At 34.7% G+C, this 101,420-nt stretch overlaps 1 protein-coding gene across 43 annotated transcripts; it reads right to left on the bottom strand.

Moving 5' to 3' along the window:
• Window positions 1-7,812: 7,812 nt before the first annotated feature.
• Window positions 7,813-86,724, bottom strand: PCM1 (pericentriolar material 1). Of its 43 annotated transcripts, XM_088793319.1 has the most exons (44): window positions 86,272-86,616; window positions 84,641-84,710; window positions 77,021-77,165; window positions 76,262-76,379; window positions 74,620-74,865; window positions 73,330-73,599; window positions 72,473-72,643; window positions 72,172-72,288; window positions 70,494-70,682; window positions 66,016-66,193; window positions 65,765-65,854; window positions 63,556-63,665; window positions 61,272-61,485; window positions 59,186-59,381; window positions 57,908-58,081; window positions 57,263-57,420; window positions 56,902-57,137; window positions 54,183-54,337; window positions 53,916-54,045; window positions 52,774-52,914; window positions 51,863-52,053; window positions 50,448-50,651; window positions 48,890-49,109; window positions 48,641-48,786; window positions 47,940-48,130; window positions 45,807-45,978; window positions 43,048-43,406; window positions 36,049-36,213; window positions 33,770-33,826; window positions 31,277-31,449; window positions 30,803-30,934; window positions 26,611-26,731; window positions 25,011-25,169; window positions 24,621-24,757; window positions 19,483-19,617; window positions 17,590-17,787; window positions 15,864-15,923; window positions 15,466-15,598; window positions 14,996-15,156; window positions 12,261-12,336; window positions 11,481-11,755; window positions 9,752-9,844; window positions 9,522-9,639; window positions 7,965-8,154 (listed from the first exon to the last, which is right to left on the bottom strand). In XM_088793319.1, the coding sequence occupies exons 4-44, from the start codon at window positions 76,355-76,357 to the stop codon at window positions 8,108-8,110; spliced, it is 6,594 nt and encodes a 2,197-aa protein (XP_088649445.1). In that variant the 5' UTR covers window positions 76,358-76,379; window positions 77,021-77,165; window positions 84,641-84,710; window positions 86,272-86,616; the 3' UTR covers window positions 7,965-8,107. The 43 variants fall into 43 exon arrangements, with proteins under 43 accessions (XP_088649448.1, XP_088649451.1, XP_088649453.1 ...); XM_088793322.1 differs by lacking the exon at window positions 77,021-77,165 and having other exon boundaries at window positions 7,813-8,156; window positions 11,481-11,737; window positions 86,272-86,615; XM_019737983.3 differs by lacking the exon at window positions 70,494-70,682 and having other exon boundaries at window positions 86,272-86,611.
• Window positions 86,725-101,420: the final 14,696 nt, after the last annotated feature.

Below are 101,420 nucleotides of genomic sequence, written 5' to 3' on the forward strand. Positions count from 1 at the left end.
TTACATCATCTATAAATCCCATTATGCATTCACCACCCAGAGTCAGTTCTCCTTCCATCACCATATATTTGATCCTCTTACACTCATCACCCACCCCCCACCTCCCTTACCCTCTGGTAACCACTAAACTATTGTCTGTGTCTATGAGTTTCTGTTTCTCATTTGTTTGTCTTGTTCTTTTGTTGTTTTTGGTTTATATACCACATATCAGTGAAATCACATGGTTCTCTGCTTTTTCTGACTTATTTCGCTTAGCATTACACTCTCAAGATCCATCCATGTTGTCACAAATGGTCCTATTTCATCTTTTCTTACCGCCGAATAGTATTCCATTGTGTATATATACCACAACTTCTTTATTCATTCATCTATCGAAGGACATTTTGGTTGTTTCCATGTCTTGGCCACCGTAAACAAAGCTGCAGTGAACATTGGAGCACACGTGTCTGATCCTTCCCACCTCCTAATCCATAGTTACCAGCCCAGAGTGCACGTGTTCAAAGGCAGCTTTTCCTCCACACAGGTTTTGTTTTGCTTCCTCAAAACTATAGGGACGTCAGTATTACCTTACGTAGGCAAGAAGAATTATAAGCGGGTATTAAAATTGAGTTCGATTAATTTAAACTTTATTTGGATTTTGTCCCTTGTATACATATTTACTACATTAATAGCTCAGTATTCTTTCTCACCTCTTCACCTTCTTCCTCCTGGGATCATTTCCTGCTACCAAATGAAAATTTTATTTAGCAATAGCATCTATTGACGAAAACAATTTTCAGACTCTGTCTTTCCTTTGAAGGAAATTTTTGCTGGGCCCATAGTTCTAGATTAAACTGTTATTTTCTCTGAATACCACTGTTGAGAAATAAGCTGTCAGTCCAAATATTATTCATTTGCAGGCAGTGTCTTTTCATTCTGGTTGCTTTTAGGATCTTTGGGTTCTTTTTTGTAGTTCTGAAATTTCAGTAATGTTTCTGGATATTAATTTTTTTCTTATTTAGAATTTGTTGGGTGTGTTGTTCTGTGGTCATTTTTCATTATTCTGAAAATTCTCAGCCATTCTCTTCAAATTTGCCTCAGCGCAATCTTTCTCCTTTCCTTCTGGAAATCCAATTAGATGCATGTTAAACCTTTTTTTCCCTAAGTCATAACCTCTTTCATACTTTCCATAGTTGTGTCTTTCAGTCTCTGTAATTTGTCTATCTTATAGTTAAGCAATTCATATTCTGCTGTGGCAAATCTGTTAAAGCCTTTCAGTTTCTAATTTCAATTGTTTTTCATATATTGAATATTGTCTCTTTTACAGATCTAGGTAAAGTTTTTTAGATTATTGGTCTTATATTTCTAAATCTTTTGTTATTAAAAATATTTATATTCTGGGCTTGGTAATTGAATGTCAGAAACTTTTGCAGGTCCGATTGTACTATTTCTGCTAATTTGTTTGTTTATTATTTGTGACAGCAAGCATGCATTCCCATTGAAGCTTCTCTGTGGAAATCCTTTCAGGACTGGGTTGAAAGTGGATTCTTTCAGAGAGGATTTGATTTACTTCTGCCAGGGCCTGAGGGGCACTACCACTGTAAATTAAATTCTTGTCTTGATGGTTTTGTAGACCTTAGTGTATTCAGGGCCAGGTTATGGCTTTCAATTCTCAGGGAATATCCTCACACAAACAAAAGGGAGGCAGTTGTTCTTCCAGTAGTACTCTGGATGCAGGTTATTTTTCCGTTAATCTTATATTGAGGATATTAATTCTTGGTGGGATTGGTTTTATTCAGGAGATGGTGCTGGAAATGGTTTTCCTTTAGATCTTGACCACTGGGCACCACTGGGGTATGTGTCCTGACTGCTAAACCCCGTGTGGCTATTAAAAAACCAAAGAAAAACTTCACTGGGTTTGGCAGATGCCCTTAAAAGTCAGTTATGGGCTTTCCTTTTCTCATCCTTTAGTTTTTGCCTGAGTATTCTTTAACTTTTGAGCAAATCTCTGCATTCAAATAAATTATTTCTATGTAGTCTAACATGCATGTTATTGTAAACCCAGGAGAAGAATATCTGAATGGCTGAAAACATGCCAAATTTGATGGAAATTAGAAACCCACAGCTCAGTGAACTCTAGGCATCACACACACACACATACCACAGAGGCACATCATAATCAAGTTGCTGAAAATCAGAGATAAAGAGTAAACCTTAAAAGCAGCCAGATAAAAGACACATTATACAGAGAAGAAAATGACAGACTCCACACCAAAAAATCACACAAGACAGACATGAAATGACATTTTTAATGTGCTGAAAGGGAAAAAAAGAAAGTCAAACTAAATTTCTGTATCTAGCCAAAAGATGATCTAAATGATTGGAAAGCTACACAATATTCATGAATTAGAAAACTCAATACAGTTTGCGTTTCCTCCAAATTGATCTGTTTATTCAATGTAATTTCACTAAAACCTCAGTTTTTGTGAAAACTAGCAACATGGTTTTAAAATTGGAAATGCAAAATTATGGACAGAGAATAGTCAAAAATTTCTGAGGAAGAAAAACCAACTTACGAGAACTTACATTACCTAATTTCAAGACTTCCTGTAAAGCTACAGTAGTCAATAAAGTGGGACACTGATGTAAGACTAGACATTAAAATCAGTGGAACATAATAGATTCCAGACGTGGATCCACACATACATGGCCAATTTATTTCCATGAAGGTGACAAGATAATTTAATAGAGAAGTCTTTTCAACAAATGGTGCTGGCTGGATTTCTACAGGGCAAGAAAATAAATCTTGATTCTTACACTTCACACCATACAAAAAGAAATATTCAGAATCAGTGATACACCTAAATGTAAATGCTATAAAAACTACAGAACCTCTAAAAACGGGGAAAAAATCTCAATGACCTTGGCACAAGCAGATTTCTTAGGACATGAGGTACAAACATTTTTTTAAAAAGGACATAATTAACATCTTTGAAAGAAATGAAAACATGCAAAGCACAGACCGGGAGAAAATTATTTGCAATAAATATGTATGACAAAAATTATTCCAGAATACAAAAGAGGTCTTACAACTAAGTTGTTGATCTTTAAAATATATTTCTAGGAATTGAATTGCTTTGCCAAAGAATATAAATTATTATTGCCAAACTACAGGTGTTATGAATTTTCATGGACCTTTTTTAGTAGGAAATGGAAGTGGGGCGAGGGTCCTCTTTCCAGAAACTTACTAGATATTCTTAAGTAAAATCCCGGTTTATTGAAAGGCTTTTCAATGATTAGCTTAAAATCTATTGTATCATATCACTGAGTTCAATGTGTTTGAAATTAAAATTCCACGTTAATCAATGAATATGACTTACCTATTACCGTAGAAGACTTGAAAAAGGAATTGCTAGGTAGCCACGGCAACTTAAGACACTCACGAAAGAGGACTTCCAGAACTGCTTCGGAAAGTGTCAAGGACAATGGAATAATGTGTTTGAAGCGAGGGGGAATATTTTTAGGGGGATTAATGGCAATGTGTCTTCTACTCTAATAAATTTTATTTAAATTCACCGTATTGATCATCACACCTTATATATAATATCTGACTTAGGTTTTACAAAGCCCAGAGGGAATAGGATGAAAAGTTGTTCCTCTATAGAAGCACCATTCTCCCATGCTATGGAGTATGGTTTGAGGAACTTGCCTCAAACTCTGTTAAGGAACAGTAAGTCCACAGTTTTTTTTTTTTTTAGGCTGCGCCACCATGCCAAATGAATGGGCCAGACCCTTGCAAATAATGAAATAACTGACAAAAGTTGGGGTCACATGGATCCTTATAACTTAATCCCAACTATGAGATAGAGACTAAGGTTTTCAACATTTTGTTTGCTGTGATTTTAATAAACGTTGATAATTATACAATTGCTTATTCATTGGTTTTCCTTTTCCTTTTCATAAATCTTCCTTTTAACAATGTAGCTAGTTGCCATTTGTTAAAATGTAAATACTAAAAGCATCCTCAGATCCAGGACAATGCTATTTTGCATATAGGAAAATGAGCAATTTGCATATAGGAAAATAAGAAATGTCAACAATGTTTTGTGCATCATGTTTCCAAGTGTCATTCTAATACTATCTCTGTTGCTTCATTATACTGTCCAAACATTATCTGTGAAAGAATTTTAAGATAAAGAACAAAAGGGCTCTAATGTGTAATATCAAAACAACTGCTAATATTTATAAGAAAAAAGCTGAACTATACAATGTTATATACGAGTTTCTTAATCCTGACAACCCCTTAAAAGGCATAGAAATTTTGTACATGAAAATCTAAGACTGACTGACCACTGACACTACCAGAAAAACTTTCAAAATAACTTGAAATAAGAAATAGAAAATTATTTCTTTAGTTAGAAAACTTTACATCCTGAAATATGCCTTATTTTTCTAGCTATTACCAGGAATTATGCCAAAACACAGAATTCAACGAAAGACCACCCAAAAAAAGGGCTTATTAGAAATTAATCTATTGAACACCTATATAATCTAAATTTGACAGTTGTTGGTGGTGGAATATAAAAATCAGGAGAAAAGGGGGCAAAATCATATGTGATATAATCCAAAGTAAAACTGAAAATTGTACAATCCAAAAAGCTATTTGAAATACTAATCTTGTAGCTTGAACCCCATTATTCTACCCACTTCACAAACATTTTTGGGGGGTGTGGAGATAGAGTGAGGAAATGGAAAGGGGAGAGAATGTGAAATAGAAGATACCTAGAACGGTGCAAGTGACACTGGGAAAATTCCACATCTAAGATCCACTATTATGAAGGCTCTCTGGACTTTGCCTCCTTACCTAAAGAGGGGAAAATTACAAAGAGAGTATATACCCAGAACTTGTTAGGGAAGATTGTAAGCAAAGAATACCTGGATTCAAGTGTGGGTTCTGGTAGTTAGTGTTTAAAACTCTGCCTTAGAAATAAGTTTTTAAAATGTCAGAACATTGGAAAGTAAGCAAAAACCTCATCACTGAGTTTATGTAAGTTTGAGGAGAATCTTAGCCCTTCTTCTCCAACATGGGTACATGTATGATGCCTTGCATTTGTGCAGCACTTGTCTTCAAAGCCTTTCCATGGACTACTTCACTTGATAGACTAACCGACATTCCCCATCTAGGAAAACACCAAATATCAACTGTGAGGTGACAGGTGAAGGAGCAGCGGAAATGGGAAAACTCTAAGTGTGTGTCCACCGTCTCACTAAAAGTGAGGTTTAATGCAAATGTTAAATATTACAGCTGTGAATTGGTATAGCACTTTACATTTTCAAAGCCTTTTGTGATGTCATTTGATCAACAAATGGCCTTAAACATACTGCTATACTCTGGGAGATACAGTTAATTAAAGGTGAGAATTTCTAACAAAATAACTGTATTTACAACTACATTATTTTAAATTAATCACGTGATTTGTTAGACCTATATATCAGGCATAACTACACACAGGAAAAGTCTTAATGCAAGAATATTTATTATATAAGAGAATTCTGTTGTACTGGAACTTTATGTTGTGATTAGTTTCCAAAATAACCAAGAACAATACATGCTGGTTGTTCCAGGCAAGGCAACTGGGCAACCATACTTATACAGTGAAATAAGTGAAATCCAGAGCCAATTACTTCTTTGACAGATGAATGAGCTGTTTATAGTAAAGAAAGTTGAGCAATAAGCCAGAAACATGCCAGTCTAATGCTGAGTAAGTATGGGAATGTTCTCTACATACTGTGTTTCCCTGAAAATGAGACCTAGCTGGACAATCAGCTCTAATGCATCTTTTGGAGCAAAAATTAATATAAGGCCCGGTCTTATTTTACTATAAGACCACATAATATAATAATATAATAATATAATATCGGGTCTTATATTAATTTTTGCTCCAAAAGACGCATTAGGGCTGATTGTCCGGCAAGGTCTCATTTTTGGGGAAATATGGTCGTACGTATATAAGATAGATATAATAACTGAGAAATAGTGGAGTATAGCTGCACTGTAAGAGACATGGTCTCAAATTTAAGAAATCTCTCTGGTGAGTTGATGTCATTATTTTTCATGTTTTGATTTTCTTATTATATCTAAAATTGTCAAATAAGCCACAGTTCTGTAATAAATTCTGAAGCATAAATGAGTATGTCAATTTAAATGAAAATGCAATTCAGGCACATATGCAGGATATACATTTATTAACAGTGAAAAAGCACTTACCCAAAGTGAATGTTACAAAATACAAAGAATACCTGCGCAGTCTGGTGAGTATACTATTTTAGGCATCATCTCAACCTGTGTGGGTTTTCTCTCACTCATTTTGACCTTTTCTCCCTGTTTTATCTCTAACCAAATTTTTTACTTATAAATCAAGACAAACAGGTTAGCTAATGCGTAACCCTTTAGCAATAGCTACTAGGGAAAAACAGGAAACACGTTATCTGCTCTCAAGCTCTAGGTATTTTAAAACTAAATTATCTAGTAAAATACAGAACAACAGACTAGATTACAGCAGCTATAACATAATTCAAATAAGTACTACAGTAATAACTAAGATATAACTCTTCCACTGTATCAATCTGTAACAGCCATGCAGAGAGTCATCATATGTAAGGCTTGGCTTAAGTACCAAAATGAAAATTTCCCCTCTTCCTGTACAATCTAGAAAACAAATACAGAATTGGAGTATACATATAATATAACTTATTGTTTCAATTTCCCTAACGACACACCAACTGGATGAGAATTCCTGATTCTGGAAATGACAGTTTTCTGAATAGGTTTTATTAAAGTTGGAGCTATATGTCTCATGTAATTTAAATTAAGTAGCAATCCAGTAAATGTCCTCATAGAGAAATGCTCATTTAACACTCCCTGACTGGACATTACAATTTGAAACTGAGGTATCAGGCAGGTAAGAATTTTAAAGGAATATCAAGCAAATTCTTTTCTTATAGGATATTTCAGTCAATTGTTAACAAAGTTAAAATATACTCTGCATATTTTATTCAAGGAAGAATCTATAAGGCTGACTTAACTGTTAACTGGCTCTGTGAAGCCTTACTGGATACATGACAATTTGGAGATCTAAAGGTAAACAACCTTTTAATAGCTGACTTAACTTAGTGATGAAGAAGTCACACACATTTTGTTACTTAATACTTCATCTGCGAACCTGCTTCTCTTCTCACTACATGCAGAAGCAACTGCTATGTTCTGGTCTTAAATTATCATCTCAAAAGTTAAATTTGTCCAAAAGCATATAGAACCTTATATTCTGATACATAAATTTAGTTCTATGAATCCCTACTTGAAAGAGCTCAGTTTTTCATTTAAAATTAATCACCATGTTACTTGTCTGTGCAGAAATACTCTCTAATTATATAAAACTTTTTTTTTTTTTTTAGATGGAGGTAACATAGATAGGAATTGAAATTGTGGAAAATATTTATCTAATTGATAATTATGTTAAGTTCTAGGTACTAAAGACATGTGTCCTAAACTTAACCCAGTTTGAATAGAGTATTAATATATATTCTACAGTAACTTCACAGATATCCTGGAAACCTTTATAACCTGCCCTATTGTTGCACAGGAATAAGACTAAAAGGACATTAGACCCAACAACAGTAACACTGGCATTATCTGGAAGCCTAGCCTAATGGCTGGGTTTTGTAATAAATAGTATATTTCTCTTAACTCTTGACCACTGCTCTTCTTTGAATAGTCTAATTATATAGAACAGTGACTTGCTGTATAGAATTCAACATAATTTCCAAAAAAGATACTTTACAGATAAGTCCAAACTTTATTTAAAACTACATTTTAAATTTAACATTACCAAACATCACAATGGGATAAAAAATCAAGACCAAAAAAAAAGTAAGAAAGAAAAAAACCCTCAGTGTATCAAGGATTGAATTTGTTTAGAACGTAGTTTCTGGTGTTTTAAACTGCCATGGGCAGAAATTAACACACCTACCAAAAATGCAGTGTCGAATTAATTTACATTTTTATACAGATCAAAACATGTTTATTTAGAACCATTTTCATATATGCATTGACTATGTAAAGAGAGAGTCAGATGAGCCTCTGAAGACATCTCATGTGCTTTGGGTTCCCACTGTCTCTGAAACAGAATAATAATGTCTTATAAACTACTTACTGAATTAAGATATTACTAGAATTTAATATTGTTTTCATTAATGCTTTCACACTTATAATATAGTTATTACAAAGGAAATACTTAGTTTACTACAATAATTTCCTGATAACACACAGTCAAGAGTTTAAAAAGAACAGGTGAGGATTTAAGATGGCAGGACAGGCGGTAACAGATTCCCAGAATGGTGAAAGCAGAGGAAGGCAGTGAGAGGGGAAGAAGCTGCAGCCAAGATACACTATGAGACAAGTACCAGGTGAGATTCTAACAAGCAGAACTGGGCTGAACTCTGGAAAATTAATTGAAGGTTTGATATTTGGTCTGCCCTTTTCTTCACCTCATTTCCAGAAAAACAAAAATTAAAAATTGTATATGATTTTAATTAATTGATGAGTTGATAGACAGTAACAGAAATCTTTTGACCTCGATCCAAGAAATGCTCTCCTCTGAGTTGCCCAGGGTTGTGCTATTAGACTCATAAAGAAGGAAATCTGGGACTATCACTAGGCTCTGCAATGAATCACATTTACATAGAATAATCTTTGGAAAAACATAGAAGATATAGTTATAAAAATAAAATGTAAGTGACTTTAGTTTAATAACCATAATAATGTAAGAGTATGACTAAAAAATAATGTAAGAGTATGACTAAAACTGAACAGAGAAGGCAAAATCAAGAGGGAAGGAGCAGTTCATGAAACTAGAAAAAATACACCAGGGGTGCCAAAATAAAAAATGTATACATGTGACTTGTATTCATCTTTTGTTATCAGTATATATTGAGTATTACAATTTTGATACAGCTTTTTTCCTTTCTTAAAATGTGTATACATTTTTTTGGTACCCTCTGTATATTAAAAATAACAAAGGTAACAAATGAAAAAAACAATATGAACACTTAAAGGAGACGTAGATCTAAATATCCACTTTTCACTTGGGAGCTAAGAAATATTATCTACATTTTTAAATTAAGAAAAATTATAAGAATATTATTTTGAGACAGATGGTCTCCTCCAAAAGAACAAAAACCAACAATTAAAAGCAATGGGCTCTTGACAATTATCATTAACTCTTTTGTACCTTTCTTTCTTAAACCATGTGCATATATTACTTTGCTAAAACTGAAGATTTTAAAAATAGAAAAACTTATCTGATTATACTATTTTATAAATTAGGAAGCGGAACTAAAATTTTTACAGAATTATGTTTCCTTTCCAATATTTGACTTAAATCTTCCAGGTACTAGTAGTGCATTTAAAAACCAAAACAAAATGATGGTATCAAGATTAAGTAATTTTCAACATGATGTGGTTAAAACTGGTTAACTCATACCAGGTTCTTTTAGTGTCTGAGAATTCCCAGCTAATTCTTCAGTCTGCATTTCACATAATATTTCACCAGATAAATGGTTTTTCTGTTCTTCTTCTACCATTTTATTCCTTAGGTCTGCCTTTGGAAGATAAAAAATACAAAATCATTTTCATCTTAACGGTATTTGTTATACATAAAGGTAATTTTATATATAGATATAAAGATAATTTTAATTAAAGAGAGCCAAGTACCTCTGAATACATTGTCAGTTTAAGTGGTAAATCTTCAACTTTCACAAAGTCTTCTTCATCAGATTTTTGACTTATGTTACCAGATTCTGCTTCCTGTAAGATAAACAAATTATATATAATGAAGGCAATCCACTCTATCTCTGAGTCAAAATCAAAATCATCCATGCCAAGAGACAGAGTGGATTCTTACACATAAGTATACTTTAGTAATTCTATCATATTTGGTTTTCTTATATATTCAAACTCTATGAATAAAACAAATATAGAGTTCATAGGAAAGGCTCCACACCTGGAGATGTTGAGCGTACTGTTGTGCTTTTTTCATTTTCTCAAAGAGTCAGTTTATACAGGTTAGAGGGAGAAATAGTAGCAGAGTTATTACTGAGGGCTAAAATAATTAGAACTTTTGTTTTCTTAATATGTTTACAGAATACAGCAGAGCTGTATCCAGCAGACTATAAGTAAACATTTACAGATTTTCAATATCAACACTGTGGAGGCTCAAATAGAAAGATGAGGTATGAATTTAGAACTAATTTTTGCGATCACTTCATGCTGCTTTTTCTGAAATTTGAGTTTTTTTATTCTCCTAGTTCTTCTTTTTGATTTTTTAAATAGTATCATCATTATACTGATTACCTAAGTAGAAACCTTAGGCTTTTGTTTTTTTTGAAACATTTCTCACTCATCTTTCATTTAGCTCGTATTTTGTTTATATGATAATGGAACCTCCAAACATTTGCTTCCTTGACAACGTATCTCATACAGTCATCAGAGTCATCTGAAAATTCATGACTTCGAATATTTTCCCCGCCGAAAACTGAATTCAAGACCCTCTGTATTCTAACTTAAACTTAATTTTAATTCAGTACTTCCTATAACAACTCTACACACTCATCAAATGATAATAAGAATAAATCTAACAGGTAACTTTCAGAGTTTTAAGTGCATAATTTTACTGGTAGTGAAACAAACAAGAGATAAAAGTTACTCTTTCCACTAATGTTTTTGAAACATTATAAGCCCCCTCTCTTAGAAATTATGAAATCGTAACTGTAAATATATGCTTGGGAAGAAAATCTATATTAAAAAATATGAAACACATTCCTTAGACCTAAAAACTATAAGTCCCTTCATTTTTGTTGATAAGACAAAGTATATAAAACACATAAAACCCAAGTATCCAAAAACTAACCCAGTTGCTATAAAATTATTGATACAAAGGTCCTACTTACATTGTAAGTGCAGATTTGCTAGCCTATTTCTGTCATTCACTGTATAGAGGTAAGGACTCTATTGCTGTCATATTGTTTTATTTCCCATCCCAAATGTAAACTTTCAGGTTTATCAAAGATTTATGAAATATTCTAAATAGTTGAGAAGTCATGTATGGGTAGTCAAATGATGATTCAAGAATCATTACTTTATCTCTTCACATCTGAACTTGAAATGAGCTCACTCAAGGTTGCCTCCTAAAATTCATCTCTTTGGTTCTCAAAATTATAATAAGTAGAATAACTTCTAGGTTTTGAGATGGTCATCTTAATTTATAATCACCTTCTGTTCAAGTTTAAAATAAGTTTGAATTAAGAAATTAAAATATTCCAACAGTTTCTAAACCTAAACACAAAGGGGAGTTGTGTTTACATGCTAGAATGTTATCCTGAAAATGAAGAAATATGCACTGAAATAAAATGCAGAAATATTAAGAAATATAAATGATACATACATAGGCATTTACTAACACTGGAGATTCAGTATCAGGACTTCCAGCCAGAGAGCTTTCAGGAGTTTCCTGAGCAGATTTAACTTCTTTGACTTTAGGCACCAAGGTTTCGATTTCAGGTAAAGGTAACGGCAAAGCATTAGGTTGTTTAGATGAATCAATGGTAGTGAGTGAGTCCTTTTGCAGAGTACTATTTGGAGATTGCTCATTTTCCAAGATATTGAGGTAACATGGTTTCACAGGGGTGCTATCTTGGTCATCTGTCATCAAAAGAAAGTCTTAACATTAGTGTAATACACCAGTTCTTAAGTTGTACTATTACCCCCCCAAAAAGACAATATGTATGAATCAGAGTAATCAAGACATTTAATACCAAAAGAAAAGGCAACTACAAGTTTTCCTTGTCAATAGTTCCTAAAGTTAGTTGATCAGATTCATCTAGGGATAGTTTTAAAATTAGATTCCTAAAATCTACCCGATTTCTAATGACACAAGGTTGTCAGGAGTTAAGGCCCAGGAATGCATATTTTTAAAAAGTCCTCCACATTTGTATCTAATGATGTCTTCCTTGCAGAATTTTTCTGTGTGTTTATGTCAACTTTCTTTAACAGCAGCTGGCAGAAACAAAGCCCTCATGTTTTCTACAATGTTTTTAGAGGGAGAAAAAGGACATATATTAGATCCAAAACACCTTCAAACTTCCATTAGCTAAGAATTTAATTTTAAGCACATAAAAGGCACTTTAGATCATCTTAAAATTGAATACTTATTTGGATTTCTTACCTTTACTAGTAATGGGTTCTTGTTCTGATAGGACATTTTTGCTTTCTGCTGATTTTGCAAAGTCCTGTTGTAGAACCTAAAAGGAAAAAGAAATGTCATGATAGCAGGGCCTATTTAAAATATGTGGTCACTATACAAAAGATGGTTGGTAGTATGTGGCTTTTGTTCAACCTGAGACCTTCATACACAGGAATTTAAAAGTATCTTCTAAGTGTTTCAACGAGGCTATGGTTGCAATTTCAAGATGGCAAAGTAAAAAGGTTTTCTCTTCTTCTGAAACAACCTCAAGATAACACAGAGAACTGGAATATTATAGATTCCACTATTTTTATTTTCAGCGTAGACTCTATCTTAAATAAAACTGACATCTGTTCATATGTAGATGCTAAGTGAATGGAAGAGGAACTGACCAGGAGGGGAGAAAGATGAACAAAACTAAGTGCCTTCAGCAGTATAAAACAAAAACTGAGATCCACCTCATAATTGGAAGTGCCAGACTCTAGAAAAAAATGTATACTGTGATGGGGTGGGAGTTGGTGATGAAAAGGGGGTGGTAGGTGTCATTTGAAGTTGTTTAAGAAAAATGTGGACATCTAGGTTCCCTCTCCCAACCTCAACAGAAAATGGGAGTTTACATTTTGAAGAAATTGAACTAGTTAGTCTCAGGCCTGGGGGCCATCAGGGGTAGAGCTAGGGTAAGGAAACCATGAATAAGGACAGAATAAAGTGTCATATTGAAAACAGAGGGATTCAGTGCAAGTCTGTATAATGGTGGGACCCTCAACCCCATTCTCACATCTGGCTCTAGAATACCAGCAACTCTTTGGAGAAACTGAACCACCTCAGAGACAAGACCAATAGGTATTGACATTTGGGAGTTTCTATCAAAAAGCTAACTGTCTACCCAACTGGCTTACAGTGAAGCCCAAAAGAACCCCAAGCAGCTTTTTAGTATATCATTCTTTAAAATAAGCACTGACAGTATAGCAGACATTTGAAGAAAGCCTCCAGATAGTAAGAGAAGAAGATATTGCCTCCATGAAGTAACAGGGTGCTATACAAAAGTAATAATCAGAAAAAAAGGATTTAGAAATTAAAAATATATGACAGCTGAAATAAAAATAATTTCATTTAAGTATTAAGGTCAAAGAAATCTCCCAGAAAGTAAAACAGAGCAATAGGAGAATAAAAGGAAGAAAAGAAAATTAGAAGCTCAATCCACGAGGGCTAATAATATCTGATAATATTAATTCCAGAAGGAAAGAAAACATGGTGGGGGAAAAAATGAAGAAAATTTACCAAACTGAAGGGCATGATATAGATTGAAAAGACCCACTGAGTACCCACTATAGTGAATGAAAAGAGACCTGCAACAATGTACTGTATCCTTGTAAAATTTCAGAACTCCAGGAAGCTTCTGGAGTAGGAAAGAAAAAAAGATACACACAAAGGATCAGAACTAAGAAAGGCACTGGTCTTCTCAACAGCAACACTGAAAACTGGAAGATAAAGAAGCCATACCTTAAAACATCTGAGGGAAATTGATTTTCACCATGGAAGAATGAAGATTTTCTTAGACATGTAAAAACTCAAAATATTTATCTTTTACTCACTCTTTCCTACAGAGTTCCTGGAAGATGTGCCCCACCAAAATGAGGTAATAAACCAAGAAAGAGAAAGACAAACACTGGCTTCCAGGAACAGAGATCTAATAAAAATGACAATAGAGATTCCCAGGCTCATGTATGGCTTATGCTTAACCTGACCTCAGACAAGGGAATTTAAAAATATCATCTAAAAGTGTTTCAAGAAGAAAGCTGTGGTTGCAATTTCAATATGGCTAAGTAAAAAAGCTTTCCTTTTCTTCTTAAACAACCTCAAAATAATACAGAGAACTGTATTATTATGGATTCCATTATTTTTCATTATTTTCAGCAGGTCTAAGAGCCAAACATTGAATGGAGCAGGAAGGGGGAGTACTCCAGAAAGGACAAAACAGACAAATTGGTTCATGTAGAAAATTCCATCAAGAGGTTTTTTATACAGCTATTGGTGGGCATAACAAAGAGTTGGTTACATGTTCAAAGAAAATAAAAAACTGACACAATTATTAAACTCAGATAAAAAAAATAACTAAGCAATAAACAGTATGTGCTTAGTTCAGCAGTCAGTAATATTTACATAGTTTGGTTAAATCTAAACATTTGGTTATATATAGAATTAAACAAAAGATATAATTAAATGAGCCATAAGTGACCTAAAAATCCTTACCTACTATAATAGGGAGCTGACAGATAACACCTAATACATAAATGAATAAATAAATATACACACAGATGCATATTATTCAAAAACACAGAGGTAAACAGCAGGAAAAAAAACATACAAAGTGTTGCCTCTGGAGAAGGATGAGGCAGTGGTAGGAAAGGGAATGATTTTATTTTGTTACATACTATTTCCATGTATGGCTAGGAAAAATACAAATTAAAAATCCAGATATTCTAAAGTAATCTCATAGTTTTTAGGGCTTGTCACAATAAAAAGATTACAGTGCTTTAAACATTGCTAAATACCAAAATAAACCAGTGTTTCACATTTCAGTAAGTATACTGAAAAGGTTTGTATTCATGAAAATAAAAATGGGGAAGCTGTAAATGTTGACCTCTTTAAAAAGGATGTGCTTTTAATAGTTAAAATAAGCCTGATGGAAGGTGTGTTAGTCCACACTGGAATACCTGATCATCGTGTTCATTTTCTTCTGTAATTTCAGTGTTAGCCTGAAGTGAAGTCTGGACATCTACAGGTCCCTCTTCAAATTCTTCTATTTCTTCATCTTCATTCTCATCTTCTCCACTTCCATAATTAGTCAAAGCCTGAGTTTCAGCTTTGGACAAATCTAAGTTGATTAACAGAATTTTTAGAAAAATGTCAGCACTCAGTCGTAGTAATAGCTATTAACACAATTCACTACATTCCTGTATTGTACAAGGGCTTTACATACAACATGAAATCTTCAAAACAGTTAAGTACTATAAAAAAAAACTGTGATGCAGAAAGGACAAGTAATTTAGTCAGTGTCACACTAGAATTCAAATTCAGAGTTGTCTGACACCTAATTCTATATTCATTATACTCCACCAAACTGTTTCAATAAAAGACCTATAAAGTACTAACGTATAAACCTAGCATGAGCTTTTAAACTTACTAATAGACACTGGACATTCTTCACTTTCTTCATCTTCCTCTTGATCAGAAACATCAGATCTCACATTTTTGGGACTCTCCCCATTATACTCAGATGTCTGAGTCTGCTTAACTGTTTCAGTCACATCCTTGTCCTAGCCACAAATAAATTTGAGTCATTAAAGTACATTTTTAAAAAGCATATAGTAAGTCTATCATAAAAATAAGTCATCATTAATTTAATAAAAACCACAAGGAATCACTTGGCACTTTAGTTTTGTTTTTAAAAGGAAATAAAATCAGAAGAAAGGACATTTCATGATATACTTTGCTCTCAAACATTATGGGTAAAAGCTGGCAAAATCATTTAATCTTTTTGTTTCAAAAGCATTATTTTTAGGCAAATTAATTAGCACGTACTTTGACTTTGCCATCAGTTTCTCCAGCAGGTGAACCATGCTCTTCAAGAATCCTTTTGGCCTATAAGCAAGTCAATTAAACAGAATTTAGGAGTAAACCTTCACCATTACACTTGGGTATTCAGTAAATTTTAACAAATGCTGCATTTTTTGACCATCATCCAAAGAGTTGAATGCTTTCTTAGAAATGTAAATTAAACTCTTGCATTTAAATCTTTTAAATTATCAAAACCAAAGGAACGCTGCCTACTAACTTCCCCTTGGATACATAAAAGGTATTTCAAATTTACTAAGTCCAAAACAAAAATCTTGATTCCCTTCCTTCCAAAATGCCACCCTCCCAGTCTCAGTTAATGGCCCTTCATTCACCCAAAAGTGCAAGTCAGAAAACTAAGAACCAGCTCGTGCTTTACTTTTATTATCCACATCTAAACCATTACAGTGCCTATTGACCCAATCATCAAAGTGTCTCTGTAGTTGCACACTCAAAGCTAAGACACATCATTTCTTACCTGGACTACTGAAACAGCCTTACAACTGGTCTCTCTGCTTCTATCTCTACTCTCCTTTAATTCCTGTTCAATATTGTATCCAGACAAAATTTTTAATCTCTGTTTAACTGTCATACTATTATTATGAGATTATGTCACTCCTCTATTTCGAGCTTTCCCATGGGTTCCCATCAGGCTTAGAACAAAATAAAACAGAAGGTCCTTACCACGGTTTCTAAGGCCCAGTAATTTGGCTTTACTTACCTCTGTGACTTTATCGCCTACACTCTCATCTCATTTAATGTGTTCCTGCCTCCTTGGCCTTCTGTCTCTTCTCCAAACTGCTCAATCCTGCCTTAGTCTTTACACTTATAGGTCTCTCCTTCATCTTCCATGCTCTTCCCCTTCATCTTCATTATAAACTTCTTCTTGTCTTTCATACCTTAAGCTCATTATTTTACGCCTTCAAAGAGCCTGGTGCGATTACCTATCTAAAGGAGCCCTTCCAATCATTTGTTATGGTATTATCCTGTTTTAACCTTCAAGCTCTAAGCAATGGCTGAAATCTGAAACTTATTTATGTCTAGAATAAAACCATAAAAAGTGTGAAATAGACGGCTTGACTTTATCTACTTTAGATTTAAGGAAGAAGAGTTATTTCATTCTGTTTTGGGTCTTGACCTGCTTTCCCTTTCATTATTAGTCAAGAAAAAGGGTACAGGTCTAGGGAAAAAGCCTTCTGGAATGCCTCAAGTTGAGGGGGAAAAACCCATTCAATTTCACACGTAATCAAGACTAGTTTAACAGGTTATAAGAAGCTAGAGGGACGCGCAACAAAAATCTTAACTGATAAATAAGCATGTATGTGGGCTGGGGTGATATATATAATACCCCGGGAATCCACTGGGGTTGGCAATAGCTGTGGCAGGCAACTAGTTGGTCAAGAACCAGATCCCTGTCATCCTCTCTTCTCTGGAAACCTAAATAATGGGAATTGGATATCTGACAGTGTACATTAGGCATCAATTCCTATCTGCATTCCTGATCTGCAGCCACTGCTGTTACCACTGAGATTCAGCATGTGGCTAGCATATGTACTGATTTATAATCTGATTAGCTGGTATTACTTTAAAACTACTTTTCTGAGGGTAAGTATAATTTTAGTTAATAATAATCAAGAACTATATTTACATGCTAATTATAATTACTTCTAAAATCAAAATGAATGTCATTTACCTCTTTGGCATAAGACTGTATCACTCCAGCTGCCTCTATTTTCCTTTTGCATCTCTGTTTAACTGTCATACTATTATTATCCAAATCTTGCATGAGCTTAAAGAAAGCCAACTCGTTAAACAACACTTCAGATATCTCTACAAGAAGGTCTTCTCCACAGTCTTTCAGTTTTTTGCCAGCAAATTTTGCCAGTGAATCCTATTCAAAGATAACCAAATCACTTTAAGATTATAGTTAACTTCAACTGTGGACAAAGCAATACAGATGATTAACAAGTCTGAATTATAATATTCACCTTGTGAAAAACAATTTTATTACTTTTTAGTATTGGAAAATTTTAGTTCTATTCAAGTTGAAATACAGTATCATCAAATGAAGTCTGCGTGCTATTTGAGACTTTTTTTTTTTTAATAAAACCACTTTTCTTGTTCTTTCCTCCTAAAAACATGGACTACAGGCAAATAACTATGATGTCTGGTGTTCCCTCCCCTCCAAAAATCTACCTTACCGTGCACAATCATGGAAAGAAGTACAAATGCTGGGTGCTTTGTGAAAAAAAAAAAAAATTCATTGAACAGGTTTCGTAAGAAAAAATGAAAATAATTTAAGCTCTATCTCATGAAAAACTTTCAATACTCTGGGCAAGATTTAATGTACACCACTTTTATTCTTTATGTACATCCCTTTGTGGAAAAAAATCAGGATGGGGTAAAAGAAAAACAGTCTGATTTTCTGAGACTTAGAAAATAATCTTATTTCTAAATAATACTTTGATATTTGCCCACAATTGTGATAATAGTAGGCAACACTAAAGAAGGACTGCATGGATCTTGATAAACGAAAGTATTTAAACTATACACAATTTCTCTTCAGACAGATTCTAAAATAGAGTTATTTCTTTCTATAGAAATAAGCTAAATTTATAAAAATACATTTATCTAAAAATTATCCACTGGAACCTTATATTCCTTATAAAATTTATGTTAGTTGTATTATTATAGATTAAATAGAATCAGGACAATTTAAAAACTATATAGAATTTATACTTTAATCTTAAAAATAAAATGGAAAATTATAGTGGTGGACATCTGCATCAAACCTAGGGCTTTAAAAAATTAAAATGATAAGACTGTCTCTAAAACCAATTAAAACACAAGACTAGAAGGAAAAGCTTCATAGGAAAATTCTGTAATAAAGACTGAAAGAAAAACGTATTTTCTAGTTTGGAGTAACAAAACACATCACTAAACTATCTCAATGGAAAAACACATGGGTGAATTTAACTGTAAAGATGTTTTTTATATGGAGTAAGGTATCCTTATTTAACATTGGGTTTCTCAACCTTGGCACTATTAACATCTTATTAGATGCCAGATGCCTCCCTGTGTGTTGTGACCAACAAAATGTCTATAGACATAGCTAAATGTCTCATGGGAATCAAAACTGCCACCCCACTTGAGAATCACTGCTTTAACATAATTTAAGGTTACTGTTACAGCCTAAGAAGTCTCCACAACTATTGCTCGTTTCTAGCTTCTAAAATTTCCCAGATTGATAAAAAATTGTTTTAGAAAATACGACAGAATACTTTCTAAACATTTCAAACTTGAAATGTTCTTATTAGGTAGGAGAAAAATCAAAACAAAATTTTATTAGAATTGGGATAGCCTTAGAGATGATCAAATTAAATGAAGACACAGGCTCTAATACAATTTTTTTTTTTTAACCAGGTAAAGGAATAACCTAAAATACCAGAATGTCACCCCAACTAGATGCTACAATGGATAGCTACTTGAATAAATTGTGTAATGCCGTTAGAAGCATGCCAGAAAATAACCAAAAAAATCCTAACCAGATGGTACATATTGATGTCACACAAGTATAAACTCTCACCTGTAATATACTTCCAAGCTGTTTATGAAAGAACTTGACAAACTCTTTGCTCTCATCATTTTGCTGCGTCAGGGTCAACACCATGCGTCTTACTGAAGTCAGAAGTTGAGAAGAACATACTTCATCCATGTGCTCCTGAGAAAAATCCTAGCTGGTTAGCATACAAACTTTCCTATTGTTCAAAAAATATTAATCCACATAATATATTTTATTTTTCTTGCATAGATGTTTCTCAACTTTCAGATATACATTTGGAATTATTTATTCATTAAAAACTAGCCAAACTCCCACGCCCAAAATTTGAAGTCTGCAAATTTTGACCCACCATAGCAGATAATAGCCAGTAAAAGAAGCTGCTAATTAAATACTTTTTCATCACTTTCTTTCTGAAACTACTCATGGCGTAGTTTCCATATTGTCCGTCTTCCTCTTTTTAGTTCAGGTCATTCCAACTACACTTACAACCATACTCAGGCTTCCTCAACACTGGCACACTGGCATCTTGTGCGTTGTAGGATGTTTAGCAGCACTCTGGTCTCTATGCACGTGATGCCAGTAGTACCCTCCATCCTCTCAAGTCCTGACAACTAAAAATGTATCTAGACATTACAAAATGGTTTTAGGGTCAAAGAGAATCACTATCCTAAGTTCCTAACAAGCCACTTCCGGCAAGTCTCTTCTCCTTAATCTTCCGTTAGAAGCATGTTCAAGCTATATAATAATCCAAATCATGGTTAGCTTTCTGAGGTGTGTCCATAAAACACCCATATATCAATAACCTCAAAGTTCTAAGCCCTCTTCTGCCACTACTCATTTGGGCAGGTCCTTTAACCTTTAGTGGGGTAAGTTTATTTTTTCCTGTACAAATGTGTAAAATGAGGTGGCCAAATTAGATGATGTCTAAAGTCCCTTAAATCTAAGGATTTAAGCTCATTTTTTAAAAAGAATGTGTCAAGGCAGGCAATTAAAAGAAAAAAAGGCAAGGGATAGAATGTCCCTTGTCTTCAAGGGATAGAATACCAGGAGGAGTCAGATACATGAGTCACTAAAGCTATATACTGTCCAGTAGATGATATTAATACTTTTTAGCTGCAGGGACTGCTTCTCATTTATCACCCAACACAGTGGCTAGCTCACAGGACACATTCATTACTGAATGGATAAATAAGTATCATAAAAGCAGCACACACTAGGTGCGATAAGGAGCTGTGGTAGCATATTGGAGTCAGTAACAAATATCCCTGAAGAAAAAATATTTCAGCCAGGCAGAAAAGAGTAAAGTTATTTCATATGTTTTATAATGACAACTTGTACAGTAGGCTAGTATGTGCAAAAGTAATGGCAGGAATGCTAAATGTTGACTAATTTGAAGTAAGTGTACCTAGATGGAGAGAGATGAGCGATGAAGTTGAGAAAGTGTACCAGGTTCAGTGGTAAAGTCTCTTGAAGGCCAAGGAGTTTGCTTAGTAAACATTAACTCCATGCCTATTATGACAGGCAGACTAGGCAAAAGGATAGGAATTAAAAGTTATGCTACTAGAGAGAAGGAAGTAATAAAACTGACCATTCTTAGGGGGAAAAATCAATTATTGACTCACCAGTGATAGAGGGTAAGAGAGTCAAGATGTCTACCGTAGGTGACTATAAGCTGACATTAACAAAGAGGTTCTATAATTCTACAAAAAAGTCAAGATTTAAAGTGAAATAAGACATAATAGTTAAAAAACAAATCATTAGTTCTACTCATTTTGTTGCCCTTAGAAAGTTTTTGAAGAGCTCAACTCCATAATGGAATACTTGTGAAAGGTTGTCACTTAAATCAGAAACAAAATGGTAAATGCAATAAAATTTCCTAACTGAGGATGGCTGTATTCCCTAAACATAAGCTAAATTATTTAGATTTTTTTTAACCTTAGAAAATAACTATATATGAAATAAATACTACCAATATACCTACTATTTTAACCAAAAAAAAAAGTTCAAAAATATTTACTAAATTACTCACAAAACAAACTGTAAAAGAAGAAACGCAACACTTTGTTATCTATGCCTAAGATGAAACCAAGCAATAACTTAGTTCAAGTCAATTCATTTGAGAGAATGGTTTCAAACTCTTAAATAAATACCTACCTTTCTATAAGAATATCTGCCTATTATTACAATTTATAGGAATATAAATATTCTTTTTGAGGAAGAATACATATTTTATAAATAACAGGAGATAAATTGGTGAAACTGAGGTGTTTGTCTTATCTCCTCAAATTCCCTGTATCCAGTCTCTGAAGTCCTGGTTGGATTTAAAGTACTAAGAGCTTTAGAAAGGTATTATTCTAGTAGGGCGATACATACAAATAATTATGATACTTTGTCATAGGTGCTATACTAAAGGCATGTACCAAATATCCCAGGGGCAGGGAAGAGAAGAAGGAATTCTGCCCATCAGAACATGCAAAACTATTTGGACTGAGTCCTGAAGGATAAGACTGACAGAGACAGGGGAAGAGCATTACAGGCAAAGGAAGTAACATGGGCAATGTGCCTTTTTGAACAATGTCAAGTAGGATACAAGGTATGTGGGAAGGAATACTTAAGAGACCAGGACCAGGCTGTAAAGGTTGTGTGAGTGATGTTGTACCTTATCTGGATCCTATGGGCCAGTTATTTTCAAACAATACTTCTTAGAGCCCCAAGAGCTTGATTAGTTGAGATTTGAAGGATCCATTCATTTATTATTTCATTCAATAAGTATTTATTCAGTGACTATTATACGCAGCTACTACTCTTGGCACTGGTGATAAGACAGTGACCATAACAGATTTAGATCTCCAACTTTATGGAACTTACATTTTAACGGGGAGAGAGACAAAATAAATAAAATATTAAATAAGTTAGAAGGTGATAAGAACTATGAAGAAAAAGAAAAGCAGGTAAGGAGTAAGGGGAAATATGCTCACCAAAAAGGTAATTGACTAATGACTAGAAGACTAAAAAAACATAAAGACTAATTGACTGAAGACTTGAAGGATTCTATGGGAAAAGCCATGCAGGAGTGTTCAAGAAGAGCATTCTGGGCAGAAAAGTATCAGCAAGCGCCAAGGCCTTCTAAGCGCTAACGCTAGCAGGAGAGTTGAAAAATTAGAAGAGGAAGCAAATAGAAAGACTTGTAGGAACTGTTATAGTTGCACAGGAAAAGGCTCAATTTTTCAGTTTTTACATGGAATCATTTGGGCTTACACAGATGATCCTATCTCTCTTTTTCTGAAAATAAAATCTTCACAGAAAGCTGTTTCTATAATTTCCTTCTCAAAGATCTCTATTCTCTCAAAATATTCCAAGAAAGCAATATTTCTACCGAGGGAAGAAATATAAGTGTATGGAAACAACATTGTGTTGTCCATGTGTTATACATTGACAAGTACAAGTAGGTTGTAAGAAATGAGCCCAATGACAACATATTTTGTACTTTCGCATCCCTGAATGAAACTGTCTTTTCATTTCTAATTTTAAAAATTTCCATTTTAAATTAGAATGTAAAAAAGAGTGCCATCTCAGGTAAAGTCCAGTCTTCACTTTCCATTGCTTGCACACTTCTCTACCCTATTCATTGTTATTAAACAAAATTAATAGTACTGCTTACCAGTCTCATACTTTCACTATTGGTAGGAATTAAATTGTTAAATGTTTCTGAGAGACAATTTAACATGATGTCTCAAAAGCCTTAATAACGTTTATACCCTTAGAGCTAGAAGTTCTATGTCTAAGTATTATTAATTATATTTCAGTATATAACATACACCCCATTTGTAATAAAAATGGGATATATATTTAAATTTAGCTAAATCATTTAGTATTATTTATAATAGTGAAAAAGAAACCAGAATAAACAAGTATTTGACAATAGGAACTGATAAAATAATTAACAGAAAATACTATTCTGTGAATACTCACCCCTCACAGTTGCAATCGACATAGCTCACTACTGGCAGTCCTTCCTACTGGTCAGCTCTGACTCTTCCTTTTTTGCACAACTTCTAAATGTTGGCTCACCTTGTCTTGGGTGAGTTCTAGGCCTTTCTCTTGGGTTCCAGTTCTAGGCCTTTCTCTTAACTAGTGCCATGCTTTAGGTAACTCTGTCTACCATTAATAGAACCTGGTGACTTCCAAAATATCCCAATTGTCTATTTCTCCCCGTCTCTAGTACCACATCCTTGTCTAAGCCACTTCATTTCTCATCTGATCTCATTATGTTCCTGACCCCCTATAATCAATTATCCACAACAAACCAGACTTTTTCTCTCTTGCTTAAAACCCTCTTGGGAGTTTTCCCTTGAACTTCAAACAAGGTCCAAACTTCTAATCATGGCCTATAATGTGCTATGTAACTGGCCCCTGCCTCCCTAATTTCATCTCACACAAATGTTCTACAACCATGAGTCCTCCTCCAGTTCCTTTAACATGCCAGGTTCGTTCCATTCTTAAGGCCTTTCACTTAGTCTGGAATAACTCTGGTTTAAGCTGGCTGCTTATTCACATTTCTGCTTAAATATTCCCTCTTAAGCAGAAATATTTCTGCTTAAACCTTCTCTGACCATCCAGTCTAAAACAGGCACCATTGTATCACTGTATTGTAATTCTCTGCATGGCACACATAACTACCTGATATACATTTCCTTATATGTTTTATATTTACTTTTTGGGGTCCACATTCTCATTCTATTATGTAAGCTTCATGACAACAAACGCCTGGACTTGTTCACTGTTATGTCTACAAAACCTGACCTGATGCAGGAATTCTACAAATATTTTTGAATGAATATTGTGTAACCACTAAAAAAATATGCAAAAAAAAAATAAATTATGCAGTAGAAAATTATGCAGTAGAAAAAGTGATCTAGAAAGACATTTATATCAAAAAAGCAGATATATGTGCATGTTTGTGCATATCCTGTAATATGCACAATATTACAGAAAGATTCACAGTATGTTAATAGAAGCTATCTCTGAGTCACAAAATTAATGGGGTTTTTAGTTTTTTTCTGTTGTTTACGTGTATTTTCTGAATTCATTACAATGGAATCCTTTGTATGAATTAAGAAACAAAACATAACATTTATTTATTTTTAAAAATTATTGCTTACCTTCAAAAAAGGAATGACTTCTTTCATAATTGCTTTAATTTGCCGGTCCAGCTGCTGAGTATCAATTCTAGGACATGGGACGGTAGAAATTTCACTTATAGGTTGTTGTGAACTATGATTTTCAGTAATAGGAGTTTCTATTGTTAAAAAGAAAATGTATTAGCAAAACTAAGTCTGTGACATTATACATATGCCTTTAAGCAAAATTCTAAATATTAAATTATGATGATATATGCTAAAATAATACAAAGAAACATCTATATAGTTTTACCACCCCTAAAAATTACAAGAAAGTGGTTAAAAATCACTATTATACATCAGATGGGGCTTTTAATTTTTTATATGTGGAATTATGATTTTTACTGTTAATGAATTCAAGAACACACATACCTTCTAAATTACTAACAGTAGTTGTGGCAGCAACACCATCTTCATCCTCAATAATCCTGCAGATACATCTTACATTTGTGTTACTTTCAGCCTCAGTCTTCATACGCTCATATTCCCTCATTCTGGCTAGTGCTTGGTCTAAGTGAATCACAGTGTTACCTGCATATGAAATAGAAATATTTCTAAAACATACAAAAGCAAATTTGTTCATGCATTCCTCAAAATTAATAGAAAATAATTTTTTAACATAGGGAAGAAAACTAGCTTTAACAAGTTCCAGATATTACGTTAGTTGGGTACTTGGCAAACATTATCACATTTATTTATTTAATCCTTAAAATAACCCTATAAAGTAGATAAAACCTTCATTTTCAAAGAACTTAAGTAACTTATCCACAGTTTCATAACCAGTTAAATGTTATAGTAGAGATTTAGACTCTGAACTTAGACTCCAAAGTTCTTATTTCGGTACATCATGTTGCTTAAACAGTATAACAAAATAAATCTCAAAGTATCATGCAAATTCTGATGCAAACAATCCAACCTAACAATCCAACTTAGGAAAGACCTAAGAATGAGATTTCCCAATTTTATTTTGTCCACTTTGACAAAGCTAGAGGTAAATGACTGTGAGAAAAAAAAAAAAATCAGTAAATGAAATAAAACAGGTAGGACTGAAAGCCACTTGGCAACGCAGAAAGTGGGGACAATTAAAGGAGAAAGCGTTGATCACAAAGTGATATTTCTTTGGATGAGCTCAGTACAGTCTTGAAGGGAGCTGGGCTTAGAATCCTCGATAATCAAGGTAAGGCAAAAGACTTTTTTTTTTGCTTTGGTAAAAGATAGATACCTAATGATAGGGCAAGGCTTGGCCCTTTTCTTTACAGTGGGAAAATGCCTTTGTAATCATCTAAATCTTGTTCTCATCATATTAACTCACACTAGAATGGGACATTAGATTACGACATGAATTAAGTGCACTAGACGTCTGACTGCTTGAATACTTGGGTATCTTTTGATAGGCTACAGCATGGAAAATGAATTTTCATTTCCCTTAACCTCCTCTCCAAATTTAGCATTCAGGATTTTTTCTCTCCCTTTGAGTTACACAACCTTCTTAAGCTTCTTTGGTTTTATTATTGATGAACAAAATGTCAATGTGCCATGCCTTAGAATTACCTGGGTTTCTCACTAAAGATTACTTATGATAAGAAATTTCAATTGTTACCTCAAATAATGAAGTTAACATTGTTACTGAAAATGTGATCCAATGAGGCATTGCTACCTCTGAATTTTTCCCACTGATTAACTGTAAGACCTTAAAGAATGACCTTTTCCTGAAATGAACATTTTCTGAATTTCTATTATGCCTACTAGAAAGTTCTGTATATTTTTCAAAAGAACACAGTATTCCCAAATGATTTGCCCAAGGTCAAAGAGTTAACATTCAGGAGATTCTTGAATTTAGACTGATGGATAGACTTTTAAGTCCCTGTTCCTTCTACCACAACTTGCCTTTCTAGACTTTTGTTTCCTTATCAATGCAATTTAAAGACTATTTTAAAGTCATGGTCTAAGATTAAAAAAAAATTCTGCTTACCTAGATCATCTGTTGCAAAAGGCTCAAAATTTGAAGATACAGACAGGACGCTAGCATTATCAGCATCATTTTGCTCACTTATTTTATGTGTTTCTCTCTCAAAGTTCTTCTCAAATGTTTCCTAAGTTATAGGTTTAAAAACAAAATCACTAAGAATTATTTTTAAAAGTTTATGGCGATATTAAAAATTTAACATAGAAACTTAAGTATCTACATAAAACTATACAATTGTGATATCATCAGTTATAACACGTTGAATACAGAATCAGAGAACATTAAAATATTAAGTAACCTCACAGAACACTTGTCATTATGTAGATTAAAATATACAGAGCCAGTTACTGATTATATTCTAACTTGGAATAGTATTTTAAATTATTTCTACACCCTAAGGAAATTCTCTTATCGCCAAACCCTAAAAATGCTTAATACCTTACTAAGATATCTGGTTCTCATATCAGAAAGAAAACATGATAGCATCATTCATCATTTTAAATCAACTTTATTGAAATATAATTTACATACAACAATGCACCTATTAAGTGTACAATTTGATGAGTTTTGAAAAATATATGCACCATATAACCACCTTCCCTAAAGTTCATTTCCATCGGTCCAGCAATTTCCTTCGTACCCTGCTCTGCGGTCAACCTCTACTACATTACACTCATGTCATTTTTATCACCACAGATTAGTTTTGTTGGCTCTACAACTACATATAAATGGAACCATTTCAGTATGTATTCTTCAGTGTCTGGCTTATTTTACTCAGTACGTTACTGAACTTAATCTGTGTTGTGTTTCAGAAGTTCATTATTTTTTAAATGGATGAATAGTATTCCATTGTATGGACATAACAGTTTATTTATCCATTTATCTGTTGATGTTCCAGTTTGAGGCTATTATGACTAAAGATGCTATGAACATTAATGTACAAGTATTTTTGTGGACATATGTTTTCATTTCTCTTGGATGAATACCTATATGAGACATTGCTGGGTCACATGCCAAGTTTATGTTTAACTGTATAAGAAACTGCCAACCTGCTTTCCAAGGTGGTTATACAATTTTACAATTTCACCAGTAGTGTGAGAGTTCCAATTGCTTCATATTCATACCGACACTTATTATCAATCTTTAATTTCAGCCTTTCTAGTGGGTGTGAGGGAGCATCTCGTGTGGTTTTAATTTGCAAACTGGCCATTAATGTATTTTCTTCCATGAAGCACCTGTCTAAATCTCTTGCTCAGTTTTTACTGAGTTGTTTGCCTCACAATTGACTTGTAAAATTATTTATAGACTGGATTTGTCATTTATATAGTCATTTATCAGATATAAGCACTGAAATTATTTTCTCCTAATGGTAACTTTTGAAACGCAGAATTTATCAATCTTTTCTTATAGTTAGTGCTTTCTGTGTCCTAAGAATTCTTTGCTTATGTCAAAATCATGAAGATTTCTTGTTTTCTTTGAGAAGTTTTATAGTTTTAGCTTTTTCAGGACTTTAAGTAATTTCAAATTAATTTTTGTGTGCAATGTGATTGGGGGTGTCTCACTTGTATTTTGACTGAAACTCACTTCACAATTGTGTTCTTTCTCCTAGCTACTGACCTTTTAAATTTTTCTCTTCAATTGTGAAATGAAAGGTTTGTTCTCTAATCAAAGAAAATTCAAGAATTAGGAAACAGGTTTCAAAAATGAAACCATTTTGTTGCTCCTTCAAGTAAGACTTGCCAGTAGATGTGCTTTGCCATTTTTGTAGCACCTGGAATAGAACATGCAAAATTTTTCTTCCTCTTCCTAAATCTCAATTGCTCATTTTCCTTTACTTATAACTCCCAGATGCCTATTCACTTGTTTTTCCTGGGCATGAGGACTCCTTTACATGCTCTGAAATGTGTAAAAACTCCATACATTAAGCTCAAAGGACCATGGCCTAGAAACATGGAGAATGAGACTATTTGTCCAATATTGTAACCACTAGCCATCTAGCTATTCAAATTAAATAAGATTTAAAATTTAGTTCCTCAATCTCATTAGCCACATTTCAAGTGCTCGATAGCCACATGTGGCTAATGGCTACTGTATTAGACAGTGCAGATGTAAAATATTTCCATCAGTGTAGAAAGTTCTACTGGACTGCACTACTCTAGATCTACGGGTGTGAATACTGGATGTGGTGCTAATTAAATGGCATTAATAAAGGGGAGATGTTGACATTAATGCTGAATTTAAGTTTTGGATGAAAAATTAAAGAATTTAGTGATTTAAAAGTAATATTAAGTGTATTTACGCCAAGTCCCTATAAATAGGGACTGATTCTTTGTGAGCACCCCCTCACCCAAATCCGTATGTTGAAACGTTAACTCCCAATGTGATAGTATTAGGACGTGGAGCCTTTGGAAGGTAATCAGATTTAGATGAGGTCATGGGGTTGGAGCCCCCCATGATGGCATAGTGCCCTTATAAAAAGAGGAAGAGACACTAGAGCTTTTTCTCACTGCTATGTAAAGACACAGGGAGAAGGTGGCCATCTGCAAGCCAAGAGGGACCTCATCAAGAAGCAAATCTGCTAACAGCAAGATCTTGGACTTCCTAGCCTCCAGACCCATGAAAAATCAATGTCTGTTGTTTAAACCATCTATAGTACTTTGTTTACCAGCCTAAGCTAAGACACCTTCGTATTAGGAAGTATAGTATCTTTAAACTTTATTCAACTCTAAAACCTGTCAAAGTTAACTTGATCATAAATTATAGCTTAATTTTCAAAATCTGCAATTGATGGTACACAGCAATGTGCTCAAATCTTTTAAAATAATTGGAAGTAATGCTACCTATATAAAATGTGGATAAAAAGGGAGGTACTGGAGTTAAGGATATAAAATTATTTAAAAAGATTTCTAAGAACAGACACTTTTCATGCTCTCAGGAAGTTATTTCAATGCCTAATGAACTTTAATGTAACTTAATATCTATTTTTTATGCGTACAGCTGGACCACTTTTCATTTCCCAAAAAAGGGAGTACACAATTTTCAATTAGTCATAATAACAACTAATCCCAAGTAGCAATTATTTACATTAATTTATATTTGACATTGCAAAGTCAATTAAAACCACATAGTTTTTAGACACAGGTTTACGTTTACAGTAGTATACGAGTTGCAGCATGGCGGAGAATGGTTTTAAGCAGAAAAGATGCCTTGGTGAAATATTCTTTTAAACATGAGTATAAGTTAAAGAGCAAAAATCCAGAAAAAGTCCTCAATAATAAAATAATTACTGTATGTGAAGAAGAGACAAGACGGTCTTTTGAGAAAACACTATCTCTTCAGAAAAAAATTATATTAACATATCAACAACGGGCTGAGACACAGTAATATGCTGTCAACTCTCTAACTATATAGCAGGTATTTGCTAATCACTTATGGTACTCTTATCCATGGGTATCCAGGTGCTAGAGTTGGCATAAAATAGAACATACTGGCTATCCCAAGACCACATATGATCTTTCACAATAGAATCAAGGTCTGAACCTTTAAATGGGTGTTTTCCAAATACCTAGCATGTTATATCCTCGATGTCCTAGTAGTTTGCCAGTTAGTCATTTAAATAGCACCTAACTAGCATATAGGTCCTACTTGCTAGGTAGGTGTTATTGGGAGTTCATAGTTTATTGAAAATATACCATTTTTCTCACCACTCTTTTCCAGTTAGAGGTCCTTTTTTACTTTATTCAAAATTTTCTTCATCAATTTTACTACATTAAATTACATTTTTGTCCTGGATGGCTTTCTTTTGCCTACGCTTCTCTTCCAACCCAAAGACCCAACTTATCTTTACTTATCCAAGGGTTCTACTGTGATCTGATTGTCGTCTGGTTTACTGAATGTCTTGAATGAACACAATAAATTTTGCCAAATGTCTGTTATGAGTCATCTCCTATGCTGGGCAACAGAGACATAAATATGGCTCTTTCAGACCTTATAATGTATAATTCATACCTAACATTGGATATTTGTTGCAGTATTTTGATTGACTTTTATACGTCATTTCCAAGTAATGGATTAAACCCAGCTTTTTTAAAAAAAGGCTGAAAACCAAATATATTAGGTATATTCATAATTTATAACAACCTATTTAACTTTTGTTCACTGCATACTGAAATCATTTCATTAATCATTATTAGCTTACATCATCAGTAGTAGCAAGGCTTTCGCTGGGAGTAAGTTCTGAGTTTGATGCTATCCAAGTACCAGAATTCACTGATTTTACATTTTCCCCTTCTTTTTCATGGTTCTCAGAAATATGTCTGGATACTATGTCCTAAATAGGAAATAAGGTATTTATTTAAAACATATATATTTAATCACAAATTTAAAAGAAGCAGATAGAAGAACAAATGCAATACTTCTCACGGATTAACTGCGAGGAATAACATTAAAGATAAAACACTGAAAAATTGATCAGAAAAAGACTTTTGATCAGAAAAGCTCTTTGATCTATACAAGAAGTTTTAAATAAAATGGCAAGACAGTATATAGAAAACAGATCAAAGTATGTATGGAACAAGGACATACTGTATCAGTCTAAGAAAGCAACCAGATGTAATTGGGAAGAACGGCAATACCCGATAGGGTAGGAAAAAGAATACTAGGTACCAGATACCTGTAATGCATATAATGCCCTCTGTCTTAGGTAGTCGGTATTAAGAAGCTGAAGCTCATGGAAAAGTTCAATAAGAAAATGTGGACGAGATTCATTTTGAGATATTAATGTAGCTACTTCAGAATAAATAGTATCCCTCAAAGCTTCAAACATGGAAAGATCACTTCCAGTTTCTGGAATATATAAAAGATCAGAAAGTTAATATTGATAAAATATGTTCCTGATAATTTCTATTGTATCATTACTCTCAACTTTAAGTTACTTAAAAATCAGAACATACTTTAATTCTATTTCTGGGCTTTTAAAGTAGAAAAAGAATCTTAAAATTACCAAGATAAAAATAATCTTAAAAATATCAAGATGCATACTGTATATTAGGGAAATATTTAAATGTATGAGTAACATGACATAGCATTACTTATACCATACTCATTTCTCAGTAAAAAACATCTGGAAAATGTTACCCATTTACAGGAGTAATCGGTGGAAATTTTTCAGTACTTGAATGAAATCAGCTAAGTGCAAATAATTTTCTTTTTTTGCTAATATGAACTTGTTACAAAAAAGGAAATTTATTAATATTGGGAATAAAGTGAATGCTGCCAATAAGGGCTACCATTGTAAGATCTATCTAGTTATGTCTACTAATTCTGAAATCTTAGCTATCATACCGTAGTGATGAAAAACTGAATTTGTAACTGTAACATAAACATAATCGGTCAATCTTACTACAGTGTCTTACTGACATACTCAGTGTAAGTTGGAGGAGGCAGTAGAAGTTTTCAGTTTCACAGAGCCTAGGCATCACTTTGTTTAGCAACAATTCTGCTATATGTATTTAACACAGAATTATCACCCTGAAAGGTATAGTCATATATTTACTTTTAAGAATACAAATTAAAAACAGTTCTCGTTTTGAGTTCTCTATGACCAAGTGGCTTTTCTAGATATCAAATTCTATAAACTTTCTACAGCAACAGAATCACAAGTAGTTAAATATTCAAATTCCACAAAAATGAGTTATAAGTTTCTAAGAAAAGAAATTTGAAATACTGAATGTTTTAATATATTGTGTTTTCTAATAAATGTACAAAGACCATAAAGATTTAATTCACTTTTTGCAAGAGAGGGATAAGAAAATGCAAAGCGAAATGCGATTTCATGAAAATATTTCACTCATTTCCTAAGTAAGTTAACATCTTTAGGTCTCAATTTCCACACATATAACTAAGAATAAAATACAACTTGCCTATTTTGCCTCTGACATTTATGAGTATAAAATGAAATGATACACTAAAGCTCTCTTAGTAGCTTTAAAATGTCCAAATGTACTATATTTCTACAAAAATAATATAAGCAGGAACCAAAGCTATCTCTGTAGGAAATCTCTACTTATAGGAAAAATCCAGGTAAGAAGCTAAAATATGCCAACTTTCAATTTATATACTACATTGTAGTTGATATATTTTCAACTCAGAAAATATTATTTCAAAGCTATAGTAACAAGCGTATTTATTATTTTCATACCTGTGTGTGTGATAAAATTATCAATCTATTTTAATCATTAAAGATTAAATTATTCCCATATAATGAATTATATCAAACAGATGCTTCATCCCTCCCGCCTGCAATAGAGGGGTGAAAAGTTTGTTTCTCCTCATGGACTAAAATGCTTTAGTTTAGGCTAGAAAAATTCTTGCTCACAGTCCAGTTTCTGTGATTCCATCTTGTTTTTATCCTCTCTATTTTCAGAGAGTTTCTTTCTTTAGGAAGTGTCACTGCCATATTCAGCTTTATCTGTGTTCAGTCCTTGTTTTTCTTCCTTAGATTCCTCTAACAGTTCACAACAGGCTTTTATTTTTCAGCCATGTGTAGTATAGAAGGCATTAAAGAGTATTTACAATTCTAAATCTTACAGAATCATACTGAATGAAAACACGTAGTTTAAAGACAAAACCAGCATTTTAGAATCTATAATTTTCCATGATCTTTATTTATCATGGTTGCATGTCATATTTGTTTTTATTTAATAGTTTACTTTTTATAGGTGATGATGGGTAATGAAAACTTAGCAACTACAACAGAATACATACACCATACTAAACACTATAAATCAGAGCTGTATTTATGTTTCTAAAAGTTATTAATGCTCTTAAGCATTTAAGAAATACAAAATAAATAACTTCACTAAAACACTAAATTATAGAAAGGTTTTCTATTATCCATCTAAATGTGTTGGTTATGTTACATACACTAACAGAAAATGAAAATAAGAAAAGCAGCCAATTTTATCAACCAAATAAAGAATTATAAATGAAAAGCTTCAGAATTTTAATGAGTATGAATTTTATTTCACTTTTATAAGCCAAATAACATATATTCACTACGCTAAATCTTGAAAGAAAAAAAAAAAAGCAATAAAACTAAGGATTTTTAGGGCCAAAGGGAAAAAAACTAACAAAAAGTGGACACCAAAACTAAACATATTGTTACCTGGCGCTTCATTGCATGCAATTCTGTTAGACTGCTGTAGTATTCTCCTAGCATGTGCTGTAGGAAAGGGCAGACATAAGGATGAACATAAAATGTGTATGAATAGTAATGACAGGGTCTATAATATGAATAAGTGAATGAAAAAAATAAACAAGTTTATTTAAAATTTTCTGAACTGAAATGTTATCACAAGGTACGGTTTATGCTCTATTTAAAAATAATCTAATCAGAGAAAGTATCAAAAGATTTACTATAAACTTTTAATAAAGTGACTAATGATGACTGTCATAATGAACTTCTACCATTCACTCTTAGAAGTATACATATCAAGGTGCACCTCCCATAACTCCTGAAGGAGCAGAATGTGCAATTCAATACTTGCAGTCATATGTTACACACTAATAATCATGTAAGAAAAACTATTACTATAAAGTATAGGTTAATTGTTAAAACTAAAAATAAGTCTTTTTAGAAAGTATGTAAAAACAAAAGCATATTTACACTACTGAAACATTTTTCAGTTCACCAAAATTCAATCACTTTATTTTTCTAAGTGACAGTAATATGGTCTTGAAGTACTATGACCAACTATCAATTATTTAGGTAATTATTTAGTGCCTTGCCTCTACCCAAATGTTTACTCTTTGAAGGTATCATTATTTGATGAAGATAGTGAAATGAGATAAAAATTATGAAATTTTGGTTAAATGTCAGGGTCAAGACAATAAAATTGATATTTTTGTCAAAAGGATCAGACTCAACAGGAAACCAGGACTGAAGCTTCAGCTCTATCGTTTCCCAACAGTATGACTTTGAGGAAGTCATTTCAAAATACAAAAAACTGTGATGTTTCTTTTCTGATTACAAAAGTAGAAAATCCTATAAAAATTTCAGAAAATAAAGAAGAGTTTAATAAAGATGGTAAATCCACTACTAACATTTTGATGCATTTTCTTCCAGTCTTTTTTCATTCAGTGTTTTGTTTTGTTTTTAAACATAGTTGGAATCATACTGTTCAGACAAAACTAAATCTCAATTTTTATCTCACTTTTGTTTCCTTAAGATGAATGCCTACAGTACAATTACTGGGTTAAGGGCACGACTTTTGAAGCTTTCTAGAAAAATTGTAGCAGTTTATATTACTGGCCCTTTGAGTGTTGTAAAAAATCAGGTACCCTCTCTCACCAAGTATCCTCATCTGCAAATGGAAATCAAACCAATTCACAGGATTATGAGGCTCAAAAGAGATGAATTTACAAACAATGAGGCATTATACAAATGGTAGCTGCTATTACCTTTTTATCAATGGTCTTACTAAAAACCAAGAATTGAGAGTTTATATTTACTGCCTCCCTCTCCAAATTTCTTTGAGATATACTTATTCTTTATAAATCAAGAAGTACCAATGCTTATTTAAACTAAATCAGTGGCAAATACATATGACTCCATTCATTCAGTAAACACCGAGTGACTACCATGTGTCGAGTGTCATGCTAACATTTAAGATACAAATATGAAAGGGTATCTGCTACCAAGGGACTTAAAAAGGCAATACAAGACACTTAAATAAGTAAATACTACACAATGTGATACAGGCAATGAAAGAGGTTTTACACAGGCTACAACAAAAACAAAACAGGAGAAAGGGAAACCTATCCCAACTTGCATATGGATGCAATTTTAGAGTTGCAGAATTAAGATTTAAGAGTCCAGCAGAGAACAGGGCTTATGAAGAGCACAAAGGACTTGAGGCAGAAGAGACAACAGCTGAGGTGAGAAACTGCCTGATAGCAATGGGAAAACTTCAGTTCAGTGCCACTGAAAGAAGGAAGTTCAAGGCAGAGGGTGATAAGCAATGAGTCTGGAGAGGCAGGCAGGAAGCATCTCTCTGCTGGCCAGCTATGTTGCATTAAGGCATCTGGACTTTCTCCAGTAGGCACAGAGAAGGCCAAAAGTTTTAAGCAGGAGAATATGATCGTATATCAAATTCTTATTCAGATAAGATTTTCAGAATTTCAAATTAAGAGTTCTAAATTAATGTTAACTATATTTTGTTCAGAATTATATCAAAATGTGTCAAAAGCTAGTATTACAACAATAAAAAAATATTTCGTTTATATTTCTTGGTATAAAGAAATGTGTGCCGTAATCTCTACTAAAAAAACCTTGCACATGATAGTAAACTATGATAGACCAATTTTAAAACTTGTTTTAATATAACTTTTCAAATCTAAGATGAAGTCCTTAAATCAAAGCAAACCAAAAAGAAAAGAACATACCTGAAGATATTTCTGTAGACCTACTATATTTTATTATTTTTTCCAGCTGCTCATGATTCTTTCTGCTGAGTACTTTTGCTTGAACAGGCTCTTCAGTCTGGGCTGAATGTCTGTTCCTACTTTTGCAAGGTTCATATGTGCTAGACATACTGGCACTTTCATACCCTTGAGTAAAAAAAGTGACAACTGTTATCAGTTGTAACTAACTCAAACTAAAAGGGAAATTGATTCCCATAGTGAAATAGTACAGGTTAACTCAGTTTAGAAAGAAGGCCTGGTATAAATAGAATACAAAACAGTAAATGGTAAGTCTTGGAGATATCTTTGAAATAGCCTTTGGAAGCATAGGGTTACAGTATTAAATTATATCACTTCAGTGTCCTTTGATATCTGTCTTAATGAGTATGTTCCAATTTGTATGTCCCAAATTTTCAACTAAACTCCAAGTTAACAATTTTTCAATATTAGGAAATACAAGAAAAAAAATCACATCCAATCTATATAAATAATATTCATAATAGAAGAGTAATGGGCACATATGATCAAACATATCTACCTTCTTATTATAACTTTTATGTACTATGACTTGGTTTGAAAGGTCTTTACTAAATTTTCCTTCTAAGTTTCATTATACTCATATATTGCTTACTAAACTGTTACTTCTTATCACCTTCCCCTATTCTCTACTCTCACTCATATGCTGTTTCTGTCGTTTTCCCCAGATAGGATACATCAATAGCTTCTTTTCATCTTGACAGGTAAAAGAAAGGTCTCTGGTCTGAGTACAGGATTCTTGAGTTGCACTCTTCTGTCCGTGTGTGGATGTTATTCCATTTTCTTCTACTACTTGTGTTGTAAGATTGTCTGACATCAATTTCTTTTTTTTTAACTTGTATATAACTTGTTCTTTCAGTCTGGAAGCTTACTAGATTTTTTACTATTTCCTTGGGATTCTGGAATTTTATCAGAATATTCATGGGGTGTGTGTGTGTGTGTGTATGTGCGTAGGCCCGCCTCACCTGTTTCTTATTCCCTCCTTTAGAACTCCTTGCATATCAGATCTCCAAGATTTGTCCTTAAGCCTCTAATCATTTTCCTCTTATTCTACCTCTTAGCACTTTTTGCTCTGTTTAACGACATAATTCTTCTCAATTTTCTAGGCCACTAATTTGGGACTTAATAACATTCATCCCCTTTTTTCAAATAATCCAAACATTATATGTGAAAGTAATTTTTTTCTAGTTCTAAACAATTTATAATTCAATCTACTTAAGTGTTCTTAATATTTTTTTCAAGTGTGTATTTCCTTCAATAATTCTGTTTCTACCAGATATTGCCTGTTCTAACGGTGTGCTTCTATGTCTTCTCTCTGGCTGCTGGTCCCTTTTATACGTGTTGGTATGTTCACTAGGCTAGTCATGACCTTACCTACCATTAAGGCTGGACGCAGCTGTTGGGCAGCTTTAATGGCAGCGTGCTGCCAATGCTTGGAAGGCTCACTGCTGTGGGGAGGCAATGTTCTGGCTAGCACGTTATTGGTCTCCAATGAGACATAAGAGGAAGCCTGTGTATGCCTCAGTCTCCAAAGCTGCAAAGGTAAATGCTCCCCGAGGCTCAGGGTGGGGAAGAGGCCACCTACTTGTTCAATGACAGCCTTGCCGATTAGCACCTGACAGTGGCAAAGACTGCTACTTTTGGGAGGGAGAGTGGTGCCAAGAACAGGAGGGTTGCATGGATCTCCTCAACCAAGTTTTGTCCGAGAACCATACAGCTCGGATCTTTGTCCCAGAAACTCTCTGAAAGAGCCCGTGGAATCTAAAGCCTTGCTGCTTACAACTCTCAGATCACAGCAGTTGTTCTGCTAAGGACAAGTTCTCAATATACTGTCAATTTAGTCTGTGATATCCTATCTGGAGACCTGGACCTAACCTTCCCTTTCTATTTCTAAAGTTAGAATTCAAGTTAGGATTTCATCATCTCCTATTTAGGTTCCTGGTTTTTCTGTTGATCTCTCAGTCTAAAGTCTAGCCACTCTTATTCATTCTGCACGAAATTTACTGGAAAAAGAGGTCTCTTGGTTATTTCATATAAAACATATATGAAACAAGTCCAACAAGTCCAATTACTTCTGATTGCCAAAAGTAATATGTAAAATAGTATGATTGGTAGTACTTTTATTCATTTAATTAAAAACAAAGCTCTTAAAGAAAATAATTTAAAGTATGTTACTCCAACAAGAACATTTACAAAAATGAAATTAAGCTTCTGACTGCTTCTGAATTTGAAAAGTGTTTAATGAATTCTAATCAAAATTGAAAAATACATTATCTGGCATACGCAAAATTCTCTTTGGGGAGCCCAGGTAGGCATTTCAAAGACAAACGTACTCTCCAAAACTTACTCTTCTTTGTGTGAAAAGAAGCACATTATAATTATTCAAATGCTATAAAAAGTTTCTTTAAAAAAAACCCCTATGGTTTTATGTAAGTTCCAAATTAAAAACATCAAGAGCTAGATTTCAAAAGGTAAGGTACTGGTGTGTGATTGAATTATTTCTCTTTGGATACTTTAACAGTTATCCTCCAGAGCGAGCAGGAGACTTAATGAAGGTTAATACTTTGGAGTAACACTGGCTAGGCCAGCCAAACAACACATGATGTTCATTATTTTAAAGGTGTTATCCCCTATCCCACTCCATCACTCCTTCCCTTACCCCCATTCTGTTTTTCTCAGCATGAGTGGCTGACATAGCTAGAAGAACAGTGCCTCTAACTGTGTCTCTACTGTAGGGAAACAGCTCAGCCATGGCACCCTGGAGACTCTGCATATATTCACATACGCCACCCAGGTAAGTACTAAACTGCAGCTGAATCTGTGCCTTCGCAGAAGGCCTTATGATAAACCTCCTGGAACATGGAACACGAGAACTTGGGAGACTTGTGAGGAGCTGCTGTGTGGCCATTTTCACTCACTTCCCCTTCTGTCCTGGAAAGCTGTCATGAGAGTTTTTCATCTCCTCCCTGGTTCTGATGACATATGAAACCTTTCTGCTTCACCCTGAGGATGGCTTAGCTACAGCTCAGCATTGGTGCCACTGCAACAGGTGTCCCACCACTCATGTTACAACTGTCCTCTGGCTCCTTCTGTTTCATTGTTGCCCTAGTGGTGTATGGAATAAGGACACGGGAGCTGGCACCTTTACCTCCTCTCCTTTTCTCTACCTGTGTAAGTAGTAAAACATTCCGAATCTAAAAAGGGCTGTTTCTTTACTGGCTACACTGTTAGGTCTGCCCTCACGTAAAGCTTAACATCCATTTCCTCTCAATCTTCATTAGTGAGTAACAGGAAGGGGAGAAGGGAAGAAATGAAAAGATTGAGGGATGGGCAGAACCCAAAAGTCAGTACATTAACAACTCTAGCCAATTTTCAAAGAAAAGAATGAGGAAGATCTAGACTGTATGCTCCTACTCCTCTCTAATAATATCAAGAGGGAAGGGGGCCCGTTAGATTGTAGCCAAATCATGGGTCTGGTAACCAAATTATAGGTCTGATAACTAAAATATCCAGCATGGCGAGAAATCATATAGTCTGAATTTGAACTGAAGTTTAAAAGATGATTATCACGTAATTTGTAAAATCTTACTTCACATGCAGTAACATATATCTTTAACTATTAAGATTTTCTAAAGATTAAAATATATTACTATCACAAGAAACTGAAGATTTAACATGCCACTTCTGAAAGACTGTCAACATGTGCAAAACATACACACACATCATACACACACACACACATATATACAAAACACACACACACACACACACACACACACACACACACACAGAGTTCAGTATAGTAAATTTGGGACAGTGTATCTGGCTGCACTGTGTCAGCAACCTAAGTCACACCATGCTGGTCTATTTGTCTTATCCTATTTCCTTCCCCAGTTCCCCTCATCTTTTCTTCCTGCTCTGTCCTGACTCCATACTTTCTGTTACTACAATTTGGAATGCTTTCCAATCTTCTCTCCATTCACCTCCATTACCACTTCCTTTATGACAGAGCAAACATTCTTTCTTCTAAGAATTCGTGGCTATTCTTATGCCATAACGAAAACAAAAGCAACATCAATTAGTGATCTAGCCTGTCACCACACCGTTTGTTTCCTTCTACCTGCCCCCAAAGAAACGAGAGTCTGTAAGACGGTTCCTTTCAGGGACTTTGCTAAACCTTTGTGTTTGCACCTTATGCCTCCCTGTTTGGTCCCAGAAAGATGACTGGACAGTCAATGACGAGTAAGATTCCTCACGGAAGGAACAACTCAAGCCAGGCGCAGTCGAGTGGGAACCAACAGGAGAACCCACGGGGTCACAGAGGTGGGCACAGCCCCCCACCTTCCTCAGGCTAAGGAAAGCCTCAGCCTCTGTGGCTGCATTCCTTCCCGAAACCTGCAAGGGAAGTGATTCAAAGAGGTGCTCTCCATCTATTCATATGCATACAGGTTTTGTCCCTTGGGGAAATTGAGACTTATGGTCCAGCTGCCTGCAGGCAAGGGTGATTGGCTTGAATTGGTTTCCTCTTATGATGTATGGGATTCACAGATCTTGAGATTGAAAAGCTTTATCTCCTTTGCTTCCCCACCTAACTAATAAAAGCTGATGCTAGGCCAGGTTAGGGGCTTCCAGTCCTTGAGACTGGGGGTCCCTTGGTCTGCTTAAACTTTACTGTCTTTTCTTAACCCTACACCGCCCTCCTCACTCCCCACAATTCTCGTAGTGCGGGATGCCACACTAGCCCAGTGTGTCTCAGACTTTAATGTGCATCTTTTCACATTAAAACATCTGGAATCTTACTAAAATGCACACTGAGAAACAATGCATACTCATTCAGTTGGTATCAGATGGGCCCAAGAATCTGCATTTTTAATAAGCTTCCAGATGATGCTAATGCTGCTTGCCCATGGCTCACATTTTGAATAGCAAGGATTTAGCTGACTAATTTGATTTTGTTACATTAGTTTGATTCTGCTATCAAGTCTTTTATTTTTTTTGTGTGTGTGCCCTACAGATGGTCTTCAATGCCTGTTGATCAAATGTGAAATGCATATCTTTGGCAGGTATTTTTTAAACTTAAATATGGAAGAAGAGAGCATACAGATAAGAATGTCAATCCTTGCCTTAATGTTAAAGGCTGCACTGCATATATAGAAGCCTAACTCCTCAGATTACAGGGTAAACACAAATAGACCAGTATTTCCAGGGTTAGGTAGCCATGACCGTAAGCTGACTAAGGGTCCACTAAGATCCTGTTAATCAAAGTGCAGTCCAGACCAGTACTGGCAACACATGGGAGCTTGTCACAAAAGCACTTTCAGGTCCCTCCCCACAACAACTGAATCACAATCTGCCCTTAAACAACATTCCCAAGGAGATATGTATGAAACATTTAAGAAACATTGCCCTAGCACACTCAAATTAACTAGGTGAGTGAGAGAATGCCAGAATAACAGATATTCGTTTTTCTTCATTTACTCATATGGAAGTATTATTTTTTTTTTTGGGGGGGGGGGGGCGGGGGGCAAAGTATTAGGGAATAAAAAGTTCAGTGAGTTACCAAAAGGGCCTCTCAAAATGGCCATTATCTAGTGAAATGTTCTCTGGTGGCACCAAGAGAAAGCACAGTAGTTGTATATTCATTCATATGAATGGTTTCAGATCACTGACTAAATTACTAACAAATCATCTCCTCCTAAACCTATACAACTGGAAAACTATTTCAAGAATGACGATGTGTATGCTGAGAAAAATGTTACCCCGTTCAAATTTTTTAACCATCAAATCAGATTCTTCACATGGGGGCAGAACTTGAAGGATACATGAAGTATTGAAATGAAAAAAGAATATGCATGTATTCTTTTGTGCATCCATAGTTTCCATCAGACTTTTCAAGGGTTCCATTACCCAAAAATGGTTAAGATGAATGCTGTCAAAGCTTACAAGTGACTTTTTTACTACAACATTTCTCAGGAACTATATATATATACACACACACACATATATACATATGTATATGTATACACACACACGTATATGTATATATGTATGTGTGTGTGTGTGTATATATATATATATATACATATATATATATATATATACTGAGCTTCCAAGAGGAGTTTGCAGTGTGCAGTCATTTTTCAAACTTTTCTGACTATATGCCTAGAATACTTCATTTTTAAGCACCAAATACTATCTCCTTGAACCCATAACAACCACTCAAAAGACACAGCCAATAAGTACCCTTTGCAAACTTGAAGGAGCATCTTTTAGTTAATACTCCAGACTTTAGTAGTATAACTATTTTTAACATGTAGTTAACACTATAAAGAGAACTTTGATATGATACTCAATGGCACAAATCAATAAAATATGGGTTAATGCTATACCTTACTAAGGTTCACTTCCTACAAGGCTAAAAGCAAACGTGTTTTAAAAGTGGTTTCATCTAAACGATATAGTCAAAGACTGCAATGTAATTAGACTCACATTCCTTTAAATGAATCACTCAAGAATCTAACCAGAAGTCATGACTAAAGTTTTGGATATAGGACACGATGTAATATTAAAAGGAAGAGTAAAACTTGGGCATTTTAGCAATTTAAGTAACCTACAAGACGTGAAAAAACTCTTCTGAGTTCACAGTAACCACATATATAGGAAATACAAGAAGCTCTAAGAAGCATAAAAAAGAATACATGCCATATTTTAAAAATATCTAATATTAAATCTTATTTGATAAATTTTGTAAAAAAAAAATCTATCTATCTATCTATCTATCTATCTATCTATCTATCTATCTATCTATCTAGTATAAGTAACTAAAAATGACTTTGTTCAAGTAGATCCAGAACAGTGCCCACCCACCTAGCAATACTGAAATGTGTCAGCACGTGAGAGTAAGGCACTTAAACTCATCAATATTCAACAAATTTTAGTACTTACCCATATTTTTAGCTCTGCTCTTCAGCTGAGTGGAATGTCTCTTCTTATTCTTTGACTTGGGAGTTTTATCCTTAGATGCCAGGCTGGCCTGCGCAGATGCTTTTCTTGTCTTGAATGTTTTAGTTACTGTTGTTGGATCCACTGGATCAGGCATACTGCTAAAGCTTTCTAATGACTCTTCATCAAACTGGCGTCTTCTCCTACTGGTATCTAATTGATTCTTGCGATTACTATTTGTAGTTTTCTCTACAGATACTGCAAATCCAGTCTTGATAAATGGTTTTTCTACTTCACCTCCTTGGTCATATAACCATGGTGTCCTACTGTTTTCCACCTCCTCTTCAGGCTCTTTTTGATTCCTTACCAATGAAAATAAGTTTTTGTAGATTACAATGATAGATTTTTTATGTTTAATGAAAACTCCAGATATAGCACTTAATTTACAGTTTACTAGTAGATTTAGGTAAATAAAAACAAACTATAAAAAATATTTTCACAAAAATGTATTAAATATATAAATATTCTAATATAGGTTAGTGTGCTAAATTATCTTAAACTTTAATATTGAACCCTTCTCACTAAACCATTTTGACTGGCAAATGTTCCAAACCAAAGATCTAGCATTCACAACGGAAAAGAGAAGGAAACCAAGGAAGGATGGGACATACAAAGAAAAAAACAAAAAAACATGGAGGAATAGCTAAGAAAGAGCTGTAGCAGAGGGTTTGAAGCATACATGGATCCGTGTCACCTAAGGCAGACCAACTAAAACCAGAATTTTGTGAAACAATGGCCATGCAACTATTAATTTCTCCACACATTAAGTCTAGTTTAGTTCAGCTGGCAGTGTCATTTTCCAAATTTTATCTGCTAAGCACTGGCATCACATATCTTATTCACTGGTCATCTAAGTTTGGGAAAAACAGTCAAAACAAAGTTAAACAGGTCTGCAGGATTTCTCAGCACATTTAATATATCCATGTACTTTATAAAATATGAGATGGCCAAAACCTTTTCTCAAAGAACCTAACATGGACAACAGTGTTGCTAAGAACGTAATTTAGTAGGAGACTCTGACCTACAGGATTTAACTTAAGACAAAGGTTAGCAAACCGACACTTTGCAGGCCAAACTCAGCCTGCCTGTTTTTGTATGGCCTGAGAGCTAAAATGATGTTTGGGGAAAGGAAAACAAAAAAGAAAAAAGTTTGTGACACACTTATATTAAATTCGAATTTTGCTGCTCATAAAGTATTATTGGAACACAGCCATTCATTTTTTTACATACTGTTTATGGCTGCCTTTATGCAAAAATGGCAGAGATAAATGGGTATGACAGGCACTGTATGGCCTGCAATATTTACTATCTAGCCCTGTATAGGAAAAGTTTTCTGACCCTGGCTCAAGACTACATCGTTCCATCTGAACTTTTGCCATTTAATTCAGGGAACCTACACTAGTTAAGACTTTGGAAAAGAGATGATGCCTAATCTAAAGTAGGTCAAATATCTAAAACAATATTAGATATCCATTGCCATTCTTTTTTAGTATCAATTATATATAAAATATGGATAATAATGTAGGGACCTTCCAGTAGGAAGGCTATTCACTAAAACTTTGAAAAAATGTTTATTGCTTATGATGGAGATTCATTCAACTACCATTTCTGAATGGCAACTGTAAACTATACAGTCAGGCTCTGACAATACAGTAATTTTTATAAAGCAACATGAGATTTAATAGGAAAAAATAGTACAGCTAAGAAAAACAAAGTCAGGGAAGTCAATTAAAGGATTCATACAGGCAAATACAAAGTTCAATTCTGTGAATTTTCAGTTAATCAAGTAAAAAAAAAAAAAATTCATGATTTAACAATTAAACAGTGTCAACTTGCTAATTTAAGAGCCCAAGACATGCCTAATCCCATTACTAAAAGGAAACAGTAATATGAATTATATACTTGTAAAGGGTTAGGAAAGACAAAATCATAGCAGTACTTCTTACAGAACAAATTATTAGGCTCAATTGACCTCTAATTTTTCATCCTCCTAAAGAGTTTTTCCTGAAGTAAATAACAATGAAAAGGCTATTTTCATCAGTTGGCTATCAAAATAATTTTCTGGATTAACACAATCATTAAAAACATTATTTATCTAGCTATAAAAATGCTTATAGAATGATTAACCTTCCCCAATCCAACTAGTGTTTGTATTTCAGTCAAAATTATATTTTGGAAGATTATCATATTAAAAACTAAAAAGTGATGACAAACAAAAATCCATGATGCCATATAGCACTAAAACTTCCTTGGCCAAAGTTGTTTTTACAATCTAACAGTACTTAACATTACATTTGGATAGGTCTTTAGGAACTATTCTGATCAGGAGCGCTGAACCAAATAAAGAAGCCACCACTTACACAACTATCCTCCACTAATTAATATTAGTTACTAGTCCTAAATCAGTGAATTTAAAGACAGATACCGAATCAAGGCCAAAACACTCTATGGGTCAGGTCTTATCCTTCCAAAATGAATCTCACAGGCTACCCTGATCAAAACTCTGAACTGCTCTTATAGCAAGGTCGGCAGCTGGTACATGCATGAGAGACAGCTGGTAAGATGTCAAAGTTTCATATTCCCAACACTACCCGGCCAAACAATCACAAATATCCTCCCTGTGCTTTCAAATTACATATAATTAGATGTAATCACAAAAGTGATCTTTCAGCAAATAATGGATTATGCTGGCATTTGAGTACCTTTGTTTTTCTGCTCCAACAGAAGAACTGCTTTCAAAAGGTTTTGGAAAAGCCATGTATTCTGTTTTCCCTGAAGAATTCTGGGCTAATGGTTGCTGCTGTTCAGTGGGTGTAGAAATATTCTGAGAAAAGTCTCCAAAATTAGAAGGAAATAAAGGGCTGAAATTCATACCTAATAAATAAAAGCAATGAGTAAGACAAGAATAAAGAACCTTTAGCCTTAATTTAAAATTAAGACAGTTTTAATTCAATGTGCCATTCACATCAACCAAAACAAAATTGTTAAACTAACACTCGTTTATTAAATCACTGATAACAGCTCAGCCCAATGTTTTCAGCACTGGTGACACAAAGATAATGATTCACCTCCTTCAAGCTAAGAGTTAGAAATAACACTACCTGGTAATCAAATTATTACGGGATGCCAGACTCTACCGTAGAGACTTTACACGTTATTTTGTTGAATGTTCAAAAGAACACTATAAAACAAGTGTTCTATTCATTTGAAACAGGTATTCTATTCATTTCATCAGTGAAAAAACAGGCTTAGAGATAAAACGTCTAGTAAATAAAAGAGCAGGTCAGATGTTGGGTCTGCATGACTCCAAAGCTGATGTTCTCTGTTTTACTTTAATTGGGAAAGTAAAATATACTTAAATACCATATAGTGTTGTATTAGAGGTATTTGTAAGGCCCTACTAACAACTTGGAGGAAAAGGGATCAGGGAAGGCATCACAAAAATGACCTGGTTTGTGAAGCATGAACAGTTTCTGCACAGGGTTGGTTGGCCCTGGTATGAAGCACATTACAGTGAAAAGGAACTGCATGTGCAACTTCTTATATTATGTTACTATAATCCTGTTAAGATAATACACTGCGGTATTTTTATTTGTATTTATATTCACAAAGCCCTTCCAAACCTCTAACCTTCTATAATCCCTGGCAAACACCTTCAACTGATCCTCCTTCAGGACTCACCTTATCTAACCAGTCACTTAACGGATCCTACCTCCAGAATGTCTTGAATGACGCCTTTTTCTTTCTGCCGACTGCCGCAAGCTTTCATTCTGATTATCACTGCAACAGCCTTCTATAGTCTATTCACCAGCTGTACTCTTAGCTCCTTCCCTCTCTCAACACTATCACTAGTGCCATCTAAAATATAAATCACATGCTATCCCCCTGCTCAAAATCCTGCAATGGCCCACTGTCTGCAACAGAAAGTCTAAGCTGCTTTGTACAGCACAAAAGGCTTCTGCTGTTCTCCAACCACATCAAATACTCTTACCCTTCAAGGCCCTAAGCGCTAGCCACATTTAAGTACCTCTAAATTCCCTAAGTGATATACTGTTTCACTGCTTTGTAACTCTTAAATGGTTCCAGTAATTAGAAAGCCCCTTCCCTTCTAATCTCCCTGGAAATAAATGCTATTCATTTTTTATCTTAAATAACACTTTCTTTCCCCTGGAAAAAACACATTTGCTGATGGTCTCTTTCCCTAAGGAAGGAATAGGCCAATCACCTCATTTGTACTCATTTGTACACTAAGCACTGACTGACACTCAGTTTCCTCACTAAACTCGAAATTTCTTAAGGCATTATTAGTCTTACCTTTGAATCCCAGTCATATATACAGTGTCTGGCATAAAATGGGTGCAGAAAAAGGTCTGAATCCTAAGCTAAATAAAAATATGAGTACTCACCTTTAGTTTAGTAGTGTATCTCCCTCCCTCCCTCCCTCTCTCCCTTCCTCCCTAGTGTTAAGTTCCTCCTAAGGAGACTTAAAGCTCCTCTATAACATTATCTCACTCATCTTTACTCTCTCAATGTTTTACACAATGCCTGGTGTACACTAGTCATTGGATAGGTAAATTCCCTTTCTCTTTAATAAATAGTTGTTAAACAATTCAAAGTTATAAAACTAAGCAATCATTCAGTTTACTTAATTCTATTAGCAACCATACTAAGCTTAAGCTTTTACTATGAAGAATCAAAGTAGAAACGAATTTGTAACTTTCTTTGCAAACATTTCTTACCATTCCAAACAGACAGGGATAAAAATCCATGTAACACACAAATGATATTCTCAAACACTCTGTATTTACTTTCCCTTTAAATTTTTAGTCACTTACCTGGTGCAAATGATGAAAAATTAGTAAACCCAGGTATGTTAAAAAGATTTACAGGCTGTGCTGGAAAACTCAAAGGACAAAATAAACTGGGTGATGGAGGTTGTGATGCACTACTGCCTCTTTCCTTGCTTCCATGTTTTTCTGGATGCTGATTTTGTTGGCGCATAAGTTCATTTAGCATTTGTTTCAACCTATAAAAATTTAAGAAGTCAGTAATTTAAAAATTAGTTATATTATCATCTATTTAAAGGACATTCAGAAAGAATATATGTAAAAAGTAATTCAACAGAACAGACTGCTGCTACAAGAAATACTTGCTTGTTGTGCAGACTTAACTCAATAACTTGGCCTTTGGAACAAGAACTCCATTTAGCACTTCTCTCAGATAGTAGGTATACCTATATGAAACTCATCATTTTTCTTGTTTGCAGATTTACTAAGGTGTAAGTCACCACCATATAATTCACCTAATGTAAATTCACCTAAGTGTAAAGTTGAACACTATACATTTTGTTAAAAAGTGAAGTTCACAATATTAAAGGGAAATACTGGGCAAATCATTGCTCATAAAATTCTCAAGTGACAGAATATTTGAAAATGTAATTTGGCGCATGTCCTTTCATCCCAGAAGATAACTGTAAAATCGCTGCTCAGTTTTAGCCCTTGCTATACAGTCTCACGACTTCTAAGAAACAGATTACCTTTGTACATTATTCTGTTGCCATGTTAGCTGAGCATAGCACTGATTCAACTGGTGCATTATAAGGTGTACTTGAGGAGATGCAACATTGCTGGGCATAACACTGTAAGGACCCGTGAGAAGAGTTTGGAGCAGACAAGACAGAGTCTATGGAAAGAAAAAAAATCGTAATAGTTACTGATGACTTGAGAAAACTGTGTAATGCTTAAAAAACAAGATTAAAAAAATTTACTTTCATAGCAAACTTTACCTGCTGGTCTTGCATCAAAGTCTGACAAATATTAACACTGAAATCAAGTTGCTTCTTTAGCTGATTGATTTGTTCTTGCCATTGTTCTTTCTCTTCTACATAAGAGAGTTCCGACACCCAACGAAGGTTTTCCTGACGTTGCATGCTGATATTCTGTTGTCTTGTCTTGGCTAAAGGACGATAATTTCCATCTGCTGAAAAAGGGCGACTGTTCTTCCACCTAACAAAAGATTTAAAGCACTAGGTCATCATATGCAATTATCTGGTTTTTAAAATCTAGCAATAAACCCTAATATCCTGGTCTACAGGCCAGTATTCTAAGTTCAAAGGACTCAAAAAGTATGGAAAATAAAGCGGGTCAACATTCCAGGCTGTTGGCTTTATACCATTATCATTTTTTATTATTTTCCAGGCTTTTTTCCTGTTTTACAAAAATATCCACATAATTCTGTATTCTGCAAAATGAAAGTATTTACTATATTATAAGCATTTTTTCCATTCTTCATGCTTTAAGCTTAGCCACATTACATCAACTGGAACTACTCTACCAGCTTTTATTCATGAAACATTTTTCAGTTATAAAAAACAATGCAATGAATACCTTTGTTACAGGCCTTTTCACTACCTACGATTTTTAAATTTTTTGTAAACTCCCCAAAACAGAAGCAAAGCTCAAAGCTTATGAATCTTGATCCAGTCTAGATAGGATGCATCTCCGCAACACTCATGTGGTATAATAAAAAATACATTTGGTCTTTGTCCCAGATTCCCAGCAGAACTTCTAAAACTCTTGGCAATTCTTGAGTATCTTTTGTGATTCATAATGAGCCCCTTTCAACCACACCAAGTTTATACTAATGACTGTTGAAAGACCCTGAATAGCTTCATGATGCAGGCTGGTCGCCAGAAAAACCAACCTGCTGATTAGAGGGGTTGGGACTTTCAGCTCCACTCCCCAAGCTCCAAGAAGGGTAGGATAGGGGCCAGAAGTTGAGTTTAATCACCTATGGCCAATGATTTAATCAATTGTGTGGATGTAATGAAACTTCCATAAAACCCCTAAACAAGGCAGTGGTTACGAGAGCTTCTGGTTGGTGAACACACTGAAGTGCTGGGAGGGTGGTGCGCCCACAGAAGGCCTGAAAGCTCTGCACCCCCTCTCCCATCCAAACCTTGCCCTACGCATCCCTTCCATTTGGCTGTTCCTGAGCTGTATCCTTTATAATAAACCAGTAAACATGAGCGTTTTCCTGAGTTCTGTGAGTTGTCTTAGCAAATTATGGAACCTGAAGAGGGGTTGTGGGAACCGCCAAATTTATATACAGGTCTGACAGAAGTGTGAACACCCTGGGGACTTGGGTCTTATGACTGGCATCTGAAGTGAGGGCAGTCTTGTGGGACTGAGCCCCTTAACTGCTGGGGTCTGCCCTAACTCCACATACTTAGCGTCAGAATTGAACTAAATTGTAGGACACCCAGTTGGTTCAGAGAATCAACTTGGTGTCAGAAAGACCTGAGACTCTTTAAATCAAGCAAAAAATTAAAACGTGAAACTAACCTATTATTAGTTTCCTTTACACTGTATGAGTTATGATTCACGCTGTTAGGAGGATACACAGAAAAGTTATCATTTGAGTTGGTGTCTTGCTCTTCTTCTTCTTCCTCTTCATCTGTCCGAATAATTCCTTCAGAAAGGTAACCATCTTCATCTCCTTCTTCATCTAGTGCACACTGGGTAGAACCTCCCCAAGTTGCCATTGTTCTAGAGATTAAGAGATAAAACCACGAGATCATTCTGTAGATAAGCTAAATACTTCACCACCTACTGTGTGCCAGACATTATACCTAATATAAATATATGTGTATGTGTATATAAATTTTTATTTAATCACAGTACTATGAGATGGGTAGTACTCTCCCCTTGCAGTTATAGAATGCTTACTTTGCCTTCTACAAAACAATTCTGCAAATAAATTAAAATAGTAATAATATCCCCAAGAACTTTTATCCTACACTAAACCCCCTCAACTTTTAACTTTTCCTTGAGTAACCGTTTTCTAGATCACAGCTATCCAACAGAACTTTCTGCAATAGTAGGGATGATCTGAATCTGTGCTGTTCAATACAATAGCCACTAGGTACATGAGCACTTAAAATGTGGCTGGTGTGACTGAGAAAATGAATTTTTAATTTTATTTAATTTTAACTGAGTCATCTATATCTAATGGCTGCCATATTAGAAAGCACAATTCTAGACCCATGGTTCTGAAACCTAGATGCTTATCAAAACCAAAGAATTTTGTTAAAGTACTTTGCTAAAGAACTTTGTTAAAGTGTGGTACTCAGAACAGGATAAAATACTGTAGGTATAGTCTGATCAATAAATGCACGTGGGGACTCCAAGAACAGGAAAAGTTCTTCTAAGAAGAAGAAAGAGAGTAAGGCTCGGTGCAATGTCCCAGAAATGCCACCTGAGGATATCAAAATGTTAGGCCACGACAAATTTGGATTTCAAAATTTTAGATCTGAGTATTTCTATATAGATAACTGATTAACTGATCTTACTGGTGACTAACTCTTTTAGAAATATTCTTCATATGAAAATTTCAAACTTAAACCCTAAAAACTAAAAATGTTATGTAATAAAGTTTTAAGATACTTATAAAGACCTTACAAACAGCAGATGCTCAATTTAAATAATAAAGTGCTTATTTCTGGCCTGAAAGAACCACAAAACATCAAGCATTTTCTTTTCATAAGCTTAAAACTTAATTCAAGAAAATCTATACCAATATTCAATCAAGTTCCTTAGTAATTAAAAAAGTTGATGCTATGAGAAGTTTGAATAGAAAGTAGCCCAATTTAGTGAAAATGAGTCACAAGGGTCATGCTTAAACACCACCCTCACTGCCCTATCCTACATGCCTCAGGTAGGTGATGTTTAAAACAATGATTTACAAAACACTCTCTTACTTTTCTGTTCTACTTTGTTGAGGAGTACACAGGTTCTCAGATCCATCACTTCTCAGTGAAACAGCCACTGGTGATATAGTTTCAGCTAGACCTTGCCTCCTCTGATGTTCAGCCATCAGAGCTTCAAGCTGCTTTCTTCTCTGCCGCAGCTCTTCCCTTAACATTTCATGTCTTTGCATTTCTGACCACAACTATTAATTTAAAAATCAGAGTCAAGTTAGCGAAAATATTTGGATTTGTTTCATTTTAAAGAATAATGAGCTAATACTACTGTCAATTGCAGCAAAGACTTCTACTTTCACTGATCCTTTTTACACTGAGATACCCATGAAGGTTAAAATAATAATATTTTAATGATGAATAAGAAAAAATTAGGCAATTATTAACTCTTAATGAAAACAAGTAGCACCCAAATATACTTCATTAACTATTTAGAGAAAGTTACGATGTTTCATACAAATCACATATAAATAAAATGCCAAAGGATAAGTCTTTGTAACTGAAATGATTACTACTTGCTGCCAACTATCCTTTACGTATATAATTCTTCCAAATATTTGCTAATAAAGATCAAGACTATTTTGAAAAGATCCTAACTTAATTACTTTTTGGAACAAACTGTTTCTTCCAATTAAAAGACACAAAACATGCCACATTTAAAAACGTTTCACTTCTTAAGATGTGTCTTATACAGCATAGAGAATATAGTTAACAATATTATAATAACTATGTATGATGTCAGATGGGTACTAGACTTATCAGGAGGATCACTTTGTAAGGTATATAAATGTCTAGTCGCTATGCTATACACCTGAAACTAATGTAATATTGTATGTTAACTGTAATTGAAAAGTAAATTTTAAAAAAAGATATGACTTAAGATTCAGGAACAACGGTATAATATACAATACCTCATTATCTACTACTGAAGAATCTTCAGGCTCAAAAACAGATTTGCTTGTATTAGTTACATTTTCATTAACAGCTGGAGTTGAAGTAACAGCTGGCATATATTTTTTTGTGGGACAATTACCCACACCAGTGGCTGACAGCTAAAAAAGGATTTGTAAAAATCATTATGAGGAATTAAAGCAATTACGTTAATTCCATAAAAGCAGCTATTTTACTACTTCTCTATAGTTCTATAACATATTTAATTTGTTATTACCAGACCTCAATCGCCATCATGATCCAAAGAAAATCCAACATAATAAAAGATGAGAACACAGGCTAAAGTTAATGAGTTATTAACCAACCTTCAGGCACAATAGCTACAAGAAGGATAAAATGTTGTTGTGGAAAATTTCACATACTCAATACAACTCAAGCATATATTCCTCTGGACATTGTTAGATCAGGAACAAGGAAAAAAGGATTAGATAAAGCGGAAAAGGTTAAGAGTCTAGAAAACAACAGTTTATATTAGAAATATCATTTAATGTGTTTCCTTTTCCTTGAAAACAAAACCTGACTAAAGAATAAAGCTAACCAATAAATTTCAGGAACAAAAATCTCAAAAAGAATTGGTAATCCCTTCCCATATTAACCCTACTCCTGACTACATGACAGTCAAAGACTGCTCATCCTCTGCTCAATCTCAAAGACCTATGCATAGAGTACCGTTAATAAGCAAAGGTATATACAGTCAATATTCAAACTATATATATATATATATATATTAATTTCTTAGATACCGCATGATGGCTTAAGAGCTTTATTATAATTTTAGGCCAATAAAAGATGGAAATGCTAGTCCCTTAATTGCTAAGTTCAAACCAGAATATTTTAATAAATAGTTATATATAGTCATGTTCTGAATCTTTATCTAGCTAGCCCAACATGTGAAAGAATGGAAATAATCAGTCAATTCCCATGTGTTATCTTCCACTGTAAATATATATCCTTAACCCATTTCATTACTTCATTTCATTAATCATAAAATAGATAAAAATCCATTAGATCAGTACTACAAGAAGATAGAGTACTTTCAACTGGCACTGGTTTTTAAACATCTCTTTTCAGACAAATGGAAAGAAAGAAATTTCCTAATTACCTGAAGGTCAGGACATGCCTTTTGCAGTGCTTGGATTTTCTCTTGAATCTTAATCAGTTTTTTTCTTTCTTCCTGCAATTGTTTGAGCTCTCTCTGTTGTTGCTGTAGTTTAGCCTCATAAAATTTCTCTCTATAATTAAATTGACATTATATTTGTAGAGTCCAATAAATCTGACAGAATTAAGCATGATGTAATACAATACACCTAATCTTTCTCTATAATAGGCATGACATTTTTCTTAAATGAAGGCTATAAGCTTAACACACCTTGCCTTTTCATTTACTCCAGCAACTTTCTGTGTTTTATTGGCATTTCCTCTAGTGTTATTTGCATTCTGTTTGGTGTCTTCTTCTGCTGGGTAGAAATCATCCAAATTTGAAGTACTGGCAGAGATAACTCCTTGATCTGCTGCATCATCATCCTAAAATCACATCATTATATTAAAATGACCTTGATATATCCATTTCATACCTTAATAAATATCACTAATCTATCAAATTTACATAACATGAAATTAAAGAAGTAGAAAAAGTGAGTGTTTTTTAGAAAACAATGAAGTTCATCCTCTATTTACCAATGACAGGAATGCAGTGTTAAAACTATAAAAACAGTACATTTAAATTTGACCTGCCCATTACTCAGTAATGACAAATACTAAGTTGCCTTTTCTTATCTTGACCAGATCTGAGCTATTAAAGAACAGTTTTTCAGAAAATATGAAGATAAAAAATATACTATTGGAGCTGGCAATGCTTGGTATTAGATAATAAGATTTAACTTCTACATTAAGAATTTTAAATAATCAATATCCATTTGCTTACTTAAAATTTTCCATTTCCTCACTTGCTCTTTAGTTTGCAAAACAAGTGCCAACGGCTCACAATACAAAAACTTATGACAATATACCATCTCAAATCTGTAATGAGTACTGAAAAAACAACTGAAGTTCGTATCTTCCTAACAGTAGACCCACATCTTCTGTTGAAATCAACGTACTTATTAAAATAGGGGATCTGGGGTGAACTTCTGCACTTTCCTTAACATTTAATTCTACATAATTTTATGCATTCATGTTTTCTCTGAAGTCCTCAACTAAAACTTGAACCTTTGGAAATATAATTCTAATAAAACTGTAAAAAGTTAGAACTGACTCTTAATTATAACACTGTAATCAATTGTAAGTTTGTAGACGGTTTTATTCTGGTTTCTGCAATCTAAAAACTAGCGTAATTCATTACTAGTATGGCTATGGGACTCAAGAATAGAGAAGCCAGATCATGAGGCATTTTCACATAATAAAAAGAAGAAAAATTAAAATATGATACAAGACACAAAAAACATTGCATGAAGTTTCAAATGATAGTATAAGGGTGCCTAAAAAACTGAAATGGCATAATCTCTGAAATGGCATAATCTCTAACACTAAAACTAAGTGACTGACTAAAGAATTATTGTATTGATACATATCACAGACTAAGGAACTAAAAGAGATAGATACCTGGACACTTCTAGGACACATAAGGTTTCATAAGGGCCACGGAAATTGTCTAAGCTAATCTAACCAAGAACAGTAACAGCTTTGTATAATCATGATAACTATGTAACTGTTTACACCCTCTCCTGAGTCTCTTGGGAAACAGGATATGTATAAGGTACAAGAAAAAGACTATTCTTAATACAATGAGTAAAATTCATCAATTATTTTTTTAACAGCTCTCTTTCAGGAAGAGATCCCTTAATCCCTCTGGCTTGCAGTTTCATTTCATTCAGATAGATTAGATTAGATTAGATAGATAGATATAGATAGATAGAGAAATAGCGAGATAGAAAGAGATAGAGAGATAGATAGATAGATCAATCTACAGTCTTAAAACACTCCCTAAAGCAAAAGATTTCCATTAAATACAGGCATGAAATTAAGCTGATTCATCTGTAAGCCACTAAGTTACTCATCATTTCTGATCTATTATTCCCATATTGGGTAATACATCTAAAGAAAGGCATCTTAAAGAAAATGGGAAAGTAACAAGTACAATGACGTTCAAGATAGCACAACCTATTACTATTTGTTTTAGAAGCTGTTTTAATTTTTTCAAGTGGCAATACTATGATCAAAGTTCAAAAAGTAAAAAAGACATTTAAAAAGGTCTCCTAATTGACTCCATTCTCCATAGGTAACCAATGTTATGTTTATATATCCTACAGATATACTTTGAATACATAAGCAAAAACATGTATGTGTGTATATACATACCTACATGTGTTTCTATATGTGTGTATAACAAAAACCCTTCTTATAATAGGGAAAACTTGGAAAAAGTCAAAAGCCAATTTCAGTAATGATTAAACGAGCCACATTATATCTGTATAATAAAATGTAATCAAGGTATGGGAAAATGGACTCATACACCACTGCTTAGATCAACAATTAATACTGTCACCTGGAGAGCAATTAAGCAGTGACCATTAAAATGTGCATAAACTCTGACACAGCAATTTCACTTCTTCATATCTGCCCTTGAGAAACACAAATACACAAAGAGGCTTGTGCAATAATGCTCACTGGAGCATTCTTTCTAAATAGTGAAAAAATAGACTGTAATTGAAAAATAAATTAAAAAAAATAAAGACTGAGGTCTCCAGCAAAAAAGAAACAAATCTGTGTTTGTAATAAAGTTATATTGAAACACAGTCATGCTCATTTGTTTATGTATCATATACGGCTGCTTTTGCATTGAGTAGTTGTGATGGAGACTGTATGGCCTACAAAGCCTACAATATTTACTAACCTGCCTTTAATAAAAAAGTTTGCTCATGTCTGATATATGGCATGTAAAGTATTAAGCACTTGAACCTGGAATATGGTAAGAACTCAACACATAAATGTGTACTAGTAAAATTACACCAATAATTATCAAACACATAAATTTTACCTTGTAAGAATGTACTATGTGACAGTTTTTTAAAAAACCAAGTCATAGTTACCTGTACCATAGCAACAAGATCTTGTAACTGTCTAAGTTTCTGTTTTGCAGCCATAAGTCTATTGATCTTCTGTTCAAACTCAGCATCTTCTGGAGCCTCGTCAACCATACTGCTCCTATGACTAGATAAGGAAGCTCCACTGACTCCGTCATCTTCTGCTTCGTCCTCCTCCTCGTCATCATCTTCACCTTGTGCAACATGAATCCCTTGTTCTCCTTCTCTATTATATCGACAATCTGTGGAAAACATGTATCATTAAATCAATAATTTAATAAACTCAAGAGCATTAATGAAAGAAAATACACTTCCCAAGAATATGGCAAAAATTTCTGTGAATACAGTCATATTCATAGTATCATACCTAAAGAAGGAGGCATGTTTAAAGCCCTTATGTTGGCAGCAGATCTGTTGTTAATTTCACAATTAGAATTAACCGATCTGCCATCTCTATTATTAGAAACACACTGTGCATTAGAATTACTATTTACTTCATTCCAGGTGGCAGCTACTTGTGGATTTCTAAAAGAAAAAAAACAGCCTGAAGTTATTTTAGGTAATAAAAATAATAAAAATCAAAGTTTTGGAACTATTAATAAAATAATAAACTATGAACATAATTGGCTATTTCCCCATTTAAATTCATACCGTGAATAACTGGCTTGTGCTTTTCATTACTTTTGCTGTTTAGAAATTTAAGAAAAACATCTGAAAAAAATCAAAATTATACCTACAAATAAAGAGGTAGGAAAATGCTAAATTAGATACTTCTTATGATTTACTTGCATTTGATCTAATAGCAAATTTACTAAATTACTGTACTCAATATTTCTCTGTTTTTCTTTACAGGGCAAGTGAAATTACAGTGACCAAAACAGCAGACTTATAGGAGAAAAGTTTAAATAAAAGGCAAATAGTCAGTACTCTACTGAGGTTTCTTTGGTTCCATATTAAAAGTATTATGGTAGGATAAATATGTTAGAAAAACAAACTTTAAAGAAATTCTTACCGAATGTTAGTAACAGGCTCAGAATTTTCATGCTCAGAATCGTATTCTGACTCTTCAGTTTCTTCATCTTTTGTATTTTCATTTACAGCATCTGTCATCATATCTGATGTTTGTTCATAATAATGAACTAATTCTCTTAGTTCATTCAATCTTTTTCGAACTTCATTTAACTTCCTGATAAACAATAGGTTTACATGTACAGGTAAGCATAGTGTGTATTTCTGTTCACTTTCTGGTTATAGAGTTATATAATAAAACAGATTGCTCAAAAAAAAAAAAAAAAAGTAACAAAGTAAAGCAAGCAGTATTTTCATATAATAGCAGCCAGAACAAGCAAAATGTAAACCTAGTTAAATAACCAGGGGTGTGACTATAAAGAATTTAATCTCAAATACAGCTTCCTCAAAATCTCATCACTTTATTTTCTTATGTTGTGTTAGGGACAAAAGCATAAGAAAACCAGTTTCAAGTGTTCACCTTAAGCAGTATAAATGTTAACAGTTTAGAACTCAGTGTCAAAAATATTCCTAGGTTTCTTAATATGTATCAAAAATGAGAAGCATAACTCAATTTGAATGCTAGCTCTCAGACAATGCAGGTATGCATGCACTACTGAGCATTTACAGAAGGTTCCTGATGTGTCTGTAACGTAAAGAATATATAGTGTTTACCAAAAATAACAAGAAAGTCTTCTGAGTCATTTTAGTAAGTGCCAGGAGGTATGCCCATGTTTTTTAATCCTTAAAACACCTTTATGAACAGGTACATTATTATGCCTATTTTATGGATGAAGGAACAGAGACTAATGCAAGTATGTTATTTATCCATAGTCACACAGTCTTGAAAGATACAATTTCAGAGCTATCTGACTCTAAAGCCTGGGTTCTAAACCATTTCAATATATTAAGCTGGTGCAAAAGTAATTGCGGTTTACAAGGTTAAAAATAATTCCAAAAACCACAATTACTTTTGTACCAAGCTAATAAAAATCTTTTAACTGTAGTCCAGCCATTTCTAATCCTTTATTTGGAAATGGGAATGCATTACCTCACAGAAATTACCTGTATTACAATGTCACATATCTCCTGGACAATTCAAAGACTGCCCGTAGAACACACACACACTTCTACCACCATATCACTTAAGAATGTTTAGCATATTAAGTAAATTCAGTTTTTTCAGGACTTTCAACAACCAAGAAAAAAATTTAAAAATCCCAGAATTTATCCCCATTATCCAATTCGAATCTTTGTAACAATATAAGTAAAAGTGTCTTACTGGAGTTTTTCCGTTGGATTTAGATGGCCTTCATTTTCACATTCATTCTGAGAAACCAGAGAAGCAACAGGATAAGGACCTGATGATGTTAGGCTATTGGATTCTCCATTGACAACTGGTGCTATAGGAGCAGAGGGAGCTGAAGTTATACTTCTTTGATCCACACTCTTTTGTGGAGAGGCTGAAGAGGGCACAACTACAGAAAAAAAAAGACTAGTTACTAATAATAAACAAATGTGGCATCAAACAATACTTATTCAGTTTGTTGGAATACAGAAAAAAATAGTATAAATTACTAACATCTTAAATTCTGCAGATTTAAATTGTAGAAACTTAAGGACACAACATCCAAGCCACTTATTCATTAACATGTCCCTCAACCAGTTAAAACAGGAAGGAAAGAATAAAGACAGGCAAGATGGAAATTGACAAGAATTATGATATTCAACCTTTAAAACGTAACTAGTCTTCCTTGATAAACTTGGTTCCAGGTAAAGCTAAACAAGGTCACTGTATCTGATGTGAGGTACACCAACCTACAAATCTTTACAGGGCAGCCCTAGCATATTATGTCCTTAAGAATGTTCCAAATCCACAGCACAGAGGAAATTGTATATGGTCTCCAAGATGAAACTTTTCTTGTTCCAAAAGATAAAGCAAAATTGTTAAAGAGACTGTGGTACACACATACCATGGAATACTGCTCAGCAATAAAATGTTCTAAGTAGATGATGGCTAATCCCCTATAGTCCTTGAACTACATTTTACTTTTCTGTCCACAAAGATCAGAGTATCTTATGCCTTTAAGAGTTTAATGAATGAAGATTAAGAACCTTTGCACTTCATCTACCACTTTAAAACTACTTGTCATTTATCTCTTTCTCACAACTATCATTATTTGTTGCCTATATTATCTATTGCTATGGCTGGTTTCCAAGTAGTGTCTTCACTCTATTCCTTGACTGTTCTACTTTTTGCTGCTGCTTTCATTGTTTCCCAATGGGAAGAAAATTATTTTTTGGCATCATCAGTAGGCAAAGTGCTACTTTCTTTACATGTATAAAACTGATCACAAGGCCTTGAGTACAACCTTCAAATTTTAAGGTTTTCTTAGCTGTGTTAATCTGTTTAGGAAGAATAAGCATTGAGATTAGATTATACTGTAGAAGAGATGACTAACAGAGGTCAGGTAAAAGAAAGGAGTATGTTTCACGGTAGAAATAGTCAGGTTCTTTTGGAGGTGGCAGAGAAATAGGAGATGGGTAAAAAACCAGGAACAAGGACCCCAGGAATGTTTCCATCCCTTGTTTTTTCTTTAATAAAACAGCAGCTATGTTGAAGAATAATGACAAGTTAGGTTGACCCTACTGACTCAATTTCCAATGTTTGAGGTCCTACTGCTAACTGCTTGGGAAGGAGGTAGGAACCAAGCTTGGGAAGGTATGAGGATAGGAAGTGTGCCAGATCTGGATTAGGGGCAAATAAAACATCTGTAGAGAAGACAGGTCCCATGGTATAATTAGGATGATCACTGCCTTTCCTGTAGAACTAGTGTAACTATGATGACTATGCCTTTCCTATTCCCACCTGAGATGACTACATATTTTAAAAAAGGATGCAGGTTATAAAAATTCTGCACTAAACCATGTGTATTATGTAAGTTTTCCATATCTCATTGTTTTTGTATACTTTCTAAAGCTGTTTCGTAGTTTTTAAATCAAAGTACTAATTTGGATTAGTTTTTAAGAGAAAATTTTGAATATGCTAGAAAATGCAGTGTTATTATGTCCAAGTATCTAACAGTCACCTTCTCTTCTTCTTTTCTCTCATTAAAACCCTACCAATTTTCAAGGCCCAACTTTATCCTTTCTATTTTATGACTTATAGAACAGAACTACCATCTATTTGGCTTTTATCATACACTGCCTTTTTACTTAAAATCTTTTCACATGCAAGTCCTATCTCCCCACAAAAATTATAATTTTGAGGAACTATATGTTCATTCATTCACCAAATATTCACTAAGTTCCATGTGCTGCCATAATACTTACATGTCCTACACCCAACGCAGCTAAGGTTGACTTACGTGAATTGTTCAGATGCTGATCTCGAAGTGTATGAAGTTCTCCCAGCAGTTTGTCCATTTTTTGTTTCTTTTCCTGCAATACTTTCATTTTGCTAAAAAGTTGCACTTTCTCATCAGGTAAATGTTCTGACACTGATGGATTCCTGCTCTGGGAAACCTCCCTAGTTAATGAAAGACTTTCTGCCTGTCTTCTATTATCTGGAACAGCTGGAGGCTGTTATAAAGAAAAAAGAAAAAGTAAAACTAAGGCAACTAAAGGTTGCATTCTCATTTTAATAAGGTGTGATCACAAAATATGGTGAAGGTTTGAATAAAAAAAATGTATTACAGTAAAAGACACATTGCCATTAATCCCTCTAAAAATACTCCCCTTCACTTAAAACACACTTATCCCATCGTTCTTGCCACCTTCTGAAGCACTTCTGGAAGTTCTCTTTCATGAGTGTCTTCAGTTGCACTGTCGTGGCTGCCTCGATGTCCTGAATTGATTCAAAATGTTTACCTTTCATGGTCATCTTGACTCTGGGAGAAAACCAGAAGTTCACGGTGCCAGAACTGGTGAATAAAGTGAATGAGGACACACCGTAATGTTTTTATTTGACAGAAATTGCCGTACCAGAAGCAATGTGTGACACGTAGCGTTGTAATGATGTAGGATGAAGTAAAGACATTCATGAAAGAGGACTTCCAAAACTGTTTCAGAAAGTGGTAACAACAATCGGATAAGTGTGTTCGAAGCAAGGGGGAGTATTTGAGGAGGATTAATGGAAATGTGTCTTTTACTGTAATAATTTTTTTTTAAATTTAAACATTCACCATCCTTTTTGATCACACCTCGTACACATAGTTTTATAGATACACATAACTATTGTAAACAGTGGTCTCAGATTCACTGGACATTATCTGGATCCAAATTCAGTGGGTCTAAATTAATCTAGAAATGCCACATTTTACACAAAACAAACCTTCAAAAATATTCTCTCTTGCCATCTTTTTAGAACTACTACCATTAACTCTAACTTATTAACTTATCAGTTTTTCCTACCACTTCTTTTCCTACGTTTAAAAAAAAACACGTGTGTGTGTGTGTGTGTGTGTGTGTGTGTGTATATACATAAAACATCTCAAAACTCCACTAAGGCTTAGGAAATCATATAATGAATAAACACCATTGAGCTCAGTCAAATTTTAATATTTTGCTACATGGCATCAATTCTTTTTACAAACAGAAATATAACATTAAAGATATAGCTAAAGCTGTACATGTACCAGGTCCCAATCCCATTACTCTCTCCAGAGATAACCACAATCCAAAATTTGATTATCTACCATTCTTATACATGTTTCTATTTTGTAATGCCTTCGTATGTATCCATAAAAAACTATACATTTTTCATACATTTTTAAACATAACCTAAGTGGTAGCCTTCTTAAACTTGTATTTTTTAATTCATTAGCTCTGGTTCAGTTACTGTAACAGGTTATAGGAGTTCACTCTATAACTTATTAGTCCATTTTCCTGTTCATGGACATTTAAATTGTTTCTGATTTTTTGCTATTAACATAATGCTTCCATGAACATTCTTGCAAATATCTCTTTGTGAACATGAGAGTTTCTCTAAGGTGGGCCACTGCAGGGTTACTAGAAAAAAAAATGTACTATACATATTGCTAAATAACTCCCCAAAGTGGTTAGGGTTTATGCTTTTATTTTTCACTTGGTCAGGAGACACCGAATCGTCAATCATATTTATTTCCAGCGGACACGTATTAATTCATAATTCACCTTTTCTTACTCAAGGCGCACAGATTGAAAATTTTGCATTTGTATCATTATTTTAAAAGGTCAACAAATTATAAACTTACTGCCTCTGAAATTAAACTTAAGAACTTTCTTAAAATTGTTAGTAAAATACTGTAAGGACACAAATTCAAACGTAACTTAAGTTTAAAAGTTGTGACCATTAACCTTAGACAGGAAAAAAGAACGTGTTATCTAGTAGCATACAACGGAAAAATTTCAATAATCATTTCAAAGTAGATTTTCCCCTAATTTAGTATTTCTTATAGGCCCCACACTACCAGTACTGGAATCACATTCGAGGAAGCCCACCCCAAATGTATCAATCATAATTTTGAAGATAGGGGGATCCCACTGACCAGAAATCTACATTTTTTTATTTTAACAATCGTGCCAGATGATACTTACACTCAGTCAAGTTTGAGCACTATTGTTTCAATTAATGTGATTTTAAACTCAACTATACCATTAAAAAATTGTTACCTGAGAATCACGAAGCTGATTATGAAAACGCTGAATTAAATCATTCAATTCTTCATTTAGTTCAGATGTGATACTGACGCCAGACAGGCTTCCAGTAGTTTCTGTTACAGCTGGAAAGAAAATTAACAAATATTCATTAAAGCAAATAAATACAACACCTTTACAATTTCTGAGAAGCTAAAATTAAATTGTAGGGGGAAAAGGAAATTAAAAAAAAAAAAAAAATCTCACCTAACATAATTTGAAATTAGTTAACCCTCAGATTTATCTGCCAACCAATCATTTTATTAAGTTTCCATCTAAGCTGAAAATAAAGGGAAACTCACAAAACTCTAGTATAGTGATTTATCTTTTTCTGTTCAAACATTCACAGTGGGGGCAGGTCTACCAGGTTGGGTTGGGGGAGTGGCAGGAAAGTGGGTAGTCTGAAAAAGAATAGTAGATTCTAACACGTCTCCCAACAGAATAAATGCTCTAGTTTGAGGGCTGAACTACTTTTTTAAAGATTCAGAAAGTAAGTATGTTAGGCTTTGTGAAAATACAGTTTTTGTCTCAGCTGCCCAAACCCTATCATTATAAGGCAAAAGCAACCACAGATAATACATAAACAAATGGGCATGGCTGTGTTCCATAAAACTTTATTACAGGCAGAGGGCCAAAGCCAGCTGGCCACAGTTTGCTGATCCCCGCAATAGAACAGATCATTGATTGAAGTACTTTGCTTGAGATATGAGTCATACTAAAAGACAGTTGTTTTTGTCTTCCTAAGGCAGTATGCTGATGACAATTTTGATAAGTTACTGCTCTACTACCCAACCTCTGGTTATCCTCTCCAGCTCTAAAAGAGACACTAGCTATAAACTACTTATGTTTTACAGGAAAATACTAGCTTTCTCCACTGAGAAATTAGAATTTCAGGGCTGGAGAGAATCCCACATATGTAATCCAAACTCTATTTTGAAAATAATGAAATCAGTCTAGATAATAAATAACTTTCTAGTTAAATGATGAAACGAGCACTCTTTCCCACGACAATTATGTTGCCTCTCATATACCGGAAGATTAAATACTACAATTCTGGTTTTCATTCAGTATTGCCCTACACAATCTCAAAAATCCAAGAGGAAATCTGTTTTAAAATTTCTAACCTAAAATTCTTTTTAAAATAATATATAAAATAAAATTATACTTTTATTCATTCTACTCCTGGTCCCTGCTTAATGATGGTACACATTTTTTTTTAAAGCAATCATCTGCTTACTTAAAAGTTCATATTCATAAATAAGGACCACTGACCTAGAACTCAAGGGATCTGATTCTAAAATTCTGTATAAGCCTAGATAAGTCACAAACTCTGTTAAGAGTTCCTTCTCTATAAAATGAGAATAAGAAAAAAGGTTCCAGCAACTAACCTACAATTTTGTGATGATCAAATGGGATGATGTAAATGTAAGTATTTGAAATAACATAACTATCACAGGAAAGTCTCTGAAATCTGATACTCCAGATTTGAAAAGTATTTAATAGGTTAGTCATTAACCAAACTAGTATTGGTCATTGGTAAAATATTTTGTTTTTTCCTAAATATAAACGTAAAAGCTAACGACAGTTTGGATTTTATAAGTAAAAAGTGGGGCTAAAAATCTGTATAATTGTTACTATATACTATACTACATAAATTACATATAATTATATAATTATACAAAAAAGTAGGTAACTTGCAAGTCATAAAGTTCCTTATGAAAATGCAAAATTAAATTATGCATAACAGTGATCAGAGGGCTGAACCAATGGGCTAGGTGTGGGCAGCAGGATAAACTGAGTAAAAACAGGGTAACCTCAGCAAGGACCTAAAATGGAGAGCCCACAGTAGATAAATTATTATTAGACTGGGATGACAGTCCACTAGAAAATACATCTTAGTTTTACTGAGTTTTAGTAACAATTTGTTTTCAACTTGAGAAATTAAACACTTAGGTTTGAAGGTGATGAGACTATAAAATTAGACTCAATACTAAAGAATTTAATAAAATTTAGACGTTAAAGAAGGTCTGTAAATTGAATCACTATCTCAAGGTTTTAATCCTTTTTTAGGAGGCAATCAAAGTACGGTAATCCCAGTTAAATGATGTACAAATAGTAGAAATAAAAGTATCAACAGCTCTGTCAGTCTGATGTACAAAAGCAGAACTACAGCCTGTCCTTTTACCTCTTAAGGGTACTCTCTGATGAAAAGGAGAGCGAGCTGGCTGTCTGCACGGTACAGTATGATGGCCAGGAGTTGTCCCTGCAATCTTTTCTGCATAACCAGAGAAAAGCACAGGACAGGGTAAGCCTCACGTGTAGGTTTCTAAACGAGTCAACAATCAAGATCTGACTACAATAACCAGCATCCATCTTGCAATGCCACTATTTATTGAGTTTTGCTTATAAAAACAACATTCTAAGACTGTGGCATACCAGAATCATCCATCACAGCAATAGCTTGCTCTGCTTTATGCTGCAGAGCAAGAAGAGCAGCTTGTCGTCCCTGCAGAGCTCGCAGTTGCTCTTGCTGCTGTAACATCCTTTTTAATAAATCATGTTGTTTCTTCAAACTTTCTATCTCTTCCAAGGGCTCCTGCTGAGGATCTCTGGCCTAGAAAATAAGACCAACCATATTTATATCTATTAAAATTCACGTTCCTGTTTCAACTAGCAATGGCCAAGTATATACGTAGATTATAAATTAGTATTAAATATACAACCCTGGATATAATTTTAGTAGACTTGAAGAAAAAATAAAATGGTAACACAGAGATAGCCTGCCATATTAAGAGTCAGGTAATTTCACGGTGAAAGACCATAAGGAGTGGCTTAGCATAAAGAGGAATTAACAAAAGGAAAGAAAAAGACACACAAAAAAGAAAACAGGAAGGCTATGAAGGTAAAAGGCACTACAAGCGCACACACACAGGATCCAGGCCTTACATAGAAGGAGCAGATCACACCAGATTAATGCCCTAAAAGTATCCTTGGAAAAGATCACACTACTCCTATGATGTTTTAAAAAACCAACAAAACAAAAACAAACACACTATTTTCTAATGAAGGACAGTAATTTAAAAAATAAATTTTTTATCTGATAATCTGATATGAAAGGCTTTAATTTACTTGCATCACATTATATAAGCAAACAATAAAGCAGAAAATTTTGTATCAAAAATATCACTATTTTTTCTTTTAAAATATGTTCCTTTACCTGAATCTGAGGACATAAAAATAGGATACTTTAAAATTCCCCCCAAAACCTAGCATTTTGCTTGAAAGTGAAGGATCACATTACTTTAAAATTAAGTTTTAAAGGCTTAAAACTATTCAAACGTAACTCAACAAGAGAAAATAAGTCAGTGAAGCAAAAAGACAAATTTAAATATAACTAAAAAACAAGCCAAATTATGCTTGAAATTATACCATAATGGTATTTTTCAACACTGACTTGCCTTCTAAAAGAAATCTTACGATTTTACCTAATATTTACATAAAATATTTCTATTAACCTAGAATATTACATTCTTTTCTGTCAAAACTCCTCTTCTTAGTTCTGGAATATTTCAAGACTGTTTACATTTTGAAAAAACAATTTGAAGGGGGATGGATACATAGCAATAGCTATCTTTCTCATATTTGATCCAAAATAATTTCATCAAAATCACTGGTAAAATGTAAAACCAGACCCAAATAAGTACAGATCTCAATTGAATAACGAAGAGAAGTCTCTCCAAATTGGTATCAACCAAATACTCCAACGAATTATCAATGGCCATTCATTAGAAGAAACACTACACAAATAAGGCAAAATGTCATCTAGGCTACAAACCTTCAAAAATGTACATCTACACCCAATTTATAATCCTCCCACCGCTCAAAAATAGTTTAGACATCAAAGTATCTTGAAAGCTATCTAAATAGTGTACTAAACAATTTGATATCACGGATTTTTACACTTTAAAAAAAAAAACTTTTTAAAAGAACTTTAATCCTTGTTAGTCACATTTATTTGCAAAGCTTTGATGCTCTAATTATAAAGAATTCTGAACTATTTATTGAAGTAAACACAATTACCTTCAGATTTTTCACTAATCCAAAGATGAATTCCCAACAATTTTTTAAGTTCAAGAGGTTTTATTACTGCTTAATAACCTGCATCCATAAAAATAACATTTAAGAAGAATACTTAGAAAAACTGAGCTGAGGGAGGTGGGTGGGGACTACTATCAAATATAAAGAAAGGGAAGATGAAAAAATGGAAATAAAAATACTTAGGGATAGGAACATGCCAAGAGAATGTTACATGGAAAGGAAATACAAAAAGGGAGTTAGGACTATATCCACAATTCCAATACATATTTTCATCTAAACTTCTTCAGTCACTTTTAGCAAGCACATTTTCAGTTTACAGATCAAACAGAAACAAAAAACTTGGGTATAAAATCCTGAGTTATATAGAGGTAACAGACCAATTTCAGAAAACCCAAAGTCTTCCTTTCCTCTACTCAACTGAGGTTCCTCTAGTAATTCTTCATGGATCTGAATATATTTTTACAGTTAAAAAATACTTCAGATAATATTCCAATTTTGTTCATGTGAAAAGTAAGGAATTATAAGCCCAAAGGAGATAAACAGTGAATTTATCCAATATCACAGTTAGGGGAAGTCAGAATTCTAGGTTCAGTGGTTTTCACACCAGTCTACCCCAAAATTATTCACTTAGATAGTTCTAAATACAAAAGTCTAACATACAATTCTCTGAAGTCTGGTTTGAGAGACAAAACTAACCCATATGAAATAACTGGAAATGATGAAAATAATAGCAAAAAAGGGTAGATGGTATAAAATAAGCTTATAAATCCTGTAAAAGCTAAGATTAAGTGTAGGGGGAAAGATGAGTATGGAAAAATAATGAAGGCATGGGTATTTGTGGAAGGCTTCTTTTTAAAAATTATGCAAAATATCAAGTTTTATAAAATATTCCACAAAATGGACTCTGCCCTTCTAGGCACTCAAGAATATTAATCATTTCCTATTAAACTGCAAGTCACAAGATTACTTTAAACTCTGAATTTCAGTTAAGATCTCAACTTTTTTTCCTCCTCTTCTAACAGAATACTACATTTTGAAAGGATGTTAAAGAGGGAATGAAGATGCGGTGGGGAGAACAGATTCTGCATAGCAGAAAAAGAATAGTCAGATGGTGGGAATTAGGAATTTTTTTTAAAGAAATTAAAATCATTTTGTGAACGGAGTATTGATAGAACTACCCTTGGATGGCCCTAAGAATCGTAAGATTAAAGAGACTCAAATTAGAATAAATTCCAAGAAGAAAGTTTGAGAATAGTATTCATTTATAAGGATATTATCCGAAGAAACTTAAGAGGAAAGTGGTTTTTAAAAGTAAATATAATGCTTTAGGGAAAAAAAGTAAAATTGGCAGATACTATGCTATAGTAATTGTCAACTCTTAAGTTGTTTGTCACTATTCAGAAGACTTAAAAAGAAGAACAATAAGTTCCAAAGGATATCTACTTGTGCTTCACATTCATTTTCTCTTCTCCAATGCTAAAAGAAATAGCATTTAAAAATAATCGGCTACCTTTTTATTTACTCTTCTATTGAATTGGGGTACTTGATGGTAGCATCACCAGAGATTATTTCCAACCATATCCTCAAACTCTTGTGAGAGTCAGACAAAACAAAAAAGCCAAAATACCTACAGGTTAAGTTTTGTCATTTTTAAACAGACACAAAAATATAAAATATGTACCGTGTTTCCCTGAAAATAAGACCTAGCCGTAGAACCAGCTCTAATGCATCTTTTGGAGCAAAAATTAATGTAAGACCCGGTCTTATATTACATTATATAAGACCAGGTCTTATTTTACTATAAATTATAGTAAAATATAGTAAAATTTTACTTGTAGTAAAATAAGACCCGGTCTTATATTAATTTTTGCTCCAAAAGATGCATTAGAGTTGGTTCTCCGGCTAGGTCTTATTTTCGGGGAAACACGGTACATAATAGAAAAGAAAGACTAATCCTAGGTAATAAGCTAGTAATAAAACATGAAATTAGTCCTATCAATACTCGATTATTAAAATAGTACTTTATTCTTGCCAAATGGATATGAGCCCTTTTACAAATGCTATTTTTTTATTCAAACTGTTTAAGTGAAAGTACACAAATAGTTGTCTTTAAACCTTTCCTGAGTGCCTTTAGGCAAATCATGAAAAATTTAAAAAAAAAAGAACCTTTACAGCAAACATTCAAGGAAAAAAAATAGCAAAGATATAAGCAAACAAGTCACTGGATAATTAAGCATTATCTTAAAAAAAAAAAATGGTAAGGGTTTCCAACAGGATCAAAACCATAAACCAACACTAAAAATATTTCATTCTTACAAAGACAGGAATGCTAATAACTTGCTCTATTTTGTTTTTCTTCAATGAATGACTACAGGAAATAAGACAAAACTTAAAAGTATCATCTTAATCCACGAACACAAATATCAGAAACAAAAGGCAATTAATGGTCCAGGCAAATATTTTGCTATATTTTGTGTTATGAGTTCTCAGTAGCAAAAAAAGGAAATGGATTTTAGCACAAAAAAAAAACAAAAAAAATTTAAAAAGGAAAATGGATTAAGTTTCAAGTCCTTTGTTCACACAAATAAAAACAGCTGCCAAATATAATCTATGGAGAAGAATATAAGAAAACAGAAAAGAGTAAAAACACTAAAGGACAGCATTTTACTATAGCAAATTACAGTATAATTAAGCATGTTAACAATTTACATATTTAAGAGAGTAATAGCAACAACAGAAAAGCAAATAAGAAAAAGGAAATATTAACAAAGAGTTGCTCATTTAGAGACTTCCCAAGTTAATATTGTGAAGTATACCTTTGAGGGAAATCCACGTTTTCGGCTATATTTCCTATTAGGCCTCAGTTCCCTGTCATTCTGAGGAGGTCTGTCAACTTTCCCTTTTGGACTTGTAGTAACGTCAATGTCTGAAACCTGTTCTTGTGAAGCTGAATTCCCTAGTTTGTCCTCAATGCACGGCCGAATTCTCAGACTAAAAGATGCCTCCTTTATTAAATAGTGTAGCATATTAATTTCTTAACACAAACTCCTGTTTAACATACAAGCCCGCCTTATAAATACAAAAAATTTACCAATCCATCTTTTAAAAAATCAATCCACCCTCCCCCAAGTGGCAATAAGCTTAATTAAGACTTTTAAATTTCTGTACACTAGACTATTGCTTATTGTAATTAAGTATCTTACGCTGGGCAATTCTCAAGCTATATAACAACTGCTGAAGCATATTTTAACATTTATGCTATTAATCAACTTTCATAATATCATGATTTTGTTATAAAAAAATTATCTTCACAGTAATCACTATAAGTGCTAGTATATAAATTATAATAATCAACTATACCACTTCCCACCCCACCCAATAGCATTCCTTTACCCACACACCCCCAACCCTTCGATTTCTGCAAGAATGAAATGTGAGGAAGAAATTATTCCCAGCACCACTGTAAATAGAAAAAACAATTTCCCCACAGTAGAATTCATTCTTCAACAACTGTTTGGATCAGGCCTGAGTATCTACTGGTGAAAATAATGTAGTGAAAAAAATTCAAATTTCCTCTTCAAATTAAGAAGGGCAGGAAAGAGAAAGGAGGCAGATAAACTATGCAGGTCAATTCTAAAAGGAAACAAACCCTCCAATTCCTAATGCTGAATAGTATTTGGAACATATCTCAAAAACAAAAGATAGACATACATCGTTACCCTTTCACAAGAAAAGTCATTACTGGTAACAGGTTTTCAAGTTTACAATTGCATGGTTATAGGTATATCTGTTATGCATAAAATAAAAATGCTAAAAAGCAAACTCGTTTCAAAGCACACTAATTTCTATAAACTAAGTTTATTTCACAAATTTTTCTTCAAAAATAAATTCCTGATTATTTTTTTGAAAGAAGTATTTCAATAAATTTCATTTTGCAGTCAGAAATTATAGTATTTTTTCTCGCTGTGAATGAATCACAATGGAAATGCTAACTTGTCCCATTTTTATCTCCACTTTTCAGTCATCTGATTTATTCCAGTTTTAGGCTAGCCTGAGAAACGAAAAATCCTACTAGCCTTAAAATAACTCCTCAATGGCCAATGAACTTAGAGACTTTTCCAATAGACAATATGCTAAGCAATGATATTCTCTACTTATAGCTCTTACATCCGCGATGAATGTGAACTTTCCCCATGTTCCTCCAAATGAATAAAGCTGTGCTTCATGAAACAAACTAGAAAAACCATGTGTCTGTAAGCTGAAGACCGGAAATTACTAGATTTTAAAATCAACTATTAAAACTATCTTTAATGGTAATAAATAAAACTTTAACTTCCATGTTTAAAAAGAATATATTCAGCATTAATAATTTGAGGGTTTCTTCCCCAAAAAACACTTTGCATTAAGGAATGCTGATAAAAATATCACCTTCAAAAATGGAGGAAAAGTTTAAGTCTTCATTTCTAGCACTTTAATTACCAAAAAGCCGCTTACCGTGGTATCTGAAGCCTCAGACTGCACATCTATGTTTAGCGATGTGCTCTCAGCTACAGAACCAGATCCCACAGCTGAATCTATAGTCCGAACATCCTCCTCCTCATTTTCTCTAGCCTGAAATATTTTAGTGGTATAAATCATACAACTATTAAAAAGGGCAATAAAATGTTATAATGGATGACACGATTTTCTGAAAATATATCAATTCCTCTGAGGTGGCATCAGAATGTCATCAGTACATACACACTGACATGCTACAAAATAACTTAATACATTATTTAAAAGGTCTAAAACTTACAAGGATTTTTTGGAGAAATTTCATATATGACTTTTCTTGTTCTTTAAGGTGGTCTATTAGATGAGTAAGGCGCTCAACATTAGCAGATCTTTCATTTTTTTCTACAAGATCTTCCCGCATGGAACTAGCTTTAGTAATATAGTCACGAATTTGAACCAGCCTGCTTACAATCTGCAGAGGGAAATATTTTTAAAAAGAACATGAAAGTAAACAGTATGTAAAATTTAGCATAACTCATTCAACAGCAACAATTTTATGGATTTTAAATTTCAGATGTAACAACAAAAGATACTTCTAATTCTTGTGTGAATTCATACATGCAAAAGATCTGAATCAAATTTAGAATTTAACCAAAACGTAACTGCCAATAGTAACAGCTCCAACTACTATTAATTTTAAAATTTCAAAATTAGTTTTAATCTATATTACCTAAAAATTTTTATTTATAGAGATGCATACCAAACTATGTTTTTCTAATGTTTATATTTATTTATAAATTTCAAGTAGTATGCTTTTGAAAGCACTTTTAAAAGAATTATATCATAATTTTAAAAAATTCTTACAATAATCTATTAATCCCATTGTTCCCAGACCCCCTTTACTAACAATGGTCAATATAGCATTTGGCAGAAGGTTGATTTACCTCAATATGCCATTTATTTCTATAGTCACTTTGGGTAAAAGAAATTTGCATTATTTTGAATAAATGTGATAGATTAATGATGAGTGTCAGGGAAGTACTTTAATTCTACCTAACTAAAATTCCTATGTACATAACCTAATTTAATTTTTTTTATGTTAATGTTTATACTTTGAGGTTTGTGAAAGCAAAGAGTAAAAGAAGCAAATTTTATGACCTGGCTGCTCTCCATTGCAGGTTCTCCTCTCCCATCTTCTTCAGAGACTTGACAGTTTTGCAAAAGGTCATTACTTAAAGCAGAAGCAAACAACTCTTTACATTGTGCTGATCCAATCACCTCTCTCTTCTGAGGACTTGTAGCAGCATCTTTGCTCTTGTTAGTATTAATCTGCATAGGCAAAAAGTTGAAGGGCTTTCGGTTCTCACTAAGCTGACGTTTGTTGTTAGCAGCTGTTGCTCTACCTTGAGAATCACTTCCAATGCTTCTCTATATATAAAAAAGAAATCAAACCCACAAACATTAATCTTCCAACAATTTTTTAAAAAATATTCCAGTGTACTTAGTTTCACCATCACATACTGATTCGGGAGGTGTGCATATACAGCTTGTAGTAAGATTTGAAACAGCTTCAGATCTACAAAATTCTACTAAAATACCAAAATTTGATTAGTACTTCCAATTTCTAATTTTATCACAGAATTCAATTGATGAATGTAAGCAAGATTAGTCTAAATGAGGTACTAGGACTATGAACCATATTTATAACTCATACTGCTATTCTTCTTTGTCCACAGAATCTTATATAGGCTTTAGTCCCAATGAATCAATGTTAATTAATATGAACATCAGCATAACAATGTGTCTTTAAGAAGCACTACCTGAAAAAGTACTTAGCTCAGTGCCTGGCATACAGTAAGTGTTCAACAATTAGTAAATAGATGACTAAATGATATATGATCACTATCTTCACCATACTAGACTTGATCTACCTTTATCCATATTTGGAAACCTGTTTATCTTTGTCAAGTATAGATGTGATAGTAAATTATCTGTTACAAGTTCATTATCATTTCTACTTGCTCTTAGTTCTAAACTTTATTTCAGTGATTACAAATACGAACTATAGTTTTACTCTAAACTTGAGGTTATCCAGAACATTCCACTATGAGCCAATACTAAATATTCTAAACTGGATCTTCCCTTGTCCTTAATAGCATTCTTATTCAGTACTACCATGCAAAATTTAGTTTCATAACGAAATTGTTTAAGTTAGTCAGATCCTATAGTAATAAAGTCCAGAAAGACTTGTCCTTAGCAAGTTTAGAAATAAGACTCTGTTGCCCTTCAAAGAACACAGTACCATAACCACTGATTAAAATTCTTTTCATATGCACAGAAACTAAGAAAAGGAAATAAACAGCTCAGTATTTTATTCTTAAGACAAATGATTAATCCATTTCAAAATTTCCCCCCGTTATGACTTGATTTTTAAAATAATTCACAAACCTGATCTAAGTCACTGAAGTTTATCCGCTGTTTAAGTTTCTCTAACTCGGCTTGCTCTGGGACAGACATCTGCGTCATGTATCTACTATGTGGAAACGTATGTGGAGTCTTTGTTCTTCGCCTTCCAACTCCTGGTGATGACTCCGGAGAAATAGCATTTGTTACTCTCTTATCACTTTCTACACCAAACTTTTTCTTATTCTTTTCTGATGATCTATTTGCCTTCTTCTGTTGGCCACCCCAATCCTTTAAAAAAGTAAAGGCAAGAGTTACTATGTCCGCTACCAAACCAGGAAAATAATTTGGTATGCTGAAAAAAAACGTTGGTCAGTCTTAAAAATGGCAAAACACTGTTCACATAAACACAGTCCTAGGGACAATTATTTGCTTCTACTAACCAATTTCCCACTATGTCTAGCCTAAATTTCTTGGATTGTTCTTCAAAAAATAGATTACTTTCCTTTTCATAGATCATTAACAAATGTAAACCCCCAAATTCCAACCCTAGACAGTCTATTTTCAAAAGCATTTTTAGAAATGGTTCTTTACTACTTATAATTAAATAATGAAATGAATTCTAGATACTTTTACTGACTTCCTTTAAAGTCACTATGTATAAGAAAACAGACCTATAATCAACTCGAGTTCTAAAGTAAAGTTTTCTGGAAAAATGCTCCACTGTGTGACCCTAGGCAATTAACTTCCCAGTCGCAGTTTCTTAATCTCTAGAAGTGTCACCTTTAAAACACAATTAAAAATAGCATACATAAAAACACAGTGCCTAGTACATGGTAAGCATATATATAACATTTTTTATAGGCAACAATGCATTGTATAAGATCTGATAAAAAACACTTGTTCATCTAAAACACATTTTTATGTACTTAATTATACCCACATAACCTAACTCATTCAACAAAAAAAGTCTATCAAATCCCACCAAACAATTTTGTTAGCTTTTGCTAGTAAAACCTTTGGGAGATCCTCCTCATTTACAAAACTCCCTTCTCTACAAACTGTCCCTCTACCCCAACCCATGTGTGGGTGTTCCTGCCAACCTCTTGTTCTACCTACCCAACCCCATCCTGACCATAGCTGACTGAAAAAGGGATGCGTATCTAATTCAAATTGGGAAAATCATATTTTAAAATTTCAAATTGTAGCTAAGAGATTACTAGTCAGTATATAATTGCAGCCATAACTGAAAACCTTAGAATGAAAAGGCGGCTCCATGTGGACAAGAGAGAAAGCTGGTCTGTGAAGAAACAGCTGTGTTAAGCAGAGGCACTTAAAAGCAGAGAAAAGCAGAGTAAGGGCAGCAAAAAATTAATTCTTGACAACCTTCTAGTTCTTTTTTCCAATCCCTTCCTAAAACCCAGCTTTATTCCTTTTAATTGTTTTCCATAAAACATCTTTACATCCTTATTTTAAAAACCTTCCTTTTTTGGTTTAAGCTAACTCAAGTGATATCTGCTACCTGCAAACAAAAATATCTTCAACTAATATCTTGCGTCAGTTAATAGCTTGGCCAGCAAGTAAAAATATGTTTGCTTTACAAACATACAAAGTGAGTTCTATTTGGCTAAGTAAGGGAAAGTTGTGTTTTAATACTACTAATACAACTATCAATAAGACATCATACCATATTGTTGAGTCGGTCATCAACACTCTCATTGCTCCAGTTTGGTAAATCCTGGTCATTCACACCTTCTTCAAAAGGATCTCCTCCTGTGGCCATACTGGCTTTAACAATTAACTTTCTGTAAAACAAGTGAAAACTAACCTTTTTAACACATAAAAACAAACTCTAATTTTTAAACCATTCCATGAAGCTTAGCAATATAAAGGAATCTCAGAAAAGTTGATTTTATAAAATAAAAAGAGGCACCGTCAACCACTCATCACGAACAAATTGATTTAGCAGTTGAAGGCATATTATGATTAACATGAGTTAAACAGCTGGAGTGTCGGTGAGGGGAAGGAAAACCTCAGAATATACACTAAGTGTACTGGCCTGAAAGCTTTTAAGATTATTGTACTTAATTTATTCAATACAGTCCTAAAAGGTAACAAGGTAAGAAAAAGTTATTAACAGCTAGAACCAAAAGTGCTCTTAGCAAAGAACCTAAAGACCCCCACTCCCCAAAGACCTGGGCATTCATTTTGTGTCGAAGATTCAGAAGGCAAAACTGCTCTGCATGAAACATGGAGAAAGGTTTGGTTTTACTAGGAAGCAAAGTAATGGTAAGTAAGATGAGAAGAAGGCAGGAAGAAAGAAGTAGGACTAAGTGCAAAGACAGTGGCTAAAAACACTTTAAAAATATTAGTGTCTACTATCCTATTTTAAATTGTATTGTGGAGATTTTGTGAAAATCAAGGAAGATAGTAAAGAATTTCATACCTGGGTCAGAGAGATGAGAAACAGAAGCAGCAATGGTAGAAGCAGAGGTTCAGAAGCAGAGATGATCATGAGAAACTAAGATCTCTACATATTTGGTGGAAGACTTTGGATTTCCATTGGGAGTGGAACTGCACAGGTTAGAGGACTGAGTGAAAGAAGAGATGGTGAGATAACTTTATCATTCAAGGGAAGGGAAGGCCATTAGACATCAGGGTTATAATAGATTTCTCATTTTACAAACAGTAACACTAACATTCAAAGGAGTTACCGTGTTCCCCCAAACAAAAAACCTAGCCAGACAATCAGCTCTAATGCATCTTTTGGAGCAAAAATTAATATAAGACCCGCTCTTATTTTACTGTAAGACCCAGTCTTATATTAAGCAAAAGACGCATTAGAGCTGATTGTCTGGTTATGTTCGGGAAACACAGAAGATAACTTTGCCAAGGTCATTCAGCTAAAAACGTCAAAGGAATACAAATCCCAGGCGCTTGGATTCTAAGATCCTACTTTATCCCACTCATGAGAGCACAATATTAAAAGGGTTATCATCCACGACAAAGTAGTATTTATCAAATGGATGCTTTAACGCTAGAATATCTATTAGAATAATATATTAACAGACGAAGTAGTAGGTTAAATTTTATGTTCTCGAAATAAATGATGTAATAAAATTCAACACTTCAAATTTGGAAAAGAAAAAAATCTTAAAAAGTACAATACATTGACACTTTCTTACAGTTGTATGTACTTTATAGTTTGTTTTTTTCAAGGAGTATATATTACTTTAATAAATTTCTACAGAGTTGAAAGAAGTATTGCTTTAAACCAGTAATTTTAAAATAAGACATGAAGGACATCCCTATTACAATAAAGACCAAAACAAGAATGCCATTTATTAGTTATTTAGCACTGTTTTGAAAGTTCTAAACAACAGAAAAATATGAAAGCAATATTTATATTGAAAAGAGAAAAGGTGGCACTCTTAAAGAAGATGCACTTAAAAACCTAGAGAACTTCAAAACGCCACCAACAGCCTCTTAAAAAATATACCAGGGGAAAATAATCACTTATAGTACTGATAAAAAAAATAAAGTATCTAGGAATAACATAATTTTGCCCTATGTGAAGAAGCACTATTAAACTCTAAAAAAAAACAAACAGAATTTCAATAAATCAAAAACCAAACTACCTTCCTGGTGGGAAGACAAACATTATAAACATACCATTTTTTTCTAAATGTATAGGCTTAATAAACCCACTGGGATTCTTCTTGGAATTTGACAAAGCAAGTCAGAATAAACAAGCCAGAAAAAAATTTTAATATCTGAAAAATGAAAGCAAGAGCAAGAGTAGCAACAGTAGAGGTTGGGAGAGTAAGATATTCAACCACATTAAGCGGCTACATAGCCAAATTAGTACCAGCCCCCCCAAAAAAATCTTCAAATATACCCAATTAGAAAAAAATGAGAAAAATCAATTATATCTAACATCTATATATTGGTATTTACTATATGTGTAAGCATATATATATATATATATATACACACACACATATATATACATATATATACATATATATGTATATATATGCCAAGTCCCATGCTAAATATTTTATGTGCATTTTATCAATTAATCTTTACAATTTTATGATGTAGGATTACTTAATTGATGGGACAATTTGCTAACTATTTTGAAAAAGATTTAGAGCTTTACCAGCCTTTCTTTAACTGATATTCTTCATTTCAAACATAGAACACAGAAAAATGATTTGAATGACTGTTTTTTCAATTCTTCCAAGGATGGTACATACCCAGTACCATCCCAGACACAAAAGAGGAATTAATTCACAGTAAACAATGGATGCCTTAGAGCATTAAGTTTAATTCTTTCCAATTGAGAAAGGCTGCCTTAATACCATAACACCAAGATAGTAAGTAGATAAAAAATAGATAGATAACATTTTAAAAGTCAAACAACAGACAAATAAGAAAATAGAATGGCCTTTAAAAAGAGAGATCTTACTAATTTGGAAAGCAGAAATAAAAAGACAACAATCTCAACAGATTTTAGTCACATAAAAGTGAATCCTAAGTATGCTGAGAATAAACAGTAAATGACAAACTGGGGAAAAAAATTATAAAAGAAATGTATACAGTTATTATCTTTACTACATGAAGAATTTGTTAAAAATTAATAACACAAATATCACTAAAAAAAAAAAAAGAAAGAAAACCCAAAAAAATAAGTATGATTGGGCAATTTACAAAGAAATCAGTAAACGTAAAATGATAAAAATATTAATAAAGTCCAGTAGAAAATTAAAATAAGGGACTATTAAATTTACTCAGTATTACCTAATACTAATGACAGCAAAGGGAAACCAGAATTCTGTCACTATGGTGAGAATTTAAACTCGTATAACCTTTCTGAAATGCATTTTGGCGATACTGTATCAAGAATTAAAATTGAGTTTTGACAGTAGCTAGTCTAAAGAAACAATCTTAAATATGGAGGGGGCACTATAAGGAAGGAAATTATTTATTATGCTGTAATTTTGGTCCACTGCAAATAAACTAAATATCAAACGATAGCCTGAATGCCATTAGACAAGAATACCCTTCAAAACACATAATTATGAAGGCTGAACAATACTGCCTGTTTATATCATATAGTGTAAAAGAGGAAAAAAGCATGCAAAATTGCACACAGATTTTAAGAAAATACGCATATACTAAAATGCTTGCATGAAAGAAATTGTCAGTTACAGGGCTAAGAATATGATGATTTTTCCTCTTTCCTCTGTCTTTATCAATTTTCAGCAATACCTTATTTTTTATACTGGAAATATACTTAAGAATTTGACAAAATAATTGATACCCGTAGAGAAATATGTCTGGTGAACTGAAATGAACCATTTAAATAACTCAACATTTTGCAACTAGGAGCTCAAAAAATACATTTGCAGTAAAGGTGATACTGTATTTAAAAGTACTAAACGCAAACTGTCTAAAATTGTAAATTAAAATGGAAATTAAGGTTACTTAAGTAAAAACTCTTACGTATCAATTTTTTCTCAAAATAGAGATTGTTATACTTTCTATCAGTAGAGTAATAAAGCAAATTTACTTAAGATAAACTTATTAAAAACATATTTGGAGAAATGTTTTATATCCTATCTTTATATTATGATAAATTCCCCCTAAAATGAAGAGCTGTTTCTAAGGATCCATTTATAGGCCAATGACTGAACACTATTAAAATAAGTTTCTAAAACAATTTAAATACATTGAAATTAATTTGGGGAAAAGACATCAAATATTTTCTAAATCTTTTTTAAAAGACTATTTACCAAGCAAAGTCTCTTAGTTTACAAAATAAACAACTTTGTCTACTGCTATATTGTGATTGACATACGAGGTCTCATAAACAATTAGAATATTTAATAACAAAGTGATAAAAAAAGTGTTTAAAAGGCACATCCCTATATAAATAAAATTATTAGTATGAAGCTAAATAACTGCATGTGGATCAATATTCATTACGTTAACATTCAGCTGATTTCTCTAAGTGAGTAACTATCTCCCCATATAACAGTTAAAAAATAAAGGCAAGTCATTTCTCTCTTCTTCATGCCAACATCTCTAACCACCTCAAAGTCACCATTAAAAATATAGTATTTCTACCTTTTCAATTTTATTCTGTAACATACTAATATAAACTATCCAGAGCATGAGAAACATGATTAGCTTTAGACAGGCAGAGAAACATCTCTTCACAGAAAGAAAAAGGGAAAGGGAAAAAGGAATTGGATAAGGCTGGTTAGCAGATTTTGTGGTTGGAAGTTCAGGGAGTTCCTAAGTGATATGAAGTAGAAAGAATTATTCTTTAAATGTGAGAAGGTGAGATGGCAGTGTCTGAAAGATTTGAGAAAAGTAGGAAACAGAGAATGATGGGAGCATTAAGGACCCAGGTAAGAGCAGAGAACATTCACTCATCTCACTTATCCGCAGTGTTAATTTTTTTTCCCCCAGCAGTTCTCATCAGCCTTGATATAAACACTCCATTGAATCCATCCAAGGTTGGGATTTTTCCAGGCAAGTTTAACGGACAATGAGACTGAAAAGGTGAAACCATTGGAATACAATTGGTGGTGCAAGTGATGGGTGATGGTATGGGGATAAAAGGAAAATTCTACTTTAAAAAAGCACTTCTAGGCATCCTCTGACCTACTAAACTACGTTGAAATTACTATTTATAAGTTTCATTTAGCTATTTATGACAGCCTTATTTGGCTCTTATCTGCAGATACAAAATGCAAAAACACAATTTATAAGCTACTTTCAGTGAGTGATCTTTTTGAAGCAAATCCTGTTGCAGAATTCATTACAGCAAAGTGTCATATACTGGGGGTGCCAAAAAAATGTATACACATGACTTGTATTCATCTTTTGTTATCGGTATATATTATTACAATTTTAATAGTTTCTTTTTTTCTTAAAATGTATATGCATTTTTTGGTACCCTCTGTATATCTAGTAAGTAGAATATCACAGCATAATTGCCATGAAAATGCCTATGACTAAGGTTTACTTTTGGTTTTGGTTTTGTCTTGTGCCGTTTTATTAGACTGGAAAAAAGCTCTTGAGATTGTCCCACCAGCAAAATATGTAAGTGGGAAAGGGAATGGACGGTGCCACAGGTATGATCAAAATTAAGTAAACCTGAATTCTGATTATAAAATGAATCCGTCTGCACTCAAGTTACCATCTTTAGTTTATAAGTGGATATATTTTAAACTGTGGAAAGATTCCCAAGTCACTGTGAACACGCTTAACGATTTGGATTCTGACATTTTTTGGTTTCCATTTTCAGATAATTTCAGAGTAAAATCCTGATCAGTTACAGGGGCGATATTTCGTTTGCTGACCTGCTTCATTTCTTGTCGACTATAAAGTTTCAGTTGCAGTGGTGAGTCGAAGGTGCAGCTTAACTATGAAACGAGATATGCACGAGGGGTGAGGGGAAACTGGGGCCTCTTCACCCCTTACTTTCCTGTATTTATTTCACGAGGTGCCCCAGCCCCGTGTCCCACTGCCCACAGACATCCCTCCAGCGAGAACTAAGGTTTACTTTTAAAGTAAGAACACAAAGAAGAAATTCAAAGAAATTAAGTAATCAAGAAAAAAGATTATTTTCCTAAAATCTTTAAAGTTCAGATATTATTTCTTAAATGCAATAAATTATTCATAATCGTCTCTTATCAATTGACCACTGTAAATCAAGGTTTTAGAAATATTCATCCAAATAAAATAATGTATCAAGTATAGTTTTTTCCAAAATATTTACTTAAAATCAGAAATACCCAAAGCTGGCATTTTATGTATCTGTACAAATTTTCTAAACATTGCATAATTTGGGGTATTTCTTTTACAAATCATAAAAAGGAAATACTGCGTACAGTTTTGAAAGTCTCAATACAGTGTACAATAAGCACTTTTAATGGAAACTGAGGAAAACAAAATGCATTACGTGTTTGGTATTACATCCGTTTTCTATCTGTTCCCAAACATTCCTATTTCTTTGGCTTCAATAAAATTCCAATCCCTCTGAAAGCACTATTTCCTTGGAAATAATTTATAAAAAATGCTACTCTTCCTAATCTTCCAGATTCATGGGGAAAGGCTACCATCTGCAGACCTTTTTTATTTAACTAATGCTTAATTTTCCTCTTTTGAACACATTAGCCATCAAAAATATCACTCCCCCTATCTTGGGCACCATTTCCCACTCTCCTCCCCAAGAAAATCTTGCAATTTTGATAACCACTAGCTCATGGTTTCACTCTCCACTTCATTCCCTGCTTGCATGACCTGAACATCTGCAATGATGTTTCTAAGACTCTGGACTCAATTCCAATGTCCATCTCATCTTCTCTATTCCAATACTGTTTTCACTCTGAAGTGGTAATTTGTTCAAGATCCTGAACTTCTGAAGTCCCTCTTTCTGATCATAAATTCTTGTATTCTAGCTCTCATTTTCTCATTCCTGCTGAACCTGCTCTCGACCCTGTCATTTCTCTCTCCAGGAATCCACCCAAGTGAGCCATACCAAAAGTACCTTGTTAGCATCCCTGACTTCCTTACCTATTTGCCCATTCTGCCAAACCAATCCTCTCACACTGTCAAGCAGTGGGGAAAAGTTATAAAGTGGTACTTCCTGTGTCCACCATAAGGTATACTAAGCTATACTGTACACACACACGTGCGGACGCACACACACGAACATTTTCAAAATGTCAACTTAATCCATGAGTTAAGACATCTGGGCTATTTCACTCACTGCCGTATCTCCAGTACATTAAGTAGCATATGGAGGCACTCAATTAAATTTGTAAGATGAATGTATTGCTATGTATCCCTTGTTGGCTTATTGAATTCCCTAGCGTGGTAATTCCAAATGCTTCATGTTTCGTTCCAAGTCTCAAATACACTTGCCTCCTTCACAAATAGCCAAATCCCCTATCGAGAAAACCAAGGTCTTCTAATGTGAGTTGACTCAATAGCCCTGTTTTTGTTTCATCTTATCCACCTTCCCTAATGTGTTAAAAGGAAAATTAGTTTATATCTGATCCTATAATTCTTTTACCAGATTCCTACCATATACTCTTGTTAAAAACTCTAATACACACACTAATATTTGACATTTCCCGAGTTCAATTTTTCTTGTCCTACTTTGTTATAGTATTCCAATTAAAAAAGAAAATACTACTGAAAATTACAAATAAGCTACAAATCTACCGTCAATCCTTATTTTCTCATGAGGGTCAGTTTATTTCGTAATAGAGCTGAAGAGCTGTCTGATTTCCTTGAAAGCAAGAACATACTAAAAAAATTTTTTAAGTGGGCTGTCCTAAAATTTTACCAGAATTAAATTCAGACTGTCTGAGATTTTCTTCAAAGAACATTTTGAAAACTCTTTTAACAAAAATTTCTTCTAATCCCCATCCATTAGTCATTTAATATCTAAGTTGTTCTTAGCAAACTTCAGTTTCCCTCAATGAACTTATACTGACTTTTTTCTTCTGGTCAGAGAATATCTTTACCTAACTGGCATTTGATAATGAGTATGCATTAAAACTAATGTTTAAAGTAATTTTATAAAGCTAAAAGAAAAAACAAAACTTCAGTCAGTAATATATGTAACAACCTCAAAAAGTAAAGTTTTTGAATAAAAAATAGGAACAGCTAATTAATAGAAAAGTTGTAAAAGATAACTTTAAGATGAAATGATTTGGCTATCCAAACAGCTGTTATATGACAAATTCAAACTCAAATGGACTGAAAAAATTCTATGAAGACAAAGACATTTCAAAAGGTATTACATAAACTATTCTAGTATTTTATAATTAGGAATGGCATGGCTCCTTTCTAACAAAAGTATGAAGTCAGACTAAAGTGGCATGCCAAAAAGCAGGGCAAACAGGGCAGCAAACCCAGATGGTCTGTTTACTAAGAGAGGGCCTCAACCAGGCACTGGTATTTTGACAGCATTCTCCATCCTAAAGTATCCCTCTACTTCAATAGGAAGGACGATGCATATATAAAGATGTCAAATTACCTGTTAGAAACTAGTTTTTGCAGCTCAGAAACACCTCTTTTCCTGCTTCACACTTCAAAGCTGCTGCCTGCTTTTGATTAAAAAAAAAAAAAAAACCTTCAATAAATTATTTACACTTGAAGTATAGAATAACAAATACATTTATAACCTAAAATACGTTTAGAAAACCAAAGGAAAGAAAAAATCCAGTATTTTAAACTTGTTACTTCAATCCTTTTGAAAAACAACGTGATGATATACATAAATATTTAAATCCTCTAAACTTACAAGATCCTACCAAACAACAATCTGATACCTACTTTGGAATGTAAGGCCAATGGTTAACTCTAATTATGTAAAGATCCATGCCAAAGTTTACTTTTCGGATTGATCAAGTCCTTAACTTCCTATCACTCAAACGATTCAGGAACTTTGCCTATCCGATGAAGAAAAAACGTTTATTTAAAGCTAGGTTTCATAACAACCTTGTCACTACATAAACACCAGGTTTGCCTTCAGTTCAAAAACTCAGTCTTTTAATGGTTTCCTTCCCTATCACGGGGAAGGTGATAGAGAAAGGAATGAGCAGGTGCACCGGGGAGCTCTACAACACCCACTCCAGTAACTAGAGAATACCAGTAGGCGGAGTCTGGAAAGCAGTTATGGGGTGGGGGTGGTAGGGGCGCCCAGAAAGCCCGCTTCTTCCAGCGCCAAAACACGATCCGTCACCAGCAGGGCACATGAGGTACACCTCAAAACAGCCAAAAAAAAAAAAAAAAAAAAAAAAAACTTTTTTTTACCCCCAGACAATGCTAACTCCTGAAGCCGCGGGATGAAAAGTTTGGAGAACCCGTCTCACTAGTGGGGCCTACTACCTTCTCCCCAAACACCAGTTTCTGCAAAGCAAGCAACGTTTTCCGAAACCCATTTGGCGTTTAGTTTTCCCCATACTGGGCTCATTCCAACTGGAGTGCAGTAAGGGATGGAGAAGGGAAGAAATGGGAGGAAGGTAGGTAAGAGCTATTAACATTCTCCTCGCAAGTATAAAGCACCACTTAGCCCAAGTCAGGAACGCCTCCCGCGCGGCCCTTTTGCTCTAATACCCGAAACAGCAGAAATCCCGCTGCTCACAGCCTAACCCAAAAGTCGCCTCGCTCCTCACCCGTCCTATCTCACCCGATCTGGACATTAAATGCCCCCACAGAATGGAATTGGTGGGGTGGGGTGGAGGGGGCGCAATGACGAAGACCGGCCACTAAGTCCTTGCCATGGAAAAGTAGACCCCCTGCCTCTGGGAACCAAACCACAGCCCCAGCTCCGCTTCCTCCGCTTGTAAGGGATATTCCTGGAGCAGCCGGGACGCAAGGCGGCCTACCCCTCAGGGCCAGAAAAAAAACAAAGGGGCGAGGACGCAAGAAGGGGGATCCGCAGTCGCTAACGAGTCTCCAGATGCTCACCCGGAGATCGCGTCGGTTAGCCCCGCGGAGGGAGCGGACTGTCGGCCCAGGCAACAGGAAGACCCAGGAGCCCACGGAGACGCGTGGGCCCGAAGCCAGGCCCTACAGGGTCAACTGTCCCAGAACTGTTGCTCTCCCGCCCCTGCGCGCCGCGCTGCCCTCGGTTGCCAAGGGCTGGGGACGCGCAGGCATTACCTGTAAACGAAACAGCCGCTCCTGCCGAGGGCGGAGTAGCGGTCAGCCCCCACGACCCGCCACCGACAGCGGTCCTCCCTGACAGACCACAGCAGGGGGAGTCCTCAAGTCCCCTGGCTGCCTACGGCCCAATGGCCGCCTTTCCTACTTTAGCTAGTCGGCGCCAACCGCCGCAGCCACCGCCATCTTAGGATCTCATTGTGGTGGGAGAAGAGGGGCGGGGGACTGCAGAGGGGGCAAGCGCGGTGGGACGTGCGCCGTCTCCTCGGCAACGGCCGCGCGCAGGCGAGCACTCTCCCGGGCCGAAGCCGCAGTGCGATCAACGCTCTGGACTGGAATCATGTGACCCGCCGGAGTCTGGTATCAACCCCTGGCTCTTCAGCCAGACTCCAATTACACCAACGAACAACCAGAGACTACATATCCCAGAATACCAGCTCGACCCCGGGATGTAAGCTCCGGCCCATCCGCCACGAGGGAGAGGAATACAAATCCCAGCGTACTATGCGGTTTCCGGCGCTGGTCGGCGGAACGAGGGAGTCGAGGCCCGAGCGGAAGTGGATTGACCCCACCCCCCTCACGGCCCCGCACCCCCCAACTCCTTCATGGAGGCTGGAAAAACAGCGTGGGTGCCTTCTTGTTTTCCGTGGGGGTGTCAGCTCCGGACGGTGCCGGAAGGAGGACAAAAGACCAAAGACAGGGATAGCTTTTCTAGTCTCTGTCCACCCACGTCCTGGTCACGAAAGGATGGAAATAAAACGGTCTTTGCTATCTCGCCCTAGGTTTATAGGTGAAGGATAAAGCCACGGGAGTTAATTGGCTTGAAGTCATACAGTTAATGGGAGAATTATAAATGTTGATTAATACCACCTTGGGTTAATGTCCTACTTTTTCCTTAGAAGAACCAGATGATTTACATCAAATATTATATCGAGAAATTTTCTCTAAAACTATACACTGACTTCTTTACGCTCCTCTCAGCTGCAGATTTTTTAAGGTTAGTAAGTTGACAGGTTCTCTCGTAAAACAACAAAATAATTAAGGCTTTCAGCGTGCCTACCTGAGAAGTTAAAACACCAGTCAATATTACTTGAGTGTAAGGGCATTCTCTTTTTAGACAGTTTGTAATTGTAGGATAAGTTTGTTTTAAGCAAAAGGAGGAATGAGGAATGGGTGTGGGGACAGTCGCAGAGAGTAGTTTTCAGGCTCTCGGCCTCACGTGGAAAGCTGCTGGCTCAGTTAATAAGTAGCCATCAGCTGTAACCAGTTAGCCATTAGCCACTGATATAACTGCCATGGTTAGGCTGGTAAAGGGATTGGTTGGTTGGTTGGCAGAGAAGCAGACAGCGGATTGCACGTAGTGTCCTGTGAGGCGGCCTGTGGGGCCTCTAGACCCGCTCCCCACATAAGAACGCAGTATATGGCTAGGCAAAAAAAGAACACCCACGGAGCCATAGGTAGGGGAGTCATACCACTATAGCAGGGGTGTCCAAACTTTTTTCAACGTTTTTAACCAAGGGCCATATGCAGTAAAATACACAAACAGCCGGGCCACTCACTCGAGGTGAAGTATGTATTGCCTCACCTAGTTTATTTAAGTAAACTAAATATATTTTTGGAATTTGCTGTGGGCCAATAAAAAATGGGTTGTGGGCCGCGGTTGGCCCGCGGGCCACTGTTTGGACAACCCCACTATAGTCTCACTGGAGGCTGGAGTCACACGACCTGTAACCTGCTGTCCACTTTTCTGCCTACCAACCAACCAACTCACTGACTCCACTCCTGACTCCAACCAGCGCAGCCACGGCAGTTATACCAGTGGCTAATTGTCTCACTGGTTACAGCTGACGTCCAATTAGCTAACAGCTGATGGCCATCTACTACCCGAGCCAGCACCTATGTGAGGCCGAGAGCCTGGAAACTGCTCTCTGGGGCTCTGTCCCCACACCTAGCAAGTGCGGTTAGCAAGTGGATTACATTGCAGATCGTGTTGATCCTGTGTCTCTCCCAGGTGCCAGCGAGACGGGTGCAGGAAGACCCGTTGTTGGGGTACTGGCAGATGTTTGCTTTTGTGTCTCGACCAGCTGGCATCAAGAATATAATGGTGTGACTCCCCTATCTATGGCTGTTGTTCCTTTTTGGCCTCACCATATCCTGCGTTCTTGTGTGGGGAGCGGGATCTAAGACCCTGCATTACAATGGGCACCTGGGTTCCAACAACAAATTGTTCTCAATAACCAACAGAAATAGTTTGCAAAACCAATTACTAGAACTCAATACATAATTTAGATAAATTCAGCTCTTCCAGCCTATTGTAACTTGCTACTGTATCCAGGTTTAGTCAGTGCAATGATCTTTGACACTATTTTTCTATCATGCATTTTTTTAGTACTTTCTGTGTGTCTTAACATTGCTAATCAGGTAACAAAAATATACTCCCTGCCCTTGAAGAGTTCATACTTTAGTCAATGGTGAAGAAATAGGGTGTGATGTAAGTAAATTCTGTTTTGTAAAAACAAAGTGCTGTGGGAACTCAGAGAAACCAAGGAGTAGGTATTTATTGTAGTGAAGGGTACCCTCGGCCTCATTCTAATTCCACCAGTCCAGCAGCTCTAAGGTCTTAGAGAAGTTACTTGCCCTTCGGTGCCTCAATTGCCCCATCTATGAAATGAAGGGGAGGGAATAATAATATTGCCTACCTGGGATTTTTTTAAAAAAGTAATGTTTATTTTGTACAAGGCACAGGATTAAGCATTTCATCTGTTGTGGTTTTCTTAATTCTCACAATTCTACTGACGAGATTGATTCTACATTGGTTCCATTTTACAAATGAGAGGTTAAATAAATCACCAAAGCTCTGACTCCAAGTGGTAGAGCCCAGGTTTAAACTGAGGTCTACTGAGGCCTTGGAAGGATTTCTGATTAAATAAGTACTAGCATATGATAAGACCCCAAAATATTAGCTGTCATCATCATTATCATCACCATTTGTTTTATATGAGGCGGTGCAAAATAATTTTTTCTCCCACCTAAGTTCTTCGGCTGAGATAATACTCAAATTAACATGAGACAGATTAACAGGAGAAAATGTCCAGAATTTATTACAGATGTATCTGCGCGAAGTACCATAAGAACATGAGCCCCAAGGAAACATTGGGCAGTTTAGGCTTACATGCCATTCTGGACAAAAGAGAAGACAGATGCCTGGGACGTCAAAGGGAAAGCAGGCAATTTACAGGTAAGTAGAAAGAGCAAACGTGATAAACAAATTCTTGCTGGGCCACATAGAAACAATGGTATGCAGAAGGAAGTTCAACAAACAGGATTTCCTAGATTTCTCTCTTTGCTACTGTTAGTTTAGTTTGTGCTAAGTGATGCTCCCTTCCTTTAAGCAGGTTTTCCTACCTGAATTCCTTTAGGCAGGTAAGGCAAAGGGTCTTGTTTCTTAACAACCAGCCTAAAATCAATATGCCAAAAGGCAATTTTGGGGTGGCAAAACTTTGGTTCGCTCATATACATACATAACATTATTTTTAAGTATTTTGAAGCTATTGTCATTGAAACAATTCATATGAATTCAAAAACATTACTAAAATCAGTATGATCATTCATGTTTTTCTAATTTACGGACCCAGAAATATGTCTGTGGTGGAGGGAGAAGTCTGAAAATTTTTTGCATTTAAAAGGGGTACTTAAACTCAAATATGGGCATTACTGATCTTAGCAGGGGATTGAGGAAAGAAAAAACAAACAAAAAAACTACAAAACTATCCGGACTTCCAAAAAAAGTACCATCTAATTTAGAAAAGAAAACTTGTGCAAATGATCAGTTTAGTACCAGTAGTGTATGAATATGGCAAATAAATAATACAGACAGTAAGTGCTGTAGGAAGTCAGAGAAAGAATATTGACAAACTACCTCCAAGATAATGATCGTTCCATGATTTCCAAGTAGGATGAAACTGGGGGCAACTGTCTGGTGGAAATACAGATGTGGAACATGAGTGGCCGCTAAGAGATGCACATTGAAACTATATCTCAGTTTTCCACATTTAAGAACAATTTAACAGGTGTATTAAAGATGGAGGAGGAGGCCTAAATGGAAGAACCATGTTCAATGAAAAGGACCACACCTTCAACACAGACGATACATCCAGAATAAGCAATAGATAATGCAGAAAGCAGGCTAGGTGAAGCAGAGGCGGCATGTGCAGTGGGGGCTGGGAAGGCAGAAGAAGAAACTAAGGTTGATGAACAGGCTGATACTAAGCTAGAAAATCTTAAATGTTGATCTGAAGAGTTTGGGCTTTGTTCTATAGATAGTGTGAAACCAACTGAGATTTTGGAAGCGGCAATGTTATAATTAAGGAGCTATTTTAATACTTTAGTGGCAATGTTTAGAACAAAGTAGGGAGAAGAGAGGAGAAAGACAAGAATAACAGGTGGCAACTGGCATGAGATAACTAAGGCCTGACCTAAGGTAGTGACAGAATGAGTCAAGGACTTGGATTTTAATGGTAAACTAAATCCATGTTTCATGCTAGGTAAACTAAATCATTTAAAATGTTATTTATTTTAATCATGTAAATTACCATTTGTTTCCTATTATTTAATATTAAGTATGACACTGATGGGGGGTACTTGCAATATAACCTTTTGGGCTATATGGATTATTTCTTTAATGTTTTCTGTGTGTTCTTTATCCAAAGATGGATTTTAAGCATGGCTAGAACCCAAACCCTGCCTTTTGTACTTCTTTATGTCCGGAATGCCTTGCAGGTTCATTTATTTTGATGTTCATTAATTTGGTCTTTGAGAAGACAGTCTTGTGCAGTACCTAGATTTAACCTGCAGGTGGTGATAGAATTTAAAGGAAAAATCTTCAGTGACCTCTATACTACTACTGTAACTAAATCTAATGATTGTTTTTATTATGTGATTTTTGATATACCAAGAGAATATATGACATTCATGTAAATTATAAAGTACAATAATTTCACTCAAGAACCCACTACCTAATCTAAAACATAGACTATAATCAACATATTTAAGGGCCCCTGTGCTTTTCTTCACACACATTTTCCTTCTTTGCAGACATAAATATAATCCTGAATGATATCAGTGTTATCATTCCTTAATTTTCCTCATATAACCTCATATGTGTGTGTGTGTGTGTGTGTGTGTATATATATATATATATATATATATATATATATATATATATATTCTTACTTGACTTGCTTTTTCATTCAACATTATGTTTCTGAGATTCATCCATGTTGATGGTTACAAACACAAAGTCTATTAAGGGCAATTTTGGAATATTTCTATAATTGAATATAACTGATTTTATATTTACTCTTCATATTAGCTTTGTGGGTAACTTGATGAAAGAAGAGATTAATCATGTTAAACAAGGGGTTAGTTGGAGCTCTCTGACCTAGTTCTTAGGCCTTTTGCTTAAATTTCAGCACTTCTCTGCCTTAAGCTGGCCCAGAGTCTCTCAATCTTGGTACAACTGACATTTGGGGCTGGATGCTTCTTTGTTGTGGGAGGCTGTCCTGCACAATGCAGGATGTTTAGCAGCATCCCTGGCCTCCCACTAGATACTTGTAGCACCCTGTTTCACCAGCGGTGACAACCAAAAATGTCTCCTGACATTGCCAAATATCCCTCATAATGGGGGATGAGGGCAAAATCACTCCCTGTTGAGAAACACTGATCTAGTCTTTCCATTGAAAAAAACATATTAATTATGATTTTTCTTATGTACCTCTTTTGCTCACAAACCTGAACTTATAAATAATTAAATCAATTAATTACTATACATAATTATATCATCCAATTATATCAAATCCACATGTATAAGTAATGTTCCAAGGCTCTTGTTACTTTCCTCTGTTTTCCCCATATCTAATTACCATGACATCTCTCATTACTCCCTAGTTCAGACTTTTTATTACTAGATTCCAAAATACCCAATTGCTGCTCTCAGCATACAATATTAATGTTTATACCAGTCTGAACTGCCCTGTCCTTCATAGCCAATTTATGTCCTTTCAAAAATCACTCATTCAATAAAGGTAACTCTGTGATTCTGACAATTCCATCCATATTTACATTTCTTCAATTTTTACATGGCTTTACATCTATAGAGGTATAATTACTATATACTTCTTCCTACATTTTTCTTGTATATATTCTTGGGGGTCTATATATTTTTAGTCCACCTTCTCTATTCATTGTAAACCTGATCGGAGGTGCAATAGCGTAGTCCTATGTGGAATGCTTGCTTCCCAGAACATATCAAGTTGGAGGGTTTAAACGAAGGGATGATGTAACAATAAAAGACTACAAAGAAAATAATCTATGTCTTTTTCCTAGCCTTCCACCACCCTACAGCAGAAAAATATTAAGTATAAGTAGATGTAAGATGTTAATTAAGCAGAAAAACCAGGTAATCAGGAGGGAAGGTTCCAAAAATATGGAAATATAAGCTGATACAGATTTTGTTTCCTCATTAATAGGAAAAATGTTAGAAAGGTATGAAAATTAATCTTCAGCTTTTATTTTTGAAACTGTTATTTAAAAATAAAAATATATGAAATAAGTACTCAACGATTACCACAGTTATAAGAGTAATCTGGAGTCACTTTATAAAAGGTTAACTCTGAGCCAGAAAAGTGTCCTTTCTCACATAAATAAGGAGATTTGCAGGTGACACCTAGATTTGGTATACGCATGCAAATAAGCATGGGCTAGTGAAGAATGTCCATCGTGACTGGGGTTACATTGGTCCATATTAAATCCACTGCTTTCTGTAGGGAAGCTACAGCTAGATAGGCTGTATTTTTTACTCTTTCACCGTAAAAGGCTTCCCACACTGCAATTCTCCTTCAATAAGAAAGATTCTAAAGCCAGGGGAGAACTGGCAAAACACGTGTAAACTCAGATTAACCTGGTAAGACAGGCTAGAACACTCTTTCTTTATCAAAGCGTTCTGAATACTTTTCAAGGTTAAAACCTGGGGGATATTGGATGGCAGGATGGACAATCCAATCTAGATAAGGAAAAAAGTAAAACCCTGACAATGGGTGCAACAGAATGGTGTAGGGCAGGGGTTGACAAATCTTTTCTGTAAAATGTCAGTTATTAAATATTTTAGGTATTGGAGCTGTACAGTCTCTGTCCCAACTACTCAACTGTGTGATTGTAGAGTGAAAGCAGACAGACAATATGTAATGAATGAGCATGGCTGTGTTCCAGTAAAACATTATTATTGGAACAAATTTAAATTTTATATAATTTTCACATGGCAGAAAATATTAATCTTCAACCATTTAAAAATATTAAAACAATCAGTGGGTCCAATTTAACCCACAGGCCATAGTTTGCTGATTCTCGATGTAGCATACAGAATGTTTTAAGTTTTTAGAAAATTAATGATAAAGGAGAAATTAGCTATGGAAGAAAATGCAGTATCTTTACTTTGCAGGAGGGTTATTTTATAAGGAATATTTTGAACTACTAAGAAAGGAAGGATATAAAGCAATCGCAATTGAACAATATTTATAGGTATTAGTTTGTACCATTTTCTTATGTATGTTGTCTTCCCCCATTCAGACTAGCTGCAGGCATACGCAGCCAGTAACACTAGAAACAAAAGATTTAAAAATTCAAGATAAAAGATTAAAATCAGTTAGAGCAATTCCCACCCCTCGCAATTTGCCTGGGGGGGGAAAAGGAAGAATTGATGGGAAATCAACTGAACTTGATGATTTCTCCCGCATCTCTGAAAAGGAATGGAGGAAGGTGCCATGTGTGTGGACTGATGACTGAGGAGGGCTTAGAGAGCCCGGTGACTGCAACAGGAATAGATGGGTAGAGTGGCACTATGCAAACCTCACTTACCATAAGCCCTGGAAGTCAATTCCAGTCCAAGGATGGAGAGAGACTCTAAATTGTCTGATATGATACTGAATTGAGTGAGATTACAGGTTTCTCCAAGCCCATAGAATACAGTCCTGAAATCCAATTAGAAAAACAAGAGCACATATATCTTTCACATGCAAGTTTGTGGCATAAGAAACATACCCCCTTTATTTACATACTTCAAATGTCAGCTACTTGAATGTTCCCAAGCCCTTGAAGTTGTTGGTTAACCAGATCTCCATCACATGTACAGCAGGAAACCAAATCTCACTTGCTGATGGCTTCCAGGATCCTTGGAGCAAATGTTTTCCTATTATTTATTGCTTCTGCTGAATGCTTCATTTCCCTCAAGTCTGGCCTCTTTGGGCTTTTCTTTTTCTCCATCCCACCTCATCCCCATGGCAGAATGCAGCTTCTTCCCCCTTTTTTTGTCAAAATACATGGACACAAGACACCTCTTGTGCCTTGAGTAATAGCTTTGGCATTAACAGTGGAAGAGAAAAGAGGAAGAGGAATTTACACTGCAACAAACATCTTAAAACTGAGTACTTGACACCCTGTTTTTTAAAGATCTTTGGCCATAGCCTGTAACTTCTCATGGCTGCCTCTTGTTCACTTCCTGTCATCCTGATGGATTCTTTCTTCACATTCTACTCCTCATTCCAATCTCATTTACCCCTCGCTTTCACCCTCTTCCTCTTGGGTTACCTATGCAAACTCCAAATTCGTCATTAACAGAACAATTTTGTTCCCTTGTTCTCCCTTCTAGCCTATCCCAGCTAGACCCACTATTTAAATAAACACGGTTCGTTCTCTGCTCCACTAATTAGTATGACCCATTTACTCAGCATGGAGGTCAAAGAAAGTCATATCTTCTTTGATTACTAAAATTAATTGCATAAGACCCTTTACTCTATTTAGCATATATTGTAAGAAGAAAACATTCCATTTCCCTGACTTCTCCCTTGTTACTTAAGACTGGAATGAGAGATAGCTAACTCAGTTCTTGGGGGCCAGTCGTTAGGCCAAACTCATAGTAGAGAGAGGAATGGAGACTATATCTAGTTTTCTAGATAGGTCTCTTTTTTCATTTTTTGTTACACTCCCCTCATCTTGTCATTTTTGAAAATATTTGCATGAGCTCTGGGGCTATCATTATCCTCTGTAGCAGTGATTCTATTATCTTCTGCTCTCAGAAGCGTCTCATGGAGTGTGTGTTTGCGTGTGTGTTTGGGTAGGGGAATTGCAGGGCACTGGGAAGATGTGAAGGCAAGGATTCTCCTTATAATGTTATGCTCCAGGTTTAGGTTGCCCTCAGCCACCACTGGCTTGGGCTTCCACTTTTTGCCTCTGATTAGCATACATCCCTGCACAGGCTGTAATCATGTTCTAAGGTTGGGCGACCTCACTGCCTCCGTTTGCAGCTAGTGACGCACTAGAGCAAGTGGATAAGAGCATGCTTGTAGAGCCAGCATACTTCTAGTCAAATTCTGGCATATGTGACCTTGAGCAAGTTGCTTGCTTTGTCTCAGTTATCTCATTGGTAAAGTAGGGATTAAAAATAATATATATATGTGTGTATATATATATATATATATATACACACACATATATGTGTGTATATATATATATATATATATATATATATATATATATATCAAAGGGCTGCTACATGGATTAAATGAATTAATATACAGAAAGTGTTCCGATAGTACCTGGTTCACAGTATATGACATATGTGTGTTTATACTTACTAAGCTTACAAAGAAAGCTCTGTGACAATACTGACTTGGGCCGCCAAGTTTTCAGGATCCTTTCCCGCACTCACATTTTAGCATAGATTTCAAAGCATCCACATCATGCCAGGATGGCTGGGTCATGATGGCTTCACTGCACAGACTACATGATTACCTCTGGATACTGACACAGGCTAGATCACCAGATGAAAGAAATTGTTTTTTATCTTGTTGATTATGGAGGGTCACCAAGCCTTTTTAAGTAGAGGAGCGATGTGGTCACATTTGTTTTTATAAAGACAACATTTTTGTTGTTTTTACTGCCTACGAGATGGTCTGCATGGGAAAGAAACCGGAAGTAGATTGATCTACTAAGAGGTACTAACACATTATGCTAAGGTGATGAGGACATAAATAAAAGTGGCAGTGGCGTTGAGGTTGTAGCAATGGCACTGATAATGGATGTCAGGTGGTCTGGACACGGGAACATTTTTTCCTAAGTTCTTCAGAGGGTTAGCTATATCTATATCTATATCTACATCTACATCTATATAGCCAGGCATTTATGCTCAACAGAAAAGTTCAAAGGGTTAAGTCCTCAGGCCAGTTCAAGTAACCTAAAATCTATTCCTCATGCTTTAGCCTATTTGGCCTGAACCAGTTTCATCAGCTTGACTACACAGACTCCATTTTAAGTCAGCTTAGCTATACTGACTTTATCCTGTTTTCCTCAGACATTCCTCAGATGAGAAACCTCTGGAGAGCAGAATAGTGACTAAGTAATCCATTTTGTCTTAACTGTGTGCAAGGGAGGATGCAGGTTTTGTGGGATCTGAAGCAATACATTTTGGGGGATCTGTCTTGTGTCTCTCAATATTATATTTTACATGCTTCATGGAGCCTGCCGAGTTGGGAAATGGTCCAGACTTGAGCAAAAGAATAGTGGACTCTGGCAGGGAGACCTCCAGAAACAACAGTGCATTTGAAAAATTCTTTCTCAGGCATTTGGCTTTCCTGTTTGGCTCCTGTTTGTAAGAGAGTTCAATCAGAGAAGCAGAGCCTCTAGGATATATAAAGGATGGTCTTACATGTGTGCAATTGTGGGAGCTGGTTAAGCAGTCTTTGAAAGGCTCTTTTCTTCACATATGACGCTGGAGCTCCAAGTATGCAAGGCAGGTAAGTGAGAAGGGTAGATGACTGTGAGGGAAGTAGGAGCTGGAGACCATGAAGACGGACTGAAACCCGAGGCAGTTCTTGTTGCCACTGACCTTGGTGATGTGGAGGTCCTGTAGGAGCAGAACTCCTTGTCATGTGCTGAGGAAGATCCAGGGAAGACTGGGCAGTTGCAGGCCTGATCAACCAATATAGGCGAACTAGATGAGTCAACAGATAAGCAACAGCATGTGAGAGCTACAAAGGTTGCCTCTTCATTTCTGCCCTCCAAATGTCCCATAAGAATCCCAACTGTGGTTAATCTGGAAACAAAGGAAGGGGGATTCTGGGAAATGTAGTTTAGCCTAGTCAAATTGCCACATGACAAAACACCCCACTTTTTCTTGATTCCTTTTCCTTATCTTCACCCTTATTTTTTTTTTAGATCATATTGTCAGACTCTCAGAAAGGCTAGGTGAAGGTAAATTTCTTTGTTGTTCTTGCATGTCTGAAATGTTTTTATTCTATTTTCATACGTAATTGCTAGCTTGGCTATGTAGAGTCCTGATTTGTAAAATGTAAATTCCCTCAGAATTTAAGTCATTCTTTCTGTGGAGAAACATGACACCATTCTGAGTCTTGGTACTTTTTATGTGATTTCACTCCTTCCGAAAGCTTTTTGCATATTTTCACTATTATTGTTCAAAATTTCATGATAATATGCCCGAGGGTGAGTGTTTTTTTATTTTGTTTTGTTTTTGAAAGTAATTGTGCTGGGCCCTAAATAGGTTCTTTCAGCTTCATCTAGTTCAGTTCTAGGAATTATTTTCCTATTGTTTCTTTGATAATTTGCTCTCCATTGTTTCCTGAGTCTTTTTGGCAAGTTCTATTAGGTGCATGCTTCACTTACTAAAATTAAACCTCTAATTTTCTTATCTTTTCTCTCTTATTTTTCATAACTTGCTTTTAATTCTATTTTCTAGGTGGTTTTCTTGAATATACCTTCTAATCCATTTAGTGAAGTCTTATTTTTAAAATAATTTTGACTAATTTATTTGAGTTCTTTCTTCTTTGGGCTAATGTTCCTTTTTAAAAAGAAATAACATAATTCTATTATTGTTTCTTATTTCTCTGATAATACTGAAAATATTTTAGGGGGAGTTTTCTTTTGCAAATGTCTCCCATCTTAAAACAACAACAATAACAACAAAATCTTTTCTTTACTTCCCCTCATAGCAATACTATCCCTATTTCTCAGTCCTTCTTTTCAGCTGTTTCCAATTTCTCCCTTTCCATTCTCTCTTAAATTCACTTGGACTAGGCTTTCACCCTCACTATACCACTGAAACTGACCTCTTCACAGTTTCCAGTGAACTCCATATTGTTTAATTCAAGGATCAGTTCTAGTACCTTATCTCCTAGACACATAAACTAATTCCTTCTTGAAATATCTTCTCACCTGGTTTCTAGGACATCATTGACTCCTGGGTTTCTGCCTACCTTACTGACCACTCATTTCTACTTTCCTTGACTCTTTTTTCTCATCCCCCCAACTTCTTAACATTGAATTACCCCAGGGCTCAATTTTTGTACTCCTTCCCTTCTGAATCTGTACTACTGCCTTGGGGTCTTCATCTATCTTATGACTTTATTTTATTTTTTTATCAGTTTCATGTGTACAAAACAGCATAGTAATTAGACATTTGTATACCTCACTAAGTAATAACCCCAATAAGTCTATTACCCATCTGACACTTTACATATTCATCACAATATTATTGACTATATTCCCTATGCTGTTCTTTATATCCCCGTGACTTTTTAAAAATTATAGTTGACATGCAATATTATTTTATACTAGTTTCAGTTGTATAGCATAGTGGTTAGACATTTAAATAATTTATGAAGTGATCCCCCCAATACGTCCAGTACCCATTTGATACTATACATAGTTTTTACAATATAATTGACTATATTCCCCATACTGTATTTTACATCCCCATGACTATTTTGTAACTACCAGTTTGTACTTATTAATCCCTTCATCTTTCTCACGCAGCCCTCAAATCCCCTGCCATCTAGGAACCATCAATTTGTTCTCCGTATCTATGAGTCTGTTTCTGTTTTGTTTGTTCATTTATTTTGTTCTTCAGATTCCACATATAAGTGAGATCATATGATTTTTGTCTTTCTCAGTCTGACTTACTTCACTTAGCATAGTATCCTCTAGGTCCGTCCATGTGGTTTCAAATGGTAAGATTTCATCCTGTTTTATGACAGAGTACTATTCCATTGTATATACATACCACCTCTTCTTATCCAATATCTGTTGATGGGCATTTCAGTTGTTTCCATATCTTGGCTACTGTAAATACCATTGCAGTGAACATAGGGGTGCATGTGTCTTTTTGAATTAGTGTTTTGGATTTCTTTGAATAAATTCCAGCAGTGGAATTGCTGGGTGATAGGGTAGTTCTATTTTTAATTTTTTCACGAATCTCCATACTGTTTTCCATAGTGGCTGCACCAAATTGCAATCCCACCAACAGTGCACATGGGTTTCCTTTTCTCCACATCCTCGCCAACACTTGATGTTTGTTGATTTATTAATGATAGCCATTTTGACAGTTGTGAGGTGATATCTTAGTATCGTGGTTTTTATTTTCATTTATCTGATAATCAGTGATGTTGAGAGTCTTTTCATATGTCTATTGGCCACCTGTATGTCCTCTTTGGAGAAATGTCTATTCAGGCCCTCCACCCATTTACTAATTGAATTGTTTGGTTTTTCTGGTGTTGAGACATATGAGTTCTTTATAAATTTTGGATATTAACCCCTTATTGGATATATCGTTGGTGAATATCTTCTCCCATTCAGCAGGATGTCTTTTCATTTTGTTGATGGTTTTCTTTGCTGTACAAAAACTTTTTAGTTTGATGTAGTCCCATTTGTTTATGTTTTTATTTTGCTTCCATTGCCTGAGGAGATGTATCAATAAAAATATTAATAAGGGTAATATTTGAGAGTTTACTGCCTATGTTTCCTTCCAGTAGTTTTAGGGCTTCAAGTCTTACATGTAAGTCTTTAATTCGTTTTGAGTTTATTCTTGTATATGGAATAAGATGGTGTCCAGTTTCATTTTTTTGCATGTATCTGTCCAGTTTTCCCAGCACCATTTATTACATAGACTGTATTTACCCTAGTGTATATTCTTGTTTCTTTTGTCATAGTTTATATGACCATATAGGTATGGATTTATCTCTGAGCTCTCTATTCTTCTCCACTGATGTATGTGTCTGTTTTGATTATTTGTAGTATAGTTTGATATCTATCAGGTAGTGTGATATCTCCAGCTTTGTTCTCCTTTCTCAAGATAGAACAAATGTGTCTATTCAGAGTCTTATGGTTCCATATAAATTTTAGGATTATTTGTTCTAGTTCTGTGAAAAATGCCCTTGGTATTTTGATAGGGATTGCATTGAGTCTATAGATTCCTTTGGGTAGTACGGACATTTTAATTATATTAATTCTTTCTATCCATGAGGAGGGTATATGCTTACATTTATTTAATTATTCTTTAATTTCTCTTTTCAATGTCTGATAATTTTCTGAGTACAGGTCTTTTACTTTTAAATTTATTCTTAGGCATTTTTTAATGCAATTGTAAATAGGATTGTTTTCTTAATTTCTCTTTCTGACAGTTCACTATTTGTGTATAAAAATGCAACTGATTTCAGAATATTAATTTTGTATCCTGCTACTTTACTGAGTTCATTTATCAGTTCTGATAGTTTTTGTGGAATCTTTGGGATTCTCTATATATAGTATTATGTCATCTGCAAATAATGAGTTTTACTTCTTTGCAATTTGGATGCCTTTTATTTCTTTTTCTTGTCTAATTGGTGTAGCTAGGACTTGTAGTACTATGTTGAATAAAAGTGATGAAAGTGGGCATCCTTGTCTTGTTCCTGATCTTAAGGAGATTGCTTTTAGTTTTTTCCCTGTTGAGTGTGATGTTAGCTGTGGGTTTGTCATATATGACAAAGAGAGATATGTTCTCTTATTCCCACTTTGCTGAGAGTTTTTATCATAAGTGGATGCTGGGTTTTGTCAAATAATGTTTTTTGCATCTATTGATATGAGCACATGATTTTTATTTAGGTCATTTTGGTTATGTTGTATATCACATTGATCGATTTGTGGATGTTGAACCAATCATACCAGGAATAAATTCTACTTGATAATGGTGTATGAAATTTTTAATGTGTTGCTGAATTCAATTTGGTAAATAAATATTTTGCTGAGAAATGTTGGCATCTGTGTTCATC

Source organism: Rhinolophus sinicus, chromosome 16 (assembly GCF_057876585.1).
Source record: "Rhinolophus sinicus isolate RSI-liver-muscle chromosome 16, RSI-T2T, whole genome shotgun sequence".
Classification (NCBI taxonomy): Eukaryota; Metazoa; Chordata; class Mammalia; order Chiroptera; family Rhinolophidae; genus Rhinolophus; species Rhinolophus sinicus.

Bases quoted from the DNA above. Each gene is read 5' to 3' on its own strand.
- PCM1 (XM_088793319.1), bottom strand. From the start codon at position 76,357: ATGGCCACAGGAGGAGATCCTTTTGAAGAAGGTGTGAATGACCAGGAT. The intron at 54,046-54,182 runs GTGTGTTAAGCT...ATTTAATTATAG, and splicing joins GGAGTAAATGAAAAGGCAAG to AGAGAAATTTTATGAGGCTA. The intron at 17,788-19,482 runs GTGAGAGTTTAT...ATCTTTGAATAG, and splicing joins AGCTTGGAAGTATATTACAG to GATTCACTGGCAAAATTTGC.